At 43.6% G+C, this 144,179-nt stretch overlaps 1 protein-coding gene across 4 annotated transcripts; it reads right to left on the reverse strand.

Moving 5' to 3' along the window:
* Positions 1 to 8,374: 8,374 nt before the first annotated feature.
* Positions 8,375 to 91,990, reverse strand: KIT (KIT proto-oncogene, receptor tyrosine kinase). Of its 4 annotated transcripts, none has more exons than XM_084899864.1 (21): positions 91,857 to 91,990; positions 54,214 to 54,483; positions 51,147 to 51,428; positions 49,914 to 50,050; positions 45,617 to 45,785; positions 40,937 to 41,126; positions 38,865 to 38,980; positions 26,518 to 26,632; positions 24,356 to 24,537; positions 23,060 to 23,166; positions 22,836 to 22,962; positions 22,070 to 22,174; positions 21,871 to 21,981; positions 20,624 to 20,774; positions 18,557 to 18,645; positions 17,684 to 17,811; positions 16,470 to 16,592; positions 12,663 to 12,774; positions 12,447 to 12,546; positions 11,999 to 12,104; positions 8,375 to 10,690 (listed from the first exon to the last, which is right to left on the reverse strand). In XM_084899864.1, exons 1-21 carry the CDS (start codon positions 91,924 to 91,926, stop codon positions 10,562 to 10,564), a joined length of 2,919 nt encoding a protein of 972 aa, XP_084755990.1. In that variant the 5' UTR covers positions 91,927 to 91,990; the 3' UTR covers positions 8,375 to 10,561. The 4 variants fall into 4 exon arrangements, with proteins under 4 accessions (XP_084755990.1, XP_084755989.1, XP_084755988.1 ...); XM_084899863.1 differs by having other exon boundaries at positions 18,557 to 18,648; XM_084899862.1 differs by having other exon boundaries at positions 24,344 to 24,537.
* Positions 91,991 to 144,179: the final 52,189 nt, after the last annotated feature.

The following is a 144,179-nucleotide window of genomic DNA, read 5'->3' on the forward strand; positions in this document are numbered from 1 at the left end:
CTTAACAAAGATTCCCTCATTTAATTCTACAAACAGCCTGCCACTTAAGAGCTGCTCTTCGTTTACTTTCTCCTAGGTATATGCATGTAAATTTAAGCATAGTTGGTACACAACATTATACTGTATAGCTCAGAGAAAGTACAAAACTCACCTAAAGTCTTACAGTTAATAGATGGCAGGGTTGTGATTAAAACTCTGGTCTTTTTTCAACTCCAAACACCAAATAATAATCACTATCATGATATTTTTAGAATTTCCTTCATCTAAGGTGGAAGCTGATGGGATAACCCAACGTACAATTCGGAAAAGCAATTTCTGGGTTTATGGTACAATAGAAACTAGTCCATGCACACAGCTTTCTTGTGTTCCCGGACGGAACTTGAATTTCAAAGGGAAGGGGGGAGATGAGCTGATTATTCGTTAGACAATTGTGCATATGCATTGTTTCCATCACCTGGGCTTTTGGTGGAATTCTGAATGTTAGGGAGTTGGAGGTTATGCTGCCTGACAAGAACCTGGAGTGCAGCTATTTCCACTGTCGGTTAAAAGCAGACTAATGCTTTACTAATCAGCCCAAACAGGGGTAAAGATTGACATTCTTGGGGGTAGGGGAGTTGCAATCATTGGAGAGCAGTTCAGAGAGAAAGTGATAACCTATTGTTATCTGAACAGTGAATATCTAATGTCACTCTGCTGTGGTTTGGCTATATTTTAATCATAGGCAACTGAACCATAGAAGCATGCGTTTGATTGGAAAATAACTCCTTTTCTTCCAGTTTTCTTTAGACACCTAAGAAAAGCTAATGATCTTACTTTTAAAATACATTGAATAAAAATCAAGTCTTTCTACTTTCTCACACCATTTTTACTTACAAAAGGACATTATACTTTCAGACTTAACCTTTAGGGAGCACATGCTCCTTGCCAGGCATTTTCTTAGACCCTCACATCATGCGTCTTTATTTAATAAAAAGACCAAAATATATTATCACAAACTTCCCCCAACTTAGCTATCAACCATGCATGCCACACATTTGTTAGGAGTGAACCAAAAATATAAGACCTTTGACTTCTCATAGCTAATGTGACAAATTCTTCTCTAAAAACATCAGGGTTTTGGTATGTCCACACTGTGGGAAATTATGTCTAATTTTTATGTGGTGATCTGGAGCGGTAATTATGATACAGTGGAAGTTAAAAATGTTTGTTGCTGAATATATAGTGATCTCATTTCTTTACATAACAGGCAAACATATGTGTGTATATATTCGTAAAAAAACAAAAACCAAAGTTAATATTAATTACCTAAGGGGGAATACCAGAAAGTTGAACAAATCTTTCAAAAAGAGTATGTTATATACAAATTAAAAAGAAATTTGAAAACAAATTGCTGCTGGAGAAGTCTGGAAGACTCGCAGACTGAAGGTGTACTTCCTTCCTCGTCTTCCTGTTGAGTCAGAAAGGGAGTCTGTCTGTCAGTGGCTGGGGAATGCCCCAAAGCACCCCAGGCAGGAACCTTCCAGCAAGAGGAGAGCATCATCATCAACCACACCACACCGAGGTAAGGCGGGATTTCAATCTGCTAGACTGCAGGGGACTTCCAATGGTTTCCCAGATGTGGTCTGTGAAGGACCAGGAAGTCTGGGGTCTCTATAGGAAAGAGAGGTGAGAGCCTGGCAAGCAGACTTCTGGGACTCTTGTGCTGCTGTCTGTTTTACATCTTGCGATTTCCCCTTAACTTGGATTCAGCATCAACACCACTAAAAAAGTTGAACATTTCTGATTGCATGGAGACAGACTCGGAAGTCAAACAAAAAGTACTTAATCTCCCTCAGTCTAACTTCCCTCATCTGATACAATGAAATAATATAGTTAAGTGCTTAGCTTAATAAATCAGGCCACTATAAAAGAAAAAAAAAGATCACCCAAGTGGTAAATAGTAGCACAGGTAGAGCAAGTGATAGGTTTGGAACCCTTACACTATACCACGGTCTTCAGCGTTCCCTGTCACCTCCAGACACTGCATTTCAGAGACCTGGGTTAAATTGTCACCCACATATGATAGGAGCACCTACTCACCCATAGGACTTCCTCTTTCTCTGTTTGAAGAGAGCATCTCATTTTGCAAGGTCAGGAACCTAAGTCCTTGTCAACCAGGAAGAAAGAAGGGCCATAGAGACCAATGAAACTCATGGCTAGCAAGACCCATCCTTGTATCCGAGGCCAGGAAAAATGTGAGGCTAACCCAGGCTTTCTGGAACCAGGCTAACCCAGGGAGTCTGACTGGATCACAATAGGATGACAGAACCATAGAGACAGTTTGACACAGTGGCTCAGAACCCAAACTCTGAAGCTAGACTCCCTGGATTCAAATCCTGCCTCAGTCCCATACTAGCTATTAACCTTGGTCAAGTTACTTGACCTGTCTATGCCTTAAAATATAATTTTATTTTTTTTTACTAGAGGTCCAGTGCATGAATTCATGATGGGGTGGGGGCATGGGGCTATAAATGGTTGGCTGGCCAGCCCCACTCCCTGGTTGAACTCCCAGTTGAACTCCCAGTTGAGGGGACAATTTGTATATTAGCCTTTTATTTTATAGGATTCTTATGCCTATAAAATAATAACTATCACATATGGTTGTTTAGAAGATCAGATAGTATTAACTATGTATGTAAAGCACTTAGAACTATATAAGGTGCTGAATGAGTTAGTACATGCGCTGTATTCACCATTGCTATGGCCAGGCAGACATAACTAATCAATGACAGAATTATATTTTACTGAATCTATTTGGGGACTTTGTATCCTTCTCAACAAAGTCACTCCATGTAGTTGCTTATTGGATAGCTTAGCAAATGAAAACTATTTCCACGCTTAATGCAGATTGGTGCAGCCACTGTGGAAAACAGTATGAAGGTTCCTAAAAAATTAAAAATAGAACTGCCTCATCACCTAGCGACTCCACTTTTGGGTATTTTTTCTGAAGAAACCCAAAACACTTGTTCGAAACAATATATGCACCTCTTTGTTCATGGTAGCATTAGTTACAATAGCCAAGATATGGAAGTAACTCAAGTACTCATCAATAGACAAGTGGTTTTAAAAGTGGTGTGATATATATACAATGGATTATTACTAAGTCATAAAAAGAATGAAATCTTGTAATGGGAACAGCATGGATGGACCTAGAGCAGGAATAGGGAACCTTTTATCTCCCAAGGACCATTTGGATATTTATAACATCATTCACAGATCATACAAAATTATCAACTTAAAAATTAGCCTGCTATAATTGATCAAACATGTAATTAACTCACCCCTAATGCCTTGGCAGAGCCAGACCAAATGATCAGGTCTTATATGGCCCGAGGGCTGGATGTTCCCCACCTCTGACCTAGAAGGAATTATGTTAAGTGAAATAAGTCATACAAATACTACATGATTTCACTTATATGTGGAATCTAAAGAACAAAATAAATTAACAAACAAAAAATTAAAACAGACTCAGATATAGAGAACAGACTGATGGTTGCCAGAGAAGAGGGGGTTTAGGGAACTGGGTAAAAAAGGTGAAGGGATTAAGAAGTACAAATTGGTAGTTCTGAAATGATTAATCACAGGGATGTAAAGTAAGGTATAGGGAATATAGTCAATAACATTATAATAACTATATATGGTGCCAGGTGGGAACTGGAAATATCAGGGGAACACTATGTAAAATATATGATTATCTAACCCTATGCTGAACACCTTAAACTAATACAAAATGAGATTGAATGTAAAATGTAATTGAAAAATTAAAAACAAGAAATTATTTCCACACCATATTAATGCATAATGTCAATTGAAATACGTGGATATAAGCAGTAAAGTTGTTTCACCCACATCCATTTTCTACACCAAACACACCACAAGAGTAAGATGCATCCTGATGAGGCAAGTGATGCCCTATACAGGAGATTTGGCACTCAGGCTGGGGAGCCTATTGTGTGAACACAAAGGTTTTCAGCTGCCCTCGAACATCTGTTCACATCCTGAGACCAGCAGCCATGAAGACATCCTTTTGCCTGTCCTCATTCTTCGTTTGTTATAGAGCAAGAGTGTCTGCTAAGCCACAGACCACAGAGAAAAAGGTCAGTCTCATAAAACACACCACAGTCCTGCTGCTGTGCTTGAAGAAGCACGCTCACTTCATAGCCAACCACGGACAGATGGAGACACACAGGTGAGCCACGCGAGAACATTCATTTCACCTGAGGAGCATCTACCCCGAGGACCCCAGCACTTGTGAGGTTAAACCCCTCAGAGAAGAACCCACATCCTAAGAACTGCCTTTAACCAACAAAAGTGGAATCGATAGTGAAGGAGACATATGGGCAACAGCTTGTTCATTTCTAAGCAACAATAACAACTGCTGAAGCAAAGAAAAGGTGGTATTTTCACCCACCCTCTCGCTGATCTGAAATTCTTGATTTGCTCTCTCTCTTCTTCTCTAATGCTCCTCTCTACACGTCAGACCTCAACCCCCACCTCTGCAAACATATTTCTTCCTCACGAGGCTCAAATGAACAAGACTGTTCTTTGAAACACGGAGAGAAAAATGTTCTTGGAGGATATGGGGAGGTTCACATGGTGCATAAGGGAGTGGGCTGATCATGAACCTGTGAAATCAACAGCGAATTCCGAAGCCTCACATTTTACTTTCCCTTCAACTGCCATTCTCTCCAGCATTTGGAGGAGCTGGTAATAATGAGTGGCAGAGTGCTTTATTTGATTTTCCCCTTCCTGTACTTTGTGTTTTTGAAATGAAATGGCCAAAAGGTCATCCAAAGCTCAGAGAATCCCAATAAAGGGCATGCTCCTACCCAACTGGATTGGTGACACTGCTGTTCAAAATCCTAGCATTCAGAGGTCAAACTAGAGCTTGCTTCTCAACCTCGCCGCCCATAGCCATGAGGTTTAGGGAAAGATGTGAGCCACTCAGAGGCAAAGTTTTCTCACCTGTAAATGCAGAAAAATAATACCTACCTCCTAGTGTTATTGTGAGTCTTAAATAAAGTAATATGTAGGCGTTAAATAAATGGTAGCTATCATCATCATGTCACCATTGTCATCATCACTGATAATCATCCATACAAAGCAACCTACCTATTACCACTGTCATTTATATGACCAAAGCATTTAGAAAGATCCCAGAGCAAATAAATGGCTCAATGAATGAGTGCATTCTATAAGACAGTCAAATATGTGGTGTCTTCTTACAAGTCAAGAATCATTGGGCACTAGTTTGTTAGAATTTATGAATACTTACTAACTGCAAAGAGGAATGAGGGAAACATTGAGGATCGTAGCAATGCTAGCCCAGGACTTCTTGTTGCCTTCAAGGCCTTCCTCACCTTCTGAATAAGGAAGAGAATTTCTGCCACTTTCCCTTCCCCTCCCCCCATCCCCATGTACCCAAGCCCTCCTTTACTTCTCCTTCCCACACAGCAGCTGTGCCCGCTGCCCAGAGAACTTTCCCAGTTCCCCTTTCCCTTCTCCTCAAAGCCTCATGGCCAGTGTGAAATGAAGCGGCCTTTCTAGGTCCCACTCTGGGGGTAGGGAAAGTTGTGTTTTCTTCTATTTCCTATCTTTTCTGGACCCATTTCCTCCCAGATGGCTTTTCCTTACTCCAAGCCGATAGAATGTTTAATTATTCATTCAGAGCGTATTAATTAGCCATGCACGAAGCACTGTGCTAGCTGAGATAGAGAACACCTGTGCCTCAAGAAAACGGAAACTTGGCAATGATTTAAAGGTGACAGGTATGTTTGCCCTTAGACCAACTCCAGTTGATTCCTCTGGGCTTCCTGGAGATTTAGACTCCTAACGTGTCTTGGGCCCATGGGAGAGTAGTGTGAGAGATGAGTGATGGCTGCATGGACAAGGGAGATAGGGTGCCAGCATGGGAAGACCAGATATTTGCCATCACTGAAGTACAGAGACTCAGATCTGAATTCAGATTCTGCCTCCAGGTATTAGTAAGTGAACTTGAGCAAGTTGTAACCTCTTTTGACCTCAGAGCAGTTGAGCTTCTGAGTTTCTGGGTAATTAAATTTTTTAACAAGCAAATATGAAAGTCAATGACTCTAGAACATATAGATATTTATGTTGATTGGATTTTTTTAAGTCTGGATACAGTGGGGTAAGGAGTTAAGACCAGACACCAAATAATTATATTACCAGGCAGAATAGATTATAAAGAGTGTAGAGGGCCATGGCAACTCAGAGCAATCTCCAGGAGTCTAGAAAGGTGGGGGCTATTGGGAAAGAACAGACCTGTGAAGTCTGAGGATGGAATCAGCAGAGTGGGGTATATTAATGGGCTTATGGCAGTGGTCAGCAAACTCATTAGTCAACAGAGCCAACTATCAACAGTACAAAGATTGAAATTTCTTTTGAGAGCCAAATTTTTTAAACATAAACTTCTTTTAACACCACTTCTTCAAAATAGACTTGACCAGGCCATGGTATTTTGTGGAAGAGCCACACTCAAGAGGCCAAAGAGCCGCATGCGAGCCGCAGTCTGCCCACCACAGGTCTATGGTAATGGAGAAAAGCCAAGAAGAAAGGCTGGGACAAGAACAGAGAGTCTAAAATTCCTAGCCAAAAGGTTGGGATTTTAATAAAACAGAAATCTGAGTCAAGTTTCATAGCAAACTAGTACAATATCATTTGCATGGAAGAGAAAAACAAGAAACAAATTTTAGACTGTATAATCCTTTTTGATCCTCATCTGAGGGTAGGCTTAATTGACTTCAGAGAGTGCAGGAATGGAAGGAGGGAGGGAGAAAGAGAGAAACAGCAATGTGAGAGAGAACATTGATTGATTGCCCTTCGTGGTATGCAACCCAACCGGGACCAAACCCACAACCTAGGTATGTGCCTACTGGGAATTGAACCCACTACTTTTCAGTGTACAGGATGACACTCCAACCGTGATGCCACACTGGCCAGGGCAACTGTATAATTCATCATGGGGTAACAACTGCCTTATGCTGGTATAGGGCATCTTCTTGCTTCCTACTAAGACTAATTAGCCATGACCAGTTACAATTTTTGAGCACTATGTATGTATTAGGCATACAAACAAGTCAGACTTGACAGCTTCATATTAGTACAACAAAGTAGATACAATTATTATGGGAACTGAGATTTCAAGATTAATCTGCCCAATATCACACAGCAGCAAGTGGCAGAGACAGCAGCAAAAACATTTGAACCCAATTTGAGCCTGGATTACACTTTTGTTATCAAAAGCTGGGCTGGGGAAGGACATAGCTACAGACTAAAAGTACAGGGGCAGTTGACTGCTTCTAACTCAAGCTTTCGCTCACATGAGAAAATCCAAATGACACTAAAAAACACACTCAGAAATGATTGTTTTGTGGTCAGTTAGCATTCATTCCTGTCTGAAATAATGAAAATCACCTGACTGAACTGTGGTCAGTTTTTCACTGATTGTTGACATGTTCCTGGCCACACAATTCCCTCCCTTAAGATGATTCCTCTTCATTACAGGTCACCTTTACCCTTCCCCTTCCCTCAGGAGACACTTCTGCAGGGGTAGAGGCCATGTCAATAAAGGAAATCGAGACTGATGGCGTTGTGTGTGCCTAGCACACTCTTAATAGGATTATGTGTTCAGGGTGGTTCTTTGTTTCAAGCTGGGAGAATTCACAGGCTGTGCAGGATCCGCTGCTCTGGACAAGACCTCCTGATCACCAAGGATGCTCCAGCCCTGAGGTGGCCCTGAACAAACAGGCAGAAGTACCTCACTCCAAGCGAGTGCTAGAACTTAGCTCAGTTCCAGAAGCAAGTGAGGATGGAAAGGTAGAGCGGGAACATCTCAAGATGAGTTGGCCTCTCTTCCAAACCCAAGCAACAAGAATACAAACCACTTGCCTGGGAAACTCATGTCATTCTTGTGAATTCATGTTTGAGAAAGTCTCTTGTCGGAGGAAATGTGCCAGTTATATTAGCTGAGTCACATAAAACTGCTACTATTGGACGGTTATTTTGCCCATAAAAATGGTCATTCCATGAGTCAACCTATCAATAATCATAGTGATGTGTAGAATTTTCCAAACATTTCCTTTTCATTTATTTTTCAATGTAAATGGAGACCATGAATTGTAAGAATAGCATAAGAAAATAATAGCACAGATCAAATCCTTAATAAATGTCCTGAATTTTTTAATAAATTTCAAGTATGTAAATCCTAATGTTCTGAGTCTGGCCTGGACCTTGTGCACACGAAAGCACAAAACTTCCTAATATCCATGTGAGTGCACTTTACCACCTTAAAGTTTCATGTCAGCTTGAAATAATCAAAACATTGACTTGATTTATATATTTACATTTTTATTAGAATCCTTCAGAACTGTCAACAGTTGGACAACATATCAGGGGAAAAAAACATATGGAACACCAACATCCTTTAAACTTGCACTGCTTCCATATTTACACATAAAGTTACTATATATATAAAAAATATTTTCAAGGACTCATGGGCTTGGAGATATTCAAAAGACATTATTGCTACATTTCAATATTTACAAAAAACAAAACAAAACAAAGAGCCACAAAATAATTCCCAACATTAAGCCACTGCAAAGAAACATCTGATGTAAAAAAAAAAAAAAAAAAAAAAAATTATAAAAATATAAACTTTCAAGAATATCCAAGACAAAACTCTCAGTGAAGTGCCCCTGAAGTAGTACCTAGACATCTACAGTTAACCACTTTTCTTAACTCTAATCAAAGTCAACAGCAACGCAAAGGAAATTTTCCAAGTATGGCAAACAGCGACAATCTCTTACGTTGACAACAAAAACCCCAAAACCAGTTACCTTTGGAAAGGTGCGAGAGCATAGAACTCCAGTGCAAATGGTTACTTCCAGATAAATGGCCACAGTTCTTTACATGTCACTACGGGACTAGGAGGGGGGAACCGTGAAGGCAGCATACCTCCATCTTGCAAGACAACACACAAACCTTGCCATGTACCACATGGACCTCTGGTAGTTGGGCAGTGATGAAAGAGAAGGTAAAACTAAGAATAATAATCCAGGCTACAGCCTAAAGGGTGAGATTTAAATACATTCCAGTGGGAGAGTAGCATTACGAAGGTCTAAGGAATGAGTACAGTATGCGGAGTATAAATAATGGAGTGCCTTAAGTGGCGGTGGATTGCAAATAAATAGGTACTTTAGGCACTCGGCTTCCTACATGCCTCTATGTGAGCTTTTGGTAAGCTCCTCAGGAGAGCAAGGTGAAGGGAACGGAGAGCAGTATGGACAATGAAAGCCAAGCTACTTCTTGGGTATAAGGACCCTCTTGGGCTCAGGGCAAAAATACCGCCCAAAAGATGTGCCTAGAAGCACACACATGCGCGCACACACACACACTTTATATATAGATACTGGCCCAGTGTCCAGAACGTGTCTGAAGAGAAGCCTGAATCTAAATTTTCTTTCCTGCTACAGAAGCATCCAAACCAAGACAGCGCTGTTTTCTCACTCCTGCCGGAGCCATGCAGTGAATCTTTTTCAAGTGGCATCAAATCCATTGAGCACAATGCCATTCTGAAGCTATAGGCGAGTTCTGGGGGCTCTGTACAGCAAGTTCCTCGGCTATGTAAGATTTTTCTTAAAATTGTGCTTAACAATTATGGTTTTTCTTAGGGGGGGAAAAAAAAAAGCACTAACTGGTTCCTTCCCGCTTGCCTGGCTCTGTATCTATTCGACATACATCAGACTTGAGCAGAGTCATATCCAGAAAGGACACCTTGTGGGTGTTCCTCCCTCAGATATGTGAAATGTACAATTGTGGGATGAATATATACAACGTGAATTGGGGAGGCCCTCTCTCCAATCCAGCTCCCTGACAGCAAAGTGGCCAGAAAGCAGATCAGCAGGTCAGCAGGACGGAGGCTCACGGCTCAGCAGCAAGTCTTCATTCTGGCTCGGGGAGCGTTTTTTCATGGCCTACGTCTCATTCCCAGCATGGAGGAGATTTCTTAAGCCCAGACATTCACAGACTTCTGAACTTTGTCCCAGTAACGCTCTCTTTTTCCACATTGGGGGCTTAGGTTTCAGCTTCGAATCTCACTGCACCATTCTGTCATTATGGATGGCGACAAGGGCTGAAGGGGACTACTGCCATGTATTTAAATACACTACCAGCCAATCTTTTCGAACAGAAATTAGAGAAGGCTCAGAAAGGACTCAAGGTGCCTAGCGCCCATTTCACCCTCCCTTTCTCCACCTCGGATTTGTTGTTGTATGTACCAGGAGCTACTCTGCTACTGGGAATAGATGCAGCTTGAACCCTGGCCTGGCAAGAGGATAGGGGCAGATGACCAAAAGCATCGGCCACTAACGTGTGCTCCTAAAGATGGGACTACAGTGGGGTGTCCATTTTCTGGGAGTAGGATGCAAGTCGAACAAAACAGTCAGAGAGAAACCAGAAGAATGGGGATCCCTGTGCCAGGGAGACCCCAGACACGCGCTCTGCTTCAGGCGTCTTCGTGAACGAGCAGAGGCTGGGTGGACGAGGTGCTGCTGCCCACGGAGTTGATCCGCACCGAGTGGTCCACCACGATGTTCTCCTGGTTGGGGCTCCAGTTGGCCAAGTTGGAATAAATCTGCGGAAAACAAGTCTACGGTCATTACGCCAATCCTCACAGTGACGAAGGGGCACTGTGGGGGCTTCAGAACGCCCAATAACCTGAGGAGGACTCTGATGCAGAGAGTTTAAAGATGTCCACAGCCTAAGTCATACTAACTGACTTAGAAAATGCAATTCGTTTACCCTTTCTTTTCCCCGAGGCCTGGTGATGTAGGACGTGATGGGGGGGGAGAGGGGGAGTGCTTTTCTGCTGGAGCACTTCTAGAATAGGCACTACCTAACCCAGTGGTCGGCAAACCGCAGCTCGCGAGCCACATGCGGCTCTTTGGCCCCTTGAGTTTTTAGCAAAGGCCAGCTTAGGAGTACCCTAATTACAATGTACATGCCTATATAGTTTAAGTTTTAAAAAATCTGGCTCTCAAAAGAAATTTCAATCGTTGCACTGTTGATATTGGGCTCTGTTGACTAATGAGTTTGCCCACCACTGGCCTAACCTATTTAAAAGGTTTATAAATCTAAGTAGCTAACTGCAACCCAACAGCTGATGCGGCCCTTCCATTGAGAAACAAGCACGTGGGTGGAAAATGCTGTTTAGCTTGAAACACGCTTTTCCACCCAGAAGAGCAAGCGTTCACCCCAAAATACCAGTGGTGGATGCTTAGAAAAGGAAAGATAGCCCCAAGCACAAGTCCAGGAAAAAAAAAAAAAGCAACTTAGAAAAAATCCGCGTCCAAGTAAGGATCACGCTCTTCCTTAAAATCAGAAGAAATAACGGATGTGGGCTTTGACTTCCTCCCTTCCCAAATCGCTGGGAGGATCTCCCCACTTCAAACAACTCTGCATTCTATGCAGCTTGTGGGCACACAGCTCTGGGCCGTTTTCCTGGCTATGCCTGTGTGAGCAGAAGCTCATTCCACTGCGCTAACAAGCTGTCTTTTCTACGCTTTTATCCCAGTTCACATGAGCCCAACCCTCCGGAGGCTGAATGGCCCTGACATGTGAGGGAGCCCATGCAGACCCCATGACCAGCATTCGGGTGGGGGGAGGACCCGTGGCAAATCCTTATGGAAACTTCTACTTCCACACTTCCGAACGCAAAGCCCTCCCCTCTCTTCTTCCCGCCCCACCTCACATCCTTCTTTGGCTCAGAGCAGGGGCTTGGGCATAAAGAACTTGTTTCCTTTCCTCTCCTTTCCCATCCAAAGTCCTATTTACAACCTAAGCCAAGGAGAGAAGGAGTGGGAAGGGGTGTCCTCACCCCCGGAGCCTGAGGAGGAGGAGGACACCCTGGGACAGAGAGGGGAGACCCTGGGCCTGGACTCACATGATTGCTGCTCTCTGAAATCTGCTTCTCAATCAGCTGAACGATCTGCTTGAACGTCGGCCTCTTCAGGGGATCAGCATCCCAGCAGGTCTTCATGATGTCATACCTGCAGAATGAGGGCCATTTGCCATCACTCCTCAACGCCCTTCACCTGGCTTCAGGCATATACCATGCAAACTGTCTCCAAAATAATGCCAGGCTGGGCAACCGGACAGACTGCACGGTATACTCTGTGTGTGAAATGCTCCCGAAACTTTCTGTGCATTTGGCAACTACAGATTATAAAAGGGAGCTACAGAAATGACATTTGACCAGGACGCCCTAAGCAGGAACCAAGCGGCATTTCAAACTGGCCTACTCGAAAACCCTCAGCATCTGGGTTTCTGTCTTTTAAAAATAAAAATAAAAGGGAAAACAATAATCTGCAGGAAAGCGCCCGGGCCCTTACATTTCAGCAGGTGCGTGCTCGGGGCTCAGCATCCGGAAACCCTCCTTGATCATCTTGTAGAACTTAGAATCGACCGGCATTCCAGGGTAGGGGCTGCTTCCTGAGGCACACATGGTTTGCAAATCAGTGTTAATCGTCAAGAAAGCGGGACCCTGACAAAACCTGAAGGGGATGCTCCGAGCCCAGAGAGGTACCTTTGGCAAAGCATCGTTTTACCTAAAGAGAACAGCTCCCACAGAAAGATCCCGTAGGACCAGACATCGCTCTCGAAGGTGTACACACAGTTGAAAATGCTTTCAGGCGCCATCCACTTCACAGGTAGCCGCGCCTGTAATGGAAGCACAGCAGACTCAGCGATGTAAAGTAAGAAGCTCCAAAAAACGGAATAGCAAATCATTATGATAGATGTGGCTCCTGCAGAGAGCTGGGGGTGAGAACGTGACGGGCTCTCACAAAAGCCTTTTATCCCTGTGACGTCAGATGAACCCCCAGCTACCTCCCAAATAGGTGGCTCACGGAATACCATCCCTATTTTCAAATGGGGACGCCAAGGCACTACAGCATGGTGGGAAAGAGCACAGCCATCAGAGAAAAGACAGCCCTGGGTTCTAATCCTGACTCCACCACTGCCCTGGAGGTGCAGTCATGTGGCTCAGTTTGGGACAGTAAGTTATAACTGCTGTATGGAAACTTTAGGAAAACGTTAAGATACGGTTGGCATGTCCTTCTGTCCTTTCCTCTACCTTGCCTTCTGGGTGTGGTGTGTCTGGCTAGTGGTGGTCATCTTGGACTACGAAGCTAGGGCTACACCCAGGAATTGTAAAAATGGAAAAGGGCCCAGCTGGCATGGCTCAGTGGTTGACCGGTTCGATTCCCAGTCAGGGCACATGCCCAGGGTTGTGGGCTCGATCCCCAGAAGGGGGTGTGCAGGAGGCAACCAATCAGTGATTCTCTCATTATTGATGTATCTATCATCATCATCATCATCATCATCATCATCGATGTTTCTATCCCTCTCCCTTCCTCTCTGAAATTAATGAAGATGTATATTCCACAACTAGGTAAATTTAAAAACAACAAAAATGGAAAGGGGAAAGATTTGGTCCCTGGGTATTTCACAGGGCATCTTAACAGGCCTGGCTCCATACTCCTTTATTTCTTTTTCTTTAATATGCAACTGAAACTATCCCAAGTCACTTAAACATCTGTAACTAAGCCTCTATAACTTCTTCTATAAAACAAAAAGAATACCTCAAATGTCACGAGTTGTTTTGTGGCTTAAATGCGATAATGTGGGTCAGCATACTTAGCCCAGTCCTGCCTGACTTCCTAACCGCTGAGAAATGGTCTAGCGTAAATGGTCACTCAGTAAATAGCAGTGGTTGGTGACGATTATGACTGTTCCAAGAAGGTGAAGTGGCAGATTCAGGGCTGAAATTCAACAGTTGAACTTCACATCCTGAACCCTTTCTGCTAAAACCAAGCCAAACTTTCCGTGACCGTTCCTCTTAAAGACGTTCTGGATTCCTGGATCTTAATCTACCATAGAAAACTAAATCAACCCTTTAATTCATTTAGAGTTTAAAATTAAGAAGACAATTTTTCATAGTCTTTAAGTTATTTTAGTCCATAGGGGGGGGAAATTCTTCCAATCTCTCCCCTGAAATTTTGTGCTGAAACTCATACGGGGGGGGGGGGGGGGGGGGGACTCTTAACCTGCTATCTACAAGTATCTTGAATCCAGGTGCCTATGAACTTGGAAGGGAAGAGATTATATTCTTGTCTACACTAACTTTTAAATGAAGCTTAGTATTTCCTTAAATTATGCATGAAGGCAATAAAGCACAGGAGACTGAGCAGGACCTGTGACTTTGTTACCCATTTAATCATGGAAATTGTCATCCTGGTACAGTATTTATATTCATCACCACTTTGAAATCATAGTTTTAAGACTATGTTATTCCATGTAACAAAGTACATGTATTGTCTTACCACAAATTTACTTTTTAATATTCTAATCAATTTAACTGCTTTTCTTGGTTATCCCAATTATTTTATTTTGAGCCTTTAAAACAATGTTCTGACAAAAGATCCATGATTTTCCAGGTTAAGAAATCCTGGCACTTATTTAAGGAGAACCCACGCAAAATGAAAGGATTTGCAGAGAAAGTGACACAACAAGGAGACCTCAGATGATGAGGATGCAAATTTGGGGATAGTCACATGCTACGTGAGTTTCATTGCTTTCAACTTGTCTGTAAATGTGCCTTACTCGGTAGCCTGCTGAAAGTGACATCTGTGATTGGTCAGTTCACCTGGCCTGAGCTGGAGCCCACAATATGGAAACTGGTGGGGACTAACCCATCCTTGTTAATTCCAACCAATCACAAGCAATAAGGAACTGCAGCATCACCACTGTCATGATTATTTACATTTCAAATAAGACAGCTATGAAATAGTAAGTGCCATGTAAGTATTAGCCACAATGCGCCTGGCTCTATTCTAAGCACTTTACATATATTAATTGATTTAATCCTCATTGCAACTTTATGAGGCAGCTGACAGGATCATTCCCAAGAGGGGGGGAAAAAACCAACATTAGTAAGTGTTGGATAATTCTTGCCAAATGTTACACAGCCACTAAGTGATGGGCCAGACTGGAACTCGCCGAGACTGGGTCCAGGAGCTGCAACCTTCTTCCTTTTGTCCTTCTGTCACTATGCACAGAGGCCTAGATAAAGAACCACCTTACATCCTTCCTTCCAACAGTGCACCAGGATGGAGGGAACATGGTTTCATTAATGCTCCTAATGACAAAATCTAGCCTCAGTGGAGACTGATTAAAAATGCATGTATTAGCCCTGGCCAGATAGTTCAGTTGGTTAGAGCATCATCCAAATATGCCGAGGTTGCAGGCTTGATCCCAAGTCAAGGCAGATAAAAGAAGAAACTGATGAGTGCATAAATAAGTAGAACAACAAATCAATGTCTCTCTCTCTCTCTCTCTCTCTCTCTCTCTCTCAAGTCAATTATTTTGAGAGAGAGAGAGAAACATTGTCTCTCTCTCTCTCTCTCTCTCTCCCTTCCTCTCTCTTAAGTCAATTATTTTGAGAGAGAGAGAGAGAGAGAGAGAGAGAGAGAGAGAGAGAGAGAGAGAGATGCTTTGATTAGAAGGTAAACCTAACACTTGTTTCTACAAACCCAAGTCAAGTGTGGCCAATCCACAGAGATGCCATAACGATGAAGGAGAAAATATTACCTTAACATAAGTTACCTCTGGGAATAAATCTGGACTTTAGAAATGGGTCTGGGAAAATAGATGCAGAAGATATAGACACAGGACTGCCTGGCTTCCCATACTAATGGGACACTGCTCTGGAAATCAAGCACTCTGGTTTCAGACTCTACCAACTGGTGTATCTCAGACAAACATCACCAAGACACACTGCAACTCTTAAAATGGGAAGACACTGCATTCTAATGCCAAGGGTTTGCAATACAATGAGAACGGCAGTGAAATAAAGCACTTTGAAATAAAATCACTATGTTCTATAAACCAATTATAACTTATGAACCTATTTAATAAGCTCTCTATTGATTGTCAGATCCAGCATTCGCTATACCGAAGTCTGTATGTTCCCTTCGATTTTAATCTTTTTCACATGGCATGTCAATCTCAAAATAAAATTCTCTGCTGTGACCTTCAGGTCCGCGTTTGTTTCACTGGAGCAAAATCGAGTTCATTGCTATTCTCAGGCTACAATGAAAATTAAGGCTATTTCTGCTTCCTTCACATGCCCCATAATTACACAATTAGAATTAGGAATTCTATTATCGGAATGTTAGTTGTGCTGTTCAGCATACCATGCAAATTTTGCTGAAGTTACACTTAATGTGACGGCTAAAATGCATGGTCTCTCAAAGGTAGGATTTGCATTATGAAAATCATGAAAAACAATTCTTATAAAAACTTGAAACTAAAAATCTTCACTGGACTGTCAAGGAGAGAGAGTGGATACTCACATTTCCTTTGACCACATAATTAGAGTCATTCTTGATGTCTCTGGCTAGACCAAAATCACAAATCTTTGTGATTCGACCGTGGGTAAGGAGAATATTTCTGGCTGCCAAGTCTCTGTGAATACACTATCAGGAGGAGAAAAAAAAAAGGGGGGGGCGGGGGGAGGAGAAGGAGAAGCCATTTAAATTTATTTTAAACTTTTAAAGAGTGAACACTATGTTTAACACGAGAGTGCTGCTTATGTTATACACATCCAACACTTTTGCTTTACATTTAAACTACTCAGTACACCAAAAATAAGCATTCTAAATTATGTCTTGAGTGATGCTCAAAATTTGTGTTTCACATCATTAGGACCTTAATTACTATAATCACTTTCCAAAACCAACTTGAATAAATGCTTTCTTGGGGCTGCTTTCATTCATAGGAAAATACATTAAATAATCGTATCTTTCTTTTTTTTTTTTTTACAAAGAAAACTCATTTTGCATGCTTCACTGTGAATGTCCTTTGATAGAGGAGTTTCTAAAATGTCTTTGCAACTTCAACTTGACATCTCCCCAAGGACACAGGGAGAAGCTCTTTACTTCAGCCACCCTATATCCTCCTTTAGTTGGTAATGGTTTGGAAATGTCACCACTGACACACAAAAGTCGGATCTGTGACCTTATGCGATTCTGGTCATCCCACTTCCTAGGGAATTCCTCTCACCCTTCAAGAGGCCATGTTCCTTGTTTTGGTTCCTTCCTTCTCTTCCTATCCCCATTCTTTTCCCCAATGTTTATTATTCTCTCCGATCCCTATTCCCCCAACAGTTTATAAACCACACAGGCGATGTTAGAAGTCTAACTTCAATAATCCCCAAGCATTTGCCCTACCAAGCACTGCCGCTACGTGAGGTACTCCCCTGGCTTTTGCTGACAAAATAGCTATCTATTCTCTAAGAATAGCTGGTGTCTCTTAAAAGCCAAAAGGCTTACATGAATTCATCGCCTATAAAAAAAGATTCATAGAAAGCTCATTTAGACAGAACTTTTACTTTAGGTCTTATAAATGAGAGCAGGAATTCTAAACAGACAGCAGTTGGGACATGAAGAAACTACATTTCCTCTGCTTTTGGTTACCACACTTCAAAACGACACTCTGCATTCTAACTGTGGCCGTGAAATGCTTCGTTCTGGGAGAAGAGACCCGTCTGAAAACCACTCCCACTCACGTTCTTCGAGGCCAGGAAGGCCATGCCCTTGGCCACCTGGTAGGAGAAGCTCAGCAGGTCTTCCAGGTCCAGGGCCAGCTCGTCATCCTCCATGATGGCTGGCGTCACATCTCTTTCTATGTAGGAGCCTGTGGAGAGGAGGAGGGTTTTCTTAGCAACGGAAACCTTAAAGGCGAGGAAAACAGAAGACGGTGACAACGGTAACACCAAAAGTAACCAACGAACTGATGTGAACCTGCAGGCCAATGACTTCCCCCATGTTGAGGACGGGTAGATATTGAATCACAAAGTCATATTTACAATCCCGGGCAAGGTTACAAAATCTTCAGGGGAGAAGAATGGTGAATTGTTAGTACAAAAATCTTGTACTGCCGAAACCGGTTTGGCTCAGTGGATAGAGCGTCGGCCTACGGACTGAAAGGTCCCAGGTTCGATTCCGGTCAAGGGCATGTACCTTGGTTGTGGGCACATCCCCAGTAGGGGGTGTGCAGGAGGCAGCTGATCGATGGTTTTCTCTCTCATCGATGTTTCTAACTCTCTATCCCTCTCCGTTCCTCCCTGTAAAAAATCAATACAATATATATTCTTTAAAAAATCTTGTATTTTGACATGCAAAATATACGTGTGATATATTTCAATATTCAAAATACATATTTGACGTGCATACATTTTCATAGATACATTAGGATGCTTAGATACAATAACCCATGTTCTGGCCTTGTACAGCCTCTCAAAAACCTTAACTGTTACTGGCCTCCAGGGGTATTTTCACTGGACCCTAATATAAAGGAGGAATGGTTAGTACCAGGAATGGTGTTATATTCCACGGTGGTCTGAGAAATCCTCTGATTTCATTCCGTGACAGGTACCCACCTATTCTTGCCGATCTCCTTTTGTCTGCCTTGGTTGGTACAACATAAGAAACTCCGGGTTTCATGTCCATGTACTCATTAGTACTATCACTACTGGGAGAGAGAAAACATCCATCAAACCATCATCAAATGAAATGGGGAATGAGGGGAACACCCGCTGGCCAAGTTCTATCTCCCCATCTCTTTTTACGTAACAGGCTGATTTTATTCAAAAAAATATTGCCAAATTGGAATGAAGAAAATCTTGTTCAGTGAAGAGGTGAATTTTTAACACTCAACACTAGGGTCCAATCCCTAGGAATTATTGTAGATGGGTTTTTTTTTGTGTGTGTTCAATCATAAACGGTGCTCAGTTTAGAAATTTCCCATCCTTGGCCACTGGAGATGTAATGGGAAACAGAGCCAAAAAAGCATTATTCCACATTACTTCAAACTCTCTAAATTAGCCCCAAGAGACAAGATGAAAGAGACAAAGAACCAGAGCTTCTGTGATGTGTGATGGGGGAGAAGACAGGGATCATTAACATATAGCAACTGATAGAAGAAGGTTTTAAAAAAAAAAACCAAGTTTGGTTCAGATAAACACCAATAATTTGGATGATTTTCTGAACCATCTGGACCTCTTGAATCTGCAACATTTGGCTGGAGAGCCTTCAAGATTTCTAGTACTTCCTGCTTGTGATTAGCATAGAAACACCATGACAACTCTCTCCCTCAGAATGTGCGGATGGTTCCCGTCCCATATGGGATCCCAAAGCACAGAGAACACCACACAGGACCGAACAATTCAGGCCATTATTTCAGAAAGTTAAAAAAAAATACATACAGGATAGCAAAGCTTTGGAAATAAGGCAAAATGGCTCCTTTACTCACAGAAAGAGCATATGCTCTGGAGGAACTAACAAAAGGTATCATGTTTTACTACTACTGGATGGTACTCGTTTATAGGATTTTTTAAAAAGCTTTACCTGGGGTTTAAAACCTTAGCCGCAGGTACATAAAAGGGCTCTAAGAGGTAACTGCCCATCAGTAAAGTTTACTGAGGTCTCCTTAAGGATCGGAGTTAACAAGCATGTCAAACTCGCGGCCGGCGGCTCGTTTGGTATGAGGCCTGCCAGCCGCGAGTTTGACATGCTTGGTTAGGCGATAGTCTTATCGTCTCTCAATACAGGGGAAACTGTTTTAAAAGAAGAGAAACCCACCACACACATGCAGACAAATAAAGAATACGGGGCTGGGCATGAGATGCAGGATTTCTGCTGGGGTGAGTGGATCCAGGAAACCTTCTTTAGCGGTATGACTTAATATTTGGGGGGAAAAAAAAAAAAAAAAAAAAAAAGAGACAGGCATGGCAGAAATGATTTCTATTCTGGTTGTAAACCACACTAATTCTCCTTAAAAGAACTTGAAGCTCTTTACGCATCATTTAAATTCAGAATGTTACCAATGATGAAAGGGATGAAACAAAGGTACAGAATTTCTTTAAATGTGCCTTTTTATAGCATAATGAGGGTTTTGTTTTTGTTTTTGTTTTTTAAAGGGTTAGATATACAGGTATAATTTAGAGGCAGGTGGCGAGGAACCTACACGCAGTTACGTTCAGAGCTTTCTGCTGTCCTGTTAGAGGCTTTAAAGGATTTTGCTGTGACGACCTGACAAGCCTGCGCCTTTTCCCATAAACAGTGTCTCCCTGTGAAGGTGCACAAAGCACCAGCGCCACAGGATAAGTGGACTGACACACAAGCGCAGAGCCATGATAAGAGAAACAGGCATCGAGTTCACTCCGCTGAACAGAACAAACTCTTAGGAGAAAAACTAAATATGCATTAAGGGAAAACATGTCAGCAGAAATCTAAGTTTGAGACTCCCTGAATCTTTAAAAGCACGACTTAAACTCTATAAACGGTTAATCACATTTAAATGATTTAATAATTCTGATTTTGCACCTCAAAGTACCTCAATTCACTTTTTTTTTTTTTTTTTTAAAGAATCAGCCTTGATTGCAAACCCTTATGACCCCAGAACTGCCTGTCAATAAGCTGACTGTTTATGGAAAAATCAGTCTTACCAGGAAGACTCCTTGGAATGCAGAAGGTTCTTATACAGTGCCGCTTCTGCGTGATCTTCCTGCTTCGAGCAAATGAACGAATCACGTTTTCTCCTCAAAAAATTCAGAAGATCGCCATAGCAACAATATTCTGTGATGACCAGTGTGGGCCCTACAAGCATATATGAAAAGGTTAGGGAGCGTTGAGCTATATAGACAAATCCTGCCTCCCAGAGAAAAAGACCCAATGGTGAGATCCAAGCCAGGAAAGATCCGTTTCAATGGGTCAGCTTACTGAGTACCAACACAATCCAAGTATTAGCACTGCTTATCAAAAAGCCTTACGTGAATAAAACTAAACAAGCAAGCTCCTTCTAACCTAAATGTGCGAGTGGTTAGGGGCCAGGTGTGACTTCTGGTTAGTCTGTTCTCAAACTTCCTATCCGAATCCTCGGATTCAGGTCTGCTTACACACAGTGGGGCTCACCCCCTCTCGGTGACATTATCATGGAAATGATGGCACGCACTGCAGCGTAACAGGAGAGCCAGCCGCGTGGAAGAGCCAGCTGAGACCCATTAGGAAACGGGTGGGGCCCTGAAATGACAGGGCATCCCCATCACCTGTGCTCGGAGCCCCCTCCTACGCCGAACATGGTCTCGGTGCTGTGAATGCCTAACACACTGCAGCTCTGAAGGGAACGGGCCACTAATTAACTTGGGCAGACATGTCTCATGAACAATTCATGATGTGGTGAAGCCACGGCTACGGGGCCTGTTTTGAGAAATTACATAAAGTTGTCAACTTGACCGTGGAGCGCTCCAGATCTCCGGGAACAGCTCCTCTCGCACGGCTTTGTTCCTTCCGTCCAAAATGAAACCCCGGGATGGGAGGCTCTATGGAGGCTTCGGAATTGGAAGCTTTATTTTTAACAAAAGCGAAGTGTTTGCCTCACGTTTTGGTGTGTATTTGAGAGCTGGTAGGCTTACAGGCCTCTATTTAATTATAGGGTGGAAAGGAATATTAACCCTTGAGTGACTACATAGGAGGCAGCAAAAACACAAATCCTACGAGAGAAAGAGAAAAGCTTTCTGGGCGAGGCGAGACATCATTCTTGAGTTAGGCCAGAGGTCACTGTTGAGGACATATACAAGGGCGGCAGCTAAGGTGTATGCCGGATGATAAAACTAAAAAAGACAGCCTTCAGAACAGTAACTGGGAGGGGGGACTCGTGGACCGATCACCAGAGGCCAGGCGGGGGCGGCGTTACCTCCGATAGTGCACGCTCCCAGGAGATTCACGATGTTCATGTGGTTGCCCAGGTAGCTCAGGACCTTGAGTTCAGACATGAGGGCTTCGCGTTCTGTTAAATGGGCACTCGCTGAAATGAGAAACATCTGATTTTAGCAAAAGTTTTAAAAAATTGGCAAACGGGTATTGCATTCAGGCAGCAGCCTGAAGAAACTTACGCTTCAGCATCTTCACAGCAACAGTCATGGCTGCATCCGACTTAATCAAGCCGTACGCGGTGGCCTCCACCACTTTCCCAAAGGCACCAGCCCCCAAGGTCTTCCCTGCAGAAAGGAAGACAGCCACGTAAGTGGACCGGACCAAAGGACCATCTGTGTGGTTTTCACAATGGAAGTAAGGACATGCGCTTATTAAGGTGACCAGATGTCCCACTTTCGGCGGGACAGTCCCGATTTTTTAAAAATATGTATATTTTATTGATTTTTTACAGAGAGGAAAGGAGAGAGAGAGAGAGAGAGAGAGATAGAAACATCGATCAGCTGCCTCCTGCACACACCCTACTGGGGATGTGCCCGCAACCAAGGTACATGCCCTTGACCGGAATCAAACCTGGGACCTTTCAGTCCGCAGGCTGAAGCTCTGTCCACTGAGCCAAACCGGTTTCGGCAAGTCCCGATTTTTAACAATTTTCCCCGCAGCATTTTTAAAACGTCCCGATTTTTTTTATCGGGCCTTTTTTAAAAACGCTGCAGGACGCGGGACAAATTGTAAAAGATCGGGACTGTCCCGCCAAAAGCGGGACATCTGGTCACCATAGTTTACATACATTTCCCCAAGTGCTTTATGTCACCATCTCAAAGATAATGACTTGGCCTGGAAAACACTGATGGCCTCGGGTGGAAGAAAAAGAGGGTTAGGGTTCCCTAAAGTCACTGTTACGTGAACACAAAAAGGCTCCCCGGAAAGGCCCCGTTTCATACTGACCAAAACTCAGCCTGTTCCTGGGAAACTCCCATTTGTGATCGTACGGAAGCTGCGTTGGGTCTATGTACACGTAATTGTTTCCATTGATCTCCTCCACAACCTTCCACTGCACTTCATACATGGGCTTCTGGGTGGGGAGGAGAAAGGAAAAGATGTATTTCCTTTTAATGATCACCGTGTCAATCATATACAGCGCTCAGGGCAGAGAACAAACGGAGAGTTACCTGTAAGTACTTGTAGGTCAGAATCATCACGATAATGCACATCATGCCGGCCGCAACCACAAAGCCGATCAGCAGCGGTGTGAACAGGGTGTGGGCGTGGATTTGCTCTGAAATGGAAGAGGAGCGTGGAATCACAACCCAGCAGCAGGACTGTCTCTTCACCGCAGCCATCCGCCCCAAACCGCCCACCTCCCACCTCACAGCCCATGGCGGGTGGCAAAGCCATGCACATCCCAGCTGCTTGCCTTGGTGATCATCGGAATGCCTGTGATTCAAGGGAATCTTTTTAAAAATAATTTTGAGCCAGATACTGTGGAAGAGAGCTGGAGATTCCTATAGCACAAAATTAATGTGATGCCGTTGGTCAATGAAAAGCCAACACCTGAGTGAACTTGGTGCTTCTACCAAACTCCCTCCTTTGACAACTTTTAAGAAATGTCCTTTGTGGGTGGTTTCTATTTTCTTCTTTATGCTTTCTTGTGTTTTCCAAGTTTTCTACACGGAGGAAAACACTTTTAAAGTGTTCTTTTTATTGCCCCATCTGAAGGAAAAAAAAAAATCTATGGTGCAGAACAATGTAAGATTTCTTCCCCTCATTACTCAAAAGCTGAGAATGCACCACTTTTGGCACTCATCTTTGCCAACTCGGGAAAACAAAAAAGTGAGCCCCGAGAATGTAGGTGCTCCGTTTCTTTGTCTCCTAATGTCATGCCAATTCATCAATGTGTCCACAAGGATCATTTAACTTCTGTTAGGAGAGCCAGTCACTCATGAATCACATTTTAAAGATGTTAAAGAAACAGCTCCCTCCCTAACATGACTTTATAAAAGGCAGTGTTAACTCTTGGATATAGTATCTGGCAATGTGTTAAAAATAACTGATTTTAAATGGAATATGAATGTTTAAATTCAGAATATCCTAATTCTGTTTCTGTATGGATATAAGGAAACTATATTCCTCCCATTTCCCTTCTCTACTCCTTTTAAATAAAAACAATTAGAAATATATGATGCATTATATGTGTACACACATGCATGCATGCATACATACATAGATATGTGTACCCACAAGTGTAAGATACATATAGTACCATGGGTAAAATTACTGCATACATTTTATTAACAGACTAGCACAGAATGAAACTTAGTGAGTTTGATGACAGGACAGGGCAATGTAGATATTACCAGAAATGACATGGCCAACGATGGAATGGACTTAAGATCATGACTGATATGGTAGCAGAGCCTAAACATCCCCTTAAATTGGATTAAAAGGAAATATACCTTTGCTGTTACCTTTAAATGCAAAGTTAAAAAAGGCAGAACTCTTGCCCACATCGTTGTTAGCCCTGCACTCGACCGTGCCGTTGAGCTTGAAGGCACTGTCATGGATGGAGCTCTGAACCACCAGCTTGCCAAACGGGGACACGGAGGAGTTCTGAATCTGCACATTCACGGGCCCATCAGGAACAGAACATCTAGGGGGGAGCAAACAACAGCCCAGACTTACTCCAGGAGCACCCTCCCTCAAACACCCTAAGTTAGGGGTTCATGACTGGAAATGTCCTCTGACAACCGGAGGTGTCTGAGGACGAGTGAGCTCTTCCGTGGCACAGAGAGGGGGAGAAAGCACCACGGAAGAGAAGACAGAGAGAGGGGGCTTTGGAGTGAGGTGTGGGTTTGAATCCTGAACTCTGTTGACTCCTGACAAGTTACTTCAGAATCTACAAGACTCAGTGCCTACAGCTGTAACACTAGGGTGATTAGACTCACCTTGTCTTGTTAAGCAGAAATGACTTAAATATCCTTAAATAAACTGATAGCGAAAGGTTGAAGAGGAAAAGCATGGAGCAAGAAAGCCTTGTGTCAACACGGTGGCCACAGGCAACCCCCAAAACCCCAGCAGAGAGGACCCCCTGGAGGTTCTATGCCGGGAGGTGCAGGCTGTCCTGCCAGGATGGACTCCAGGTGGCCAAGACCCTGGAGAGCCAGGCCCTGATGAGCCCAATTAAATGATCCCTCCCCGCCCTCCCCCGGTGCCTAGCAGTTTCCCATTCCTTACCTTGCTCTGTCTTCCTCCTTAGCATTTAATATCTGCTTGCATTAGCTGTTTACTTTATAGTCTTTTGTCCATCTCCACCCATTAAACATGAGCTCACAAGGCCGGGACCCGGGAGTATTTTGTCCCCTAGCCCAGTGTTTCCCAACCTTCTCTCATGATGAGAATCACCTGGTGGAGTTGTTAAAACACAGATTCCTGAATCCCAACTAAGAAGTGCTAAACTAGAATTTTTGGGAACATATAGGTAAAATTGTATACTTAACTAGTGCTCTAAGACAGATGTTATATACAGAGCACTAAGTTAGGTATGCAATTTTACCTATATGTTCTCAAAAATTCTAGTTTAGCACTTCTTAGTTGGGATTCAGGAATCTGTGTTTTAACAACTCCATCAGGTGATTCTCATCATGAGAGAAGGTTGGGAAACACTGCCCTAGACCAGTGTCAGGCACACAGTTGGCACACCGTAAATAATTGCTAAATGACCAACTTTCCAGGGGTCTTGAACCAACCCTATTATTGCAAATACAGAAATGACAAGGCCAATGATGGAATGGACTTAAAAACCATGATTGATATGGTATTCCCCAAAGAAAACATTCCACTCAAGCTCAGCTGAGAAGCACAACCCTATGTAACCTCTTCCTACTTGTTGTGATAAAAAAAGGTCTATTCCATGGAAAATAAAATTTCCGCTATTATCCGCACGGTTCCATTGTGATGTTACACCGAGCTTTTAAAGCCCGAGCATAAAATACCATTTGCTGGATAAAAAACAGCAGCGTTGACCCCATTTCCATCCTCAGGTAATATGAAAGGACGATTTAAGGCTTAAGTGTGGATTCTCGGGGAGAGGAAGCGCGAAGCCAGATGTGCTCTGCTCAGGGGCTGGGCACCTAATCACCGGGAAAGCGGCTTCCGAACGCGGGGCTGACACACGCCATATGCACGCTGCAGCCGCACGGTCATTACTTTTTGGTAACGTGGCAATTAACTTCGGAGGTAATTCTTTTTCCCCCGACAACTACAGCCACATCTCCCACACACATTACCTCCCGTGTACAGAATGGAAATCTAATTACTCAGTCCTGGAAAATTGCTCTATCTACCTGCGGGGCTACAACTGCATGATAAATCCAAAAAGATAACCACCAAAAACAGAGAAGTCACTCTCAGTAATCGTTTTCAGCAAACAAAATTAATGGCTACCAAGAAAAATATAGCAATTATGTTGTCTCAAGAGCCACATGGACAGAAAAGTGGAATCCTGGAAACAAAGCTCTTTTTTTTTTAGGGGGGGTGGGTGGGAGAGAAAGATCTGAAAACAGTTAAAATTCAGCTGAATTGCAGTCCTTCCCTTCTGCATGCTAAGTGGTAACAAATATAATCATCTCACCCGTGCTCTGATCCTGGACAGAAGGACCAGTCTATGGTGGGCTCCGGGAATCCTGCTGCCACGCACTGGAGCATGCCATTCGTGAGCCTCTCGAGAGACAAGATTTCCGGTTTTGCTGCAGGAAAATAGAAGGAGCCACACGTCAAACTGCTGGAGAGTGTCTCTGAGACTCACTCCGCTCAGGACCCTCAGAACCTGCATGAGGCTGGAGAGGACCTTGGGGGAACACGTTACTCGAGGGAAGAATCCAAACTGGTGCATGGAAGGTCCAGGGAGGGGGGGTTCGTGAGAGTCAGGCCAGGAAAGGCTTCCACAGTGAGAACAGCGCACCCTGTGGATGTGGGGGTCTCGGAGAACTCAGTTCCTGGGATGGCTTCCGTGGAGGGCAGGACCGCCTGGCAGGGGGTCTGCTTCCAGGGAGTGGGAAGCGGAAAGGCTGCTTCAATGAAGACACTAACACTTCCCGATTATCCAAATGGTGAAAATTCCCCACATCGAATTTCAAAGTTAATGTGGGGACTGGGATGAATAAATGAGCAAAACCCCTCCCTCCCTCAAGAATTCCCTCTTCTCTAGAGAAGGAGGTGAAGAAGTGGTACAGATAAGGAGCTGGGTCACCCTATTCACAGAAAACCCAAAACGTAAGAGTAAAATACAATGTGGGCTTTTAGCTCCAAATTTTTTTTACTTCAGATGCAAAATACAAAATTAGAGGAGGAAGCCAGCCCCAGAGTTTTATTCATACACTTATCCAAACCTGAGCACAATCACCAAGAGAGTAAATTATATCAGCAGGAATGCTCTAATTCGACATTTCTGTGTAACTACAATAATCAACGGATATTCGATCAAGGGTGCCCTAAAGCAAATCCTCAAGATTATGTCTAACATGGGAAGGAATGAACTTAGGTTCAGTTGTTCTATTAGTAACGTATTTGAAGTGTCTTAACCCTTCGAGAATGAGCAAGCTGAACTATGGCATCTGCATGGCAAGGAAGGGGTGATGTGCTTGGTGCAGCATCGAGTGCCCAGGTAAGTACTGAACTCGGGAGGCCACGTGTGTGGTAGACAGCCCTGCACACTGGCTCGGACACTCTCCAGTGCTGGGCACCTCCATCAAGTCTCCATTGGGTAATATGGGCCATTCATTATGCCATGACCGTTATGCTCAATAGTTAGAGTGTCAACCCTCCCACCAAAGATCTTGGGTTCTGCCAGTTCTGGGAACCTCCATCAGGTCTTTTCCTGGGTAAAATGGGCCATTCATTATGCCATGGCTGGTATGCTCAATGGTTAGAGTGTCAACCCTCACACCAAAAATCTTGGGTTCTATTCCCGGTCAAGGGTACATACCTGGGTTGCAGGTTTGACCCCTGGAATTGGGTCAGAGTGTGTGAGGAAGGCAACCCATCGATATGTCTCGTTAATTAAATAATACCCATTTCATAGGGATTTTGTGACAATTATATGAGACGGAGGACAAGAATGATTCACAGAAATGAATAAAAAAGCTAAGAACAATTTGTATAAATGAAACAATTATTAATGATTCAGTTACTCTTTTCTGTTCAGAGTGCCCACCCTCCTTGGCTAATCAAGTTTGCTAGCAATTAAGTTCACTACATTTGCCACTCTAAATGTTCTCTTCCACGATCTAAAAATTGCTTCTTTAAGAAAGTGTGAAATGGGGTATGTGTTTTAATCTGATTAAGTGGGGATTTGACATCAATTCTGAAAGCTCTGTGGTGAGAAGGAAAGACGGATGGACCAGAAGCTCAGGGAGCTTATTTCCTCAGAGGAAGGTACCACGGATACAGGACATCTTTGTAGAACAACCTCTCAGCACCTCAACTCCTTGCAGGCAAAACAGCTTGGCGGGGATCAGAGTGTCCACATGCATGGCACACCCACCTGTCACTCAACCTGGCCCTGCTGATGGGCTGGCCATTTGGCTAAACACACAAGAGAGCGACACTCCAAAGCAATCTCAAGGTAGGGGCATCCTTGAGACTCTGGACCCAATGCCAGCTTTCACAAATAGAGCAAGAAAGCGAGCCATCGCCTTGCGAAAGCATCCATCTGGCAGGCTTCGTCTAATTATCACGGGCAACTGTGTGATCAAACTGGAAAGTAGGACATCACACACACAAAAAAGTGCAGCTTTGGAAGCGTGCTCTTTGCCGGAGACTGCAGGTGGCCTTCGGGGGATCTCTCTGGACTCAGTTCCAGGGTCACCTCCTTTTCCAAGCCATGCTCAACTCTCCAAGGCCAAGGTGGCTGGTCCCTCCTCCCTATTCCCGCGGGACTTTAGAACACCTGACATTCCTGCACCGGGCTGCGCTTCCTCAGTCCGTCTGTGCTCTGACCGGAGGTGGACACACAGAAAGAGCTGTTGAAGGATGATATCTCCTCCAAAGGAACAAGTCCCTCATATTCCACAGGAATCCAATTAGAGTCACAAGAAGGGATCTGGAAAAAATAGCCTAAGGTAAGATGACCAGACGTCCCGCTTTTGGCGGGACAGTCCCGATTCTTTCCAAAAATTGGGGACTTTTTTAAAACGCCGCAGGATGCGGGACAAATTGTTAAAAAGTGGGACGTCTGGTCACCTTAGCCCAAGGTCAACATTCCTGTGCGGGGGCACCGTTTCCACTACTTTTGCACAGTTAAGAAACTCACATACGTACCGGCACACGTGAATTCCTCTTGATACTGAGATTAATGTGGAGAGGGCAGGATCCACACCACAGAGAGAGCAAAGATAGCTAGACAGGACTCGGACGTGCCTGAGTTCATAAGACAGATCTCCTCAGACCGATATTCCTCTTGTCACTCACCCTTCCTAGTACCACAGCATGGCCTTCCGTGCCACTGACTGAAGAGGGGGGGAAAAAGGCTGAAAGGATACTGAAGATGTGAACGATGGTTACCTCTGGGTCACTGGTGATGGGTCGTTTCTATTTTATTCTTTTAAAATGATTGTTAAGACATTTTTGTTTACAATGAAAATGTGGCTAATAACGAACCTATAAAAACATTTTTCATTAAAAAAAAAACTGGAACAGTTCAAAATTACATAACCAATCACATTCCACTTTGGTTAGAAGCGCTGCCCGGTCCAAGCCTTCCAGCGTGACACCTGGTCGTGGTTACACAACAACTAGGCCGGGGCTGGCCTACTTGTTCCCGTGTGCTGGCTAATGAGGCAGGCTTTTCAGCTACTTGTCCCAGGCATAATCTGAAGCCAGCGGAGCAGCATTTTTTTCCTGTGGGGCCTTAGGTTTGCCAACCAAGCTCAGAGGGTCCTCAAACTTCAGTGTGCATCGAAACATACTAAAGGCAAAAATGCAGATGGCTGGCCCCACCCACGGAGATTTTTTTTTTTTTTTTTTTTTGCATAGGTTGAGGACCTAACCTAGCAATACTCTTTTTAAAAGTACCCTCAAGGGACCCTTGATCGGGCTGGGACTAGGGTGAGGCAAGGAAAACACTTCGGATGCAGAATTTAAGAAGGTAGTTGGCCTCGAGGTCCTGCCAAGTGCAGGGTGGGCACCACGAGTGCGCACTTCCTTGAATTTTGCACCCTAGGTGCCTTCTCTTGCCTCACCCTAATCCCAGCCCTGTCCCCAGTGCTGGTGACGAGAGGACTCGTTCGGAAAAGGCTAAGTTGCATGATTACAGTTTGGGCTGTACATGATACGTTGCACTATGAAAATGTTTAATGCATATAGACTAAGCTAGATACAAATCTGATTCCTTAAAAAAAATGGCAATCTGGGCTCATCTGCATTTTTGTTAAGTGTCTCAAAGCACGGGGTAAGGCATTAAATATACATTGTGCTTTTAAAGACACTTAACCCTCTGTAATTCTCCAGGTTAACTCTAAGCTATGGTGTCTTATATATTCTGCAACCAGCAGGACACCAAATGACACTTTCCCTAATTCCTCCCACGTTGGAGGTTTAGATAAGCCTAAGAAGTGTATAAGTTATGTGTTTCCCGGGAAGATAAAAATAGTCCCCTTTCTCCTTTCAAAGCACTATGGACCTGAGCCATTCTGGTGTCTCCGACGACGCTGATCAGCTTCCAGGCAGCTGTCAGAATACTTATAATTTCTACTGAGAATGTATTGCTCATGCAATTAAAAATCCTAACCATTCGCTGATTTACCCCACAGACTTAAGTCTCCAAGTAATAAAAGATTACACGAAAAGGAATCATAAAGATGAATTTTTACCGAGGTTTAATTAACACATACCGTTATATTAGTTTCAGGTGTATAAAATAACAATTTGGTATTTGTATATAATGAAAAACGACCACCACACTAAATCTAGTTAACATCCATCATCAAGAGTTATAACTGATTTTTTTCCTTGTGATGAGGGCTTTTAAGACCTGGTTTCTTAGCAACTTTCAAACATGCAGTCCAGGATTAACTATAGTCACCACACTGGACATTACACATCCCATGACCATATAAAATTATATTTTTAACTGTAAGTTTCTACCTTTTAACCACCACCCACTTCATCCATTTTGCCCACCCTCACACACAACCCTCCTGGCAATCAGCGGTCTGTTCTCTGTATCTGAGTTCATTTTTAAAAAATATTCCTCATGCAGGTGAGATCAGATGGTTATTTATCTTTCTCTAACTGGCTTTTTTCCCTTAGCATAATCCTCTCCAGGTCCATCCATACTGTCACAAATGGCAAGACTTCAGTCTCTTTTATGACTGAATAATATTCCGTTATATGCATATACCACATTTTATTTATCCATGCATCCATCGATGAACATTTTGATTGTTTTCTGGGATGAATTTGGTTTTCCGATTGTAGGTCTTGCTAGTGTTGAATGGCAGTACAGCAGTGCTTGGTAGCAATCTGTCACTATCCTGATTTGGGTCTATGTCAAATCTACATTCCTGCTGTAATCTTATATAATAAAAAGCTAATATGCAAATTGACTGAACAGCAGAACGACCGGTTGCTATGATGAGCCCTGACCACTAGGGGGCAGATGCTCAATGCAAGAGCTGCCCCCTGGTGGTCAGTGCACTCCCAAAGGGGGAGCGGAGCGCTGCTAAGCCAGAAGCCCTGAGCCGGGCTTACTGTTCAGCAACAGTGGCGGGAGCCTCTCCCGCCTCCACAGCAGTGCTAAGGCTGTCCCACTGATGACTCCGGGGGGGTGGGCCTAAGCCCTCAGACATCCCCCAAGGGCTCCCAGACTGTGAGAGGGCACAGGCCAGGCTGAGAGAACCACCCTCACCCCAAAATTTGCACAGATTCACAAATTTTGGGCACCAGACCATTATAATAAAGTTAAATCAGCTACAATAGGAGTATTGAAAAACTCAGGTTAACTTTTACTTTTTAAAACTCCAGAATAGATACCTGGAAAATATATTTTGTGTTGTGCATTCTTAAAGATTGCCAGAGACTGGTGGTATACGGACATTTTCACAAAAGTTTGTTTAACGCACAAAACAAAATGTCAACTATAATCTCCTGGGTATTTAGCTATCTTTAACAGAATGTCTATCATCTAGAAAAATCATTCTTCTAAGGAAGTGATGTTTTAAACTAATGCTAAGCAAGGTTTTTTCCCCCCATTTTTTTTTTTTTATTGATTATGGTATCACATAATTGTCCTCATCCCCCCCAATCCCATCCCAAACCCCTCCCTACATATGCTCTCACCCCCCACCCCCAAGCAAGCTTTTAATGTGAAGGGTGGGGCAGTAAATATTTTAGGTTTTATGGTCATACAGTCCCTCTCTTACAAATACTTCTGCCATTGTACCACCAGTAAAGCTGTAGACATGTGAATAAATATGCACGTCTGTGTCCCAACACAACCTGACTTGGGGACACTGATATTTCTTTTTTTAAAAATATATTTTATTGATTTTTTTACAGAAAGGAAGGGAAAGAGATAGAAAATTAGAAACGTCGATGAGAGAGAAACATCGACCAGCTGCCTCTTGCACACCCCCTACCGGGGATGTGCCCGCAACCAATGTACACGACCTTGACCGGAATCGAACCTGGGACCTTTCAGTCCGCAGACAGACGCTCTACCACTGAGCCAAACCGGCTTCGGCAACACTGATATTTTAATTTTATTTTCATGTCTATATCTTCCGGTTATTTGTGAACCTTTCAAACAAGTTCTTAGCTTATGGGCCATTCAGGAGCAGGCTGAATCTGGCCTATAGTTTGACAACCCTGTTTCTAAACAGCCACCAAAATGATTGCCCAATTCTAAGGTAAAGTTGAAACAAACTCCAAAAATCATGAAAATCAGCCAAAATCACGGTGCAGGAGCACCATGGCCGTGTCTCCCAAGCACAGATCACAACACAGCTCTAAAAGTAGTGACTTCGTTTTACCACATAATCCGGAAGTGGAAAAGAAGGGTTACTGACACAATGCCCATGGAAAGATTATGTACCTATTCCTACATTTATTTAAATCTTCACTAACTTATAGATGCCTCTGCTTACATTTGTAAAAGAAGGACCTAATTTTATGTAAAAACACATGTGGCTCAACTGGAAAAAAAATCCCATACAGAAGTTCCACTAATATAAAAGGGACCACTCATGCATTTTGTTTTGTTTTGTTTTTTTTAGAAAAGTAGGTCCCAAGTTCAGGGTCAATTCTAACATAAACTGACACAGTTACATTCCTAAACCTGTTTATTGCTCTCTTTCACCATAAACATGAAAAAAAAAAAAAAAAAGACCAGATTATACTAACAAAGGATCGAATGATTTTCTAACAGGTGTGGTCTTTAAATAGATCCTCCAAATTAGCAACATACCCTACCAGACCAACTTTGTTCTGACCCATGAAATAAAAATAATGATATCAACACTGGAGGGGCTCAAGGTGGGAGGATGGGGGGTGGGGGAGATGAGACTCTTTAGTTCAGAGCTACATTTCCTCAAAATTTTTTCAGAAGAGAAGAGAATCAAATTCTACTTTAAAAGTAGGTTGCCACGAAATCCCCTTTTCTCCAATTTAAATGTCTGTAGCAATTCTTGCATCCACAGAGATCCTCTTCATAAGGAGGAGATATTGAAGTGTCACATCAAAAACAACACCCATAAGTCCCAAGCAATTTAAGAACAAAAACTCATTTCAAGTTCAGGAGCAGAAAATAAAAAGCGCTCAGACGCTGTCAGTTACCACCAATGAACGGGCAAAAACATTAATGTAGGAAGACAAACGGCTATTTGTACACAGAGCAACTGCCCCCTCTAAGAAGCTCTGAAAGGTATTCTTTAATCCAGAGCTGTTCTCAAAGCCAGCACAGTGCACCTCGCATGACACGTGTGACAGACAGCCGCACGGGAGATCACGACAGGTGATAACCTTATCGACTTCCGGGCACTTAGGCAGCGTCGCTCATTTGAGATTGAACAAGATAATGACAAACTTTGTCAGATGGGTTTCCTTCTCAAACTCAGTCACATCATTTCAGAGTCCCGCCTCCCTTTGCACAACGAATCAGAACTGCATCAGACATGGGGTAGAGCTGACAAGCTGTCCGTGCAATGAGATACCACAATGATGCTGTAGGAAAAGCAGTGTATGACGTGGAAAGATGTTCAAACCACATTTATTGTTCAGCACCAAAACAGGTACAAAGAGATAGAACCTCACTTCTGTAAAATAAATAAATAAATAAATAAATAAACAAACAAACAAACAAACAAATAAATAAATAAAGGTCTTTCAAAAAATATACTGGTATACTGCAATAGGGATATTTTAAAACTGGCTTTTTTTTCTTATTATTTCTATCCACATAATATTTTTATAATTTAAAAACATGTTTTGATTTAAACATACAAGTATACAAATGATTGCACAAACCAAGCTACATTTCAGTTACTGTGTAAATTCTCAAGGATGGTAAAAAAAATTTTTTTAAAAAAAAAGAGTTCTACTTAGCAAATTTCTCAAAGGATGGTAAAATAAATGAAAAAGGAGTTCTACTTAGCACTGGCTTTATTTAACGTGTAAGAATTCCAGGAGTTTAATACAGGAGTATGTCTCCTAGAATCCCCCTAAAGAGGGAGATAGACTGAAAAAGCAAAGCCTCTCCAGCAAAACTCAATGGATAAATGTGTCAGCTGCGGGTCTTAAAGCTTTTAGGCTCTAACCCAAGGATGGTTGGGACACCCGAGTGTTTGGAAGGTCCTATCATCTTTTTTATTTTTTAATGGAAATAGAAAGGCTGAGAGGTTAACAGGTAGGAAAACATTTCCCCCTTCCAAAGAGGCAAAGTTCTAGTAACTTCCTTCAGTTTGTGAGAATCTGGAAAGACACAGCTCCCCAAAGCCCCAGAACCGAGCAGTCCTTAAAGACAAACCCACCTTTATCTTTTTAATCTGGGAAAAGTGTCACCAGGCTCCCACCCCAAAGACCCTCATGGTTCTCAATACCTAAACGGTGCCACGCGCGATGCCGGCTTACAGGAACTGAAAAAGACTCCTGGCCACAGAATAAAAAGGGCGGAGCACGGAGACCAAGGTGCTGAGCGTAGAGATCAAGGCGATGAGGGCAAAGACCAAGATGGTGCCGGGGCACAGGGTGCAGAACTGCGTGTGGGAAGGAGCCGAGTGCCACAGAAGACTGATGACACCTGCCCGAAGGATTTCATCGCTCCACACCATAGCCTACAGGTGCAGAAGGCTCCTTCCCCATCCAGGAGAAGGGGCTATCAGAGTGCGAGCTCACCCTTTTCCATCCATTGATCAAAAAATAATTAAACGCTTCTGCTCTGCTTGACCAAACTCAGTTCTTTAATCCACTGGTGCAAATGCTGCTGAGCAGAGGGACCTCGGTTTGGTCCCTGACCCAGAAGGGCTGGTAACAAAAGGTCCCCGAGACCTCCAACCAGGTGGGTGACCCAGATGGCTGGCTGGCAAGCAGTCCAAAGCCATCTATCTACACGGCCGGCCTGACAGGTCAGTCCACATCTTTGCCAGATGGCAGCAGGGGCAGGTGCTTCATTGGCAAGGCGGCAGGCTTAACGTGGCTTCTCCCTAGAAGGAGGACAGTCCAGCCACCCATAACTGAAAGGAACTATGACCGATAATCCATGAGAGGCGGCCCGGAATTGTGCAAATGCGGTCACAGGGAAACTTTCTCATCAAGAGGCCTCCTTCGGGGTGATTGATTACTTAGAGTTGGGTATACTGTATTATCTATGAGTAATAATCGCTCACACCGGACAGCATGCTAATTATAGAATGCAGCGACATAGAAATAAAACATTATTTAGCATTTCCTTAAATTGTTTCAAAGCCTTGTTAACGCTGCCGTAAGCCGAGTGAAATTGGTGGCTTCGGAGAGTTAATTCGGTGCAGGTCAGCAGTCATCTGGACATCCAATGTAGCTGAACATTTCACGTGTTCTGTGTAAGCCCAGCAGTGGAAGGAGCCCGTTAGCTCCATATGCCTTCCTTGTCCTGCCTGTGTGCCTGTCACTGCCGCCCGAGGACCACAGCCCTTTCCCTCGACCGGCAGGTTTGTGATTAAAGGACAGACCTTTAAGATTGGAGAAAGGTCTATTTATAACCTAGATAGCCTACTCATCACTTGCCAAAATTCATAATACATACCTGGAAATGCTACCAGATCAAAACCACAATGAGACCACCTCATACCTGTTAAAATGTCTATTATCTAAAAGATAAGAGATGAATGCTGGCACGGATATGGAAGAAAAGGGGATGCTAGTACACGATGATGGTGGGAGTGTAAACTGGTGCAGCCGCTACGGGACACAGTATGGACATACCTCGAGAAATTAGAAACAGCACTACCATAGACAGAATCCCACAATCCCACTTACGGGTACATCGAGGAAAAAAAAAAACATTATCTTGCAGGTATTCAAAATAGACAAGGTACAAAAACAACCTGTGCCCATCGCTGGGTAAATGAATCAAGAAATTGCGGTATATATACACACTGTAGAATTATTCACCCTTAAAGGAGTAGAAGATGCCAAAACCGGTTTGGCTCAGTGGATAGAGCATCGGCCTACAGATTGAAAGTTCCCGGGTTTGATTGTGGTCAAGGGCATGTACCTTGGTTGCGGGCACATCCCCAGTGGGGGATGTACAAGAGGCAGCCAATCGATGATTCTCTCTCATCGATGTTTCTAACTCTCTATCTCTCTCTGTAAAAAAATAAATGAAATATATTTTTAAAAAAAAAGAGTAGAAGATCCAGTCCTTTGTGACAACATAAATGAAACTGGAGATATGATGCTAAGTGAAATGAGCCACATGGAGAAAGACACATAGTGTGTGGCATTACTTAGTGTGTCACCTTAAAAAAAAAAAAAAAAACATGTTCAACTCACAGGAACAGAGGAGAAAAGTGGTTGCCAGGGGGAGGGGTTGGGAGAATTAGGGAGAGGTTGGCAAAAGGACCCAAACTCTCCATTCTGAGGGGCATGAGGCCTGAGGATCTAACATACAAGGTGGTGCCTACAGCTGATCACACTGCAGTGCAGAACTGAAATTTGCGAAGACAGAACTTCAATGCATTCGCCACACTAAAATGTAACCAACACACACAAAATGAAACAAAGCAGGTATATACGTGAGGTGATGGATGTGTTAATTAACTCGCCAAAGCACCCAAAATAAAGTGTTGGTGGAGAGTATGCGTATTATGACTGCCAGGATACTGATTTACCTGCAAGCGCCTCTTCAAGTTACTTGAATATTAAGATTTTTTCAGGAGCAGATAATTGTGCTCCTATGTACTACACTCCACTCAGCTCCTCTGATTAACACCTGAATTAATTGAGAAATATTTGAATTGTGGACTGATGAGATACCACATAATCAAAACCGTTCCCAAGAACTGAGGTATTGCTTCACAGGATTCCTTTGGAGAAGGAGATTCTGTGGTCAAACAAGTGCGGGACATCAGCTCCCTCCCACAGCCCCCTCCCGGGAAGTCATAACACACCTTAGCTTATTAAGGATTCGGAGAAGGCCTGTAATTAAGAAAAGTGTTTAAGTGCACAGATGCGACTCTTTACCTAAACACATTATCTTGTTCAGAAGACACAATTTTGGAAATATTGGCGTAGTCAAAAGGCTCCAGAGCAGCCATCAAAAACACCCCCTGGATTACTCACCAGCGGTTTGCTGTCACTGGTGCAAGGATCGGGCCCCCCAGCCCCCACACCACTGGGCACCAGGGAGAGAGTGACATTAAAAGCACTTCATACAGCTCCCGGAGGGCAGCCCGCACACACAACGTGCTCAGCAGGTACTGAGTCGTTCTCCAGGGAATGTTCCAGTTGCCTCGTCACCTCCCAAACCCAGGATGGCTCCTTTTGTGGGCCACTCCCTTAGGATTCCAGGTCTTTGGAGGCCTCCCAGGCCCTGGGCCCCTGGCTGGTGTGGGTGGCAGGCCCCTGGATTTGCAGACAAGTCACAGGGGAGGGAGCCCTGCACTGGGAAAAACCCAGCCGGTGATGTGTTCCCTTGGCCTCAACCTCTGCGTGGGGACACTTCTCCTGCCGCAGGTGCAGCCCACAGCCGGGCGAGGCGCAGTTCAGCTTCCCACGTCCACACCACGCTCCCCTCTCCCACAGGACCCACGAGGTTCTCGGTGGGGACCCACAAGGGCTGGATCAATATTGCATCAACTTAGTGGGAGGACAATCTCAGCACAAAACATGTCACAACCCCAGAACAGAAAGCATCATAACAAAGAAATCATGTCAGACCAGCTCCTATTCAACCTCTGAATCCTCATTTCAACAATCAACAATGTTCCTTCAAAATAACTGTTGTTTTTGTTGTTGTTATTATTATTACTATTTTTAGAGAATGATAGGGAGCCTGCTATTATTATTATTACTATTATTATTATTATTATTAGAGAGTGATAGGTAGCCTGCAAGCAAGGTACGTGCCCTTAACAGGAACTGAAGCCAAGACCCTTCAGTCTGTGGGCCGGTGCTCTAACCACTGAGCGAAACTGGCTAGGGCAAAAGAACTGTTTTGTTTTTGTTTTTTTTAACTCCTCTGGCCCCTCTGCTCACCTCAAAGGCAGCACCCAGAATGTGAGCGGCAGGGGCCCGGGGTCAGTGGAATGTAGGACAAGGAATTGGGTTTTCGTACACAATTTGCCCAACCACTAAACCACAGGGTCTTTGTTAAGGTCAAAATTATCATGAAACATTATTGACACAGTACACAGTGAGCGCGGCTCTGCAGCTGTTGCAAACACGAGCCACAACTCAGACACAATCAACATGGAAAAAAGATAAGAAGGGGCTATTGGTGTTACTCACTGTTCACGTAAACATTAAATGTCACCGACGAGTTGACATCAGAATTGGACACCAGAAACGTGTACGTGCCTCCTTCGGTCCCTTTTAACCGGGTTAGGTGAAGCTCACTCACATATCTGCAAAGAGAGGGCAGCACGTCAGTCACTGCGGGCTGCCGCCTTGAGTACACGTCTTTTCGGTTTCTGTCTGGGGAAAAACAGCTCACTTAACCCAGCATTAGCAAGATCCACATTAACAAGTAAACACACACACACACACACACACACACACACACACACACACTTAATTTGGGACAAGTACCTGTTGTGTGAGAATACAGAGGCTTTCTCAGCATCCAGGCTACCCCACAGGCACGCAGCCTCTCCTGCCTCCTCCTGAGCTGTCCTCACAGCCGCCTTGTCACCAATGTCCTAAACCCGCCTGCCCTGCTTTGCTTGAAGGCGACTGGCCGGGATGAACCCCAGACTGGCAGGCTGTCTCCATGCAGACGCTGCAGGGCCCTCGAGGCAAGGTCAAGGCTGTTGCCCTCACCATCCTTCTTGCACCACCACGACATCCCGGTGTTCCTCCGACCCCACTTCTTCTGAGCGTCCTCTGCGTATCTGCTACTCAAGCTCCTGTGTTACTGCAGGGCTGCCAGATACGGCTGTGTGGTGCTGAGCACATAGGACTGTTGGGGGAGCCACTGGCATGGGCTTCAGGGTAGATGGGGCGCCCTGGCAGCTCTGGACCCACACAACCACCTGGACACAAGCAGCGGTGTGTTCACACTCCTCTCAGACTGCACAGGCTCCCTGGGCAATCCGCTCTTGCACTGAACTGCTTGCTGTTTGCTCACTTTCAGACCTTTCCCTCTGGTCCAGACTCCTCTGGCCTAGGCCTCCTCTACAGAGCTATGTTTATGTTCCCCCTCCCCCCTGCCTAGGTGCAGGTATAAGAACCCACACACCAGCAACCTCACCCACTTCCTCTTTCCTCCTTTCCCCTCCCACCCTGCCTCCCCCCCCCCCCCCCAACTCCCTGGCAGGTCTCTGTCTCCCGTAGTGAAGCCCTTGACTCCGGCTCTGCTTCTAGGGAACCTGCCCTAGGACACTTCCCACCTGAACATCACCTCTCGAGATGCCACAGTCAACTGCAAATTCAAGATACCCAAAGCCCTTAGCCCCCTCATCTCCTTGAACGAGATTGCCTCTCACCCTCCAACCTGTCTGACGGATCCTACGGGCTTCTTCAGCTCCTTTCCCTCTCTCTCCTATCCCCGCAATCACCCGGCATTGGTAAGGAAGTAGCCTGAACACCTCCCAAGTCCATCCATCCTCTTCCCTCCAACCCTTAAGCCTTGGTTGGCCCAGGACAGCATTCTCTCTCACCCACATTCTTACAACAGCCAACAGCTCCTGACTGGAAAAATACCCAAACTCTGGATAAATACACAAACTCTGTCTATATAAATACACTTACCTCTTACTGGCCCTTTGATCTGAGTCAAATTACTTCTTCTCTAGAAATGAGGGAAATAAGAGTGCCGACTCATAGGCTTGTGGGACTAAAATGATCGAGTTAACATATGAAAGGTACTCAGAACAGCATAAGATACACGCAGTTTACATAAAACGTATTCCTGCTGCTGTTTTTATTATAATTGTTTTAAGGATCAAACGAGAGATCTGATGTAAAAAGAGCTCTGGTTCACTGCCCAGCCCAGGGCTAATCAATGGTTTTTAGTTTCTTAATAGTTTAAAAAAAAATGATTCAAGGTGGTAATTTCCCCCTTCCTCTAAAGTAAATTAGTTAATAAGTCCTGTACATGGAAGTCACTGCTTTGAAGTATCCTCAGAACTTTGGGCAAGAACAATCCTCTATTTTACGAATGAGAAGACGGAGGCACAGGCTTTTTTCTGTGCTCTAAACACGGGGCAACATTAAATGCTGGGATGAGGGCTTCAGGAAGCACCCCAGAGTTCCTCCTTGGCCAGGGGGCCTCTCCTACGTTCCTGGGTCGCAGAAATGGGATCTGTAAGCCAGTGGGAGAGGGGAAACGGGAAATCCCCGGAGCAGGGCCCTTCTCTCACCTGATATTACTTTCATTCTCAGACTTGGGGTAATTATCCCACTTATCCGTGAAGGTCTTGTTCATATATATCCACCTCTGGTGTTCAGGTTTTGGGTATGCCTCGTATTCAACAGTCAGATCGACGTTTTCTCCATCGTTTACAAACCTTGTCGTATTCGCCATAGGGATGATATGAATGAATCCTTTATCTAATCGTAATGGAATAAAACAGAAAGAAACCGTTACCTACAACTACCCAACAAAACAACAACAACACAACTTCGTTGTTGGAATACAAACATAGCTGACTGATTTCCAACATGAACTGGCAATAACAAGAAAGAGGGTTTAAATTAGCCATTTGACATTTACTTTGCTCTTGTAGAATCACCGTCATGAAGGAAGAAAGGACACACATGTGAAATGTTTATTCACCCTTCTCTACCTCTTCAGCAATTCTCTTATTTCAAGACCTATCACCATCTTATAAATCTTCTAGTACTAGTCTTGATGCTTATTAGGTTAACAAAAGCATTTGTAGGACTAAATAGCCCATACCCCGACTCAATATAAGTGTTTATTTGATAAGAAGGTGACATAAATCAAGAAGGCACAGACAGCTTCAATGCTCAATAAAAAAATGCTGCACTTGGAAAATAAGCGCTGGTCATCTCATCTATCATACAGTACAGATGAACCAACGACAGCATTTTAACAAACTATGTTTGTAACTAAACAACAGAACTGACTCCCATCAAACATCTACAGGGTGGGGTGAGGCAGTTTCCTCCATTTTTCAGAAGCAACAGAAGAAAAAAATCATGAAAGACAAATCTGGATACATAAACATTTTTAAATGTCTATATAGTAAAATTAATGAAAGTAACAGAAAAAGAGAACATAAAAATATAGAAGGAAAGAACATTTAATAATTAAAATAAGGAATCACTTTCACTTATCACAAATAGCAAAACTGCAATAAAGCTGCTTCAAAAAATAAAAATGTATCCATCCCATTGAAAGAAAAACAGCAAAACTAATTTGAAATAAATAATTTTGCAAGTGTGGGAAAAGTGATAGACTGAATGACACACTGTGAACTGACACAACTCTTGGAAAGCACTTAGCAATGTAGATTTTTTTTTTAAATTATTCTTCAATTTAACCCTGCAATTTCCATTTGAGAGCTCTTCTTAGTGAGGTGAATTGCTACATACAAAAAAAAGTGCTATTTACATGAGTTATAATAATTTTAAAAATAAGAAACTGGTTAAATAAATAAAATAGCCCTTAGATATAATTATTTAATAGTAATATTAGAAAAGCTTGAAAAATAGCCCAATAAAATTGCCAATATTATTTTTATAGCTACCATTTATGGAATATTTACTATGTGCCAAGAACTGCCCTAAGTACTTTAACATACATTTTATTTAATAACTTGAGGCTCAGTGCACGAAATTTATGCAGGGGCAGCGGGAGGGGTCCCTCAGCCTGGCTTTCACCTTCTCCAATCCAGGACCCCTTGGACATCCCTCTTGCAATCCGGGACCACTGGCTCCTAACCACTCACTTGCCTGCCTGCCTACTTGCTTGCCCCTAACTGCCCTCCCCTTCCAGCCTGATCACCCCTAACTGCTTCCCCTGCCGGCCTGATCGCCCCTAACCATCTTTGCCTCAGCCCCCGCCACCTTGGCTTTGTCTGGAAGGAAGGCAGGAGATGTCTGGTCAATCCAGTCTAATTGGCATATTACTCTTTTATTTTATAGATAACAAATGTCTAATCTTAGAATGCTGAAAGAGAAAGCCTATAACCCCTAACTTATAGATGGAAAACATCAAGTCCTAGAAAGCCATATGGCTAGCTATCCAATGGGAGAGCCCAGATTTGAATATAGGTCTATGAGAAGCTAAGGCTGACCTCTTCTTACTATAGCATACCCTAGGGTGTCTACTTTCATTGAGAAAGAGAGAGAAAAAGAGAAAGAGAATGAGAGAGGGAGACAGAATGAGTTGTATATACAAATAAAACTCTGTTGCATACAAAAATATAAATATAACAAATCTTAATGGATATATCAAGTCAGTGGAATTATAAAAGAATTTTTAATTTTCTGATTGTTGCCCTAACTGGTTTGGATCAATGGACAGAGCATCAGCCTGCGAACTCAAGGGTCCCAAGTTTGATTCTGGTCAAGGGCATGTACCTTGGTTGCGGACACATCCCCAGAGGAGGGTGTGCAGAAGGCACCTGATCAATGTTTCTCTCTCAACAATGTTTCTAACTCTCTCTCCCTCTCCCTTCCTCTCTGTAAAAAATCAATAAAATACATTAAAAAAAATTTCTGATTGTTTTAAAAAATTATGGAATTTAAAATTATCACTATTTTAATGCTATTTGGTTAAATATATTGAAGTCCCACATGACATAGCCAAAACAGTATTTAGTTCCCTTTAGTTTCTACAGATTCAGAATAAAAAATAGAGTCCAACTGTTCTATGTACCAATTGAAAAAGGATTTTTCAGTTGAGAATGGACAATCATCCAAATGAATGTGGCTATGCAAACCATCACCTTTTTCTAATTCCTGAATCACAAATGATATCCTCTGCCATTCTTTAAGCTATTTTAGGTTACTTTTGAAGGATGATTGCTACACTACATTATCAGGTTTTCAAGGTTGTAAATTCAAAATACAAAATGGAAAAATATTCAAATATTATAGACAGTATTGCGCAAAAGTACCTCTCACAATCATCATGTATAAAATACGTGTCTTGAAACCCCCTCCAAGTTTTCTATAGTCTGGTTTGCTCAATATACTTTTATGTCCTATTTTGGAATAGAGCTTGAAATTCATGGAGTATAAGAATTATTAGAACAAAAGAACTCCACCTGGGTTGTTAAAACATAGAAGTATGATTTTTTTCAAGTGCATCTGCATTAGGAATCTGATAATGCTTTAATATTAAGAGCAAATACTGTGGCAGGTACTTCTATAAAATCTACTGCCTTTTCTCCTTCCCTCCACTTGGGACTTAGGGCTGTGTTTCTCAGAAGAGACAAGGCAGGCTGAGGGAAACTAGGGTACATTAGAAAGTCAAGTGGCAGAGCCCCAACTCAAGACCATGTTTGGGCCGTCACATTGCCCTGTTCTCTCTACCACTCTATGTTGTATCCAAATACTATTCTACTCCATCCCCTGGAGGCATTACTCTTCTCTTTGCCTCTTCCTGGTCTTGTCCCACCCAAACCCACTCCTGAAACAATACAAAACCAGATTCAGATTTCTCAGCCACAAGTCTTTCCAGTCATACAGTTATATTCTTGGAAATTGATGAATGGATTTTTAAAAATCTGATTACATACAACAATATGCTCAAAACATCCTTACTAATTGCTTTCTGGGGCTGAAGCTGATATATCAACATGCTCCCTAATCAACTTAGCAAATTAGCACTTACTGAGTTTAATATTTTAAAAGCATTGCCTTCTATTCAAATTAATAAATGGTTCACAATCACACTTAGGGACAGAGTAGCACTCTTTCTCTGTGCTAACTCTATGTAATTGCAACCAGAGTGTCTTTTCCATGTTCAGTCTGGAGAGACCCTTTCAATTACAACACGGGCAGAAATACCAAAATTATATGAGATTATCATGGGACAAATCACGGACCTCTAACATTGCTACGTAAGTTTTTTAAGAAATATGGGGAGAAAGGGAAAAAAATGAAAACAGATATGGCATCATTTTATTATTGCTGGATAAAGAATTTCTCCACCCTACAAGTACTTCATCAAAGTCAAGCACACACACAAAAAAAGGTTGCATTAAAAACACAAGAAAATAGATTAAATTTGAACAATATTCAAAAGACAAAAAGAAAAAATGTGTAAATGAGGTCATTTTACAATCATTATTATTTTCCATAAATCAAAACATCCAATACTTCACTACACTCTGTTCTCTTTAAGTAGATGCTTGGAAAATACGTATTTAGTGAGATTTCTAGAGTAGGGAAGAAAAGGCTACACCAATGTGGGTATCAGATATGATGGGGTTAGAGGCACGGTTACCATGTTCCAGTTTATGCTCTGTAGAACCAGTAACCCATGTCCCTGTGACCTCCTTTCTGAAGGTTCATGCAACCACCTCTAAGGTGGGGTACAGGGTGAAGCGGGGTGGGAAGGAGAAGCCCAATATCATCCCTTCCTGCTACAAATGAGCTAGAGCCATAGGTGATAAAACAAGAAGCCAAAAGGATGAGGAGCCCCACCTAAAGATTCAGAGAAATAATTTTGTTTTAAGCATTTTCATTCCTCAAAAGAGAAATTCCACATCCATTTCCAAACTCATGTCCCTCAGCAAGGACAAGAATTTTTGAAAAAACTCAAATTATACTTTATTTGTTTTTGGGGGTAGGGGTAGGTAGCATAGAGAATGAAAGGTCTGAACAACTTCAGTTACAGCTTTCCACTTTTCTCTCCTCAACAGGTAGAATTTGTTTTTGTGCTCTAGATGGAAGAGATTAAAATGATCAATTTCATTCATTCATCATTCACTCATCATTCATTCATTCGGGTATGATAAGGTTTTCTAACAATATGTTCAACATTCCATTTACATAAAAAGGAAATCAGTAATTTCTTCTTGCACTACTGCCAGGAATTTATGCATCCCCGTAAAGATACTTACCTACTACTTCCAAGGTTGTTGTGACATTTGCTGATCCAAAAGTATTATTGGCGTAGCACATGTACACTCCAGAATCATTCACTGTTGCTGAGCTGATCGTCAGCCGATCCTGACGTACAAAATTGAAGTCACCCTGATGCCGGCTATTACTCTGTACCTGTGCTTTAGTCTGCGGGTTTCAGAAGGAGAGGAAAAAAAAAAAAAATCAAAGATTACCATAAACTTTATATTCAGGATCTCTCCTAGATAAATTAAAAATAGCAGCAATTAACTTCTCCATATTAGCATTCATCATACACACTTAAGTAAGAATAATAAAGCATCATGACAAGTCTGTCATTGGAACACTTCACATTACAGGATTATATTGAGAGATAGTCATTATTAATGATTGGGAAAAACATGAAAATTCATTTCTTAATAACCATAGCATTCATCATTCCAAATTATCTGCAGTGCTAAATGTTTTTAACAGTGCCAAATCTCAGAAGTCACTATATAAGAAATACTGCCGAATACTGATATTTTATATTGAGTCAGCATACTTACATCGATATTTCCTATTATGTGTTTTTATTCTATGATATATTCCAGTGATCGAAAAAAAAAAAAAGATTGCTAATAAAAATACTGGTCTGTTGTATTAGCATGTATATTATGTTCATGCATAAAAAAAGGATCTACAACTAACTTGAAAATTCGCCCTACAATTTTTACCAAGCAGAATTTGGCAACTCTCATCAAAGAGAGATCTGAGGTATATAATACACGTTGAAACCAAGCCCCAACTTATTTAAGCTTGAGCTGAAGAGAAAATGTTGTGAATTGCCCTTGTGATATCACCATCCCACTCTCATTATTTGTCTGAAGACCAGACATGGGGAGATTTCTTCTGTGGGACAGGTCATGGGAAAAAAACAAACTAGTTGTTGTTCTCTGAAAAGATGGGAAGGAGCAGCATATAGCTTTCTGCCTTCCCAAATTTCCTGAAATGTGACACACATTCCTATTACAATGGAAAAAATAACAACAGCTAAAATAGAAAGCAAAAATAGGAGCTGATAGTGACATGGAAGGAGATCAAGGGCTGTGCGCTGGCCAGGCCGCGGTGGAACGCTCGGCGTCTGGCCGTTCTGACAGTCCTGTAAATCAGAACCACCCTCTGGCAAGCAACTTGGCAGCATGTCCACACCCCTGATCACTCCAGCAAATGCATCTCAAGGAAATAACTGAACAAAAACCAAGAGCGCCAAGACGTTTACTATAGTAAAAACTCAGAAGCACTAAATATACACCAGGCATAAAAATTAGGAATATGTGAAAACAAGGAAATGTTTCAATGGCTTAAAAAACATAAACTGAGTGTAACTTAAAATTGCAGCCATATGATAATACATATGCGTGGGGACAGAAAGAAAAGAAATACGAAAAACGCAGGCAATATAGCATGTTATAAGGACTAGCCACATTGGAATGCTGAACACTTCAAAAGAAGTCATCCAAATTGAGTCTAAAATATAAAATATGTCCCAAATGTTGAAGCCAAAATGGAAAAAATAATGTAAAATAGCCCGTTAGTAATTTTACGTTAATAACACGATAAAAATATTTTCAATATAGTGGGTCTAATAAAGTATACCATGAAAATCAATTTTACTTTTTTACTATTTGTCATGTGCCTCCAGAAAATTTTATATTACACAGGAGGCTCACATGGTATTCCAATGCACAGCACTATTTGTATACAAATAGGTGGAATTATACCTATTTCTCTTTCTCGTGTTAGGATAGTTCTGGAAAGTTTTTTACATTAAAATATGCACACACAAATGCTGACTGCCAACGGTGAATGTTTTGGGTAAAAAGAGAAGAAACCTTTTTGTGAACTAATTGTGAGATCCTGGACAAGTCAAGAATAGCACCAGCCCTTTGTTTCTAAAAGGGACTGAGGGAACAAGAGTTTTTAAATGCCTCTCCAGCTAGGAGCACTGTGCAGATTTAAAAATACTCCCTTCTAAGAGATTCTTCTGATAATTAATTGGCAGACATCTGCCACTTCACCGCATAAGATCCGTTGTTAAGAAAGTGAAATAGCGAGGTGAAGTGACATTTTCTCTAGCCTTGCTCAGTCCATCATGTTACAGACTTCTTCTCTGCAAAGGCAGAGTGACAATGGACAGATAATATACCAGGTTCCAGATTCCAGATATCTTATCCTTACAGTTCTTACAAGGGCCCAAGAGTCTGCCTTTGGGAGCTAGAGAAGAGGACACTGAACATGTGAGTGCCAACGTGGACATAAATGATGCAATGTCCACACATACCCCAAAGACAGTAATTTTGGATGCTGTCGAAGATCATAATCAAAAGCAAGTAAAAATAGACAGATTTATAAGCATTAGAAAAGCTAACCAAGACTTACAAGTGCTGAATAGATTTCAGAGTCTCTTACTTTTTAAAACAAAAAAAATTGCAAAAACTCTAAAACAGTTTACCCTATATTTCATTGAGTTACACGACTCTAAAAGGTTAGAATCAAATACTATAGATTTTAAAGATAATTTGATAGCGCTAACAGTGCTAAGTATTCTGAATTAAGCCGAAGGATATCAATAAAAGATTCATAGATGAACCTTGGCCCAGAGCCACGAGCCCCATCTGCAAGTCACACATTACATATTGCCTGCACATGATTTGGTTTTCCTTAACCCTTGGCGGTGCGCACACTGGGATTTCCCCAAAGAGCTCCCAACGCAGAGGGCTTATCTACCAGGGCCAGTGGATTAATTGGGAATGGCATCCAGGGCTCCAGGGAAAAATGGTTCAGAGCAAAACTGCCTGGGGCAATTTAATTTCTCCTCTCAAAAAAAGGCTAATTTTCAAGTTATGCTGAAGCTCAAAAACACACACAAGCTAAACTGTTCTCTCATCTGAAATCAAGAATTATAAAAAGCCGATTAATATAGGATTGTGTTCAGGAAGGTTCGTCAAAAGTCCATACATAAGCCATTGTGTTTATTAAACTACACGATATGGGAACTAAAGCTTATGTCTCTGAGCCATTGGCTTGAAAGAACCAGTCCATGGGGCAATCCATTCTTCTAGTCCATGGCAGGCTTCATTTAGCAAGGTATCATCCATCACAGGCCCACATGAATACCACCATGATGCTTTGCCTTATGCTAATCACCATGGTTACTTGTTTAGCAAAGAATTCTTTTAAATGGCATAAAATTGCCATTGTTGAATACAGAGCATGATGAGGAAGAAGAGAAACAGGAGAAAAATATAGCCATTCTTTTTTTTCCAATGTCATGCATACATACATACATACATACATACATACTGGGGGGGGGAAAAATCACCGTGACAGCTAACTAGCTAGATGGCCAAGATTATTCAAACAAAAATTACTAAAAAATTCAGTCAATGAACACTGTAAACAAAATATTAGAGAAATCAGACATGTTAAAGACCCTGCTATTAATATGAGTATTTTAGAGAGAGAGGGGAAAAAAAGCTTCAAATATAACTGGCTAGAATTTATTTCATTTTAAGATATACCTAACATAGTAATTTGACATATAGTAGACATTCGATATGCATTTGTTAAATGAATGAGAACGTAAACCTGTCCGAATGTTTCAGATTGAAGATAACCATTTTATTAATAGCAACTAAAACAAATAGAAAACCATTAGCAACTTGATCGCAGGTAATCAGCCTCAAAGGAGGAAATCAGATCCATACAAAAAGAAACCCATCTCTCACGTGGATAAGCCACTTTGCGAGGGAGAAAAGAGCTTCCTGGTCAATATCTGAGACGAGTTATTCTTTTTAAACATGGAAGAGGGGGAAAAAATTGGCAACTCTTCCCAATATTTTAAATAATCTGGTCTGAAGAGTATCAATCACAGCTTTGAAAATCAAGATATTTATGCAGTTAACCATTAGTTTTGTGCGTTTTTTAATTTCCCTAACTGAAGTTGCTTTAAAAAACACACACACACACAGCATGAGGCAATAACATAATTCTGAAGTTATCTTGTAGATTATCTAAAACAAATGTACGAAATGACATGTACTTTTTACCAATAACAAGCGCACACAGCCACATATGGTGTTATGAAAGGGGGAAATACGCATCTGCGCGCCCTCCCAGACAGCCCCCCCTCAGACAGACACGCCAGCTGCGCCAATCCCCCAGGACAATTAATAGACGTTAAAAAAAATGTGAAAATCTCCCACACGCAGACAATGACGTATTGAGAAACATGAAGGAAAACAATGCACTCACCTGGCTGTTTTCCTTTATCCACATGGAGTCCACGGAGCTAGACACATCCTTTATGGAGCAGGTCACTGTGAATTCTTCCCCTTCCCGGAGAAGAGAGCTTGATTTGGACACCGTCACCACCGGTACAGCTCTGATGGCTGGAATGAAAAGAGACGTGGCCCTCAAATAATTCGTCCTATCAAAGCATGGCATGTTTACTTACCCTTTTCCCCCAAATGCACACAGCTTCTTCTGGCATCTTTGAAGTAAGAACACGAAGTATGGTGCTAACTGATCTGTATGACTTACTTGCATATCTAAAGACATCAACAATTACACCATGCATCACCCTTCAAGTACGTTCATTAATACTGAGTGGGGAAAACAGGGGTGTCTACCCTGAGATCAGACAGCTCCTGGTCAATGTTACTTCAAAACAGGTAGAAGCCCAGGCGAGGGGACGCAGCTTTTACCTTTGTCTCAGACAGCCCTGCCGGTTTCGTGAGGATGTGACCTACAACTCATTATATTCTCCTAATCTAACCAAACAGGCATCTTTCCCATGTGTTGTAAAAACGGCATCTTGCTCGTTTCTGAAAATCCCAGGTCTTAAAATAATCAAGTGTTCCCTTAATCCCAGTGAGTGTACTTTTTCAAAAGCCTTAATAAAAACTATTCAATAGCTGATTGCCAGCTGGTGTTGAGTTAGATGGCCTCTGAAGTACCAAAGTTTAAATCTCTACCTGCAACCAAAATAATGTGCCTATAATGTCACAATGAGGTCCATGGTTAGTTGGCACACCCCTCCTCGGATTTATGAGTAGTCTGAGAATGCATTAAAATTAAATAGCTGAGGAGAAAGTTGGCCCACATATCAATAGTAAAGAGGGGAGTGAAAAATGTGTATGCTAATCTCTTCAAACAGTGTAACTAAAGCTTCCCAACGGGTTTCTCTTGGAAAGAACACTTCATGCAATTACGAAACCGGCATGTCCTCAAGTCAATAGGTTTTATGGCTGTCCCCGGTATGGTCTACGTGCCAGTCTCTGGGAGACATACCCAGCTGAAGGCAGTCCCGGCTGGTCCCCTGGGGAATAAAGAATTCCCAAGCAGCTGGCATTATTTCAAGTTGGGGGAATGAAAGAGCCGGCCGCCCGATGGACTGTGCTAGGATAGGCCGCGGAGAAGAGAGAAGTCCTCTTTCCATCCTACGGGTGGTCCGGCTCCCAGAGGAAAGTAACCGAGGGCCCATACCTGCCCTCACTTTCAGTGTGAGTTTCTTGGACAGCACCGTCCTGCCCTTCCTGTCCGCAGAGCAGTGCAGGCAGAGCCGGTGGTACTCGCGCTTCACGTTTCTGATGGTGATGCCGGCCTTGGGGTCGGCGACGAACGTCAGGTCCTTGGGAAGGGGTCTCCCCTCGCAGCCCGTGAGGGAGTAATTGGTCACGTCCGGGTCGGTCAGAGGGCAGCGGACCAGCGTGTCGTTGCCTTCTTTCCCGTACAGGGACAGGCCCATAAGGAAGAGCTTTGCAGGATCTGTAACATGTTAAAAAAATAAATAAATAAATAATCAGCGATTGGAATCTGGTCACAGGCACTGAAAAATGCTTCTCCGAGATCGAACACATCACCTTTCCTAACAACCACTCCCAGTGGATCAAATGGCTGCTGAATATTTTTCTTTGCAGGAAAAAAGTAGGATCTTACCCAAATAAGACTAACAAATAAGAGTTCATGTTTATTAAACACGTTCTATGTGTAGGGCACTAAGCGTGGACCATTACATGCTATGTATTTCATTCCATCCTCAAAATACTCCTGCAGGATGGGCACTATCACTATCCCATTTTATAGATGAAGAAACTGAAGGCTCAAAAAAAGTGATTCTCCTAAAAGGGTGTCGCCTGGAAATGGCTGGGCAGAAGTCAAACCAGCTCTGACCTAGACCAATGAGTGTGCGCTCATATTTTATCGTAACCATCACTCTTTCTCTGCAACCGGTGATACTCTAAGGAGCACTGGCCGAGAAGAAGCTGTCTGATAACACCTCTTCAGGTCAAGGCAAGGTGTCCTTCCTGTAAGCCCGTGGCTGGCAAACCGCGGCTCGCGAGCCACCTGCGGTTTTCTTTGGCCCCTTGAGTGTGGCTCTTCCACAAAATACCACGGCCTGGGCGAGTCCATTTTGAAGAAGTGACGTTAGAAGAAGTTTCAGTTTAAAAAATGTGGCTCTCAAAAAAAATGTCCATCGTTGTGCTGTTGAGAGTTGGCTCTGTTGACTAATGAGTTTGCCGACCACTGCCCCAAGCCCTCTGGGAGGGCCCCTTCCAGCATCCCCTGTCTCCAGGACCTTTGGCTTCTGCAGAGAAGCTAGAAAACTATCAGCCAACCACCTCGGTACCAATAGCACGGGGCCCTCACTGTATTCAAACTCCTTAAAAGTTAAGTATAACTTTGGGAAATAAAATAATTTCAAACTCACAAGGGGAGTTTGAGTGTCGGGAATACTGCAGCAAATACTTTATCGTCTAAGCCAGAACCCGTGTAGGTGAAAGGGGGTCTGATGGACTGGCAAAGCCTCAGGCAGACTGGAACCCCATATAAGCAAAGACAAACCTCACTCTGTATCCACCAGATGCTTCCACCCTTTTCCGTGTACAGATAATATAGATACCCAGTCGGACCAACAGATTTGTTTTTTATCTTTCCAATCTGGAAATTAAGATGTTCCACAAAACTCAATTTAATATAACTGAAATATACGTGTCTCACCATTTAATTTTGACCAATTTGGAAAAAAGAGTTTTCCAAAATGAATTATGTATCTCTCAGCCTTACATTTGTTTTGTGAATAAATTACTTCATGGTGGGTGAACAATGGTCTATGGCCAGAGTTGGCTATTTTCTCATCTACTCTTTCTCAGCTGCTGGAATCTGGCCCTTACAACAACGACCTGATTTTCTACATTACTGTATCCAAACATCTTAAATCAGTAATAATTAAGTCTAGTTCTGAGTTATGGAGGACGACCTCCCCTGTAAAGAAAACTGGTGAGTTCTGTGAGACGGGTTTGACTAATCCAGCAGTTCTCCCCTTTGAGTCCATTGTCTACCCATCCTATTAATAAGCAGGAAGCTTATTACCACATGGAAAACAGAGAGACCCTCTGTCGAAGAACAGGGCACAGGCTGGCTCAACAGCGACGGAGCCATGCCCAGAGGCTGAGCTGTGGCCCATCAATGATGACTCCTTCCGGCCATCCAACTCGGAGAGACAACATACAGACTAAGGAGAGGCAGAGTCAATTTCATGGCACCCTTTATGGCGACCCTGTGAGTCACCTTACTAATCCGGGTAAAGCTAGAATGTGCACGATTCTGTCTCCCGAATGACACATTTAGGTAAAGAAGACAGAGCAGGTGATTTTGTCAAATGTTGCAGGGAGGAACTGAGACACTTGAGGTTACTCAGGTTTATGATTTGAGATACATGTATTCATTCTTCTTCCACAATATCACAGGTAAGGCCTCCTCCTCAGGCCTGTTTCAATGAGAGCCCCACTCGATGTACAGCCCAGGACTAGAAGTGGGCCTGTGTGTCTCTTTATAACCTGGCTGTCTCTCTTTAAGCTTCAAGTGCTTCAGTTTTCACATCAACACAAAAAGGTACTCACTCCCCACCCCGCCCCCACCCCACAGACCTCCTCTTGACAAAGACACACAGCTGAATCACTGAGTTCATCACAGGAAATGAGTTCTAGAAAACCAGCGGTCATGTTTTCCTTTTGTTTCTAAGAGGTCACCATTTTTCAAACGAATCAACTGACATCGATCAAGAACCTAGAAAGGACGCGGGGTGCTCTGCCGACGGAGTTAATTTTTCTGAGTTTAATCCCTCAAAAGTGGGTCAGTCCTCTCGAAGTTGTTAGTCTTTTGGAGGCCTTTGGAGACCTTTAGTTCCCTGAAGTGTTTTTTTTTTTTTACTAAGTGGGAATATCTGAGATCTCCAGGCATTCAAATGCAAGCCTTCCCAGAGGGCCTAATTTATCCTCCGGTTTACCCAGAGCACCAGGACAAACGGGCTGGCCACGCTGTAATGTCATTAGGAAGAGTGCCACAGCCTTGCGGACCTTCAGCTGGAATCATACCCAATGCCACCGTGTACCAAAAGATGGAGAAACTGACAAAGAACAATTTGGTTTAGGCTTCCTAGATCCAGCCAGTAATCTTTTACCCACGGCTCAGTCATCTATAGGTCACCCATAATTAAGAACAGGATACTAAGTTCTCTGAAGCACGGCATCAAAGAAAGCTGAGCATTTACCTCTAACAAACACATAAATGGATCTGCTTAGGCCGTCCTCGTTGGTGCACGTGTAATTGCCTGTGTTGGTGGCTTCTGCTTTCTCCGTGACCCATTCATTGTGTGTTTTCTCACTCAGCTGACCCAGGGTCTCAAAAGTCCATTTGACAAATCCCGGATCGGTGCATAGCAGCCTAATCTCGTCGCCAACACTGACGATTAACTCTGGTTTTGCTGGGTCGATGGATGGTGGAGACAGTTCCCCTGGACTCACAGATGGTTGCGAAGAGCCTGCCAAGAAAAAAATGGGAATTGTGTTGAGTATGATCTTTTTTTTCCTTGGCGAAATAAAGCATCACTTCCAATATTGATTTTCATCTCTGTGTGTACAATAAAAATAGGACAAAGCTGCCCTACTATTTATAGTCTGATAGAGTTCTGTGTAAAGTTTGTTCGTCTAGAAAATTAAGTTATTTCCTGCAACCCTCAATTAATCCTGAGGTAACACTGGGTGTTGTAAGCCAAGACTGGATGCCCTGGCCTTCTCTGGGTCAAACACACAGCTGGGTCAAGTTTCCTTTCTGAATATGGGCCACTGCGATGATGCTAACACTCAGATACTGGCTTAAAAACAACAAAAACAAAATCCCACACTGTCAAAACAACCATGGGCCCATCACTCTGGCAAAATGCACATGACCATGACATAGCTTGGCTTTTTCTTAAAGCCGTGTGAATCCGGTTATTTCTATGTAGTTCTCCTTATATGGTGATAGTCATCAAAAGGAGAATCATTTACGACTTTCAAACAATGAGGCAGAAAATAAAAATGCCATTTTAAAGATCAGACCACGAGATGTTTCAAGGCAAATGTTGGGTGCAGACTAACCAACCTAATGTCTACATAGGTTTCTTCGGCAGGAAAGTAGTTTAAAGATGGAAACTTCAGTCTCTGACTAGGAAGACTGAACCTTAGAAAGTTCAGAGCAGCCGATTCACTCATCCACTCATGCACCTGTTGCATAAATGCAAACATCTGTTCATTAACTGTGCTCTCGTGATCTGCAGCAGCACCGTGCCAGGTGCTGGGACAAAGTCCATGTGAGTGTGACCTGTGGTCCCTGCGGGGGGACCTAACTCTGGAGCGTCAACACACTGCTCAAGCATCAGAATAAGTGAAACATGGCTACACGCTGAAGAAAGAGTAAGAAATGGGCTGGACCTTGACAATATCAAGAGGAGGTGGAAGAGAGCACAGTGGAGACCACGGGAGGTAAGACTAAGCAGGCTAAGTAGGATGGACATCTGGTATACATACCGAGACCAGGTAGAGTCAACCACACAGGTTTCTCAGCAGATAAATGGCATGCCCTATGAGATATCAAACCTGACCTCGATTCAAGGAGATAGATGAAAAGCTCTGGTCCTCAGGGAGGCAAAAGTGATAAGGACCTACATTTAAGATTTGAGAGGAAGATAAATATACTGTCAGGGAAGATGGTTCTAGATTCTAGAGCATCTAAAAACACAAAAGATAGAGTCCTGGGTGACCTGAAGGAGAGAGAGAGAAGAAAAGGTCCCTGGGTGGGGTGCGCGAAGCAAGAGAAAAACAGTACACCCTGGGGGCGGGGGAGGGCTTTCCATCCCTTCTGCAGGTTCTCAAGAGGAAGTGGCTCCTGTGCAGAGTATGCGTGTTCCCTCTACACACATACAAGGCTGGAGACAAGAGCCCATCTGAGCTCTGAAGGAGGAGTTAAAGCCATTCAAGCCAGGTGGAGACAGGGGCTGGAGGAAGCCACAACAGGAAACCCCTCTGCAAGTTCAGGATGGCCGGGGCAGGGAGATGGAGACAGTCCGAAAGGGACTGAGGAAAGGCAAGAGACCTGCCCCCAGGCTGGACTTCCGCTTGACATTCAGGTGCTGGAAGCAGAGCAATAATGTGGACAGTTAAAAGCCGGGGGCCAGATAATCAAGGAAAAGGACTTGTGGGACAAAGAGAAACACACTGAGTACCGACCTTAGAGAGCGCTTCCAGCTAAGAGGGTGTAGAAGAGAGTTGAGACAAAAAAAATAAATAAAAAAAAAAAAAAAAAAAAAAGACCACCAGAAAGAAAGAAAGAAAGAAAGAAGGGGAAAGGCTAAAGATGCAAGGAAGGCAACAGATAAGAGGTTTCAAAGAAAAGGTGGGCCCAGGACAGATGCTGAACAAGATCAAAGGGGATGAACATGAACAAAAGTCCCTAAATTTGGTTAGAAGAGACCACAGGAAATCCTAGTGTACAATTTCAGTTGAGTGGGAATCGGTTTGCCCCCAGGTTAAAGGCTGTAGGCATAGACCTCCCCTTGGAGAGCCACAGCAACAGCAAGAGGAAGCAGAGAAGCAGGTCGGTAGCCAAAGGCTACAACTGAAAGAACATCAAAGACCTGTTACATGTGAAGGTAAAAAGTAAGATCAGGAAGAGGGAGGGACAGACAGAATGTGCTCTAAAGGGCCGAAACTGTCCCCTGCAGGTGAATACAGATGACCAGTCTCAAGTCCAGTGTGTTATCCAGACAAATATTTCCTTTGGGTGCTTTTCAACCATGGCATCCATTGTTCCTCCATGCCATCAAGCGAAGTACACCCCACATCAGAAGACACTGGGCAGCCTTGATGTGTAGAAGATAGCAATAAGGTCAATGGTAATAAAATAAAAAAAAATAGTATTAAGCACCAACAACATAAGTCCTATAGACGAGACTATCTGTGCCCAGTAGGCTCAACATCTAAATGGAACTGTCAGAACATGGAAATGGAAGTGGTTGGGGTTATTTTCAAAGTCATCCAGAATATGAAATGATGAAAACAGGCACAGCCATAAAAAGAGACACTATCGTTTCAATTATTGACCCCCTTTAAATTAAGAGTAGTTCCAAGTGATTATGAATGACATCGACAGGAAGTTCAATCCAAAAATTATTCCAGAATTTATATCCCAAACACGTCAATCAATTTAATTTTCTCATGACTGAATCTTGAGGACCTATGTAGATATTGCAAATCCAGGCAAATAAATATTGCTGCCTACTGGAGACCTACCACGCCAATATAGGCAAGGCCTAGCTGTGTGACTTAAGGGAGGTCACTCAACATCTGTGTGTCCACGTTTATGCATCTGAAAAATGATTAAAAAAAAAAACACCTTCATCTCATGGGAGTTATTATTGGTGTCAAAAGCAGTAAATACATGCAAGGAGCTTAACCCAGGATGGAGCAGTTTTTAGTAAGTGCTAGTTATTACAGAGAAGCAGTAAAGCATACTAAGTTAAAGGTGTGGCTCTTGCATTAAGACTGTCTAGATTTGCCGAAACCCGTTTGGCTCAGTGGATGGAGCGTCGGCCTGCAGTGTCCCAGGTTCGATTCCGGTCAAGGGCATGTACAGTGGTTGCAGGCACATCCCTGATGGGGGATGTGCAGGAGGCAGCTGGTTGATGTTTCTCTCTCATCGATGTTTCTAGCTCTCTATCCCTCACCTTTCCTCTCTGTAAAAAAATCAATAAATATATTTAAAGAAAATATATTAAAAAGAAAAAAAAAAAAAAAAAGACTGTCTAGATTTGCATCCTGGCTCTGCCACTAAATATGTAATATGTAGGCAAGTTACTAATCAATTCTACCTCAGTTTCATCACCTGTAAAGTAGGGGCAGTAATAGCACCTGTTTCCTAAGGCTGTTATGCAAAGCATTCAGAGCTGTGCTTGGGCACATAGAAAACACATGATTAATATTTGGCACAATTATTCTGAAAACAGAACCTCTTCATATCCTTCCAATCGGCCCTGACTTACTCACTTCCTATGGATGTGCAAGGTTCCATCATTTCCCAAATGGATTCCTGCCTGACTTCTACCTTCCTTGGCAGCAAGTCCCAGCAAGCTTTCCTTTGAAATCCCTACCACATCCTTTCTCCCTCTGCTGCCCCACCCCACCATAGCCATTCATGGACCTTCTTGCAGAGATAACATCCTCTCCTGAAAGGTCTTCTTGACTCCAGCCTCTTACCCCACTCCCAACTCATTCTATTTTGTAACCCTGAGATTAGGAAAACACCACCTTTTCAACAACCCCACTCCCAGTCTCCAAAACCCACCAGAGACAGCAGCTAACACTGACCTCAGGGACAGCTTACAAAGCACTTCCTTGAAATGCATTGCAGGCTGTTCCCTCTGGATCCCACCTGCCTCTCTAAGAAGACAGACCCTTAGGATGCTGGCTAAGGGTCCTGCAAACATTCCTTATTCTTGGCATGCTCATTTTCCTGCCTGTGCCCGAGGGATGCCTGCTCTACCAATTCACCTCCCTGCCATGTGGAATAGCCCCATCCTCACAGACATTGTCCCCTAACCGCTTCAAGTCATAATCACCTGCCCTCACTAAATCCCACCACCATTCCAGCCCCATCAACCACATGGTTCACGCTGATGCTCCACAGTTGTCTTTATCTACCTACTCCTAGGTCTTAGAGCCCTCAGAGGAAGAATTCGAAATTGTACTTTCCCTCTTTTGTATAGACATAAAAGCACTTCCTTCCATCCCTGACATATAGAAGACTGGAGGAGGTCAGGTTCCTAAACACCCAGCCCTGTAACAGCTGTGCACTGTCCAAGCCCCCAAAGAGGTCAGAGGTCAACTCTGCACCTTCACTGAGCAAAGGGAGTGGTCTTGCTGAGTTCATCCACCAACACTACCATGGATACCTGCAAAAAAGGAGCTTCCAACCTGGAGCTCACTAGTTTGTGCTTTATGCCTAGGGTTTTCAAAAAAATAAATTTTTAAAATCATTACCACCACAGCATACATAGTTTTATTTTACAAATAAATTATTTATAAGTTCAACCCTCAAATTCACACTATTTAAATGAAAATAGAGCTTACGGTAAAGAGGGACTATGGGTATTACTTATTCCCTTTTCTCCAAACTATCTTGAATGCTATTATAATGTTCTCACAATAAAAAATAAAGAAGACTATGGAGATTCATGTTAAAAAGTGTGTGTGTGTGTACACAGACTTACCTTTCTACCTTCATTATATTTAAAATCTAATACCAATAAGGAATTCCAGCTGAGTTTTGAAATTGCTCTTAAATTACATATTTTGAAATGGGTCTGGTATACAGCAAGTTCTCAACACGTGTTTGTTAAATTGGGTTTTATCTACATCAGGACTCTTTGCATCAGACAATGTACTTCCCTAATTATGTTTGGCTAGAGCTAATATTAAGAGTTGTTTTCTGTTCCCTGAACACATGTTAATTAATGAGCAAAATACAACAAGAACAACAACAACCAAAAACAGACACACACACACACACACCCCATTCTGGTGACCAGCTATAGTCAATGATGGCTCTGAACTAGGAACTCCAGAAACTATTCAACAAGTATTTATCCAGGTACTTTCCTCAGTGCTGAACCTAGAAGACAGTCCTTATACTCAAAGAGCAAAAACAAGGCAGGAAAGGGGCACTTGGGACCAGTCAGCAATGCAAGATTTTAATAAGAATTCAAGCTATATGCCAAGATACCCTCCAGAGCCTTTCACAAGTATAAAATTTAACCAAAAGAACTGAAAGCAGAAATGCCAAAAAGTATTTGCACACCATGTTTATACAATAGCAGTACTAGAGACCCAGTGCACAAAATTAATGCACTGATAAGGTCCCCAGTAGCTGCCGGCTGCCAGCCAGGTACTCCCTCCTTTTCCCCAGCCACCTGCCACCACCACCCCCACCTGGGCCTCCCTCCTTTCCCCTGGCCACCTGCTGCCCCTGCTGCCAGGGCCTCCTCTGTTCCTGAGCTGGCCCAACCTCCCCTTGATTGGACCCCCAGAAGAACTCCCATTAGAGAGGACCATTTGCATACTATGCTTTTATTATATAGGATTATTCAGAATAGTCAAAAGGTAGAAACAACGCAAGTTCAACAGACAAATGAATGGATAAACCTGTGATCGGCAAACTGTGACTCGTGAGCCACATGTGGCTCTTTGGCCCCTTGAGTGTGGCTCTTCCACAAAATACCATGACCTGGGTGAGTCCATTTTGAAGAAGAGGAGTTAGAAGAAGTTTCAGTTTAAAATTGTGGCTCTCAAAGAAATTTCAATCGTTGTACTGTTGATATTTGGCTCTGTTGACTAATGAGTTTGCCGACCACTGAGATAAACCAAATAAGGCATATGCATATACCAGAATATTATTCAGCCATAAAAAGAAATTAAATTCTGACATATGCTACAACAGGAATAAACTCTGAAAACATTATGCTAAGTGAAATAAGTCAGACTCACAAGGACATATAAGAAGTGGAATTATATGAAGGCAAATTAATAGAAACAGGAAATAGAATAGAGATTACCAAGAACTAGGGATAGAGAGGCATAGAGAGTTTACTGGGTACAGAGTCTCTGCTGGGAATCATAAAAGAAAGTTCTGGACCTGAGACTAGAGTCACATCTTGACAGCTATTGTCCTGGTGCGCTAGAGTTCTCGGAGAGAATCTACTGGTCTGATTCACTAACGAGGGCAGCAAGTGCCCCCGGTAGTGCCCAGATCACAAACATAAACAAAAAAAAAAGTTCTGGAAATGAATAGTGGTGACAGTTGCACAACACCGTGAATGTACTTAACGGCACCGTCTTGGACATTTAAAATGGTACTTCTTATATTATGTAGGTTTTAGCATAATTTTGAAAAGCCAAAATTTTTAAATCCAGCACGTTTTAAGATTCAAGGCCCAGGTGAAACCTCAAACTTTCTCAGCTACCTTGGCTCTTTCTCATCGGATCACTCTAACCTCCAGTATCAGCCTCTGTGAGCCCCTTGGTTGTAAACCATGTCATGTAAAACTCTAATTTGTCATCATTCTTATTTGTCCCACTCAGTTGTGAGGGGGCGTGAATGGCATCTTCATTCCCATCTCTCTATCGCCTTCTACAATACAAAGCTGCCATTTCTAGTAGGAACTCTGTTAAGCCGCTGGACTCAGCAACCTAACGTTTTAAACCACACTGGCCACTACTGCCCAGGAGACTTTGAACGTTCAAGGCTGTCCGGTTCTCTCAAACACTTTGGCTTTCCTACTCACACTACCTGAGTCATTTTTGTCCTATTCTCAATCCTGTTTATGGAAGTTCGTCTTGGCACTACTGTATACTAATATAAATGAAGTCCATGTTATAAAAATTGATGAAATATGAGTGTGTGCATTGGGGAGAGCTGTGAAGTCCCTGATAATTCAGAAACACTTTATAAGATGGCTCAACTGAAAAAAAAAAAACAAAAAAAAAAACTGTCAACTACATGTGAGTAAAACACTGGAGGGTTATGGGAAGGCTCCAATTCACAAACACAGGGAGCCTACATTCCAGCTGTTTCATAAGCACTGCATTGATGGAACCTGAAATTAGAAACTGCAGACCTTGCATTTTGGGTGTGGGGCATGGTGAGGACGGCAGCTCAGAGCTCCCATCAGTCAACCCAAACTCAGACAACCAAAACCCAAAGACAAGGTTTTACTCCTCCACCATCCATCCATCTGTCTTTTCTTAAGTGAACATAGAATACTCATGGTATGCCTGTGTGTGTGTTTGTTTTCTATTTTTGTTTTTTATTTTTTGTGATCTGCGGATTAAAAGACAGATTATTGGTCCAGCTGGGTTTCTGACGGTCAAAGGTACTCTGACGTGTGTCAGAGGGAGCGACCTGCTTGAGCACAGGTGCTCCCCAGTCACCTTCAGTAGGGGCTGGCCCATGCCAACCACTGCTGCAATCCAGAGCCTCAGCAGTGCCCCCGCGGTCCTCACAGCCCCCACAAATGCCTAAAGCTGCAAAGACTGATTTACAACTGCGTTTAGAGGTAAGGAAGTCATTTCAAAACCTTTTGTCCTTTGGACACAAACATAAGGAATCAAGCCAAGTAACGGTGGGGAGGCAAACCCACACAGAGAGGCCTCCTCTAGTTTTGGGGAAGTAGGGCAAGAACGGAGACTAAGGCAGAGCTGAAAACTCCACTGGAGTTCAATGACTCTTCGGTTCATGTACTGTTTAACCACAATTTGTAATAAAAACGCTAATGATTTGTATACCCTACTGTTTCTGACATACTTCTATATCCCCACAGGAATAAACTGGATAAAAAAACAAGATGGAAGGATACTAGTAATTGCCCACAACACCCAGGAGGCTTTCAAACAGTAGAGGATATTGAAAATAGAATAAAGCTGGGGGGAGCAGGATTATGAGCTCAGTGAAAACTACTCAAGTCCTTAAAATGCTCTCGCCCAGTGGCAGGGAGGTTCAAATCCAGTCTGGATCACCCACACACACTGAAGGAAGCCGTGGAGAACCCCAGATGGTCCCCACTCCACCGTGGTGCGGCCAGGCCACCATGGCCATGCAAGTCTGTCAGTTCAACATGCATCTATTGCCGCAGTGAACTAGACACTGATGGGCAGCCTTGTGTAGAAGACAAATCCAATGCAAATAAAATAAAAATACTGAAGGTTGATGAATACATCCCCGGGACTCACAGGGACAGCGATTCTTTTGCCGGAAAGGACCATAAAAAGCTCCAGGGGGAGAGGCTGTGAAAGCTGAGCCTGAAGACTTTGTGTTTGCACGTGTCCTGTTGGCAGGTATAATCACGGAAGGGAGAGGCAAAGACAGAGTTCTCAGAAGCTGTGAGTGATTCAGAAAAAGCAGGTACTATAAAGAATCCCCCCCAAAAATAAATAAGTAAACATTTATACACACATAACTGTGAGCTGTCATAACACAAAGCAAGGTCCGTATCCATCTCAAATCCCACACACCAGGAATACAGAGCAATCCAGAGCATGCTTAGTGAGAGCTCCATGAAGGAATGACTACATATAGAGGAAATGTGTGGTACAGGATAGGAGAAGACCATCTGGGACATGCTCTTACAGAGCATGCTTCTCTGATCTATGGTGTTTCTAACTCACTTTCCTAAAGGTCAGTTTCACTCGGTGACAAATAATTTTAAGCATTCTTTTATATTATATTACCTTACCTAATAATAGATATGCATGTAAATCAACCATACCTCTGCTACGCCCACTGCCAATCAGGAGTGAGTATGCAAATTAACCTGACCAACATGGCGGTTTAATTTGCATATGCAGGCACGAAGCAGCCAGGAGGGGTGGGACGCCTGCTATTAGGGGGAGAGGGACAGCAGAGGGAGCTACTGGAGCAGTGCTCTGGCCAGGAGCGAGGACTTGCAGGCTCCTGGGTGGCCGGGAGCAAAGCCAGGGGAAGGATGGCCTATTCTTGCACGAGTATCATGCAACGGGCCTCTGGTATAGCATAAAATGGAAAGTAAAATAAAATGCATTTTTCAGGGGGGTGTGGGGGAACCAATGAGCTTCCAAAGAACTTGAATACCTTACAACTACATACTCCCAAACACACCACCCAAATCCCAACTACCTCCAGCCTTGAACACTGCCTCCATGGACAAGTTTGAAAACAGTCCTAATTGAATCATGTGAATCTGGATTCATCATTCTGTTTCCAGAGGATTCTGGGTAAGAGAGAGTTCAGATGTATCTTTAATCTTACAATACAGAGATTAAAGTCCTTATCTGGACAGAATTCATTAAAATCTACTCAAATTTAGACATGAGGTAAATAATAGGTATTTGACATGAGTTCCTCACTGCATTTTAAGTTTCCCACTGCAATACTCCAGTGATGGTGCCTGAAGAGAACAATTCCTTGGTACAACACAAATTTGTACTTAGTGTTTCAAAAAGAAAGAAATGTTCTATCTGCATGCCAGGTCCCATAAGGATATTAGGTACAGATATTTAATGATCATACAAAATCCATTTCAATACTTGAGACAGTTTACGGTTTCAAGCAATATACCATTGTAAATGACCTGCCATTTGGAAGTCGGTTTAAAAAAAAAAAAAACATCACAAAATAACAAGGACTTCTCCACAGAAAAGTATTTGAAAAAGCAGCTCCTTAAGCACCTTGCGGTGTTGGTGTAAAGATTAAAACTAATTGGCAGAAGCGAAGGGAAGGACAGAGAAATAAAAGCTGGAGCATTAGTCATTAGTGGCAGAGAGAGATGGCTCAGTAACAAAGCAAGCGCTTCTGAAAGGGTCTTCATTGATGAAATGGTAATTGAGCCCCTACCATTTGGCCTGGGTGGAGCTGGGACCAGGAAGACAAAGCCGGAGCTCCCAGCTCAGGGGGGGAGAAGTGACACTGATAATTGCCACACAATGAAGCAGAGGCGGTGGGCAGGAAGAGGGGTCGGGAAAGCATTTCTATAGCTCAAATTAGAAAATGGTGTGACCTGACCAAGCTTGGGGCAGAGGGAGAGAAAGGTCTGTTGGATGGGGAGGACCCCCAGAGCTAATAACTCAGCACTCCACGGTCACAGCAGCCCTCAGAATCCAGGCAGCACAGAGGTGTGAGGCCAGGGGGGACTAAGGGCAGGACCACAGTGGCTTCCCTCCTCTGTCATGTAAGAGGATGGACCTGTCTATAGAGGGCCCCTTGGGAATGCACAAGGATGACTTTTAAATTAATGTCAGCTGAGTCCGAGGTGACTGGCGTGGCGGTACCCTGGAAAAGACCACAATCAGTACCAATTTCTTATCTTTATCCATGTGCTTGGAATGAGGAACGAATAGGACCTTGACTTACCCAGGTCTCCATAGGCTAAATCCCAGGAATGAGGAATAGGACCTGGGCACACCCAAAACTCCTTTGACCTTAAACCCCCCTCTGGAAATCAGTAAATGCGCTGTGTTGTCTGTGGTGGGTGTTGACTGTCCCTCCATCAGTGACAGCATCAACCGGGCACCCAGCTTTTGGATCTATTTCTGCCTCTTGTCTCTTTCTTTCTTTTATTTCTTAATCCCCAGCTCCTCCACTCAGGAACCTGTCCTTCTCCCTTTCCATGCAGGACTCGGGAAAAGGAGAAGCACCCACCGCTCCTGTCTGATGGGGATCTACTGATGTAGGTATGTTCTGGGGAGGCCCTCTGGAAGCAGTGAAGGACCAACGGAACTAGAGACAAGGACAGCTAGATCCAGACAAGAGCTAATGACAACATATAAGCCAGAAGTGGTGGGGACCGAGAGGAGAGATGGGTGTTTATTAGGCGAATAGGGGGCCTCGGGATGGGCCGGATCTGGGCAATGAAGAAGAAAGGAGGAGGAGGAAAGAGATCCTTGTTTTTTGTTTATGTGATGGGGTGATGAGTGCCAACAGATTGGAGGAGGAAAAACAAATTTAGAGATATGTGGACAAGCGATGGCAGCTGGAAGGTGCTGGAAGTTGCTAGGGGCGGGGGGAGGGGGGGGGCGGCATACAAGGGAGGCCAGGACCGCAGACATACTCACAGGGGGTGGTAACGGGGGCTGTCCATGAAGTCACTCAGGGTGGGAGGGAAGAGTATGAAGGATAAAGGGGCAGAGAAGGAAAAGACACGGCCCAAGGTGGCTGGAGTAGGGTAGAGATGGCAATGAGAACCAGGAAATTCCAGGCTAGATGATTCAAAGGGCCTTTTAGATGGACTGCGGGGGAGCAGAAACAGAGAACTAGCCCCAAAGTCTTAAGCACACACAGGAGGGTTGTCACTGACAGTAGTGAGGAGGACAGTCAGGTAACTGACATCTCTCACTCGCATCCCTGGTTGCACACTAGAAGGCAATGTCCTAGCCCTGCCCTGCCCCACCCCACGCCAACCACAGCAGAACCTCTGAGGGTATTGCAAGTGGTGGGATGTGGGAGAGGAGCTGGACTACATGTACTGTTGGAGACAGCAACTTCCGGGCGAGTTGTGGGGAACAAGAGGAGGGGAGGAAAAGGGAGGGAGTGGGAGGAGAAGAGAAGGAGGAGGGGGAGAAACTCTTGGAATCCGTGATCAAGGAAGGCTGTGGCTAAAGGCAGAGGGGAAGACACGGGTGGTGCACACAGGGCTCGGATGAAGAGTTGGGAGACGAACACCCAGAGAGGCAGGCAGCCAGGGAGAACCATAAAGAAGGAAGGAATGGGAAGCAGGGACAGAGAGGGGACTCGCAGAGAAGGCTGTGAAGCAGGCCTGCCTGGAAGCTCCTAAGCCTTAGGTCTGATGAATGTGGCCAAGAGGAACATGACCCCACTTGGCTCAGAGGCATCGAAGGCTCAGGAGAAATGCCGGTCTCTGAGGCCCTCCTTCTTCTGACCTACTCTTTTCAGGAAAGCATGAAGGGCACAAAGCAGCGAGGGGAAGAGTGGGTGTACCAGGCCCCCTGGTGCTGGAAAGGGGTGTCCCGCAGCAGATGGGGTACCCTCCTCGGGGGAGGCAGGGTCCGGCTGCACCTCTCCCCGCCCACCTTCTCGCCAGCTCACCTTTCTGTGGGTTTTCAGCTTGGGTGGATTCGTCTGTGGTTTGGGCCCTTCCTGCCTCTGCTCCTGGGAGTGGTTTCCTCCTGGGGACCCAGTCAGCCCCTCTGTTTTCTGCTCTAACCGCACGGACAAACGCAATGCTAATAAATCACCTGTGCTGAGCACACCTTTCCTGTGTGTGTATTAGCTGTGCATTTGCTGCTTTTCTGGCGGTTGCTGTGATCCCTGGGAAAACCATGCAGACCTCAGCCTCTGCGATAAAGCACACCCCCCCCCCCCCCGCCCAGAACCCCTCAGCATTGCCCCACGGGGGGCTTCTCTGCAGTTGAACCCTCCATGCTTCCCTCTCCCTCCCGATTCACAGGCATGCCATCGGTGGCAAGAGAAGATGCCCTCCGGCTGCTTTGCCTTTAGGAAAGCACAGCCAAAATCAAGTTCTACAGGCCTCCGAGGAAACTTACTAGGAGGACTGGACAGCGCAACGTCAAGCTGCCAATCAACCAATGTCTTCTGAAGATGTGACAACTGTTAAAGCTTTCCTCAGGGTGGAGGAGGGGAAAATTAGTGATCGTTCAGTGTCTGCCAAGGCACCTAATATTTGTACACTTTATTTTTATCTAGTTTTAAAAATATATTTTATTGATATTTTACAGAGAGGAAGAGAGAGGGATAGAGAGTTAGAAACATCGACCAGCTGCCTCTTGCACACCCACTACTGGGGATGTGCCCGCAACCAAGGTACATGCCCTTGACTGGAATCGAACCCGGGACCTTGCAGTCCGCAGGCCGACGCTCTATCCACTGAGCCAAACCGGTTTCGGCGATTTGTACACTTTGGATGAAATGTGTAACTGTGTGTTTTCACTCTAAAGTAGTGGAAAGTGGAAGAAAAGACCCGCAACGATGGGGACACAGAGACGTTCGGGGTTCTAAATCTTGGGCAAGTCACTTAGGTCCTCTGGGCCTCGGTTCCCCCTCCTGAAAAACTACAAAGAGGCCTGTAAAGGCCATCAAAAGCGCTAAGATTCTAGGATCTGTAATCAAACACTTCGGCCATGAAAAGGTCAAGATAAAGCTCCTTTTAAAGATCCAGGGGCTGGACGTGAAAGGCACTAAACTCTCTGTGGTGAGAATTAATAGCAGTGATTCTTCCACGGCATAAGTAATAGAACTAACCGCCTGTTGGTTCTTAAACTACTGTTTGAACACAGAATTAGAATAAAGGCCTAAACATGGGATTTGACCCCTGGCTCTTATAGCTTATAAAGTGAACAACTGGGATAAACATGTCCTTCAACCCTGGAAGGACCCCCTCGGTATATTATCTTACAAAATGTCTTCCAGTCATGCACACAGCGCCAGCAGCAAAGGCTGCTTCATATATTTCCTACTCGCTGGTCCTAAGAAAAACACAGCCCCTGTTTGAGGAAGCAGGACTTCCCCTTTTGATCTCAGCCAAAGATAGGTACAGACAGGAAAACCTTTATCTGCCATTATGAAGTCGGTCTTTGGGGAGTCCGATAAGGGCTGGATTTGACAAGCACAATATATTAGGATCCATCCCTGCAGCAAAGGGGAACTTTCTCATTTCCAGCGGGTTTTTCCCAATAGCCCAGGACAGGCCCTGCTATGGAAAACGCTTACTGAAACCCGAACCAGATAAGAAGCACTAGGATTCAAATCTAATCAACACCAGAACAAGACCCACACCCTCTGTGAAGTTAGGGGTGCAGGTCGGGGAGCTCTTGACTTCTTTCAAACATTAACTTCCTTAACTCCCAGAAGGACTAAAGCACAAAGTAAAAAGGCAAGATGAGCCCGAGACGGTTTGGCTCAGTGGAGAGAGCATCAGCCTGCGGACTGAAGGGTCCTGGGTTCGAATTCGGTCAGGGGCACGTATCTCGGTTGCAGGCTCTGGGCCCTGGAAGGACCAAGGGAAAGGCAACCAATCGATGTGTCTCTCTCACCTCAGTGTTTCTGTCTCTCTGTCTCTCTCTCTCCCTTCTAGTCTCTAAAAATCAATGGGGAAAAAGTATCCTTGGGTGAGGATTTAAAAAAAATAAATAAATAAAAAGCAAGAGGAACATGGCCAAGGCCAGCTATGCTAGTCGAAGGCCGGCTTTCCCCCGAGGCCTACCAAGCACCATGGAAGAGCCTGGTGTGTGCATGAATCACACTCCGGAGGAGGGCTGCAGCCGGACCCTCCCAAGACATCACAGAAGGGCCTGCCAGGTGCAAACTGCCTGCACATTAGCATTGTCCGGCACACGTGTGGGGAGTGTGGGCAGCACTCCAATTCCAACTAATCACCCTCCCACTTCCTCCTACCAGGAAACTGAGAATTGCTCAAAATGTCAATTCCCAGGCTCAGGAGGAAAAATGAGGTTGCGCGGGCAGGAAATGAGGTTGTGCTCGCAGCAAATGAAAACCTTAAGAGGTAAAAAAAAAAAAAAAAAAAAAAAAAAATACCTGACTCCACCAGCTCTCACTCTAATTCTGCAGCACCACATTCTAACGGCATCCCACGTAACGCAATGCCGTCAGGGACCAGGTAGTCAGCATTTACAGACACAAACATAAATAGATGCCAACTAGGCCCTGGATTACTTTCATGTGGTTAAAACATACCTAACATAAAGCCTACCATTTTAACCATTTTTAATGGTACAGTTGAGTGGCATGAAGTACATTCAAGGCGGTGTGCAAACATTTACCACAATCCATTTCCAGAACTTTTCCATCATCCCAAGGTGAAACTGCCCATCCAGCAATAACTCACCACTTTGCCATGCCTGGCATGCCTGCCACCCCCACCCCCTGCCAGCCCCCAGCAACCACCATCTAACATGACTCCCCTAGGGACCTCATACAAGTGGAAGCATCAATAATTATCCTTTTGTGTCTTGCTTATTTAACGCAGAATAATACCTCCAAGGTTCTTTCATCTGCAGCATGTGTGAGGATGTCCTCTTTAAAGCTGAATAATATTCCATTGTATGTATGTACCGCATCTGTTTACCCATTCATTCTGACATTTGGGTTGTTTGCCCGAGGCCTTTTTTAAAGTCTGTCTTCAAATGTGATCCACACTGCTGAAAAAAAGGCCTCTCTGATGTCCTAGTTCTGAAAAACACTAGGAATCCTACTTGGCTTAAACAGATATTTAAGCGAATTCTCACCATAATGGGTAAATCAATGCCTGCCGCTGGCGGATATACTCTAAATCCTGCTTTTCATTGGCCCGTCAGATAACTGCACCTTCTCCTCCATTCCATTCCAGAGAACGGACAGAATGCTCGCTTTCCTTCTACTTACACTTTCAAAATGTCATTTTTATAGTCACAAGACAGTCAACGGAAGTAAACACAAAAGTATCGATAGCGATAATAATAAGGAATTTTTTATCTAAGGCAGTTGCCAGAGAAAAGGTTACCAGCCTTGATAACGGTCTCGCAGACAGACTTGCATGAGCCGGAGCGAAACAGTTTAGCTGCAGCTCCGGATAACAGGCAGAGGAGGCCGGCCCCTCTCTCCCCTTTTCACAGAAAAGGTAGAGACCTACAGGGGGCCCTTCTTTATGGGTTTGCCTTTGTGTTAATTTTGCCACAGAAGAGGTTCCGCTTTTATAGGTCTAGAAAGGCAGTGGGTGAGTTTTAGGGTCTGAGTTGAATTTAAAGGACTAGGGTTAAGACTGAGGAGAAGAGTGAGAGGCTCAGAGTGTACCTCCCAGGAGGGGGTTGACCCTGGAGCAGGGGAAGGCCACACTTGGGTGGAGGGCCGAAGAGGAAACCCCTCCTGGTTGGCCTCAGTGCTCTCACAAAATACAAAGCTGGGTTTCCTTGGGATTGGTTTTGGGGGAAGGGCGGGAGGTTAGCAACTTACTCTCAAAATGGTTCAGAAAAAAATAGCACGCATATACACAGAGAAAGTAAATATGGCAAAATGTTAACAATCAATGAGTGCAGGCGAAGGGTAGTCTGGGGTTCTTTGTACTACTCTTGCAACGTTTGTAACTTTATTCAGCAGGATTTTAAAGTCTGGGGCAAGCTCAGAGCCTGGAGAAGATGGTGCTGCTATAGCAATAGGAATATCAGAAAAACTGGTGTGGGGTTTGGAGCCAGACAATCATGGGTTCCAATCCAAGCGAGAAGCTTTTGGGAAAGTTTCTTGACCTCTCCAAACCTCAGTTTTGACATCTATAAATTGGGGTTAAAATATTTCAGGATTCTTACATCACCTCTAAGTCCTCTGTGTAGCCTGTAATCGATAAACAGTCCTGTTACTACTATTGCTGCAATGACCATGCTCGACAGTAACGAAGGAAAGAAAGAGAGTACCAGAGAAAGGATGAGAGAGACGCTGGGATCCAGGACGGGCAGGAAGACAGAGGGATGGAGGGGGGATGTGGAATGACTGAAGTATCAGGGAATATGGCACCTAATACAGATAAATAAAATAAAGGGCATAGGCACGAAAACATAAAATTATAGCCACTCATGCCATCAACACTCTGGCCAACTCAGCAGATTATAGCTATTGTGACACAGAGAAGTTGTGTTTGTGACTTTAGTTCCAACATTTACTGTGTTTATCACATTCACTTTCTCTAACAGGCGTTTACAACAGGACTAAAAGACTATGTTGAACCTCAAATGTCAAACAAACAAAAAACACCCCACAACCATCAACTAATGTAAACAAATTAGTCAACAGATTATCAGTTCCTCTATTGAAAAGCAATATTCCCATTGAAACCCCTATCTTTAAAAAAAAAAAAAAAAAAAAGTTGAGTCCTCACTCTCAACCTATGTATTCTTATAAATTGCACATGTGTTTGCTATTGGCATTCTTTCCACCAAATATCAGCAAGGCTTACTCAGTGTCTTATTTCAGATAGATGCCCCGATGCCCCATCTTGAAGCTGCTGCCTCTAGAAGGCTAACCCCATGCTTTCACGTTCTAGAACAGGAATGGAAAGCTCCTGCTTTCCCCGAGCCAAAGCAAACGAACTACAATACGGCACAGAAGGGCATCTGGCTCTTCTATGAGAAGTGGGTGGGAAGAACACGACGCCCCAACATCAACTTTGTGAGTTGCAAGCATCACTTCTCCTTGGAAGCCCTGCGGGAGGCGAGGACCAGCCATCCCCTTGAAAACGTCCCCGGTGCCGCCTGGACCGCTCAGGCTGCCGGCGTCTGGTCCATGCATTAGGAACATGTCCCAGAGCAGAAGTCTTCTCTCTTTTCTCGCATCCTTGGAATGATATGGCTCAAGAACGTCTTTGGGGTGTCCCAGAGGCCAGACCCCAAGTGAGAACCAAGCTATGAAATGTTGCTGCCACTGTGCAAGGAGCGTGCCTTTCCCTGGGATGGGACTGCATGGCGGTGGCGATTGCTCCTGCAAACAAAACTCATTAGGTGACACCTCTATCAAAATGTCATGCGTTAGCCAGCCCCATAACATAGGGATAAAGATGGGACTGCCCCCCCTCCCCTTCATCATTCATTCACTCTTCTGAAAATATTTCCTGAATGCTTGCTGTGTGCTGGGCTCCCCGGCTAGAGTTGAACAAGGCAAGGTCTCTCCCCCATGCAGAAATAAACCACTAATTATGCAATTATAAAATTACAATGTATTTAGTACCCAGGAGCACACTGCACAAGGAGAGCTGACCTGACCTCCCCTGGGGTGTGGAAAGGAAACATAAGCTGGGTCAGAAGTGCGCTAGGAGACCAGGGGGGGGAATGAGGTGCCCCTTGCAGTGCTGGATGGAGCAGGATGCCTGGAAAGGGTAAGAAGCACTGAGCGCAATCGATGAGGCAGGTGGTGTGTGCAAGATGGAGAGCAAAAGGCAACACGGGAGGCCCTGAACTGGACCCCCAGGCACACCTTTTATTCCGAGAGCTCTGGGTTTTAATCGGAAGGAGCCTCGATCCTATTTGTCCTTTCTAAGAACCACCTCTAGAGGGGCCTTTCTGTCCTTCCTCCCTCCCCCCCCCGCCCCACACACACACACGTGTCCTGAAGGCTTCTTGCCACCTCCACCGAGGCCCTGTCCCACGGCTCTGCAGTTGTCTGTTTTCCTGTCAGGACTAACGGAAACGCTATCTATCTTCTCAGGGCAACAGCAGAAGGAGAACTGAGAGTGGCACCCTCCTCTGCTGCTCCAGAGACCACAGGAGCTGTAACTTTTTCATGCTCACAGCCCGCTGCGGAGACAAAGCTCAGCCATTCCCACACTCTAGGCGGGTGGCCCCCAGCGTCAGCTGGTCCGGCAGTCACCCGGCGAGCTTGTCACAACGGACCGCTGGGTCCTGCTCCGGAACCTCCGAGTTCACTAGCTCTGGGGTGGGCAGGGAGCGTGCATCTCCGATGAGTCCAAGTGATGCCGCTGCTGCTGCTGCAGGCCCACATGGAAAACCAGAACCCCCTCCCCCACAAGACAGGCAGCTGCCAGGAGAAATCCATGGCATTAGTGCCTTGAAAAATATTTCCCACCAGTATCTGTATCTGGGAGCTCAAAGCAAACCTGCAGAAACAGATTGTCTTGAGCGAGCAAATCTGCCTGGCTTTTACACCTACAAGTCGGCCTCGCGCTGGGTCCCCCTGACAAGCTTTGGCAGCCACTCGGGCACAGATTTCTCGGATCCCCGAGCTGCAGAAGTGGGAAATGTTGCAGAATTCACCAGTCACGGCGACGGGACTCTAGAAGGGTGACGCTGGGTGGCAAAGACAACTTCTGCAGCACATCAGACCTCAATCTGGTACACCGCCTCTGAGCACCTGGAGCCCGCGTCCACAGCCCGTGCTAACCCAGGGAGGGCCTGCGTCCCAGGTGCCGTGGGTGAGACGGAGAACACAGCACAGGCCTCTCCTAGGCGGTAAGGGTGCCTGCACCGGGCCCCATCCAATCCCCGCCATTCCATGGTAAAGAGTCCCATACCATTCACCCATTTCCCAAACTGCTAATCAGATAAATGCAGCAGCAGTTAATCCTGCGGCCATTCCACATCTGAATAAACAGAATAAAAAATAATTAGACCAGAACAATCACATGGGTCTAAAAGCACACTAATGGACAAAATTAGTTTATTCAAATTTGTTGTAGCGTTCATTAGAACACTTGTTGGTCAATTTGCTTAATGAGTGTTCACTTTTCCCTTAATTTTTCGGTGGGTGACATTCACTTAGAGCTAAGCCTGCTACCCTTCTGCAGAGAACTCCTAATGACCAGCCCCGGGTGTGAGGTGATGTCTTCTCACTCTGTAGAAAACAGGACGAAAGCCTTTCCAGAAAGAAAAAAAAAAAAAGTTTCCAATATGTCCATTGAGAAAGTGTTACTTCTTCCTTATATGGTTCTAGAATAATGGCTATCCCTATAAAAAAAAAAGGGGGGGGGGGGGGTGTAAAGAGACCTATCCTAAAATTGTAACCTTTTAGTATGTAAATTAAAGCAATGGCCAATTGGAGGAAACTCAAGTTGGAGGAAGGAAATTTAGTATTTTTGGAAATCTAAATTAATATTATGTCAAGCCCTGGCAGCACTTTTTTTCAAATCACTATAATTAGAGATATGCAAATTTTTTCACTAGGGGGAAAAAGCTGAAAGGGAAAAATGCACCTAATTAAGTAATGACTTTATCTTTAATAGATGGTATTAAAAACATAAATGGGGTTTAAAGCTTTCAAAGTAAAATAGTTCTAGTTTAAAGCTTTTAAACTATTACCTTTCAGAACTCAAGGACTATCACACCAAACAAACAATGGCAAAAATCCGTCACTTTTTATACATTTTCCTCAGAAACACTAGCTCAGATATAAGCTCCCTCGCATTCAGAGGATTTCAACCTTCCCATTAATAATCAACCTGGAAAACTAATGTTGCAAAGGCCACAATATTTAATTTCCCTTTTCAGATAGTTTTGACCACTGACTTTTCTCTCTTCAACACATTTTTAATAACTATTTTGAAAGAGAATTATGTTTTAAAGGCAACTACCAGTGATTTAACGTGTTAACTTTTGCTATATTGGTCCTCGTTTAATAGACTCAGAGATTACTAAGTTTTATGTTAGAAAGTCCATACAGATTCTGGCAAGATGGGAGTGGCAGCATAATTATCGAATCTCCCAAACCCAACCCCCACCCAACCTTAAAACACACAAATAGAGCAGAACCAAAACGGACACAATCTACAAGATGAGGTGATAAGGTATTTATTCCCACGAACCCTATGTATGAGGAGGTGAAGATGTGCTACCAACAGCTTCAAGAATTGCCATAAGTACTCGCTGGAGAGCCCAGAGGGCCTGCTGAGAAGACCCACGTAAACGGGCACAGGACTTGGTAGGTTTCAGCCTCACTAGTGAGTGCAGAGGGGATTTTACCCACGTAGGTCTAATGTGCTGGAATATTCTGGGGTAGGGGAGTTCTGATCTCTATGAGCTAACAAACTAGGACAGTGCCACACTGAGGAGAAACTGCTGGGGATGAGCGTAAGGTGAGCAAAACAGGGACAAAGGGAAGGTTCAAGAGGGGTTGGGGTGGGGGGTGGTGAAAATAGAAACAAAAATAGAATAAGATCTTAGGATGTAGAAAAGTAGGATCCATCTTTTCTACCACTTCGTGAAAACAATGGAAGTGGGCACTCTAGAACTGCGAAGCTAGAAAAGCTCTACTGGCCCTACTAAAAATATAGGAAAACTCAGAGTAAACAACAGGATAGAATCACAGTTGAAGTCCAGTCTGTTAAAGAAAAATAAGAAACAGAACTGGGGGCGCAGGGGAGGGGAGCAGATGAAGGCAAAGGAGTGGGGGTAGGGGAGGCTGGGGGAGGTCAAGTGGGAAAAAAGAAGACATATGTACTACTATTTGTAATGTTCAAACAATAAATAAATAAATAAATAAATAAATAAATAAATAAATGAAAGAAAGAGAATGACATCCCTAGTATAGACAATAAAATCATGCCAGAAAGACACAATGAATGAAAACTATAACCTAATATTTCAAAATGAGCAAAAAGAAATTCAATCAATTTGAAAAGCTATAAAAGGACAGCATAAATCAGAATTTTAAAAACTCAGTAATGAGCTGATTGGAGAAAATAAAGATTTGACAATAGAAGTAAATAATTTTTTAAAAAGTCATTTTAGAAATGAACAGTAAATAAAAAATAAGAGCAAATAGCCCTAGCTGGTATGGCTCAGTGGATAGAGCCTGTGGACCGAAGGGTCCCAGGTTCAATTCCGGACAAGGGCACATGCCCAGGTTGCGGGCTTGATCCCCAGTGGGAGGTGTGCAGGAGGCAGCCAGTCAATGATTCTCTCTCATCATTGATGTTTCCCTCTCTCTCCCTCCCTCACTCCCTTCCTCTCTGAAATATATATATATATATATATTTTTTTTTTATTATATATATATTTTAAGGAGAAAATAAAATAGTGTCTAACAAGAACTATAAGATGGAAAGGAGGGAAAAAATTAAGTTCAAACAAATTATGAAGACATTAAAAGGATTTAGAAAAGTGATTGATAGAGAAGACAGGCAAAGAAGATCTAACATATACATAATGGGAGTTCCTAAGTCAACAAAAAATAGAATAGCAAAAGCTATAGAAAAGAACTTCAAGAAAAGAACATGTGAAATTAGATATTAAATTGGCACATCATGTCACTGAGGAAAAAAAAAAAAATCAACCCAGAGCAACCAACACTTTTATAAACCTGCTGGACTTCAAAGAATGAAGGTAAAAAACATTCCTTTGGGTATCTGGGCAAATATACCAAGTTAAATGCGAGGGAAAGAAAATCAGATTGTCAGCTGACTTTGACAACACTTTATGGCAAATGCCAATATAGTAAAATATTAAAGAGACTTGTGCAAAGAAAAGATGGCAAGGATTTATCCATTAGTCTACCTAACTTTTAAGTGTAAAGGCTATGGATAGTTTGTAGTAAACCTATAATTCAGAAAATACATCCTATGAAGGCTTCCTAAGACATCTGTTAGAGCAGTGGTCGGCAAACTTATTAGTCAACAGAGCCAAGTATCAACAGTACAGTGACTGAAATTTCTCTTGAGAGCCAAATTTTTTAAACTTAAACTTCTTCTATCGCCACTTCTTCAAAATAGACTCGCCCAGGCCGTGGTATTCTGTGGAAGAGCCACACTCAAGGGGCCAAAGAGTCACATGTGGCTCGCAAGCCGCAGTTTGCTGTCCTCTGTGTTAGAGGACGCGCTTCAGAAAACCAAAATGTCAAGAACAAGACGTAACAGGTTTTCAAACAACCCAGGGAATAGCCTAGAAGTAATACTAAGACCCCCTTTTTATTATTATTATTATTATTATTTATTATTATTATTCCCTAGTCACAACTGATAACAAACTTAAACAAAGCCTATTTAAAATTAGGCCCCGAAAAGTCTCACCCAGCACAATAGGTGCTAATGAATGGCTATCAATGATGATTACACTAGATTTAAAAAAAAACAAACCTCTGGCTTAGAAACCCTAGAGCAGTGTTTCCCAACCTTCTCTCATGATGAGAATCACCTGGTGGAGTTGTTAAAACACAGATTCCTGAATCCCAACTAAGAAGTGCTAAACTAGAATTTTTGGGAACATATAGGTAAAATTGTATACTTAACTAGTGCTCTAACACAGATGTTATATACAGAGCACTAAGTTAGGTATGCAATTTTACCTATATGTTCTCAAAAATTCTAGTTTAGCACTTCTTAGTTGGGATTCAGGAATCTGTGTTTTAACAACTCCACCAGGTGATTCTCATCATGAGAGAAGGTTGGGAAACACTGCCCTAGAGCCTTTCTCCAAGCCTAGAGCAAGTACTTTCCAGCAATGGATGTGCTTTCTTAAGCACCCCTACTTGTATAACCAAAGCTGGTAGCTTCATCCAAGTCCGTCACTGACATCAGCCCTGGCAGCTGAGGAGCCCTCCTCCTTAACACCCTCACCCAGAGCTGCCCTTCACGCAAGAGGCCACCACTTCCCTGTCCCTGGATGCTCTTCGCCTCGGCTCCTTCCTAGCAGAACCAAGAGTCCTAACTGCATGCCCCCCAACAACTGGCAGAGAAGGACCGTTCCAGTCCTGAGTAATTCAAGTGTCAACTGTTATTTGGGGAGTCTCGATTTGAAACCGAAGAGCTTATCATTCATGGGCCCCACAGAGGCCACCCTAAGGCTAAAATGTAAAAAGCCAGATGAGTCAGATGACGGCAACCTGATGTCCCCTCACCCGGGCCAGCCCATCATCGTGTGACAGGAGAGGTGACCCGTGACGCACAGTATGACTGGCGGTGGCTAAATGTCACTCTGCCAGACACAGAGTGCTATGGGTTGGACCCATGATTAAAACCAAAGATGGTCAGATATTAACAAGACGAAGATGAAACCACTAAAAAGGAGGTGCAGACAGACCTCCGGCCCTGGAGACATACTGAAGAGCATGCATGCAAGCCTGGACCCCTGACGCATCTCTCTCTCTCTCTCAGCTGTGAAAAGGCATTCTGGTACTTTCTGAGGAAAATGGTTCCAAACAAACCACATGGGCAGGTTACATCCAGGGCTCCGTGAAGTCCTGAAAGCGAAGACACCTGTCTGTGCAACCCCCTCTGGGGAACCCTCCGTCAGAACACCTCCTCAGGGAGCTGCCAAGGCTGGAGCAGGCGACAGCTGAGCAGAGGGAGATGCTCAGCCTTTCCGAGGGCAGGACGCCTGGCAGAGAGGACTGACACCTCCAAAAGCTCCTAACCCAAGTCCCTGTCGGTCTCTCTCCCGTCCCTGTGGCTCCCAGTTTGCCTTCTCTGGCCCTTCTTTCCCATCGTGAGCCCAGTTCCTCCTGACCCTGAGAAAACCTTTCTCCGCCCCTTCCTTAACTAACCATAATACAGAACTGAGACAAAGCTAAATTAAGCTGCTTTCTATGAGACCCTAGACCGCCCCACCACCCTTTCCTGGGCTCTTTGTGGGCCTGGGCCCATGAAAGGAAGGGAATTCACTAAACCCGTGGTGGGCAAACAGTGGCTCGCGAGCCACCTGCGGTTTTCTTTGGCGCCTTGAGTGTGGCTCTTCCACAAAAGACCACAGCCTGGGCGAGTCTATTTTGAAGAAGTGGCGTTAGAAGAAGTTTAAAAAAATGTGGCTCTCAAAAGAAATTTCAGTCGTCGTGCTGTTGATATTTGGCTCTGTGGACTAATGAGTTTGCCGACCACTGCACTAAAACCGTAAGCCCCAAGAGGACAAGGATGTTTGCCTGGTGTGCTCGATGCGTCAATACGTATTTATGAACACATCTATGAGTTCCTGGTATTGGGTCCCCGGGTGAAAGAGACAGGAGGGACCACAGAGGGAAGCTGTAAATCTTAGGCACCACAGATGCAGGGCCAGCACTGCTGCTCCAGGTCTCTGCTAAGGACACAGAGAAGCCGAGGGGGGCAGGGAAGGGGCCTGCCTCACCTGATGGCAGGCACAGGTCCCCATCCCATCCACGTCCCCATCCACCGGTCCACTCGCTGGGCCAGCCTCTCTGTAGAAGGCAGTCGTTCTGAAACTGAGGTGATCGTTCTAAATAATGTCCCTTCAAAATGCTGGAATGCATTCTGATCTACTAAAAAAATGCATAAGCCCTTCTACATATGCTAGTTTATTTTAAAAAGCAGGAGGGGGGGTGGGGTTCTTTTTTATGAAGCTCGTGCATTTTAGTCAAGCTAAAAAATGTCTCTATTTCCCCGCAGTAAATATACCGACTACATTAAAATAAGTAGAAAAACATTTAAATATCCCAATTAGCCATTTTTAAGTGGCTATTCTAAAGACTTATTTTGGATTAAGAATCCTGTTTTAATTTAACGACAGAAAAGCCTAAAGGCAGACCCGTGTGGCTTTACCAGGCCATTTCTTAAAATGAAAATCTTCCCAAGGTACATATTCAACATCAGCCATTTTTTAAAAAAAGGAGAGAAATCTACCTTGCGAAAATTACAGTGGAAACACATCTAAAACATTTTACAAACTAAAAATTATCACTCTAAAAATACCCATAGTCTTTACTCCTCAACTTTTTAAAAACAATAAGCCTTGTTTTCTTAAAAACACTCACTAGCCCTAACCGGTTTGGCTCAGTGGATAGAGCATCGGCCTTTGGACTGAAGGGTCCTGGGTTCGATTCCGGTCAAGGGCACATGCCTGGGTTGTGAAGTTGGTCCCCAGTAGGAGGCCTGCAGGAGGCAGCCCATCAATGATTCTCTCTCATCACTGATGTTTCTCTCTCTCTCTCTCTCTCTCTCTCTCTCTCTCTCTCTCTTTCCCTTCCTCTCTGAAACTAATAAAACTATTAAAAACAAACAAACAAAACAAAAAAAAACACTAGCCAAATAAACAATGCCACCATCCACCTATCACAATTTAAAAATCCACCAGTTTTCCCCAGAAGCTAAATCTAAATCTACCTTAGATCTTTATCTAAAGTACTTCCTCCCAGTAAAAAGAGACACCAAGTCATTTCCAAAGTGTTGGCACCTCCATTGTTCTACCTCTGCTAAGTAACTCCTCTGCTTAAGGCTCTCCAAAGGCCATTATATGTGAATTACTGGCAGCCCTGGCTTGTTCTGAAGTTTTAACACCCTCTGACAAAACCTGGCTCACCTGGGGTAAGCCCAAAGGCAGCTGATGGCTCACCTCACTGAGAACTTAAAAGATACAAGAAAAGGAGTCTGTTCATTTCCTTATTATTTTCCCCCCTTGATCAAGAGCAAGGCTTTCCTTGGCAAGTGTCATCACTCACACCTTTTCCTGAAATGGCAGGCTTGTGCCTCCTGCAAACAGCCTCTTCGCAGTGAGCAGTAACCAGGGTCTCTAATTACTTCCTAACGCAAGCCTGGGAACTAAATATGTCCTAAACCACACAGGGCCTTTATCAGGGGTTGGGGGTTTTGCTTGATGCTGGCTTGGTTTTGGTTTGTCTTGTTTTTTTGTTTCTTTGTGATTAGCAAATGAATTTATGCAGGCTGCTACATACCCCACTTATCATTTAACTAAATATTTGAAATCTGTTAATAAGTAGAGTCAAAGATCATCTATCAGATGTTGAATCTACAAAAGCTGTTATTTCATCTGAGGGTGAAGGAGTAGGCAGGGTGGGCACTGTAATTAGCCCTAAACTTAAAAGTAAGACCAAGTATATATTCTCCAACCGCTCTGGATTTGAATTGTGCATATAATGTAGGTAAAACATGCTAAAGTGTGGTCTTTTGAAAGTTATTTCTAAGTTACTAGTTAACCAAATTATACTACCACACATCGCATCACATATGGCACTGTCGGAAATACAATTGTTGAAGAATATATAAACACGAGTTCCCTAAAATCATCCCATCTTATCCTCCCCTAGCCTCCACAGGGGTTCTTTCCGCAGGAGTCTTCTGATGGACCTTGGCCCTTTGCCTGTGCTGTTGCTGCCTTGACCGACTCCTGTCCCGCTCTAGATGAACCCAGGGCCCAGGTTTTCCTTTGCATCGGCCATTCAGCTCCAGAAGCGAGGCCCACCCCTCCCAGCCTCTGGGAATGAATGTCTCCTAGCTTCCCCACCTGGACTATCACTTACATCTGATTACAAATCTCACCACCTTAGCATCTCCCCAGCATTTATCTTCCCACAGACCCGAGGCTCCAGAAAAGGCAGGATCACGTCTCAGACTTCATCATACATTTCACCAGAACAGGCAGAATGATGTACACAACCAAAGCTATTGCATTGCCTTTGTTCCTACCACCTTCCCCCTCCTGGACCGCCTGCTGGCTGATCTCATATGTGTCACTGAGCCATGACCATGACATGACCAAAGGGAAAGAGCGTAGGGGGAAAGGAGATTTGGATGGTGGGTAAGCTACACCAGTGTTTCCCAACCTTCTCTCATGATGAGAATCACCTGGTGGAGTTGTTGAAACACAGATTCCTGAATCCCAACTTAGAAGTGCTAAACTAGAATTTTTGGGAACATATAGGTAAAATTGTATACTTAACTAGTGCTCTAAGACAGATTTTATATACAGAGCACTAAGTTAGGTATGCAATTTTACCTATATGTTCTCAAAAATTGTATACTTAACTAGTGCTCTAAGACAGATTTTATATACAGAGCACTAAGTTAGGTATGCAATTTTACCTATATGTTCTCAAAAATTCTAGTTTAGCACTTCTTAGTTGGGATTCAGGAATCTGTGTTTCAACAACTCCACCAGGTGATTCTCATCATGAGAGAAGGTCGGGATACACTGAGCTACACAGTGAAGAACCCATTCCTGAGTGATCAAGCGGGAAGGACTCTTGCTTACAGACCTCTCGGCCTCCACATTTGGCCTCTAGCTCAAAATGATCAAGAACTTAGGCAATCACAGAATTAGTTTTAGGTTAAGGCTATTTACAGTAGATGATGGATTTCTCCAGACCTCAAACTTCCTACTTTTTCCCCCTTATTTTGGCACTCAGCTTAAGCTATCACACTGCACGGTTCATTCCTCCCCCCAACACACACCCAAAAGATCAATAATCCATTTTCAGGTAGTGGGTTCTTTATTGGCTATTTTCAATATGGCCAAAAATTGTGAAGAGAGTAAGAGTAAGTGAATCATGTTCGAGTCTACCCAGAATTTATGAGAAGCACTCTACCCCACAGCCAAAGCAGTGACAAAAGAAGAAGAGCTGGCTGTTTTATTTAAAATGATTTCAGTCGTCGCCGAAACCGGTTTGGCTCAGTGGATAGAATGTTGGCCTGCGGACTGAAAGGTCCCAGGTTTGATTCCGGTCAAGGGAATGTACCTTGGTTTCGGGCACATCCCCAGTAGGAGGTGTGCAAGAGGCAGCTGATAGATGATTCTCTCTCATTGATGTTTCTAACTCTCTATCCCTCTCTCTTCCTCTCTGTAAAAAATCAATAAAATATATATTTTTTAAAATAATTTCAGACGGGCTCTTTAAGGGTCATCAATCCAACTGAGGTGGGCAGGACCTAACCATCTCAACATGAAAATGATTCTGCTTTCCTCGTACCTGCGGAGAAGACCCTACAATGCAATGCAGTCTTTCCCAACCCTTCCAATCAAAGAATTTTCCTTAAAAAAAAAAAAAAAAAAAATCTAAATTGTCTTCTGGGGCCGTTGACTCTCATTTTGTCCCATTCTTCACTCACCTACTACAAATATTTGAAGACTGTCATTCACTAAACCTTCCTTCACCTTATCTACTCCAGGCTTAATAAATCCAATTTCTTCAAGTTGCCTTCAAAGGACCCATTTCCCAAAGCTTTAATTAACTCTATGTCCTGTTCTGTGTCCAGAATGTCCATTTTATTACCTGACGAAACCTATACACATACTTTTTATATGGCCTAATGCAGAGAAGACAAACAGGGTTGTATCTTCCTGCTCTGTATTCTTCTCATGAAAATTCACTTTTTATTATATCACTGATGCACAACACACAATTCTTTTGTTCTTTTTCTTTTCTTTTTCAATATACAATTATTTATAATCCCTAAATCCTACCATAGAGCCATGTTCCATGACCTTTGGGGTTCAGCTTTTATTTTTTATACAGAGCTGACCCTAGGAAAAATTTCACGTGTAAGCCGAAACTGGTTTGGCTCAGTGGATAGAGCGTTGGCATGTGGACTGAAAGGTCCCGGGTTCGATTCTGGTCAAGGGCATGTACCTTGGTTGCGGGCACATCCCCAGTGGGGGATGTGCAAGAGGCAGCTGATCGATGATTCTCTCTCATCGATGTTTCTAGCTCTCTATCCCACTCTCTTCTCTCTGTAAAAAATCAATAAAATATATTTAAAAAAAAAAAAAAGAAGAAGAAGAAGAATTTCACGTGTGTCTACCACCTGCAGAACTGAGTTTCCAGTCCATGCGGCCTGTGAATGACCAATGAGAAAACACAGCAGAGTCCAACATCCAACCCTTCCACCACCCCAGGGCTGCTCCTACCTCTGTTCTGTTTGTTGGTTGGTTGGTTTTTTCCGTTAATCCCACCTCACCACCAGTTCTCCCAGTTATCCACACCTGCAATAACTCCGTTCCCTTTCCCTAGATCTCTTTAGTGCCTGACACATCCCAGGTGCCTGTAATATGCCAACTGCATTAGGTCTGTCACCTTTATCTTTCTCCCATCTCTCCTTTCCAGGGCCTGCACCCTAACACCCAGGCCCTCCCTCACTTCTTCATCTACAGTCTGGTCATCCCTGGGCCAGCTCTCCACCAACTCATTGCCTCGGCCCCTCAGAGGGGCCTCAGAAAAGAAACTCTCGCTTAGGTTATTGGTCCGTTCCTGTTCACAGCAGCATTGTTCATTTTCGCCAAAAGGGGAAAGCAGCCAGGTGTCCCTCGATGGAGGAATGGATAAAATGTGGTATCTACATGCACAAACACCTACATACCGCAGGCTGCAATATGGATGAACCCATGAGGACATTATACTACGTCAGAGATTTTCAACTTTTTCCATCTCGTGGTACACAAAGTAATTACTAAAATTCTGTGGCACACCAAAAAACCTGTGCGTTTTTTTTTTTTTCCGAATCTGATAATAAAAAAGGGGTATCATTTTTATTTAGTCACACCGGGTGGCTTTTGTTGTGTTAGATGCTGTCATTGTTTTATTTGACAACTTAAGGAAGAAGAAGTCAGTGCCCCTGCCGAGTCAGGTACTGTATATTTTTTTAATATATTTTGTTGATTTTTACATAGAGGAAGAGAAAGGGATAGAGTTAGAAACATCGATGAGAGAGAATCATCGATCAGCTGCCTCTTGCACACCCCCTACTGGGGATGTGCCTGCAACCAAAGTACATGCCCTTGACCGGAATCGAACCCGGGACCTTTCAGTCCGCAGGCTGACTAACGCTCTATCCACTGAGCCAAACCAGTTTCAGCGTTATTGCATATTTTAAAAATGCTTGTGGCACACCACTGTGCTTCTGCAGCATACCAACCGGAAATCACTGTGCTAAGTGCAATAAGCCAGTTACCAAGACAAATTCAGCAGGTCCTTGGGTTACGTCGGAGATCCATCCCTTCGGCCAAAGGTAACGAGATGTTCACTGTAAGTCGGAACCCACCTACATAAGCACTTACACCACTCAGATGGAGCACATTCACAGCAGCAATGAAGTGAAACAGTCAAAAAAATTTTAAAGAAAGATAACAATTCCTGGCCTTTACTTGTGGCAAATAAATAATAAAAGACATAAAGCACATATGTGCATACATCGAAATGACAGGAATATATATATATGTATATAAACAAATAAATGGGAGATGGAGATGTAACCACAAAATGACTTGTGTCAAGTCCGACGTAACTCAAGGACTGCCTGCACTGGATGATTCCACTTACATGAGGTTCCTAGAGCATTCAAATTCATAGACAGAAAGTAGGGTGATGGTGGCCAGGGGCTGGGGGTGGGAGAGAACAGGAAACAATGGGTACAGAGTTTCAGTTTTGCAGGCTGAACTGTCCCAGAGATGGGTTGCACAACAATGTGAATGTACTGAACACTCCTGAGCAGTTTGCCTCGAGATGATTAAGATGGTAAATTTTATATTAGGTGTATTTTACTAAAATTCAAACACACATCCCTTCCTTAGTCTTAGCCGCCCACTGGGGTGTCCAAGTTTTCGGGACATTTGTGGAGAGGCCGAGCAGCCCTGGACTAATCGCACAGGCCGAGGACCATTACTGAGTCACCTCCGCCCTGGCCTGGACTTCAAAGTTTGTTTTAGAATCTGGACCAAACTCAACACGAAATGTCCCCTGAGGCTGAATCAAGAGTCTTCCCCAGCCTCTTCCCCTCCCACTCCTACCCCAACCATCACACCAAGAGAAAGACTGGGCAAGCCTCAAATAAGATCTTAATGTCTTGCTGAAACCGGTTTGGCTAGTGGTAGAGCGTGGGTCTGTGGACTGAAGAGTCCCAGGTTCGATTCTGGTCAAGGGCATGTACATTGGTTGCGGGCACATCCCCAGTAGGGGATGTGCATGAGGCAGCTGGTCGATGTTTCTCTATCATGGATGTTTCTAGCTCTCAATCCCTCTCACTTCCTCTCTGTAAAAAAATCAATAAAAAAAAAAAAAAAAAAAATATATATATATATATATATATATATATATATATATATATATAAAGATTTTAATGTCTTGCTCTCTATTTCTCTAGCTTTTTCCAATTGAAGCCTCAACTACAGACACTCTACCTGCTCTCTTTTAAGGTTTAGAAACTAATCTCAAATGTTATCTCCCACACGGACACTTTTACCGATCCCTGATTTCTACCACCCACCCAGACAGAAACACCTCTCCTCTTAAATCTTGCCCAAGCACTTTGCACTTGTTTGTTTGTATTTTTTTATTTTTTTCATTAAAATGTTGACATTATTGCAGGAGTCCTTCTCCCGGCCTTGGCTCACCTCCCCCTTCTCCCCCTGCCTCCCCCTTCCTTCCACTTCTTAAGACACCAAGTCTACTTTGAATCCGTGACTGTGTTCTTAGCCTGTCCCTCTCCCATCCCTTGACAATCAATGCCTGGCGTCCCTGCAAGGACCAAGGCAGAGAGACTGATAAATCTTTGTTCAACTGAATCCGAAATGTTTACTGAGCATTTATGGCGTGCAAAGTGCTTTGCAAGTGCTGGAGAAGTGGAGGGATGCTAAACCAATATTTACGGAGCCCCACTCCGTGTCCAGCCTGGAGCAACAGACAAGTTCAGCGAGGCCCCTCGCTCCCAGGGAAGGCAGTCCCAGAATAGCTGACCTCAAGGAGCGTTCAAGGTAATAGGGCTCAGGGGACCCAGGAAAGCTACACTTACTTACTCACCTTGAGAAAATGGCCATTTACAGGCCTTCCCCCTCCTAAACTCTTATCTAGTAATCTGTAACCCCTTTAATGGAAAGCAGGTCAAATAAGGTTAACTAAAAAGCAAGGAAGAGAAGTATGCATTACCACTACTATCGGCTTAAAAAACACACACACAAACCCCACCACCACCACCAAACTAGACATTAAATATATATACTTCATTTTAACATTAAAACATATTTCTAGTTAATCTGGTTTAAAACCATTTCCATTTTTTAAATGTCCCACGAGGGACACTGTATGTGCATAACTCATTTACTCCTTTCAGCAGCCCTATGCCACCGTGCCCATTCCACAGATCACACACCTGGCCAGTGGTGGAGCTGAATAAAACCCCGAGCTGTCAATTTCAGAGGCCACGCTGCTAACTCTAATGCCACTGGCCCTAAGTAGCAAGTCAACTTAAACTTTGAAATTTGCAAAACTGTTGATAATCGAGCTGACAGGAAGGCATGCCATGGAAGAGAGTTAACAAAAGTGTGTCATAACCAAAATGTAAGCATAAGACGAATGGAAAAATTTCCAGGTATAAATGTTTTCATTGGAGAAATCTTCTGGTTCCCCAACCTCGAGACCTGTTCAATCTCTCAAACTAGTGCTTCCCAACTTTATGTCAAAAGCTGTATAAAATCGAGACAAAAATTAAAGTTTGTTCCGTTCCATAAGCTGTCAAGTTAGTACTTATTGGTACCTGCATACGAGGGTTATAGAGAGAAGCAAATTCTACATACCAGTGGAGTTTACACATGTGTTAGGTGCCCATCCTGTCCCAGACCCTGCACCAAGCATCTTTACAAGAATCTCTTTCTAATCTTTAGGGCAATCATATAAATGAAGACATTATTTCCATCTCAGGGATGATAATAATTCCTCTTTTACAGATAAATTTTGGCTGACACATATTAAGGTTGTACTATGAGCCTGCCAAGCAACACCATTCTAAAAACTTCGTATGTAGCAACACTTTTCTGGCATAGAGAAGTTAATTAACTTTCCCAAAGTCACACAGAAAAAAAAAAAAAAATACTAGGATGAAAAAGTGAAGTTCAGCAGGTTAAGCAACTTGTTCTAAAGCTACAAAACTGTCAGCTGCAGAGCCAGCAGACTAATTCAAGGTTGTTTCACTCCGTGGGCCGTGTACTCCTTCTATGAGGTAACTGGGTAGTCCCACCTGGGCTCACCAGGGCCCCAGCTAAATGCCTTAATGCCTACGGACTGGCAGTAGAGAGCAGTATTGCCTAGAGCAGAGGTCTGCAAACTCATTAGTCAACAGAGCCAAATATCAACAGTACCATGATTTAAATTTCTTCTGAGAGCCAAATTTTTTAAAATTAAACTTCTTCCAACGCCACTTCTTCAAAGTAGACTCGCCCAGGCCGTGGTGTTTTATGGAAGAGCCACACTCAAGGGGCCGTGGAGCCGCATGTGGCTCGCAAGCCGCAGTTTGCAGACCACTGGCTAGAGCAAGCATCGCAAGCATTTAGTGCCAGGTCTTATCTAAAGGGGTGGTTTTCCAATTCTTCAAGAGATTTGGATATAAATTCTCTGTATTCCTTTTAAATATTGCCTCAATGTTTCTTAAAAAGCATCATGTGGGCCAAACAAAACATGTCCTTGGGCTATCAGCTTACAACTTCTCTTTATTTATTAAGAGTCTAAAGTCAGAAGATGGGTTGTTTCATGTCCAAAGTATCAGAAATCAGAGGTGCCAGGCTTACTCACAAGTGCCCTTTTCTTTCAACAATGATCTACCCCTACAAACTTGTACCTGTGGTAACTCCCTTGTAGGCTGGATTTGCAGCCCCCCGGGGGGGGGGGGGGAGAGGGGGGGGCGGGAAGATCCAAATTACAGAAATTGCATAGGAAATTTTCCTTATGTAAGATTCCTTCAAATACCTTTCAATCCCTTTCTGTAAACGTCACCACACATGAACACAACAAAAATAAAGCCCTTCCATGTCCTAACCTGTCGATGGTTAAAACTAAATTCATCCTGGAGAAAATTCACGGCCTCAGAATCCCCATACAGCGGGTCCGGCTTCCAGAACTCCACTGAGGACACTGCCTGACGCTCATTTCCTGCTGCCCTTCTTTAATCAGCTGGGGGAAGGCTTAAGGAAATGAGTCAAAATCCTACGAGCAAGGTCTAGGGGCTGTCAACAACAGCAGCAAAAGCCATCACCACAACAACATCTGTGCATAAACATGCTCCGAGGGAAGCCACAAAACACTTGGCACGCTCCCCCACAGAGCGTGCGAGAGAATCAGAGCTGTGAGCGGCAGCCCTGCCCTTAGAGCGCATCCTGCTCGCTCAGGGCACATGGGACAGTGCGAGGACCCATGACGGAGGGTTTTCTCTCTCTCACAAGTGTGCCCCAAGTTTAGAACGCCAAGACCATTTTTTGTGTTTTGGAATGGGGGGGAGGGGGGTGGAAAATTGTTCAACGGATACCATCATATTAGTGACAGCTTATCTCCCTTTCTGAGGGACTAACCTCAGGCCTCGCTGCTGACTATTTGGGGAAGTGACTTATCCCCAGCCAGTTCCTCCAGCTGTAAAAACGGTAGGGATGATGTCTACCATGCCTGGGGCTTGCAAGGACTGGAGATGTCAGGTCAAGGCCCCAGCCCAGAGCTGGGCACACCGCTTCCAAATGAAGATCAACAACGATGTACCGAACGCCTACTGTGAATTTCAGGCACCACAGAAAATGCGTACTAAGGACAGGGCCTACGTGGTTTATAAAACCGTAAGAATAAATGTGTGGGTGACTGGGAAAGACCGGAGTGGGGATAGATGACTTCTTTGGATCCCTTTATCAGGCCATCGTATTCTTTCCGGCAGGATAATCATCCAGAATGCGTGCAGCTGCTGGGGATGATCTATATGGCCTCACACCTGCAGGAGCCGAGGGAGGGGAAGGCATGATTCATACTCCGTGCAGGTCCATCCTGCCGGGCACCGGCGCTGTGAATACTCAGGGGAGAGAGGGTGGCGGGTCCTGCAGCGTTGGCACCTCCTAGCCTTCAGCGAAACTGTAGGTGGGCACACGTGGACTGAGGAGAGGGCAGCAGAAGCCACGTGTCCCTGTGTTAGCCAGCGGAAGACGAGGAGGGTACCACCAAACGGTCCCTGTGGCCAGCAGGGGCAGAGGAATTTCAAGGAGGCAGAAAGGGATCAGGGAAGGAGGTCAGACAAGGTGTCGAGTCCACACTAAGGATACGGGAAGAGGAGAATTTCAGACCCAAAGGACCCTTCCGGATGCGGCTGCCTCCCTGTCCTCTTGAGGGCTCCCCAGAATCGAAGCAACCTGCCAAGGGCACACCGCCAATACCTCGCTGAGAAAAGCAAAACCAGAGGGCAGCAGAAGGCTTTGTCGCTACACCCCACGCCACCCCCCCACCTCCTTCCCCAAGCCAGACCTTAAAATTCCCTTTGCCAACATCTACTGGATGGAGCAGGCTAATTATGGGGAAGAAGGAAGCAATTAATTCACTTCGTTTTTTAAAAGGGAACTATTTTGTGTGGTTTGTCTTTCTAGTGCCCTATCCTGGAGGTTCCATTCACCTATCTTAATTGAAATGTAAAGCGCCAAGACACAACGATGTGGGGACCAAACGTGTCATTGGAAGCTTAGGCGCTCCAATGCCTCAGGAATCTGAATTCGGGCTCCGGATCCCTCCCACCTCACAAGGGTCCAGACGCGAGGCAAGCTCTTCCCCCACAGGAAAGCCCTCACAATGCCTCGCCAGGTCGGGAAGCAGGAGGCTGCATCTTGAGACTTCATGGGAAAACCCAGCAGCAGCAGTGCAGGCAGTCCCACAATAATAGTTCACAGCGACGCTTCCTTTGGAGCCCCTGAATTCCAGCTCAGACTCACTTTCCACCCTTACATCATCGGAGTAGCCTTCCCGCTAAAATAATAATAATAATAATAATAATAATAATAATAACCAAAGTGACCTGGGAGAGAGCGGGTCTTCATGGGTGGCGGCGACCTGCACTGACTCTCGCACCAGCGACCCCCAGGAAAAGCGGGGAGAAGGGGCAGGAATCTGCTTGAGGGCTTCCAGGAGCCTGCGAATCCTCCCCCTCCACCTGAACACCCAAGTTCCCAAGAGCATCTAACCGGATTTCCACCACAGCTTTAAAAATCCAAGATTTGCTGGAAAAGTTCCACTCCAACCTCCCATCCCCACCCTCCGACCTCTCTTAAGTACAGATATCACGTGGGAGGGGGTGCTGCAAATCTCAAAATTCCCAAACAAAACGGACCTACAATTACAGGTCGCAGACACCCATTCGAGGGGCTTGGAGGGCCCCCGCCAGCCGGGCCGGGCACCCTGGCCGGGCCCCGAGGCAGTCAGGGTCCGGGACCTCCGTGTCTCCGCGCTGGGGCCCTCCCTGCCAGCCCGGCCGGCGCTCCGAGCGAGGCGCGTGGCGAGCAAGAAACCGCACCTCCGCAGCCTCCCTCCCGGCATGGGATTTCCAAAAGCACGAAGTCTGCAACCTAGCGGCTGCTTCCTGCACGCGCCGCCCAAGTTGTCCTTGCCGGCAGCCGCCACCTCCAGGCTCGCGGGGTCCGGCCCCAGCGCTCCCCGCCGCGCGCGCGCCCCCCGAGCCAAAGCCTAACCGGGGTGTCCGGGGAGGGGACCCCGCGGTCTCCGCCTCGTGTCCCCGGACCACGCAGCCGGCAGAGGCGGCAGCGGATCGGGTGTCCCCGGCTCCGGGGCACAAAGAACGCCCGCGGTCAGAAAGCGGAGGGCAGCCACCGAGCAAGAGAAAAGGGGGGGGGGGGGGCTCTCCAACTTTGCCCTCGGCGCGGCCGGGAACCTGCGGGCCGGTCCCCCCGCGGGCCGGCCGCACACGCTCAACTTTTAACAAAAGGAAGCGGCGGCCGCGCCTCGCACGGCGGAGAGGACAAGGGATGCGAACCCCCGACCGCCCGACCGCCCGCCGCTGCGCCCCCCGCGCGCCCGTGGCACCAAAGCAGCCCCGAACTAGGGCGCAACCTGCGCCCGCAGCCTGCACCCTGCGCGCGCCTAAGCGTCCCCCTCGCTGCCCTCGTTCCCGGGGAGACCCCAGCTGAGCACCCCCACCCCGGGGCCGGCGGTGGCTCCGCGCGCAGGTGAGCGAGGCTGGGCGCGGGAGAGTTCCAGGGGCGCCTAGAACCTTGCAGGAGGCGGTAACGCACGGGCACGAGGAGCCGGTAGCCGCCACCTCTCCCCGAAACACCCCGGCGAGTGGGGAGCTAGCTCTCCGGGGCGCAGGAGCGGCGGAGGGGGCGCGGCCCCGGGGCCGCCGCGCTCGCCCACCTGTCTGGAGGCCGAGCAGGAGGAGCAGGACGCCGCCGAGGAAAGCCCGGGCGCCGCGAGCGCCTCTCATCGCGGCGGTGGCTGCGCGGGGACCGGAGCTCCGTTCCGGGGTCCGGCTCGCGCCCGAGTGCACCGAGCGCGGCAAAGCCGAGCCCCCGGAGCCGCGAGCGCCGAGCGCGGCCCCTCCTCCCCGAGCCCTCCCCCTGCGCGGCCCCGCCCCTCCCCGCGCCCCTCCTCTCCGCCCTGCCCGGCCCTCCCCCCGCGCCCAGATCTCCTCCCGCTGGTCCGCTGCTGGCCCCTGCTCTCTCGCCCCGTTTAAACATGGGGGGGGGGGGGGGGGGCGGCGGCCACGAGGAGGAGGAGGGCGCGCCGGCATGCGCTTCCCGCTCCCGACCCCGAGCCCCTTCTTTGCACCTCTCCTCCCCTGTGCTGCGCTCGGGCGGTTCCCGGGCCACGGGTTGCTTTGTGGAGCTGGGCACCCAGCTCCTATGGGGAAACGGGCCCGCCCCCTGGCAGGTGCTCCCCAGACAATAAGGGTCGGCCGCCCGGCCCTCGAGCGTCCTCCCCAGGGAGAAGGTTGTCTGCTACGGGCGGCCAAAGTGGTGCAGGGACCGGATTGGATCGGGGAAGGGGGTGGAATTGGGCCTCCTCGAGAGTCTCCTCCTTTCCTGTTAGCCGAAGGGGAACCAGAGGGACACCTGGCACCGGGATGCCAGGCTGAGCCTGAGCGTCTGGGATTCTTTAGGCTCAGGTTCTCCACCTGCTCCTTCACCAGTACGAGCACAGTTGGTTTCTATTGGTCTGAGTGACCTCCGCCCCACAAGCTCCAGCTGAGGGCTTTTTATTTTTTTGGGGGGGGGGGGGAGGGGTTAGGAGGGGGTCGTGCCTTGTGAAGTTTGTTCTGGGAGCCTGAGTTTTTAAACCCTTTTGCACGAAAGTCTCTCTCTCTCTCTCTCTCTCTCTCTCTCTCTCTCTCTCTCTCTCTCTCTCTCTCTCTCTCTCTCTCTCTCCCACTCTCTCTTCTCTCTTCTCTCTTCTCTCTTCTCTCTTCTCTCCTTCCTGAAAGTTTCTTTGCCTCTATTTGACTGTGACTGTTAGAGGGGTGGGGATCTCAGGGTCCCTCTCAGTTGCCCTAAATTGTACCAAGAGCAAAATTATAGTAATATGATTCTCTTGAGCCAGGTTCCACTGCCTAGGAAGTGTTTTACCCAAGGTGACAAGAGTATCCGTATAGTGTTTTCTAGTTCCTTCTTCGCCGAATAATAGTTCATGCTTGTAACAGCTTTATGAAGTAGAGCAGATGCGTTTATTATTTTAGTCCCACAGCTGATAGAGGAGAAACCAACGCATTTTAAGACTGACTTCGGGTCTCATGAGCTTTCCCAATGAAAGTAATTATAAACAAGTAAAACATCCCTCCAGAGAGCTTACGAATGGAAAATAAATGGGAGGTGCCATCTGAAAAAGCAATTGAATAATTTTGATACACCTAAATTCTTCTCTAAAGTAGCATCCAAAAATTATTACTAACCAGAACCCCACTACTTTATTATTGAAAGCTCTCCTGATTGATGTTATAGGACCTAAACTGTTTAAGAGAAATGATTTTTAAAGCTAATCGCTTAAAAGTTCTCTCTACTTGGTCAATATGTATGATTGCTTCTATAGAAATTTATTTAATAAGTATTTCAGTTTCTACTGTGAACAAGGAGGCACTAGGCATTGAAAGTACCATTGTTAATAGATGTGGGCCCTACCACAGTCTTTACAGTCAAATGTGGGAACCCACACCCCAATGTCCTAGCAAATGGTCCAAGTCATACAGCTGTGGGGGAACTGAAATTCAAAGTTCTCTGTCTGTGTTCTGGGCCATTGGACCATATCGCTTAGGATGGCAGAGATAAAAGCTACCACTCAAAGCAATCACAAGTTTCTGGGATCTTGATTTATTTCTAAAATCCATTTTGTAGTGAGGAAAAAAAATCACTATATGAGTTAAAATATCAACAATATGCCTGAGAGAGAAAATTTACAATTTTCTTCTTCAATCAACTGATATTGGAAAGGATGAAAAGTCTTTTCAGAAGAGTGGGTGAAAAGAGACCATATTGCAATTTAATTCCAGACAGGAAACTATCAGGAAAAAAAAAATACCAGAATAGGGAATTAAACAATGCTAGACTGTCTTTCATATTCACCATTCAACAAACATCTATTGAGCACCTAGGTAGGCACAAGACCTACAACAATTCTAAAACAACGTTCCTCCCTACAGGATCACACTGGGGGGAGGGGGGGAGAGAAGGGGGGGGGCACACGACAGTTACCCAAACAAGAAACTAATAATATCTGCTGACAGGACTTAGGTGCAGCCAATACACACCAAGTTCGCCATATCGGTTAGAATATTAAAATCTTTGGGTACTTATTAGAAAAATGCCACTCCACTCCCCTAATATCTAAGTGCCCCCTCACTCCAACCCCTTTCTTGAGATACCCCAAATCTCAGATCCATAAAGGTTTAATGCCTGTCCAGGAGAGGACCTCCAGGCCCTGTGCTTTAGGGTTATTAGCTATTTTTAATAACACTCCCTGCCACTATCCATGTACTAAAAGAAGGCATCTATGAGTGAACTGCTAAGGGAATGAAATATTTTAGATCATGTCCAACAGAAACATTTGCAATGATGGAAATGTTTTATATCTCTGGTAGGGTGTATAGGTCCAGTTCCGTATTCTGTTTTGTGATAGCCCTGGACCCTTTCATGAATTATACCTTCTATTTTTTATTTTCATAATTGTATTATTCTTTTTTTAAAACAACTTTAAAAAAAATATTTTCTATTGATTTCAGAGTGGATGGGAGAGGGAGAGAGAGATAAAAACTTCAATGATGAGAGAGAATCACTGATTGGCTGCCTCCCACCATGCCCCCTACTGGGAATGGAGCCTGAAATATAGGGATGCGTCCTTGACCAGAATCCAACTGGGGACCCTTTAGCCCACAGGTCAATGTTCTATCCATTGAGCCAAACCAGCCATGGCTAATTATATTAACTCTTAATTGGACCTTGTAGAAACCTATCTAAAAACTAACTTAAGCAAACAAACAAGAAACCTAAAATGTGTCAGCTCTTATAACTGGAAAGTCCAGGAATTACAGTGCTCCAGACTTCCCTAGATTCAGGAACTCAAGGTCATCAGACCTTGAAAGATGTGTGTGTGTGTGTGTGTATCTGTGTGTGTGTGTACACATGCATTGTTGGAGAACAATCTCTGTACTTTCCTGTATTGTTTCCCTTTACTTGTATAAACTTAAGCAGCTCTAGGCTTATAGCTCACTAGTAACCTGGTGCATGGATTCATGCACATTAAAAGGAAATTAATTAGAAGGTGGCTGGTGGGGTGGGACTGGGCCAGACAGGCCCGACATGCTCTGGAGCCAAACTCCCACAGTTCTTCCCAGTCCAGCTGCACCTGAGGTGGCACCGTGCTCAAAAGGCATCTGCAGAATGAGCGGGGTCCCTCCAGCAGCCTGGCCTGTAGAGATCAGGCCAAAAACAGCTCCCCGACATCCCCAGAGGGGTCCCAGAGTGCAAGAGGGCACTCTGCAAAGTTGTTATAATACAGGTTGTGGAATGCAAACACAAATGTGCGGTAAATCAGATTCAGGCCGACAGTGCCCCAACAACAACATAACCCACAGCTGAGGGTGAAATCATGTGGCCCTGCGAGGAATCAGGCTTTCTCCTCTCTGGTTCAGGGTGCATCACCCAAGACCCACCACTGCCCAGTCACTGCAGCTCAGGAGCTCCTGCATTGAGCGTCTGCCCCCTGGTGATCAGTGCACATCATAGAAACCAGTCGGATGAAGGGAGGGACACTTAGCATATTAGCCTTCTATATAGAGAGACTAGAGGCCCGGTGCATGAAAATTCATGCACTCGGTGGGAGGGGGGTCCCTCCGCCCAGCCTGTGCCCTCTTACAGTCCAGGAGCCCTCGGGGGATGTCCAACTGATGGCTTGGGCCCACTCCTTGGGAAGCAGGCCTAAGCTGCAGTCTGGCTGCCCTCTGTGGGAGGCAACTGGTGGGCCAATTGGGGGATGGCACAGACCAGCCCCACCCCCTGATTACCCCTTCACTGCCACCGGTCGCCACTGCCCCTTGATTACAGTCCCTTCCCTCTGCCTGCTGGCACCTGCCTTGGCTGGCTTGGTGCTGCCCACTAGCTGGCCCTGCCCCCTTGCCTACCAGTCGATTTGCATATTAAGCCCTTATTATATAGGATTAGTACCAATGTAAGCAAAGCTCTTCACCCCTTGTGAACATTTCTTATAAAAACACTGACTTGGCTTAAATTACATGCCCATCTGGAACCCGTTATTAAAGTCAGATAGAACATGATGATTGGCCAAGTGACCCACCCCTGGAGTCAGAATTGGGGTCTACTTTGTCCACATCATGAGGCCATTCTTAATGGAGAGGGACGTGTGCCCCCAAATTGATGTACTCTCACCAGAAGGAGGAGGGATGGCGATACACAAATAGAACAAAAGATGTTCATTATAGTCTCACACAGCCCAAATCTCTATTTCTTTTTTATATTTCTGACTGTAAAAATAAAATGATCATTGCAGAAAATTTAGTAAATACCAAAAGTGATAACAAACAAAACAAAACAAAATTACCCAAGATATAATTACTGAAGCGTTCATTTTGGTATGTTTCTTTCTATAATAATTTGCTAGTTTTCTACCCAGCTTTTTATGTTTCTACCCAGCTTTTTGGTATGTTTCTTTCTATAATAATTTGCTAGTTTTCTACCCAGCTTTTTAATTTAATTTAATTTTGATTCTATAATAATTTGCTAGTTTTCTACCCAGCTTTTTAATTTAATTTAATTTTGGTTGTCAAGTAATCTTCAATCGAAACATTTTCCTCTGTAGTTCTTAACTGGCTGGGCATTGCAGAGCACTGTCGTTGATGTTATCTGTGATATCATGAGGGTGGCGGCCATCAACACTGCAGCCACAGACAGGGCGGTCCCCAGGATCTCTTCAATGGTTCCAGAGAGTTCTCTAGCTAGAGATCGGTGCTGCATCTGTCAGGCAATGCTGACAATCTTATCAAAAGTGGTACTTCCACTATGCCTAATGTTTTTGGGGGGTTTTTGTTTGGTTGATTATTTTGTTTTGTTTTGTTTTATTTTTTTGCTTCTTCCTGTCTCGTGGCAGTTCTTTGGGGGCTTTGATGATCAGGGCAGAGGCAGAAGGCACTACCTCAATCAGGGCCTGTATGTTCTGAATAGTCAGTTTCACTGTAATCCTCAGACCTTTCCAATCACTGGTTGCTTTGTCGATGTCATCACCAATTTTTTGGGAGACTGGCCCAGGGGGCCCGAGCTTGGAGGCCAGGGCAGATGTGGCACCCACTTCCCCACAGGTGCACCTCAGGTTTATAAGATTGATCTTGTTGGGGTCAAACGTTGGGGGTGTGGTGGAGTGGCTGGTGTTTGATGAACCCGGATTCTGGAGGACCAAGGAAAGTTGCACTTGAACCTCTTTCTGTACCCAGCTTTTTTATTAAACAAGACATAAGCATTGTCCCAAACCATTAAACATGCTTTGGAAAACATAACATATAATGACAGTATAATGTCCAATTAAATGCACCATAATTCTGAATGTTTAATTATTTCTCTATTTTTCCAGGGGTTTTTTTCTGCATACATTACTTGGTGATGGACATCTTGGTGAATAAAATGTTCCTGCCTCTGATTATTTATTTAGGAGAGATTTCTAGAGGTGAAATTACTATGCCAAAGGTATAATCCTTTCCAAGTTTGCTACTTAAATAGTCCTTGCTTTCCCAGTAACCATCTGAAAGTGTGTTATCTGTAAAATGGGAGAAGTGGATAGACTATAGGAACAATAACCATCTCCCGTTTGTGAGGCTGAAAGGTGATGTATGCTCTTAGTTCAAGCTTTCATTTAGTGTTTATTGGACATCTCTGTGCCAGATGTGCTACCATAGGTGCAGGGAGTGCAGAGTTAGACAAAATACAAATGCTGCCCTCATGGGATTTGCAGACAAACAAGAGACACACACAGGGGGTCAAAGATTACATTGTTATACATACTCTAAGAGAGCTCTATGCACAGGGTAATGTTTGTACACAGAGGAGCATGAAGTGATCGTGCTGTGACTTCATAAGGCTCCCCAAGAGGTGGCAGTTAGATTCTGAGGGGTCAGGAGGAGAGGGAGGCAGCACACATGCAAAGCGCGAGAGGCTTGTCAACCCTGAGGAAGAGGAAGCACCATGGGAGGGTGACACAGTTAGGGAAAAACAAGGCCTGTTGGGGACCGGGTGAGCGGAGACGACAGAGATAAACAAGAGCCATTCACGCCAAGAAACTTGAACTTCACCTCCTGAGCTATGAGGAGTCACTAGGGGACTTCGGGCTGCTGGCCAGATGTGAGAAGCTCAGTGAAGGATGAGTGGAAAGGGGTCAAAACTTGTGGCAGCAAGAAAATAATAAGCCTGATGCAGTGAGAGTATGAACGGAATTAAGCCTGTGGTAGTGAGCATGGGGAGAGGGGGTGGATGAGAACTATGTTAAGGAGGCCTCCGTCACTAACAGTATCAGGAAGGTGATTGGAAAGAGGGACTCGAGCATGGTGCACCAATTTCGGGTGCAAGGTGTATCCCTTCAGCAAGATGTGCAGCTAGGTTTGTAGGGGAAGGGCAAGGATTTGGAGTTGAGTCTGTTTGGTTTTAGGTGCTCATGAACTTCTCCAAAGCTAGACGTGCAGGCCTAGAGCTCAGAAGAGGGGCAGGCAAGAGGAAGGTGGCTGCAGGATTTGGATGAGGTCGCCCCAGAGAGAGAGAGTACACCTGAGAAAAGCAGAGAGCTAATCAGTACCTAGGGAAACACGCTCGTTGAAAGGACAAACAGGAGGAAAAAGATCCCACAAAGCAGGGGTCCTCAAACTTTTTAAAGTGGGGGCCAGATCACAGTTCCTCAGAGAGCTGGAGGGCCGGACTATATGAACTACTAATTCCTACTGTAACACCTCGGCTGCGCTCACTGCCCAAAAAACCTGGTGGGCCGGATCAGACTCCTCTGCGGGCCGCATGTGGCCCGCAGGCCGTAGTTTGAAGACCCCTGCCACAAAGGATCCTGATAGGTCAGACTCAGAAAGGCGAAACCCTAGAGGACTGTGGCAAAAGACTTTCAGGAAAGTAATAATCTTCCCTTTGCCCTAACCGGTTTGGCTCAGTGGATAGAGCATCGGCCTGCGGACCGAAGGTCCCAGGTTCGATTCCAGTCAAGGGCATGTATCTTGGTTGCGAGCACAACCCCAATAAGGGGTGTGCAGGAGGCAGCTGATCCATGTTTCTCTCATTGATGTTTCTAACTCTATCCCTCTCCCTTCCTCTCTGTAAAAAAAATCAGTAAAATATGTATATTTTAAAAATAGTCTTTCCTTGTATCCTATCTCTTAGGGAGGTCAAATAAGATAAGAATGGGAATTCATTGATTGGAGTTTGTAATCATGATTAAAAACAGAATCTAATCAGTTCTAAATTTCTTGTACGCACTAATTCATTTAATCCTGACTATAACTCTACCTAGGAGGTACTCTTAGTCTCCCAATTTGAACTGAGGCACCAGGAAGTTAGGTAACTTGAACAAGTTTACATCAGGATTCAAACCCTTGGCAGGCTGACTGTATAACCCCTGTGCTTAATTACTGTAATAACTCACTTACCTAGATGATCTGGAGATCTTTGGTGACTAAACACCCACTCTCTCTCTCTCACACCCAGACACACACACACACACACACACACACACATGCAGTTTGTAGAACCAGAATTCGGGCTGCCATGGGTTGAGCAATACCTTACAAGTGAAGAGGTGAATCCAAGCATTTATTGTTTGATAAGTTTTCAAGCAATTTAGTGGAATAAGAAAGGAGGTGATGAGGCAAGAGGCCAAGGGGAGACTGGGGAGCCCTGAGCAGTTTGTAGGATGAAGTGAAAGCACCAGAAGAGGGAGTTTCAAAAGGCCCAGCTGGAGGCAGAGGAGGATTGAAAAGGGGAGATGGAAACACAATCTAAAAACCAAGATGGAGGGATGGACAGTAGAAAAACAACAGGGACAGTCCGGTGAGAAATGGAAGAAGCGTATGGGGTTCATTTAAAACCCCCTAAAGTTAAAATATGACACTAAAAGATTACTTTGTCATAATTATCAACAACCATGGCTGAGAACTTCCCATGCCTGGGGCACAGTACAAAAATAAATAAATAACAACTTGAGAGGACCTCTTATCTAAATCCATGCTACTTTCCAGAATTTAGGAATATTTCCAAACTTCGGAGCCTCATTGGTGTTCCATAAATCCCACAGCACAGGGCTGACGTCTCTTAGGTCATATATCTCTCAGTGCCTTAGAGTAGAGTAATTTGTAACCCTGTCATAGCCTCTCCACTGAATATTTTTTGAAGAAACTGTGCTGTAATTCAACTGAAGGGCTTGCCCCAGACACAGCCATGCGCATAGTAGGTACCGCACATCTGCAAAATGAAATCACTGACAAGTGGTGCATCTGGTTGCTTTTTCCGGTGACTTTTATTTTATCAGGATCCGATTGGACTCAAGAAATCCAGTTTCTTTTTTTTGTTGTTGTTGTTTTTGTTTTGTTTTACAAATTATTGTTGTTGTCATAAATTTGTATAATCCAAATCTGTTTTAATCTCATACTGAGTGCCATGACCTTTTCACCTTTTTTTATATTTTCCTTAGAATCTGATAAAGTCACATTGCAGGAATAAAGAAGACTTGCTTTAAGAGGAAAAGTATTAAATGATTGAATAAATACAAAGAGGAAAATGTATTTAACACAAAAAAGAGTATAAATAAGTCAGGCACTCTGATTGGTGGAGGGAGGGAGTAGCATTGTTTAATCTATGTGCAGTTCTTAAAATTTGCAACTAAACGGGCTCAGATTAGGGACCCCCCCCCACTCTTGTTTGATAGGAACTATTTCCACAGTGGCAAGGGTAACAATATGAGCATGGACGGGCCTTGTTACACCATTGCTGTAGCGTCAACCATTCCCAGCAACAGATGTAGCTCTAGTCGCAGTGTATCCACTGGCCTCCAGCAGTTAAACTGACTGTGGAGATGCAAGCGCAGAAGGGCGGGGCTAGAGTGGTTGGTGGAATGGGGCAGAGAGGGCAGAGAGGTGGGAGGGGGGTGGGGGGTAGGCAAGAGATAAATGTTTTTTAAACCACGCTGATGTCTTGAGTTGGGTATAGATAGGGTGGTCATATAATTTATCACCCCAACTGGGACACTTAGGGGAGCAAAAGGGGCCAACAGGTATGAACCAAGCAATCCAGGATGAATGGTTTTCCTGAGCATGGAGATTATTATAATCGCTCTGTTGCTATCCCATATCAATTAGGAATCAGATCTCTTGTATACCTTAGGTCTTTTAGGAAAGAAATACCTTGAACATATGCTGCTGGAATTGAGTCCTTCCATACTCAGTTTGGAGGTGGGTGTGAGCAGAGAGAGAGAAAGAGAGAGAGAGCGCGCGCAAAAACACTTGCACATTAATTATAATTAACAATTAAAGTCAATTAATTTTAATTGACTTGCACATTAAAAAAATAAATCCCAACCAAAATAATCATCATCCTCCATAATAAGTATTATTATGTATTATTATTATTAGTGACATAATAACCAGAACTACCCACCTTTCTCCTATGAAGTGCCTTTTTGACTTAGTAATGGGTCATGACCTTGTTGAGATATCACAATAACAGCTAATGTTTATTGAGTAACTATGATGCTTCATGTGCTAATCTAAGTGTTTGCCTATATCATCCCATTGCTTCTTCAAACAGCCTCTTGAGGTCGGCCTATTAGCCCATCTCGCACATAAGCAGAGAAAGGCACTGGTAGGTCAAGTGACTTACTTGAGGTCACTGGGTAGGGGGTGAGGTAGGCTTAGAACCCAGCATCCAGGGAACAAGCACCTCCCTCTGCACCCCGGTGCACGTTCCGCTTCAGCAACAGCCTTTCAACTTCATACCCAACTGTTCAGAACCAAAGGGCTGTAGGGACTGCGTTCCCCATCCCTGAGTCCTCCACGTTGCTCTGCACTTGTTGAAAGTTCAAAACTTGCTTGCTGCAAATCAACTATTAAGAAAAGGTGTTACTAAATAATACTTTTATTATAAGGTGTGGTAATCCTATTGTACTACTGTTAAAAACAGAGTCTTGCGGAAACCAATTTGGCTCAGTGGATAGAGCGTCGGCCTGCGGACTGAAAGGTCCCAGGTTGATTCCGGTCAAGGACATGTACCTTGGTTGTGGGCACATCCCTAGTGGGAGGTGTACAGGAGGCAGCTGGTCGATGTTTCTCTCTCATCAATGTTTCTAGCTCTCTATCCCTCTCACTTCCTATCTATAAAAAATCAATAAAACATATTAAAAAAAGATGGCCAGTGAATATTAAAACAAACAAACAAACAAACAAACAAACAAACAAACAAAAAAAAAAACAGAGTCCTGATAGTTCAGAGACATATGCAGTGTTAAGGATGAAATGCAAGATGCCGGAGATTCCCGCACAATTATCATGTAGGGGTTGGGAAGTGGGGAGTGGGTGGAAATCTAGGTGAAGCCAGACTGGCCACGTGGTTGATGGCTGTTGAAGCTAGGTGGTGGTGGGGCATGGGGTCCCATTATGCTATTGTAGAAGTTCAGCTTTCTCCACAATAAACAGTTTTTTAACGTTGTTTACAGTATTGAACCAAATGGGAAAAAACATGGGAATGCCTGAGGGCCATGAGTAGCAAAATCTATGTATCCCTCTCCACTGCCTCTTCCCCCCCATTCCCCCTCAGCAGCTTGTCCCTTGCCCAAGTTCCTTAAAGGCTGTGGACCCAGCATCTTGGTCTCTTAAAATAAGAGTTTTGCCCTTGACAGTCTCTCAGGTTCCACCCAGTTCTACAAGCTTATGATTCTCTGAGTTAGGGTCAATACTGATACCGGAACATATTAGCAGGAGTTTTTCCTGGGGTTGCAGAATGAAGCTGAGGACTAGAGACAGTTCAAACAAGGCAGGAGTCTATTGTAAAAAACAAACAAACAAACAAAAAAACACAGGCTCCCGCTCCCAAGGGAGATTCCAATGGGTTTCCCCCAAGCGTTCTGCTCTTCCCCTCACATCTGCTCAAGGCCTGCTCTTTGGGTAGCGGTGCCGCTCTCTGACTGGTTCCTGACCTTTTTGCAAGATTGTCCTCTTTCACTCCCAAGAAAAAAACATATTATTTCCTACATAACACATTTGTTGTTTGTTTTAGCTAGCTCCACCATTCCCCCTTCTTCCAACCTCACCCTAACTACTTAATTCTACTTGAACTCCTTTCAATACTAAAAGGGGGAGGGGGGGGGGGACCACCAACTCTTTGCCCTGGTAGCCAAAAAGCAATGCCAAAACCTTTCATATATCTTCTTTACCCTTCTCCAAGCATGACAGCTCTTGCCTTCATTCCTTTAACGCCCAAGCTATAGGATCTCTCTCTCTGCGCCTCAGTTTTCTCATCTGTAAAATGGGGTGTGAATAGGGTCACAACCACCTCACAGGACTAGGATGACAATTACATCCGTTAATAGGTAAACTGTGGAAAGCAGTACCTGACCTAGTTAGCACACATTAAATGACAGGTAGTATTTTTTACTCTCTTAATTTTATAGCTACTGAAACTAATTGTGGTTAGGTGAGGAGAAGTGATTTAGCAAACGTCTATCAGTTTTAATAAACAACGGAGCAGGCATTGAAAGGCGAGTTTTCTGACCATAAATCTTCCACTGGGGACATCATTGTGAAAAATTGCAATTATGAAAAATTATACTAGACAACAATCGAGAAGAATTAGGTACCATCCTAAGACTCCAGCAGTCATCAGAAACGAAGTTAACATTTGCTGTGAACACAAAAAAACTTAGTCTGAGTTGCAGACTAAGGCCTCTGGTCGTGGAGCCAGCCAGCCTCTCTCCCAGACAGCGTGGAGCCCGGCACAGGGCAGTCGGAGATTGCTGGGTGACTGAAAGGTAAATTACACGAGGCAGCGAGAGCCGGCCCAGCGCTGTGACAAGGATGGGGGCGTGCTTTTGTTTGCAAACTGTAAGGCTTCTTAACCATGCACACTGGACGCCATAGAAAGAACTGGGCCCTCTGGGAAGGCTGGCCTCTGGCAGCCAGTTTATTTTTCAAATGTTAGCATAGTGTAATTTTTCCAGCAGCCTTACCATCTTCTGTCTCTCCTCTTCCTTGTGTATGAATCTATCATTTCAAGATTATTTTTAAAAATAATCCTTTTAGAGTTGTGTGCCAAAGAAATAAAAATGATCTCCACGTGTTCACAGAATTTAGAGATAAGTTGTTAATGAAACAGGGGAAGTCACAGAATAATGTGTTAAATAAATAAGTGGCATTCTACAAAGGTGCTGATAATTCTGATCTACAAAAATGGGAATTTTACACGGTTTCACCAAATATATAACCATATCTCTGAAAGGATTACACCCAACTGGTCACTATTCATCTTAGGCAAGGGGGTGGACTTGGGGAAGGGAAGTGTAAATAGAGGAGTTCACTTCTTCCTGCATTGTTTGAACTTTGATTCAACTATATTCATGTCTTACTTTTATAATTTAAAAGTTAGAAACAAAGCCAAAACAGGTTTGGCTCAGTGTCGAGCATCAGCCTGCGGACTGAAAGGTCCCAGGTTTGATTCCGGTCAAGGGCATGTACCTTGGTTGCGGGCACATCCCCAGTAGGGGTTGTGCAGGAGGCAGCTGATTGATGTTTCTCTCTCATGGAGGTTTCTAACTCTCTATTCCTCTCTCTTCCTCTCTGTAAAAAATCAATAAAATATATTTTAAAAATAAGTAAATAAATAAAAGCGAGAAACAAAAAAGTGGCTATTTGCCAAGTTTAGCTTTGTCAAGTATTTTCTGGAATGCACTTAGAAATGAATAAATATTCATGTATTGTCAAATTAAACTTTCTCGTCCTGGGTACTTTTGCATTTGGCATATACCAGGGCTATGCATGTCGGTGTTCAGCCCCCACCCCCCAACTGAATTTTTTTCTCATTAGTGTGACAAAATTTATTTATTTGTTTAGGAAGAGCAAGGGTAGTGGCCATCATTTTCTTTTCACTTATTTTTAAATAGAGGCAACATTTCTAAGCCCCAAAGACTGAGTTTGGGCCCCACCATGTATGTTAATTGGTGTGACAACTGACACACCTCCTATGGCTTAGCACTCCCCACTCTGGGCAGTCACGCTGCATCACTGCGTTTCCATCAGCATGTATGACTATGTGGTCCCATAATATTACATTGGAGCTGAAAAAATTACATCAGTTAATATGTAAACTGATGTAATTTTTTATCACTTACTGACGTCATAGTGCAAACACTTGACTCACGTGTTTGAGGTGATGCTGCTATAAACAAATCTATTGTGCTGCCAGTACACACAACTACGTACGGTACAGGATACTTGATAATAAAGGACTGTTACTGATTTATGTCTTTACTATGCCATACTTGCTTAAAAATATATATGCTTTATTGATTTTTACAGAGAGGAAGGGAGAGGGATAGAGAGTTGGAAACATCAATGAGAGAGAAACATCGATCAGCTGCCTCCTGCACACCCCCCACCAGGGATGTGCCCACAACCAAGGTACATACATGCCCTTGACTGGAATCAAACCTGGGACCCTTCAGTCTGCAGGCCAACGCTCTATCCACTGAGCCAAACCGGTTAGGGCTAAGCCATACTTTTTATCACTGTTTTACTCTTCCTACTTATAAAAAAAGTTTGCTGTAAAACTTTTGTTACACCTGCAGCAGCCTCATGCATCTCACGTTCATCTTCACTTTCTCTTGTGCTTGCTTTAATCTCGTGTTGTTTTGTAATATGCTTGTAACCTTGGAGCAATAGGCTGTGCCCTACAGCCTAAGTGTTTGTAAGTACACTCTATGATGTTTGCATAATTACAAAATCACCTACCGATGTATCCCTATCATTAAGCAGCACAGGGCTGACGGCTGTATGGTAATCGCCCATTTACCTGTCTGTGTCCCCCCAGATTGGGATTTCATGGGGCACAGCCTAAACACACAGCTGCCCCATTCTCCCTGGCTTTCCCCCACCACAAGCTACTTGAAAAGAGCCACCAAGTCTGCTCCCTGAGCCTTCCTAGCACAGAAGGTACAACCTAATAGGAGCTCATCAACATTTGCAAAATGAGTGAAAGCCTGCATGCATTCGGGGGACCGACTCTTCTCAGAAACTGTCCATTTTCATCTTAAAGAAAAGACATGCCACGGGGATAGCAATGGCAGGGCAGAGCTTTAAAGAATTACTCATGTAATGGTTCAAGGGCAAAGAGCTAAAAGCAAGCCAGAAACTTCTTTATGTTTTGTTCAGACCCCGCTAACACTTCAACATGTATTAAATGTTAATAAGCAGCTATCTGGGTCAGTGGGTTAAGTAATAGCAGCGGTGGAAGGTGAGAGGTGAGGAAATACACGGAAATTACTTTTAGAGACAGCTTGGCTCACCAGAGCGCAACATGTATAATAGCATGCGAATGATTTAACCGTGTTCTCTTTCCCCCCTTTCTCTTACCGCAAGGCTTGGTCTAGTGGCACTATTCTCTTTACTCAGGCATCTGCAGAGCCTGGCAAAATCTGAAAAATAGCAGCAAAGATCCAAGGGTTGGGTCACCTTCTTCTCCCTAGTGACAGAGAAGAAGAAAAAATCACCCCATTTAACAAACGGTCAGGAGCTGATTATACAGTTTGTGACTCAGCCTGCCTACTCCTCCCATTTGACCGTGTATCCGCACATCCTTAGGAAGGCCAAGGAAAGAAAACAGAGAATGTGAAGCACCAAGTTTCTGCTCCTTAACAGCAATTCAAAATAATAATAATAATAATAATAATAATAATAATAATATATTTGGAGCACTTACCATGTGCCAACTGCCTTATTAAGATTATTGGTTGAGGATGGGAGAGCAGGGGACATTTGGCAATAACTGGAGATATGTTTAATTGCCACGACCTACAGAGAGGTGAGCATGAGGAGGTGATCCTGGCATTTGGCGGATGGAGGTCAGAGAGGCTGCTAAACAGCCTACAGTGCACAGGGCAACCCTTCCACAGCAAAGAATTATCCAGTCCCAAATATCAATAGTGCCAAGGTGGATAAACCTGCTTCCAATGAATCATCTCGCTTAACACTCCAAACAACCCTAAGCGATTGTCTCCATTTTACAGATGCGGACTCTGAGGCATGGAGAGGTTCGATAGCAGAGCAGCTTTCCAGCCCAAGCCTGTCTGACTCTGGGGGTCTTAAGTTTGACTACAGTGTGTTGATAGAAAAGGAGCAGATAACCGAGAGTTAGCTAAGGATGTCTGATTCCGTAACAGAGACTTGCTGCGGTAGGGCCCTCGCCTCTGTCACCAACACGCTGCAGGAATCTGCAGGCAGGTCTCCTCAGCTCCACCTCTTCTTCTCTTTGCTCAAAATGTGAATTTTGTGAGTGTACTTACTGCTCTTTGCCATCTGAACAGCTAAGACGTTATTATTTTTATTAAGATGACGTTGAGTTATAATTAGTAAAAATAATATTCAATAGGAATATTAACAAAGCAGTTTCTGAATAGTTCCCCAAAATAACAAAAGTACTAGCCAAATAATAAAACTATTAAATCCAGCCTTTCCTCATTCCGTGGATTTTTTTCTTCAGCCACGCATACCAACGGGCAGAATGTGTCCCAAGTTATGTGAAATTCATGAAAAGCCTTATATTTCTTATCAGCTGTCATTTTCCATATTTTACAAGAATTGAACATTTAAGTATGCCTCCACCAGAGTAGAGAAATAATACCAGACCCAGCAATAAGATATTTCTCGTGGCTGTAATTGTATTTTATACACAAAGGTTCCCTTTTCTCTTCAAAATCCCCAAAGGCCTGTCATTAGTAGACTCTACTGAAAAGCATCTATTTCCCATGAGGCTGGAACAGGTCTACATGTAATGGGCCAATATAAAGTATACTAGAAATATTAGTATGTACGCTGTGTTTTTGTCCCCTTCTCTGTGGGTTATGCCTTTTTCATTCCTACATCTTGACATAACCAGATTTCTTTTTTATTGGCTTATTATCACATTTGACTTGATAGTTTCCATCCCGGATGTCTTACGGCACTCTTGGCTATCTGTAAAAGAGAACAGGGATATTGAGGGTCATGCAGACCCCCCACACTGTATCTGAAAAATTAGCATCCCAGCTTCCATACCTAGGCTTTGTAATACTGCCCCAAAGATACTGCAAAACAGCTTAAAATACAGTGAAAGAGGGAAAGGCTCAGGAAAATCATGAAGAGGAGGGGGAAATCCTTAAATAATTAAACTGCGATTATCTTTTTACGTATACTACCTTTTAGTGAAACAGTATATTAGAATAAAATGATATCTATGTACTTTAAGAAAATAATTCAATTTAATAGGATGGCTGTTATTCAAATATAACATTGATTAAATTAACATTAAACTACACCACTGAACAAAATATAAACTAATAGACGTTTTATCTTTTAAGGCACAGATCACAACAAACCCAAGTAAGAAACCTTTAAAATCAATCTGCCTCTTCCCCACACCACCTCTCTAATCCTTGCTGCACACCACAGGGAGAGTTGTTTTTTCTAAAATAAAAGTATGAAAATCTCATGCCTGTCACCATTACCTAAAAATAATGTGCCAATGCCTTAGCATGGCCTTTTTGAGTTGGCTGTAATTTAACTTTCTAGCCTTATCCTTGCCAATTCTCACTCCATTTTATTTCTCTCTTCACTCAAGAAGCTTCAATCCAGGGAGAGCAGACCCCTCGGGGTTCCCCAGACACGTGTTGCTATTGTCAGGCCCTTTGCCTAAATGCTCCTTCTCAGGTCACCCAGTTCAGACTATCCTAGACCCAGCCCAAGTGATAGGCCCAAAGCAGGTTGTTCATTTCTCAACAATGGAAACATCCAAGGGGTATTTTTGTCACTTGAATAGGTATCTGTAACATACACTAGCTTCTGGGCTCAAATGTTTTCTATCTCTTATAACAAAACCAGGCCCATGAAGACTAAAAAATGTTTCGTTGAATTAAGTGATCATAGGGAGTTCCCTTTTGACCTCCATTTGCCTTGGGAAGTTGAGATTAATATCTACCCTGGCCACTCTTTACATTGGATGTATTATGAAGGGAATTTAGGTGAAAGTAGTGTGCAAAACATATCCTGGATACGCCAATCCCTCCGATAACTGTGACATCTGATTAATTCATTAGCAGGTTTATATCAGTTCAATAGCATTTCCAAGTTTCTCAATCCTAACCATCCCACCTTAGGCTGAAGATGCTTCGGAAAAAGCTAAGAGAAGTTTTCCCACCTTTGGTTTCCCAGAAAAACCACTTCCTTGCTGTAATGCCAGTCATACAGTAATTATTATATGGGTACAAGGATTTTGGAGTCAGTGACATATAATTTTCATTATAATTTGCAAAAACCTGGCAATTTAGCCATGTCTTTATTCTTGGTGGAACTGCACACAAACTGGTGTTATAAACATTCAGCCTAAATAAGGGCCCCCTGGGCATACTGTGCTTAGGAATTTATAAACATAAACATTTCAGTTCTTTGGATCCAGCAGTCACCACATTCCTTCAGCCACCACATTCCTTCAGGCTCCTACTCTCTTGCTTCTTCCTTCAAGATTCCCTAGACCTTGAAAAGGGGACAGCAGACAAGTCTTTCCTGACTCAAAAGTAAGAAGAAATGATTAAAGGATCTGCCCCGAGTCAGCAATCTAGAGAATCAAAATGGCCTTGGGGCAGGAGCTACCAGCTCCACCATCTGTAGGCTGGTGGGTGAGAAACTTGGCCAGTGTTGGAATGTAAGAGTTCATGGCTCTCATTATGAAAATGAATCCTACTCTCCCCAGGCAATCGTTGCTGGGTAAGGATGAGGGACCCACAGTTGTCTAGAATTTCAAATTTTCCAATAAAGCTGAAAATCTAGATTTAGGGAGGTAAATCTCCCTATTGGAAACTAATTGAAATTCATTTTCAAATATCATATAGATCCAAGAAAAATCAATCTGTGAGCTGGATGTGGCCTGGGGCCACTAGTTTGCACTCCTCAATTCGGGGCCCACCTCTTTTTTACAGATGGTGATGCTGCAGATAGATTTTCACACAACTAGTTGGAAGCAAAAAAGGACTAGAACCCAAATCCTCTGACTGCCCATTTCCTTATAATCATTCACCTCTGTTCACACATTTGAAACTGAGACCATTGAAAGTAAGGGCCAAAGTACCTGGTTCAGAACATGAATTTCCAGGCCCACTTGAGTCTGAGGGACAACAGGATGTCAGGTCCATTTCAGGTCCCTCTGGTGACTCCCAAATCCTCTAGAACAAGACCGGTGGTGGTTCTTCTTCTCCTTCTTCTCCTTCTTCTCCTTCTTCTCCTTCTTCTCCTTCTTCTCCTTCTTCTCCTTCTTCTCCTTCTTCTCCTTCTTCTCCTTCTTCTCCTTCTTCTCCTTCTCCTTCTCCTTCTCCTTCTCCTTCTCCTTCTCCTTCTCCTTCTCCTTCTCCTTCTCCTTCTCCTTCTCCTTCTCCTTCTTCTCCTTCTTCTTCTTCTTCTCCTTCTTCTTCTCCTTCTTCTTCTAATTCTTCTTCTAATTCTTCTTCTAATTCTTCTTCTAATTCTTCTTCTAATTCTTCTTCTTCTTCTTTTTCTTTTTCTTCTTCTTCCTCTTCCTCTTCCTCTTCCTCTTCTTCCTTCTTCCTTCTTCTTCTTCTTCTTCTTCTTCTTCTTCTTCTTCTTCTTCTTCTTCTTCTTCTTCTTCTTCTTCTTCTTCTTCTTCCTCTTCTTCTTCTTCTTCCTCCTCCTCCTTAATATATTTTATTGATTTTTTTTTTTTTACAGAGAGGAAGGGAGGAGAGTTAGAAACATCAATGAACTGCCTCCTGCACATTCCCTACTGGAGATGTGCCCACAACCAAGGTAGATGTCCTTGACGGGAATCGAACCTGGGACCCTTGAGTTAGCAGGCAGGTGCTCTAGCCATTGAGCCAAACCAGTGACAGCTATGGTCGGCAAACTTCAACTCGCGAGCCACATGTGGCTCTCTGGCCCCTTGAGTGTGGCTCTTCCACAAAATACCACAGCCTGGACGAGTCTATTTTGAAGAAGTGGCATTAGAAGAAGTTTAAGTTTAAAAAATTTGGCTGTCAAAAGAAATTTCAATCGTTGTACTGCTGATACTTGGCTCTGTTGACTAATGAGTTTGCTGACCACTGGGTTAGGGCAAGACCGGTACTTCTTAACATGGTGACCATCGTGTGTATCCAAGACACCTTACAAACTACAGATTTCCAGGTTCTAGCAACCCAAAGCTCCAGGGACATGTATATTTTTATTGTAATAAGCCCCTTTGCTAATCCTTGATGATTCTAAAACATAGCTTCCCTAGCAGGGGACCAATGGGGACCAGACCAAGAATTCAAGATTAACCCCCTTCCAAGATTGATGGAGCATCACACACTTCCAGGGAGTGACTACCTGTTTTAAAAAGTATTCTTTTCCAATTTCCTAGATTCTTGTTTTTCCAACTTTTATGGGATGGCAGTTGGCTGGGAGGTGGGGGAGGAAGAAGAAAGGCTAGTTCTGTTGTGGTAAAACTTTTGGTTTTCAGTAGTACTGCTGGGTGTGATATTTCTTATTTTTATTGATTTTAGAGAGGAAGGGAGAGAATCATTGATTGGTTGCCTCCTGTCCACCCCACACTGGGGATCAACCAAGCCCATAATCTGGGTTTATGCCCTGACTGGGAATCAAACCATGATCTCATTCATAGATCAATGCTCAACCACAGAGCCAAGCTAGCTGGGTTGGGGGTGAGATATTTTTATTCAGGTATGAAACGTTAACAGTTGCAATGAATTAGTTAATTAAATCATGAATGATAAATTCCTTATAAATTATCCTTAAACATTTTATAATTTTAATAGTTCTTATTTTTGTACTATAATCAGTAAACATTTAAGTGGAAGCTATGAATTAAATCTCAAAATAGACGAGTAATTTTAGACTGTGGCATCCATTTTCATAACATTCCAGTTTATTTTAAGGGACAATTAGTAGCACTTCCAAATATATATCTAATTGTGAAGTTAAATCATACAACTCTGCAGTACTTGGATTTTTTTTTACCCACATCAGGCCTAGTTTTTTCCACAGTGACCAAAACAATAAGGGAAGAGTGACAAAAAATAAAATTCTAAATGCAAAATGCTTATAGTAAACAATTATCATCCTGAAATCAGCCCAGATCTCCTGAGGCCAATAACTCATATCTAGATCTCACAAACCACTTGTTATTTTGACCCTTATTATGGACATGGCCAAAATATTTCCTGATCCTTTGTATCTGGAGCCTTTTTTTCTTTTTTATCAAGTTCAAACAGTTGATTACATTGTTTGGGGTCCTTAATGTACTTTCAAATGTCCTGATGAAAACTCAGATTTCATTGGGGGTGATGACGCTCACTCATCACCAGCTTTAAGAATAAGCACTTAGACTTACTTCAGTAGTTGTTTGCCAATGTTCAAGGCCTATGTCCCAACAACATATTTAAATGATGCCTCTCCCTTCTTTACAAGTTGGGGACATGGCACCCTTGACTAATTTTTATGACCTTAGCTTGATCCTAAGGGGGAGAAATCAGTTTAGCTTCTTACTCCATGCCCAGAATTTAACAACACAGAAAATCTCCAGGGTAAATAATTTTTATTCCAGCCATCACCTACTGCACCTCTTGCGGAGAGCTTTGAACAGCTCCTCTGAAGGACTAATCAGGCCTAATTCCATTTCAAACTTGCACAAATATTCCCCAAGTTGGGGTTTCGTTTCTGATGGTTTTTCTGATGAAATGGTATATTTATCTAGTTTTAAAAGCCCCAACTTTTATTCTCAGAATGACTGGATAGGGAAGGATTTTTGGTTCCACACAGACTGTTAGAAAAAGCAACCCGAGAGGACATGGACCTCCAAAAGGGGCAGGTGCTACCCAGCTGCAGCCCGCTGTGCCACGTGATGAAGGACCCGGTGTGACTAGATCTTCTGGCTTTGCAAGAAAAGTTGGTGTCAGGATTTTTATATGAAATCCCATTTTTTAAACAGAGGCAACTGATTTAAAATGCTACCCATGTCAAACAATGCACTTCTGTGGGACACTACTGGCTAATCCATTGCCAGTTGGCAAAATCAATATCATAAGAATCACAGCTCTGTGGGTGCGTAGTCTTTAGTGCTAAGTCACTTTAGAACTTCCACCTTGGACAGCTTTTATGTAACAGCAGTACCCAATGCTTACCATGTGCCAAGCACAGAGAGGAGATTCAGCATTGAATAAAACACAAAACCAATGCTTGCATTCTAGGAATTGTATTCATGGAATTCACAAAGGTTGAAATAAGAAAACATGAGAAATTAGGGGATGGAAATAATCTCAAAGAAATTTAGGACTACATGATTTTAACAGACACTTTAGCAAGTCATATAGAGTTTAATAAAATGAAAACGTTTAAAGCAGATTACTAAAAAAATAAATAAAAGCAGATTACTTCATGGAAAATGCAGCCGTGTTTAAACCTCCCCTAGAAGAATAGTGTTTCTTCTTAACAGATATTTGTTGAATCCCTACTTTGTGCTAAGTGCCTTGCTAGACGGAAAGGATAAAATGGTGAGCAAGAAAAACATTATTTTAGCCCTCTACATTCAAGTGCAGAAAACAAAATAAATCTGAAAAAGAAATTAGACCTTGTATGCATATATGCATAAGCCATGGACACAGATAATGGGGTGGTGAAGGCCTGGGGCAGAGGATGGGGGCAGGCTTGAAGGGGTCAATGTTGGGAAACAGGAGGCATAGGTAATACTTTCAACAGTAAAAATTAAAAAAAAACAACAACAAAAAAGTAGCCGAAACCGGTTTGCCTCAGTGGATAGAGCGTCAGCCTGTGGACTGAAGGGTCCCGGGTTTGATTCCGGTCAAGGGCATGTACCTTGGTTGCAGGCATATCCCCAGTAGGGGGTGTGCAAGAGGCAGCTGATGGATGATTCTCTCTCATTGATGTTTCTAACCCTTTATCCTTCTCTCTTCTTCTCTGCAAAAAATAAATAAAATATTATAAAAAATAATAAATAAAATGAAAAAATGAAAAATAAAGTAAATAAGAATAATGACAAATCATGATCAGTGTTATGTCAACATTAACATAGAGATTAGTGACCAGAATGAGAAACCTGGTTTAAATAGGCTAGTCAGGGAACTTCTGCCTGAGGAAGTGACATTTCAGGTGAAGTCGAAAGAATGAAAAGAGAGAGTCGCTTGAGAGAAGGGGTTAGGGTAGAGGCAAGATTCCTAAACAGAGGAAACAGCCCGTGCAAAGGTCCTGAGGTCTGAAAGAGCTTACTTACAGAAATGAATTCTTGTGGGGCAAGAGGACAGTGGGTAGAGTCTGGAGACAAACTGGGCTGTGGGCCCACAGTGAAAACTTTGCGTAGTAAAAACTTCGGGTCTATCCTACTTGCAGGGGAAGTCACCAGAGAGTTTTCATCAGGGGAGTGACATGAAGTGATTTACACTTTTTGGAATTCACCCTGGCCATTGTGAGTGCAAAACACACACAGAAGTCAGGCAAGCATTGACACAGGGAGATAAATTAGGGTAATGGTTGACTGCCCAAGGATAGTGACATTGGAGATGGAAGAAGGGCATGGATTTCAGATATATCTTGTCTAGGGGGTTTGTCCTCAAGCCCCAGGCTCTCCTTGTTTGCCTGTTCTTCTTCTTTCTTTTTTCTTTCTGGGGAATAAAAACACAAGGTTAAAATCAGCTAGGCCTTCGGATATGAAAAGTCAGTGCAGGAAATGCACGGTCCATTCTGGCCTACTAATAACATTTTTGTGAACCGACTTTCAGTGACTTTACGTCCACAAAGATAAAAATCAAGGGCATGATCCTATCTGCTAAGTGTCTGCCTGCATGCCAAAAACTTGGAATTCTTTGGATTCTGAAAGATACGAACAGCACGACTGCTCCTCTTATCAAAATACTTTGTGTGTTTGTTTTATTGCTTACTTGCTAAAAACAAAACAAAACAAAAAACCCTGACACCATCATTGGAGAAGAACCTTTATGGCAACACTTAACCAAATAAAAGTTGGAGAAAGTTTAAATGAGTCCAACAAAGTCACTTGCTCTGTGACTTGAGATTCCTGAGGCTTATTTTTATTTTTATTTATTTTATTTTATTTTTTAATCCATGTGGTAGAAACCCAGTGATGCCAGCCTGGGCCCAGTGGGGCATGTCTCCAGCAAGCTGGGCTTGAGAACCAAGCACATGTGAAGAGGAAAATCAAAATAAATATCTGATGTTTTTTCAACATGAGACAGAGATTGGAGCGAGGAGAGGAGAGCAGAGAGGGGGCAGGACCTCTCAGCCTGGAGCCTGGGACAGCTGCAGGGAGTTTGTTCTAAACCCACGCTCTGCGTCCCAATCCGAGTAGTGTGCTCCCCGCTTTGCTCTGATCACCCACATCTTCTGCAACCCTCTCCAGCACAGGCTGGTACTGGGAGAAAGAAAATTGGAGAATTTCTAATGCAGGAGAAAACAGTTGACTTATTAGGGCTGGGTTGTTTCACGTTCCTCAAGTTTTAACTTCCCTGGTGAAAAAAAGAATTGAGAAAAGCTCATAGAATGCATGAAGAGTTCAGTCTACCTTACCACAACTTTTACCTTGATTCTCAAAGCACATCCATTCTCTTAGAATCCTTTTTTCTAAGCTGCTGTTCTACATCCAATCCCACCTCACACTGAAGACACCTCCCCCCGTTTGACTACCCTGTGACAACTGGAAATGACTAAACTTAAACCGAGAGATCGGTGTTAGCGAAGGGTTAACCTAGTAACAGAGGCAACAGAGGGTTTGTGGCCAGTTCAGGAATTTGGTCGGATGTTATCAAGTGTTTTAAACTTCTTGGGAAAACGGCAAGGTCTGAATCAAGGGCTTCTTCCTTAATGATGTCTTTATGGATTTGTCACAGTATCAGAATGATAATAGCAAATACATATGGCGTCTACTATGTGGCAGGCAGTGAGTGTCCCTAGAGGTTTACTTGCATTATCCCATTTAGTTTTCACAATGACCCTTCGAGGTCATCCATTGAGATAGTGGCAAGGAATCTCACTGAGGCAGCCTGGTCCTGGGATTGCCCCTCCTTCCACCCTCCTCAATGCCCCTCCTCCCACCCTCTAAGCCCCAACCCCAGCTTCTTCCTACCCCTGGCTTTCCTGATATGTCTTAAGCCCTGATGAGTCTTCTTGTAGCATTTTCCCCTCTCCTTCCCAGCTCACATGTGAAACATTTGGATTTGGGTCAAAAGGATAAAATCGGAAAGGGATTGTGAGAATAGTATTAACCACAAAATCTAACATACACAGGACCCACCAGATGTCAGGCACCGTGCTGAGAATTCTACACCGACTGTCTGTTTAACCCTCACAACCATTCTAAGAGAGAAATGCTATTACCCCCTAATTTACAAACGAGGAAGCTGAGACACAGAGAGGTTAAGCGAATTCCCCAAATCGTACAACAGGAAGAAATAGAACGAAGATTTGAATAAAATCAGTCTTACCTGCTTGGAAGCTCAAGCTTTAAGCCGCTAAACCTCTGAGCCTATGAGCTACACGGCCTGCTAGGACTCTGACCATCTGTTTTCTCTCCAGTCCGCACTCCGTAAAGCAGGAGGGTTGGCTGCTGTAATGGGTGCCCAGTGCCGATGTGCACTCCTTAGATCCCTGCGGTAGGGCTGGGGCATACACCCCCAGCTGAGGGAAGTGCTAACCAGGGATACTCTTGGTGAGAGGGAGCTACCTTAGTCAGCATCATGCTCCTCCCCAGGGCAACCCACATATCATGACCAGATGCAGGGACATAAAAGCTCTGCCCTCATCCTAACTTGGTCAACTCTGAGCTCCCCATTGGATATAGATGGAAGCCTTTGTTGCATCTCCATTGCACCCCACCTTCTCCGTCTGCTTCCCATACACCTCACAGGTGTTGATCCTGAGACCACTCCCCCTAAGCTTCAGGCATGCAAATCCCAATCTCAAAATCTGTTTTCCCAGGAATGTATTCCGCTACAGCTGCCAAGTATCCCAGTGCCTTCCCCCAATCCTTTTTGTTTTTGTTTTTGTTTTGTTTTTTTTTTTAAAGGTGTTTGCATGGACACTATTCTTTTTTTTTTTTTTTAATATATTTTATTGATTTTTTAGAGAGGAAAGGAGAGAGATAGAGAGCTAGAAACATCAATGAGAGAGAAACATTGATCAGCTGCCTCTTGCACGCCCCCTACTGGGGATGTGCCTGCAACCAAGGTACATGTCCTTGACCAGAATTGAACCTGGGACTTTTCAGTCCGCAGACTGACGCTCTACCACTGAGCCAAACCGGCTTTGGCTCTCCCCCAATCCTTAACTCCATCATGCCTATTCATCCTGTACAAGAGGGGTGGGGGAAGAACTAAGATTTACTGGGCCCTTACACCACAGGAGGCACAGTGGTGGACATCATATGCAGATTACCCCATGGGCTCTCATCTGACCTAGATGAACACTGTGAGCCCTCACATTTTATAGAGATGACGCCTATGAGCCCTAAAGGAAGCGTGTGAAATATTGCTACTTCCCTTTTACACGTGTGGACAGCAAGGCTTAGAGAAAAGTGAGTTGTTTGAAGTTACAGAGTTTAAAAGGAGGTAAACCAGATATCTGGATACCAGCGCATAGGTAATATGGTAGATTAAATAACGGTCTGCACTAGAGATGCCTATGTCCTAATTTCCAGAACCTTTGAATATGGTCTCTTACACGGCAAAAGGGACTTTGCAGATGTGATTAAATTAAGAACCTTGATGTAGGGAGGTAGCCGGGATTATCCAGGTGGGCCTAGTGTGATCACAAGAGGCCTTATAAGAGGGGTGGGAAGATAGAAGAAGAAATAGGAGTAATCTAAAACCAAGAGCCAAGAAACATGTAGTTTCTAGAAGCTGGAAAAAGGCAAGAAAATGAGTTGTGTTCCCCCACCCCACCCCCACTCCCTCATCCCTCCCCCTAGCCTCCAGGAGGAAGGCTGGCCTACTCACCTATTTAGATTTCTGACCTCTGAGGCCACAGGTAATAATTTGTGTTATTTTAGCCTATTGTTCAAGGTAATTTGTTATAGAATTAACAGGAAATAATACAGGAGGCTCTTTTGAATCTAGGCATGGGATACCTTGCCTGTTCCCACTTTCCCCTCGGAGTAACATTAAGACTGCTCTTTCTGCCCCTTGGGGTCCTGAGAGGGATAATGAAGTCTCCTCCTCTGACTAGCTCTCTCTTTAGTGAAGTCAGTCAGGACTGAGAGGGGGAAATTCCTATTAGGACTTTTTTTTAGCAGAACCCTACTTTGTTTACCTTTGGGAGCAAGTTTGATCTCCCATACCTTGGAGTTGCTTGTTTTGCTGCTTATTCCTGCGTTTCCTTCCCTCCGTCTCTGAGATCAGGGTCAAGCTCTCTGAGAAGTCTAAAGCAACTTGAAAGAAAAATCAGGGACAGATATAACATCTTCATCCCTCTTTAAGATCAAAGCTTTTCATCACCGCTAAGAATTAATTGGGTATCGACTTTCTTAGGTTTGGGTGGAGGTGGGAAGAGAAGCACTCGTGGCCTGCTGGAATAGAGAGCAGCATTTACTGAGTCTCTACTCAGTGTCAGTGTGACCCCTGTTTTACCAAGAAGAACATCAAGGCACTTACTGAGGACTGGCTAAAAAGTGGCAGCCGCAAGAAGCAAACCCACATCTGTCCCATCCCCATGCCCTTAGGCTCTTTCTTTCTATGCTGCCTTTACCATAAGACCTGTGTTTAAGAGTGATAAAATTCTGACTTCTCTTCCTTTTCCAACGCCATCTCCAAATTCACAAAATGCAATGCTAATTTAAAAACCCCCACATGTTTCTACCTTCTATTCTAGATGAATCCCCCAATGCCCCTCCCTCTCTACCATGTCTCTAGACCCTACACCAGTTTTCACTTCCCCCGGAATCACCACACCATTCATTCTCTGGCCTCCTGAAAGTCTCACTAGCTCCTCTAGATTCAAGTGTCCCAGGGCTGCTGACTGACTCTCCAAACCTGGGTCAACTTTCTGTCTCTTCAAATTCCTAAAATCTTTATGTTTACTACCCACTTGTTCCTGAAGCTGTAATAATCATTCTCCAGACACGCTAAAGTACAGAATTGCAGAGCTGGCAGGTTCTTTGGAAAACACCTGTTTTACAGATGAAGAAACTGAGGCCCAAGATCACACAGTTAGCTTCGTGGGCAAGTCTAATCTTTTGAATTAATAATAGGATTCTACCTGCTGATCTACACTTTCAGTCATTGACTGGGCTACTCACTGATAAAGAGCACAACTCTGGATCCAGATTTCCTAGGGTCACAGCCAGCCTCAGCCATATGCTAACTGTGACCATGGACAAGTTTCTTATCATCTCTGTGCTTCACCCATAAACTGGGAATAATATCAGTATCAACTTCATAGGCTTGATGTGAGAGAGAAATGGTTTAATATGTATAATTATACAGAGTTCAACAAGTGTTAACTATTCATTATTATGTCATCCAATAACTGAAGATTTTAATGAAACAGAATGGCCAAGATTTTCTACTGTGGTTTGAGACTTCCAGACATAAGTGGGAATTACAGCTGAGTGGGTAAGAGCAGCCACAGAAATGAATTGTTGGAGTTTATGCCTTAGTTCTGGCTCTTTCTGGCTGCCAGATTGGGAAAATTAACTTTTTTGTGTGTGTTTTCAATGACCTCATCTCTAAAATGTATTGACCAGTAAGGGTTGTTGGGAAAATTAAACAAGATAATCTGCACTCAGCACTTAGTATATAAAAGCATAATATTTGTTAGCTCTTATTATTATATAAGAAGATATATTATATATTATATACGTCTGGGGTGGGCAAAAGTAGGTTTAAAATTGTGAGAACACGAGACAGAGTTTATTCTTGTATTATTATTTATTGTTTTATTTTCTATATGAACATCTATCTGTAAGCCTACTTTTGCCAATCCTATATTATTATAGAAAAAATTTACTTTTCTCTGTTGTTTCTACTTCAGTCATTTAGTAAGTCATGCAGAGCATTATTTAGTATAAATAAAACTTTGCCTTTACAAAATGATTTGTAATCACTGCATTGCTTAACTGATTAATGTGTATTGCTCAAAATAGCTCTCAGAAGTTATCTAAGAGTTTCTCTGTATTTATAAGTGTTCGAAACTCAAGGTCAGACAGGAAGTAGATGGTAGAATTAAGAGGGGAATTTTCAGCCACCTACCTGTTACTTAACTGCTTAAAGCTGATTCTTTTCTATTCCTGATCATTCATCTCCATCAGAACCTAACTTAGTGTTTGTTGAGCTGGTATCGATGGGTGACTTGACTGCACACCTACTTTGAGGGAGTTGATCCGGAAGATTCACAAACCTACATCCATCTTTGCTAAGAAGACATGTGGCTCATGTGGAAATTCAGGGCACCAGGTGGGTGGAATGCTTGGGTATGGAGCTTATGGGTAAGGCAGGGAACAGAGAAGTTAGGTTAATGAACACAGAATTCTGAAATACGAGAGAGAGAGAGAGAGAGAGAGAGAGAGAGAGAGAGAGAGAGAGAGAGAGAGAGAGAGAGAGAATTTTAAGGTTGAGGGAGAATGAGAGAGAGAGAGAGAGAGAGAGAGAGAGAGAGAGAGAGAGAGAGAGAGAAATTTTAAGGTTGAGGGGAGAACGTGATTTTTAAGAAAGGCTATGCCTATCTGGAGAAATGCAGCATCAGCTAAAAGGTACAAATCGCGTGGGTCCTGAGCTGTCCCTGTGTTCAGGGCCCAGACCTTCCCAAGGACAAGTCACCTGGCAGGAGAACCAGCCACAAACAGGTTCTGGAGGCTTAAGCCAACCTCCCAGAGGAAAACAAAGAAAGCCCTAGTCTAACCCAGGAGCTGTACCAGGAACCAGCCCCACCCTCACCCCACCTGTGTCCAGAGTGACTCCAACAATCTGGCCACAGGCAGTAACTCACCTCATTACAGCTGAATGGGTCACTTCATAGGCAAATGCCCCAGATAGGAATCTGTCACAATCAGTTTTATATCCTAAGTCCCTGCTCACTTTCCAGACAGATGAGCCCATTTCCCCTTCTAATACCCCACTTGCAAATGGGTGGCTGGAGTTTCCTTTCACATAACAGCTCAGAAACAGCCTGCAAAACAAAACAAAACAATAACAACAAAAGCCGGTTGCAAATCAAATTGTAGATGACAGGGTATATATGTAACACCTGCACGTGCAAACTGGATCATTTAAATACAATAGGAGAGTTTACAGCTTCCAAGACTTCTGCTCGGGGATAAAAAATTAGGCTCAGTTTTTTTCTCGTTTGTTTATGTATCTTTTTTAAGAATGAATTTTTGCCTGTTTGTTGAAGTAAAACATACCTTTACGCTGCCAAGTACTTCACGTTAGGAAATAAAAATGATGCTTACAAAAATAGTGAATAATTGTTGCAAAACAATCATGTGGATTGGTACCTGGCTTCCTTCTTTGACCTCTGACCTATAAAAACAAGGCCTGGTGGTAAAAGGCATCTAAAGAGGCTTTGTTATAAAACAGGCTTGTTTACACACAGAGCAAGAGTTTCAGGAAACTCATTCCAAGGACACCTTTTCATTCCAACTAAAGCAAGAAGTCTGGAAGAATGTAGAGTGAGCCCAGTGAGTCTGTAGAAAATTCTAAAGACCTGACTGACTACAAAGCACCCTCTGTAGGATTTGGGGGCATTGTTTCCAACTTGGCCTCCTCTCTTTCCCCACATTTTTAAAATTGCTCCCTACCAGCTGAATAGAATTCAAATTCCCCACATAAAATATTACCCCTCTTTTATCACACTACCACACATTGCTTCCAAGTATGTGGGTTTCTTCTGGTGTCATGACTTATAAAAAAGTGCCCACTGTCTACAAAGTCAGCCCACTGATCCAAACTTCAGCCCTGCAGTAGGATGGCTGGCGATGCCTAACCTAAAGCCAACAACCAGGCGTTTCACTCACAAAGAAAATGGTGGGAAGGTGCCATGTGCCTCCACTGCCTGCGACTTCATTTTCCCTAAATAAACAGGTATCGGGAAATATTAAATAGAAAATTAAAAAACTACACAATTCATGTTTTAAATTGTGCATCATTCTGTGCAGTATGATGAAATCTGTCACCATCCTGCCCTACCCTGCTCAAGACCAATGGGGTGAGACAAGACCTGGGTTCAGCAACCTCGGCACTTGAGTTCTGGCTGAGAAAGAATTCAGAGCCAAGTCTCAAACTGTAAGAGAACATTTATTTGGAAAATCACAGAGACAGAAGTAATCTGTAGAAGAAATGGGCTTAGGAAACAAGTTATAGATCTAAAGGAAGGGCCCTTGGAGCTTGGGAGTGAGGAAGGTAAGAGTAATGCTTCCGGGAGGAGGGGAAGGGAAAGGCATAGCCATGTTCCAGGGAGGGAGAGGGCCCTGGGCTAAGAGTTTTAAGGGTGGAGATTTTAGGGGAGATCCTTGGGGGAAGACTTCAATATATCATTCAGTAGTTTCCCAGGTGTGTTTTCAGGGTCTAGGCCTCCACTGATCGATTGGTCAGCACAAGTGTAGGGGGTCATTATCCAATGCAGCTCTTCCTGAGGTCAGCCTTGGTATTATTACTTGGATTGGCTGCTTTTCTGGACCTGGAGCTGAAATACAACTAAGGCTGTATGTGATCTCTGGGAGGGAAAGGTCACGGGGTCCAAACTGCATGACCAGTGATATGCTGCGGGGAGGAAATCTCACCCTAACAGTGAGGTCCCACCCTTTCTAGGTACCTAGAGCTTTCCACTGTGGTGGCTTTTTGTGCCTAGCCTGTCATCCTTGCTCTGTTCAGGTCTGTCTAACTTCCTACTATACCTGTATTTACATAACTCTTATTTTATTTAACAATGACCCTAAATGCAAGAGTAGTGATGCTGGCAATTTGGATATTCCAAAGAGAAGCCATAAAGTTATTCCTCTAATTAAAAATGTGTGTATGTTTATTTAAAAAACAAAACAAAAAACAAACAAACATAGTATATAAAGGGCTTGATTCTATCAGAAATTTTAGGCCCACTTGGGGTCTTGGAATGTATCCCCCACAGATAAGGGGAACTATTATATTCTAAATGTCAAGGGCCTCTATTTTGAATACCCATGTGCCCCCATTTTAAATTTGAGAGACATCAGCAAAGAGCATCTTGGAATGTCTTAATAGTTGCCAAGGGATGAGGATGATTAGAAAGATGCTGGCACTCAGCTGTTCATCAGCTCCACTGAGGTCAGAACAAGAAAGAACATTTTAGATTAGTAAGTGGGAGGGCAGGTAGTTTAGATCCAAGAATAGGAAGTATTTAGGAACTAGAAACCTTCACAAAGATGGTGCCTAATACTTACCAGATCAAATGGTTAAATGAATAAACAGATGAATGAGTTTGTAGAATCTTCTGTCATTGGTGTACTGTATCTGAGAGATGACCAGCATGTTACCTGGATGAGTAGCTATTCCCATTAGTTCTTTAAATTCTTAAGATGTTACAGTCCCACAGACATTTTATTGAGGGTCTCCTCTTTTCCAGAGAATTCCTCTGAAGAGCTTCAGTCCAGTGGGAGAGAATGAGGCTTAAACATAGAGTTGTATCAACGAGGGAAACATTTATGAGAGAAAATTACATAAAATTTTAAATGCCGAATATGAAGTTCTGTTTCCAAATTCAACTTGTAGATTGAATACATTCATTTATTGAGTTTTTAATTAATTAATTAATTAATTCACTCATCAAATATTTATTGAATGCCTCTTGTATTCCAAGCACATTTTGGGCAGAAGAGATAGACAATCCCTGCTTTCTAGGGGAAAATAATAGACAATAAACAAGTAAATATAAAATGTGACAGGTGAAGATAATACTGTGAGGAGAAATAAAACAAGACAAGGTGTATAGAGAGAGTCACAGCAGGATATTAATTTATAAGGACTAGTCAGCAACAGCCAATCTAATTAACATGACATTTGAGGAGGGAAGTCATTAGAGAATTGTGAGAAATGCTCACCTGTCCGAATTCAAATAATGGACTCAGAGACAGGAGTATGGCAAAAACGAGACTTTTAATACATTCTCCAGAGTGGGTGTCCATCGGTACAGGCACACCTGAATTAGCTAGCACAGGCAATATTTATCCTATACAGAAGAGTCCCTCCTCCAGTTCCTCATTGGCTGAGTACTATGGAGTTTACATTTTTTAAAAATATATTTTATTAATTTTACACAGAGAGGAATTGAGGGACAGAGAGTTAGAAACATCGATGAGAGAGAAAAACATAGACCAGCTGCCTCTTGCACACCCCCAACGGGGGATGTGCCCGCAACCAAGGACCCTCTATCCACTGAGCCAAACCGGTCCTGGCTGGAGTTTACATTTTATCCCATATGTTGACTAGGTCTTATTGTCTCCTATTGGATTATTTTTAAAAATGAGCTGAGGCCTTTTCTAGTTGTCTCCACCTCCCTTTGTCTAGGGGAATCTTCCTGGAAAATGTGCTACTAGTCACGTGCACAGTTCTCATACCCTTGCCCCATCCCCAACCTCCTCATGTTCTGTTTGTCCAGGGGAAATTCAGAAACCAACTGGCCACATGCTGTTTCTTTTTTATGAAGATGAAATCATGGAAGTATGCTTCCTACCAGAATTGTAGGAGGCACCTTACTGCTATAGAAGAGCAAAGCATTCTGGGTAAGGAAATAGCAATTGCAGGGCCCTGAGGTTGGAATGAACTTAAAGAGTTCCATATATAGCAAGGGGTCCAATGCTCATGGAACAGAGCCAGCAGGGGAGAGTTGAAGGAGAGGTCAAAAACATTGCATGGCCAGATCTTATGGCACCTTTTATCTGAGTGAGACAGGAAACCAGTAGTGAGATTTGAGCAGAAGACTGATGGGATATGATCCATGTTTTAAAAGGATAATTCTGGTCGCTGATTCTGGCCTCAGATGATTCTGTGAACAACGATCTGTAATGGGGCAATGATGGCAGTAGGGAAACCAGTCGGGGTGTTATTGCAATAGTACAGGTGACAGGTGATGGCGTCCTAGATGTGGGATGGTAAAAGCAGAGGTGGTGAGAAGTGGTTGGATTATGGATATGTTGTGATGGTAGGGTTGACTGAATTTCCTGTGGTTTGGATATAAGGTATGAAAGGGGAAAAAATAAAGAGAGGGATAATTCCAAGTTTTGGGGCCTAACCCACTGGAAAAAATGGAGTGCTATTTCCTGAGATGGGAAGGTTGTGGCTCCAGAGGAAGGGAAGTAGGAGTTCTATTTTGGACAAGTTAAGTATATGGGGCCCATTGGACAACCAGTAGAAATGTCAAGTAAGCAGTGGGCAACATGAGTCTGGAATTCAAGTGAAGAAAAGGATGGTGACATGTATTTGGGAGTCATAAGCATTTGGATAATATTTAAAACCACTGGGATGGCTAGGGCATGAGTATAAATAGAGAAAAGAAGTGGTCTAAGGCCAGGACCCTGTGGCACTTTAGCATGCGGAGATCAAGAAGAGAGTTCATTCTCCTGGTTCAGAAAAGCAAGAGTAATGATGATATAATGCTAGGCTCAGCAGTGAACAGTAATGTACATGGTCACAGCAATCAAACTGCTAATGTTGATTTAACCAAAAATTGTCCATTATATATTTTTTTTAAAAGGAAGGAAAAAGAATAGGTTTGTGTGGTGGTGTCAAAATGACACACGAGGAGAATCCAAGATGGCTGCTCGGGTAGGCACCTAGCCGCAGCCGCACGCAACAATTTCAATAAAATACAACTAAAATATAAAATGGACATTACCCAGAACTACAGGAAAGTCAACTGACTGGAAATTCTACAACGAGAAGCAAGGAGAAAACCAGAAGGAAGCACGGAGGAGCTGTAAAAGCCTAAGGTACGGAGACACGCGGCGCGCGCGGAGAGTACAGAGCCGGAGAGGAGGGAGACCGAGTGCCTGGCTGGCGTTCCCTAGCGGGAAGGAGATAAACACTCGGACTGTGCTGGGCCCCCAACTGCTCTGAACCCCCGTTCTAGGCCAGGCCCCGGGGACCCAGGCTCATCCAGAGGGAGCTGGGCTGTAAGGCGGTACTCGGGGAAGCAGCGAAAGGAGGTCCCAGAGGCGCGCACACAGCGCGCAGAGAAGGGCCGGCCGGCTGTGCCGTAGGACTGCCCTGGCGGGAAGGAGACAGGCTCCAGACTGCTCTGAACGCCACCTCCAACTCCACTTCCAACTGAACTGAACCCCAGTTTCGGGCCCATTGCGGGAAAGCTTACACTGTTTGGTAGCAGGCGAAAATCGAGGGCACCTTTCTCTCAGAGGCGCTTGCAACAAGTACTGAAGGACCCTGAGTCTCAGGAGTCGCATAGGGCGGGGCTGACGGAAGCCAAGGCTGTAGGCTCCACCCTGAAACTCCGCCCCCATCAGGAAAGCTGCCTGCGAAAATGCCTAAACCAAATAGATCACAAACGAAAGAAATGGAGGACAAAAAGCGACTGGATATAGAGTTCAAAACCACACTTATAGGGTTTTTCAAGAGACTCCTAGAAAAGGCCGATAAAATAAATGAGACCTATGAGGATATGAAAAGGGATCAACAAGAAATACTAAGGGATCAACAAGAAATAAAGAATACATTGTCTGAAATAAAAAATATTCTACAGAGTCCTAAAAACAGAATAGAAGATCGCAAGAATCAAGTCAAAGATTTGGAACATAAAGAGCCAGAAGACACTCCTCTGCAGAAGCTAGAAGGCAAGAGAATCCAGAAAATTGAAGATAATGTAAGAACCCTCTGGGACAACTTCAAACGATCCAACATCAGAATCATGGGGGTCCCAGAAGATGAGAGAGAGCAAGATATCGAAAACATACTGAAAGAAATAGTGACAGAAAACTTCCCCCACCTGGGGAAAGAATTGGACTTACAAGTCCAGGAAGCACACAGAACTCCAAATAAGAGGAATCCAAAGAGGACCACACCAAGACAAATCATAATTAAGATTCCAAGAGCAAAGGACAAAGAGAGAATATTAAAAGCAGCAAGAGCTAAGCAGGTGGTTACCTATAAAGGAGCACCTATACGATTGTCAGCTGATTTCTCAACAGAAACCATGCAGGCCAGACGGGAATGGCAAGAAATATTCAAGGTGATGAATAGCAAGAACCTACAGCCAAAAATACTCTACCCAGCAAAGCTATCACTCAGAATCGAAGGTCAGATAAAGAGCTTCACTAATAAAAAAAAGCTAAAGGAGTTCATCACCACCAAACCAGAATTATATGAATTGCTGAACGGGGTTCTTTCAGAAGAGAAAGTAAATAAAGATAAAAATTATGAACAACAAATACGTAACTATCAACAAGGGAATCTAAAAACCAAGGAAATTAAAAAAAAAATCTGATGAACAATATTAACTGTTGAATATAATAGAATCAGAGGTATGGAAGGGGAGTGAACTGATGATTCTTGGGGAAAAGGGAAGAGGGGAATGTGGGAAGAGACTGAACATAAACTGTGCACCTATGGATGAGGACAATGGGGAGTGGGGAAAGGGCAGAGGGTGGGGTGGGAAGGGGGGGGGGAAAGGAACACTTGTAATAATATGAACAATAAAAATTTATTAAAAATAAATAAAATAAAATAAAAAAATAAAAAAATTAAAAATTAAAAAAAAATGACACACGATTATCTTCAAAGTATGAATATAATAAATAACTAAAATTATATATAAGTAGCAGGATAAAGATGATATATGGAAACAAGGAGGTACATAGCAGGAGAAATAAGTAAAAAGAGTAGAGAGTGGTTTCCTCTGGGGAGAAAGGGGTTAGGGGTGGAGAAGAAGAGAATGGAGCAAGGGATTATTCTTTTCATTTAAACTTTATACTTCAGTGGGTCAATGAATAAATAAAATGTAGCTTAGCCATACAATGGAAAAAAGAATAAAGCATTAATACCTGCTACAAGAAGAATGAGCCTTGGTATGCAAATGTTGAATAATTACATTGTATTCCTGAAACTCAGATAATATTGTTTGTTAACTCAGATAGTATTGTTTGTACTTTAATAATTTTTTAAAATGACGCTTGAAAACATTATGCTAAGTAAAAGAAGCCAGTCACAAAACAGCATATATTGTGTGGTTCCATTTCTATAAAATGTCCAGAATAGGCAAATCCATAGAGAGAAAATAGATTAATGGTTGCCAAAGGATTGGAGGAGGAGGAAATGAGAAGTGACTGCCAAGAGCAATAGAGTTTTTGTTTGTTTGTTTGTTTGTTTTTTGAATGATGAAAGTATTCTGGAATTAGGTAGTGGTAATGGTTGTACAACCTTGTGAATATACTAAAAACTGCTGAGTTGTTTACTTTGCACAAGTGAATTTTATGGCATGCGATTATATCTTCATTTTTTAAGAAGCATACACTAGCTCTGGCCAGGTGGCTCGGTTGGTTGGAGCGTTGTCCCATGCACCAAAATGGTTGTGGGTTCCATTCCCAATCAGGGCACGTACCTAGGTTGCGTGTTTGATCCCTGGTCAGGTGTATGGAGGCAACCAATTGATGTTTCTCTCTCAGGTGGATGTTTCTCTCTCATGTAGATGTCTTCTCAATCTCAAATCAGAATGAGGATTAAAATAGATAAAAGGCATGTACTATTTGAAACGTTAAGTTATACTAAAGTATTAACCTCAATAAAAATTAATTTTTAAAAATATTAAACTAAAAACCCTGAATTACCTTTGCAATAGGTAGGAAACCACATGTAATTTAAATCTTACTCTAAGATTCCCATTATTACTATTATTATTTGTCTTTTTAAAAAATTACTCTTATTTTTTAATTATAGTTTACATTTAATATTATTTTGTATTAGTTTCAGGCTTACAGCATAGTGTAATGATGATATAACTCTAGGCTCAGCAGTGAACAGTAATGGGGACATTCGAATACTTTGCATAGCGTTTCTCCCTTGTACAATATTTCCAGTACTCACCTGGCACCATACGTAGTTACTATGATGTTATTGACTATATTCCCTATGCTGTACTTTACATCCCTATGACTGTGGTGTAACAACCAAATTGTACTTCTTTTTCTTTTTTTAAATATACTTTATTGACTTTTTACAGAGAGTAAGGGAAAGAGCTAGAAAGTTAGAAACATCGATGAGAGAGAAACATTGATCAGCTGCCTTCTGTACACCTCCTACTGGGGATGTGCCCACAACCAAGGTACATGCCCTTGACCAGAATCAAACTTGGACCTTTTAGTCCGCAGGTCAACACTCTATCCACTGACCCAAGCCAGTTAAGGCCTAATTTGTACTTCTTTATCCTTCAGTAACACAAACCTCCAACTATGGCTGGCCTCAGGCAGTGGCAGTAAGTCATGAAAGCAGGAGGCTGAATAAGGATGGCCTCTGCCTTCCAGATCTCACAACAGAGAATCACAGTGGTGGGCAGGGCCTGCTATGTAATATGTGGGACCCAGGGCCATGTGAAAATGCAGGGTCCTGTTCAGAAAGAAGGGAAAAAGTGCTACTAAAGGTCTAAACTATAAAGCCTTTTCCTTTCTTCTGTAGTTCTTGCCTCAACTTTCAGTATTTTTTTTTATTTGCTACTTAATATCTTTCTCAGAAAGGCAAAATTAAAAATTTAAATTATTAGCACGAGTTTTAGCATTTTACATTGTGGAATGCCAGTTTCAAATACAAATACAACAGCATTTAATTTGCAAGTAGAATCACCAAAATCACACAATTTGTGTTTCGTAGCTTGTGCATGCATATGCATTTTGTTCTTATCAGAACAATGAAAATACTGCGTACGATGAACTCAGCTGTTTTTTTTTCACTTTTTCATATGCACACATCCCACTAAAATTCTGTGCCTTCAGCTTACTGATGAGTGAGAAAGAACAGATAAGAAAAGGAACTTTGGGTTGCCTCCCCTTCCACACCTTTGTTTTCAGCATAAGTGGTTGGCTAATGACAGGAGAAAGGAGATGTATGATAAGGGTGCTTGGTGCTTCGTGTTTCTTAGAATGTCTTGACCTTCTGCGTTCCAAGGAAGTTCTGTCTCAAGTGGCACATGTGGCCTCTCAGGGCCGAGAGCATCCCTGCTTATTCAGTTGTGTAAGTCAGACACTAACTGTGTACTAGTTTGAGTTTCCTTGAATTCCCACGCATTGTGGGTCCTCCAGATTCTGTGTTCATGGGATGAAGCAGCAAGAAGCAGCGAGGACACCCATATCGTGTGTATCTGCTTATACACATGCTCCAGCATCCCATTGGCCTTTACTTACAAAGCACAAGTTCATCGCTAAAATTACTCAGGATTTCAAGACCGTGATAGCAGAGCATTAAACCAAGCCTGGCATCCTTCTGAGCCAGGGTCCCTATGCAACTGCACGGGTTGCATGCCCAGAAGCTGGCCCAGCTGGTGGAGAAATCCAATTATCATCCACAGCCCCACCTTTGTGCTTTCTGGCTTCTGCAGTGCACATGGATGCTAGGAGGCAATAGAAATGGGTTCTGAATGCCAGCCGAGTGGCTGTTCAACAGAACTTCATCTCCTTTCTCCTAGGGTTTCTTTCCCTTTTCCTGTCTACTTCCTTTACAAAAGACATGTTCATTAATCAAACCAGTTCTCATTGTCTCTTAATCACTTGTGTTCAGCCCTAGACAGTTTGCTCAGTGGTTAGAGCATCGGCCTGCAGAGTGAAGAGTTGCGGGTTTGATTTCGGTCAAGGGCACGTGCCTCAGTTGCAGGCTCAATCTCCAGCACCAGTCGGTGTGAGAGGCAACCCATCGATGCTTCTTTCTCCGTCTCTCACCCTCCCTTCCATTTGTTCTAAAAAAAAAATCAATGGAAAAAATATCCTTGGGTGAGGATTAACTAAATAATAACAAAATGGACTAAATTGTGTTCCATTTCTGATTTCCTGCTATTTTGCTCACAATTTTCCTCTTTGACAAATTTAGCCACTATTAACTGCTACCCACTTCAACCTCACCCCCTACCCAGTTAGAAACAAAACGAAACGTGTCTTCACTTCCAAGATCAAGTTCCACCTTCTTTGCAAAACCTCCTTTGACAGGTCACCTCCCACTGAAGTGGATGCCCTCCGAGCTCTGGAAGCACTTCTCTGACTAAGGTTCCAGGCACTTAATCGTTTGGACTAGGATTTGTTGCTTTTGCTTTTGCTGTTTTGGTTTTGTCTCTTCAAATTGATTATGATCTTTGACTCTGACAATTGTCTCCCATTTCTTTGGTGTTCGTCACAGCCCCTAAGACTCCTATGTCCTTAGTGTTCTTCTGAGTGAATGAAAGAATAAGTGAATGAGTGAACGAGTGAATGAATGAGTATGTAAATGAACACATGAAACTACAGGATGGAAGTCAGAAAATCCTAGTCGACCTGATGTAGCTAATATTTGTACCTTAATATTTGACAAGCTGGGAATGTACCTCTTCTGGCCTCAGTGTTTTCAGTTATTGGCATGTTTTGGGTATCACCTCACTTTGCCCAGGACAAATTGCATTCTCAGCACAATGTTAGAATCTCTTGGGAGAAAAGAACTGTAGTGGTGTAGGCAATTTTACCACACCCTTTGCTCTCAATACGCAGGATGACTGAAGACATAAAAAAAAAAAAAATATTTGAAGTATTTATTTGCATTCTTATTAAATCAGTGCTATATCATTAATGAAAAAAAAAAATCACTGAACTTGCTATGACTTGGAAAATAAAAATTTACCCCAAATTCCTATTTCACTGGTTTCACTGATTTTCTTCTGTACATAATCCAGTTCTCCAAGTCTATGCCCTGCCTTGCACCTTAATTTAAGAACTGACTCAAACACAAAATGAGTACAGATTTAGACAGACTACCAGTAGCTTGGAAATTGTGAAAAAATACTAAGTTTGCAGATACATTGGTTTTTCTATCAACTTCCAAGCAAAGATAGATGGCTCACCAAAATGGCCTTATTCAAGTGTGACGCTTTGATGGCCTGTTTGAGTTAGCCTTCCTTCCGCCTCGCCTCCAGCCCCAAACAGAACTCTGTCAACCTGTGTAAACAATGCCAGTTCATCTCTGAAATGAATCCTCCTGGGAGGGCCCTCGTATGACTGTTTGTAGGAAGTGACTTTTACTTTTTGGGGAGAGATGTCCCAGTGGAGTTGATGTGTGCATTTCTAATTTATAATTAAGAACCAGGCCATAGAGCAAGGAAGTGAAAGACTTTGAACCCAAACCTCTGACTGTTACACCAAAAGGCTTTCTAGCTTTCAGAACTTCAATCATAAAGTTGAGGGGAAGGAGAGAGGTCTACAGGAACCTGTAAATATTTGGAGAAAAACTCTAAATTAACTACCAGCATTTATCAGTTTCTAACTATACTTCTCCCTTCCTCTCTGTAAAAAAAATCAATAATATATATATACCCCATTTCCCCCAAAATAAGACAGTGTCTTATATTAATTTTTTTTTCCCAAAGTTGCGCTAGGTCTTATTTTTGGGGGATATCTTATTTTCGGGGAAACACGGTGTATATATTTTTAAATCAAAACAACAACAACAAAAAACAATTGGCTGGAGCTGGGCACCTGCTCTCCACACAGTCCAGTTCTCCCCCTGCTCTTTCCCCAGCACCAAGGAACAAGGCCTCACACAATCATGCCACTGTCCTTGGCAGGCTTTTCAATCTACAACCCTTGTCTAGCCCCCACCAGGTTAGGGATTTCTAAGCCATGTGGCATTGGCAACCGCAGCCCCGAAGGAGCCTATGTTCAGGTCCCCGTGCTCCTCGCAGCCTAACACCACCTTCCCTGGCTCCTTCCTGAGCTCTCTGCAGCCCCCTCACCTTCTGCAAGTCCTCACCCACCCTCATTGCCCCCAACCCCCATCAGTCACGCAGTCTGCTGTGGTCCTGACCACCTCTGAGGTCCAGAAGTGTGGCCCCACCTTAAGTGGCCTTTACCATTAGTGAGTCAAACCAAGGGGTTTGAACACCCATTGCCTCTAGAAACACTTATTTTATATTTATCCAGCTCTGTGAATGCAGGAGCAGTTGGCTCCAATGAAGAGCAAGGCGTGGAGCGCTCCAGCAGAAAAGCCAGGGCTTCCCCACAGCCCAGGAAGGCCCATAGATAGTAAACGCTACACCTGCTTTTTGCTCAACCGTTCGCCCTGTTGTGAGATTAGGGAATGTGGAGGGGGCAGAAAGAAGGAAATGGCGAATTCTACACTGCTAGAAGGGACTTCAAACTTCATCTAATTCAACTCCTACAATTTACTAATGAAAAGCTTACTCTTTAGGGGCATTTTTTCCTCTAAATGAACAGAGTTGTACCCCTGTGAGCCTAAAGGTCAGCCGGGCATGAGTGCTGTAGGCATTCGCAGCACCCCAGCTGGCTCTGCGCACACACTCCGCATGTACTCCTGGGCACACATGTGTGCCATGTGTTGTGCCTGGCTGGGTGGCTGGCTATGGAGGTGGGGTGTGAAGGGTGTGTCAGTGAATGTGCCGAGATTTAAGGTTTGTAAAAGAGTTTCAATGGAAAGGCTATATTTCCCAAGTAAAGGCTTCATTTCCTATTTATAAGCGCAATAAAGGGAATGTCTGAGTGGATGCATTCATGTAGTTAGAAATCCATTATGGTAGCTTCCTTTAGCTTGAGAGAAATCTCTCCTCACGAAGGCTCACTCACCTGACGCCACCATCCAGAGAAAACAAAAACTAGGACAGGCCTTTTTGGTTTTCACTGCACAGGGAGCGTGTGATTCCAGGTCTCAGGTTTTATGCAAATAGCATTCATGAGCCTGCCATCAGTGATATTTTTCCTGTTGTGCTACATGCTGGAAGTCTGGGAGTCTTGATCTCATTACACTGTGGATACTTGAAACCATTTATTTGAAAACTTGCAATGTGCGGTTTTCGAAATTGCTGGCAGGCAAAACTGCCACTGGAATAACAATTTGCATGCGCCTCCTCCGCCTCCGGGCCTGGGCTTTGAGGAGGGCCTGTGGGGTGGCTGCGGGCTGCAGGTGGAGAACACAGAGGTTCCTTAGGTGGTGCCACCATCCTCTCACCTGCCTGGTTTTGGACCCAGGTGGGCCAGCCCAGTACTTAGGAGTCGTACATTTCTCCAAAGACTCGTTGGCATCGGTCTTGGAATACCTTATTCTTTCTTGGAATGTCCTCTTGTCCCTTTTGAAAGCTCATCTTCAATCTCTCCTGTCAGCCTTCCCTTTCCTGGCAATGCTTCTCTGATCCTATCTCCCCACACTCTAGGCAGAGCTGGAGCTTTCCTGTCTGTTTCCCAGCCTGCTTTAGGGAAGGAGCTTAGGGCTGTCCCTGTGCTGGGAACTTGGGCCCTCAGGCAGCAGGACTAGGCCCCTGCCCTCTGGGATTCATGGTCCAGAGGAGACAGGCTTGTGAAGACGCCTTTATAAATGGCAAGAGGAGCAATCCTAGGAGAACAGTGAGGAAAGGGACAGCAGCACAAGAGGCAGTGGGCTAGGAGAGGTTGGGCGAGGCACCATCAGGGAACTTTGTCAGAGGCAAAGGGGAGCCTGAGTCGTGAAGAACAGACAGGAGTTTCCCGGGCAGACAAGGAGGAAGTGTATTCCAAACACAGGGAACAGCACCATTCTTTCAGTGCATAATTATTGGGCACCTACTGTGCACCAGGCACGGTTTTCATCGGAGCTTACAGACTAATGGAGAAAGACAGGAACAATTTTTAAAAAATAATATGGAAATAGAACACGCAAATGCCCCGAGGCAGTGGTCGGCAAACTCATTAGTCAGCAGAGCCAAATATCAACAGTACAACAATTGAAATTTCTTTTGAAGCCGAAAACCGACTTCTTCGAAGTTTCAATTGCACTGTACTTGCGGGCCCGCACATTATATTTTGTGGAAGAGCCGCACTCAAGGGGCTAAAGAGCTGCATGTGGCTCAAGAGCCGCAGTTTGCCGACCATTGCCCTGAGGTATGAAATACTGCGATGTGTTTGGAAAACTGCAAGAATTGTGGCTGGAGTGTCCTGCTGAGGGCAGGTGGGAAAATGTTTTCTTGCTTCTCACTGCATGTACAGCTGTTGCAGCTGACAACTCCCAAAAGCCTGTCCTGAAACCTAAGGCTTCAGAAAATCAGGAAGATCACAGCAGATTTCTAATCTTAGAAAACTCCTCGTTCCTTTTACTTACACCTGACCCTGTGGTTCCAGTCTCGAATTCAGAGAGAGGAGGATAATCTTGCTTGAACTCTCCTACAGCACCATTTCCTACAATTACTTCAAGACTCAGCCCCGCGGGAAGAAGACAGGTGCGACAGGGAATCTGTCTGAGTCTGGCTGCTCTGTTTTGCCTTTTGTCCCTTATTTCCACCTCATCGGGCATGAGAGTGTCTGAGATTTAGCCTATCTTTAAGACTCCTGGGTTTCCCATGTTCTCAGAGTGCATGCTGGTCCTGATTTCTGCTCCATCTTGGTTATCAGGAACAATTGAAAGATATAAAACAGCAGAATAGCAAGATCAGATTTGAAGAGCATAGCTCCAGGGGTAAAGCAGAGGAAGGACTAGGGGCTGGGGGCTGGGGCCCAGTTGTTATCCTCGAGTAGAGCAATACATGGGAGGACATTGAGAAATGATAGCTGCCCACATAAAGTCGGTAGCAGCAGAGCTGGCAAGAATGTGATAAATTTGAGAGCTCTAGGGAGGTCGAATCAGCAAAATCTGTGAGTATCTGGATGCAAGGGCCAAAAAAAGGGAAGCATTTAAGATCATTTCTAAGTTTGAACTTGGAAGAATGAGTAGGGTGGTGATGCCTTTAATTAAATCAGAAAATTAAGGGGGGGGGGGGGAACCAGGTTTTGAAGGGAGGTCACTTTGGAACCTGTTTAGTTTGAACTACTTTTAGGTGCCCTGGGGAGGCAAAGGAACCAATGTGTCTGAACATTGTATGTGTTCTTAAGTACGTGTTCTCATTTAAAAACCTGAAAAGCAAATAGTACTCCTCAGCTTACTTTACATATAAGAAAACAAGCACTCATGGATGTGAGTCATTTACTCAAGCTCATTAGCTAGAAAGGTGGGGATGAGACGCTCGAACCCATCTTTATGTGATTCTGTACCTCTGGAGGTAATCACGTCTACCTAGCGTCACCAGTACATGGATGACAGCCATGCTCTAGGGAGATTGTCTGTTTACCTGCTTTTGCTGTTAGATAATAAGCTCCTTAAAGCCAAGAATCAGCTTGTATTCCCTTTTGCATACTTAAGCAGCAGCAGATAATGAATGGATGATCTTAGAAACACTTGTAAAGCTGTGGGAGTTTGTCTTCCCTCCCTGGTTCTTGCTCTTTTTCCCCCCACCATCTTCATTCAGATGAGATACCCTGTTCTCTGCCAGTCTCTCTTGTTCTAAAGGAGTTAAGTAATCCGCGCTAGCGATTATGGAGCTCCTGCTAAGTGCACTGCTTACCGGCTTTGTTGCCCTTAATGTTCTGTATTAGTGTACTGTGGCTGCTGTAACAAATTACCATCAGCTTGACTCAGAACAACAAAAAGTATTTTCTCACAATTGTAGAGGCCAGTAATCCAAAATTCAGGCATCATTTCCAAGCCTTTCTCTGGTGGTTGCTGGCAATAACATGCAGATATATCACTACAAGCTCTAACTTCACCTTCACATGGCTCTCCTTTATATCTCTGTGTCTCAGATCTCCCTCTTCCTCTTGCAAGGATAATGCTCATCGTTCTTAAGGCCCACCCTCAATCCAGCAAGATCTCATCTCTGTATTCCACATGTGTCAAACACAAGGCCCGCGGGCCAAATCCAGCCCGCCAGGCCTTGCAATGTGGCCCGCACCGCGCTGTCATCACTGCACTCCGCTGGCAGTTTATGACATTGTCAGTTTATGACTGTTCAGTAAACCATTCGGCCCACGATTTAGGCTGGATTTTAGATTTTGGCCCCTTCTCTGATTGAGTTCGACACCCCTACGAGTGTATTCTTTTTTTTTTTTTTTTAATATACTTTATTTTATTTTTTAAAAATATATTTTGTTGATTTTTGACAGAGAGGAAGGGAGAGAGATAGAGAGCTAGAAACGTCGATGAGAAAGAAACATCTACCAGCTGCCTCTTGCACACCCCCTACAGGGGATGTGCCCGCAACCAATGTACATGCCCTTGACCGGAATCGGAATCGGAATCGAACATGGGACCTTTCAGTCTTCAGACCGACGCTCTATCCACTGAGCCAAACCGGTTTCGGCCCATCTCTGTATTCTTAATTATATCTGCAAAAATCTTATTCCAAATAAGGTCACATTCTGAGGTCTTAGGTGGACATACCTTTTGGGGACCACAGTTGAACCCACTATAGGTTTATAACAGCTTTATGAGTTAGGAAGATTCTTTGTTTTACTTCTATTCTGCAGGTGAGAAACTGAGGCACAGAAAAGACAAATGAGCCACCCAAGGTCCCTGTAGACTCCACAGTGGATAGCAAAGCCAGGATGCAAACCCATCTCTTGGAGCTGTGCTCTAACCACTTGCTCCTTCTACCTCCACATGCAAACTACTGGATATGGTTAGAGTTTCCCTCTCTCCTCTCTCCTGGCAAAAGTGCATTTACAGGGTGACCTTCAAGAGATGATGTCCTTCTTTGTTGTCAAAGAGAGCTCAAGAGACTGTGTCCTTCCAAGTGGAAGGGCAGGGGTGGTTGGCAGGTCCTGTAAGAGGGAAATGAGGGAGGGCAGGGGGACTTTGTGGTTGTCCTTAAGTTATACCAGGTGGACAGCCATCAGTGTGAGCCTCATGTCGGGGCAGCCCTGCCTAGAACACTCTGGCAGCCACAGATGGCCTGTACTCAGTGTGCACACTGCAGGGTTCGGTTTCCTGAGAGGTGAACTTGTTGTCTCACAAGAAAATCATTGGATCTTCTAAATCACACCTTCCAGCCCCTAACAGCTTCTTCCTGCGATGCTACTGGGCACACTCTGTATGCAGAGCTCCCAGGTAGAATGCCACACAACCAAGCAAGCAGCTCACCCATGCTCCTGACTCCTGCATGTGCCCCAGCCCGCCAGAAGGCTGAGCAGTGCACATGTATCGCACTTTGTGCTCCGGTACTGCGACACTGAACTGACGAGAGGACCCTTACTGCTGCCCTCTCATCACCCGTTTCCTATCCTCAGCAGCTGGAAGCTGAAAGCAATTCCTCTCACCATCTGAGACTCATCATTTTATTAAATCTCTACATGCCCTCGGTCTGAGCTCAGCAATAATTTCTAAAATCTATTTGGGGTTGAGTAGGTAATGCTAGGGGTCTGCTGTGCAGAGAAAATTAGGAATTTCCTTCCCACTTAACCTGGCATATTTATAGCATTCTGTCCTTGGCTTGTTGGATCCCTCCCCGGCCCCCCAAACCCAATTTTGGAATTGTAGTTTTAGGGCAATTCTGAGGATGGTAAGTGTAATTACTTAGGTATATGGAAAACTTTAAAAAACAAACAAACAGTATATGGAAATAGTATTTACAGAACGTTATTTTCTGTGTAAGAAAGGGGGATATCACTACAGGTACTTGCTTATATTTTCAAAAAGAGGTAGTATAAACAAACAAATTTAAAAACTAATGAAAATTATACCTCTAGGGGGAGACAAGGAATGAAAAGGAGATTGAAATGAAAATTAGACTTCTCCAAATAAGCCTAATCATGTAATTTTGGCTTTGGAACAGTGTAAATGTTTTAAGTAAGGAAGTAATTTAAAAATAAAGTCCTCAAAAATGAAAAGCCATCATAAATAGCCCAGCCAGTGTGGCTCAGATGGCCGAGCTTTTCATCCATGCACCAGGAGGTCTCTGGTTTGATTCCCAGGAAATGAACATGCTCGGATTGCAGGCTCAATCCCCAGTAGGGGGCATGCAGGAGGCAGGTGATCAATGTTTCTCTCACATGATCATTGTTTCTTTCACATTGATGTTTCTATCTCTCCCTCTCTCTTCCTTTCTCTGAAATCAATGAAAACATTTTTTCAAAGCAATCTAAAACAAATGGACTTAACTCTATGTCAAATTGGTAGCTAACCACACACAGTAGAATCACTTTAGGTAGGGTGACCAACCTTTCTAGTATGGCCAGAACAGTTCTGTTTTCAGCATAGATTTGGGGAAATCCCTCAGTCCTGTGCAAAACAAGGCAGTTGATCACCCTAAAAAAATTATGACAAATCCACTATTCTAACTGTACAGCCTAGTGAGATCTATTCTAAGGACAAATAAGAATCACAAAGAAATGTTTAACAGCATTCAGTAAATGTTTTATTGAAGTACTGCTATTCTAAAGCCATTATAATATACATATCGTATATTATAATTATGGTATAGTGGGGTGTATGATAAATAAATAATTGTGTTAAATTTGTTAGGAACCAATGTTTTCAGTATATGGAAAAAAGGATAAAAAGCAAAGTTATGTTCTTTGTAAATAACAGCATGAACTTGTGATTGGATACATATGCCCTGGCCCTAACTGTTGAAAAATCTGGAATTAATGACAACCCAGTATCAACGAACACCGCTAGCTCTTAAATTGCAGTCTCTTAAATATTAGGTACAATTTTCTACCAAAAGACATCAAAATTTTTTAGAGAAATGGCTGGTTTCAGACCTGGGCAAGAAATGTACAAGATGAACCTGTAACATCTTCTTATGCCCAAAGCAAGGAAGCAATCAAAGACTAATAAAACCATGACAAAAAGAACCTTGATTTTTCTTGAAAGGCTTACACTGGTCTGAGGTGGGTATTTGAACATCAAAAGGAATAATGACAGCAATGACAGACTCAAAACAATAATGACAGAAATCAGTATAAATATTATGAGCTCATTGAAAGTGAACAAACAATCTAAACATATTTATTTGGTCACTCCTAGGGCAACAAATCAATACTTTGAAAATACTTTGAAAGGATCAAATGATTTTTCCTGTTTTGCCTGTATAAATTTCATTTCAGGGCAACCAAACAGTTCATGAGAGAAAAGTCTTCTTTACAGAAGAATTACACATAATAAATTCAGAAAGAATGATTGAATTAGAAAATCAACACTTTTTGGAATTTCTAATGAAATTTTAGGCAATAGTTGTCAACAGATGCCAAAACAATTAAGTAAAAAGTTAATGGTCAAGAGAATAAGACAAACCCCAAATTGGGAGAAAATATTTGCAATATATATATATATATATATATATATATATATATTTGCAAAAGATAAAGGATTGTTATCCAAAATATACCAAGAAGTCTTAAAACTCAACAATAAGAAAATAAATAACCTGAAAATGCGTAGAGACAACAGGAAGATGGTGGCCAAATAGGCAGACCTTTCTTGTGCCTCCTCCCAGGGCCTGACTGGAAATACAACTAACTTGGGGAACATTCATCAGGAATTACCAACTGAGGCCCAGCTGAAGAGGAGACTTACATCAAGGAAGAACAGAAAATACCTGGAGACCATGCCTGCACAACAGAAAATGAATAACCTGATTAAAAATGAGCAAAAGACCTGACAGACACCTCAGATGGCAAATAAGCATATGAAAAGATGCTCAAAGTCATATGTCCTTAGGAAGTTGAAATGAAAACAACATGAGATACCACTACACACCCATTAGAATGGCCAAGACTCAAAACACTGACATCAACTGCTGGAGATGATGAAAAAAAAGAGAAACACTCATTTGCTATGTTGGAAATGCAAAATGGTACAGTCACTTTGGAAGACACTTTTGTAGTTTCTTTCAAAACCAAACATATTCTTACCAATGATCCAACAATTGCTTATTCAAAAACATATCCACACCAGAACTTGCACAGGGATTTTTATTATTTTTTTATTGATTTATTGATTATGGTATCACATAATTGTCTTCATTCCCTATTCCCATTCCAAACCCCTCCCCATGTGCACAGGGATGTTTATTGCAGCTTTATTAATAATTACAACCAAGTAGGTGAATAGATAAACTGTAATATATTCAGACAATGGAATATTAGTCAATGCTAAAAAGAAATGAGCTATCAAGTCATGAAAAGACATGGAGAAAATTTAAATGCATATTACTAAGTAAAAGAAGTCAATCCGAAAAGGCTACATACTGTATGATTCCACCTATATAACATGTCGGAAAAGGAAAAACTTTGGAGGCAATAAAAATCAGTGGTTGCTAGGGGTTAGGATCAGTGGTTGCTGGGAGAGGAATAAAGAGATGGAACACCTCTGTGTGACACCATCATGTTGGATGAATGTCTTTATATATTTGTCTATATCCATAGAATGTACAACACCAAGAGTGAGCCCTAATGTAAAATATGGACTTTGATGATTATGATGTATCAATGTAGGTTCATTGTTTGTGATAAATGTACCACTCTGGCACAGGATATTAGTGACAGGGGAGACTGTCTATATGTGGAGGCAGGGGCTTAATTGGAACTCTGCTCAATTTTGCTGTGAAACTAAAACTGCTCTAAAAAGTCTCTTTAAAAAAAGTGTTAACGGGGAACTTTTTACTGGATGGATCAGGCCAAAACCACTTGAACCCAGTGATCAATCTTTAAAAAAAAAAACAACACACAATCTTAAAATACAGAAAAGTCTTGAGTTTGTTCCTTAACAGTAACTTGTCCACATGGACCCCCATTACCTGTAAACACTTCAGTGTCTGCTCCCTACAAACAAGACTTAATCCTGGTAAACTACAATACAACCATCTAAACCAGAAAATCAACATTCATGTTTTACTGCCAAGAACTCAGAAGGGCCTGACTTTTTACCCTGCTCACAAGCCAACAAGTTTCACGTTTTCATGGATGCTGGCAGAAGTCATGAGACCTCTGGGTCAGAGACAAAGGACCTGTTACTCATTGCTCAGTACAGGGCATGAACAAAGTATTTCTGTCGGCTTCTCTTGCCTCCAGGTTCGATGGGGGCAACATGGACAGGCCCAGATAATTGCAAGCCTGAGCAGTAGGTTTCTTAAGAAACTCTAATATTTTACAGTGGGCCGTAAGCATCCTTGCCATTTGCTTTTGAGGAAGATACTATCTTCCTAGATTGCTTGCTATATAAACATTTTTGAGAAGTTAGTCTAGAACAGAGGGCAATGAGTGCCTCTGCTTGCAGGACTACATCAGTGTGAGAGACCCAGGGGTAACTGTCTTCCAGTACCGTAGTACTGGTTGCAGTTTTCTTAATTTAGGTCCTCTTGGAGGAAACCATGTCTATCGAAAGCCATGAAGATTAGCGAGTGGGTGCCTGGGGGGTAGAAGACTAGCTAGGCAGGCATGTGGGAGCTGGAGGTAAAGGAAGAGAGTGTTCCTTGCAGAGGGAACAGCACCGATGAAGAAAAACCCGGCAGCCTTGGAGCACCTGAGAAATACTAAGAGCCAAGTGCAGCTGGAGCATAGGGAATAGGAGAGTGAGGGAAAGGAGGGGGCTTCTGTTGTGGTCAGAGAGGCAGGCTGGTCTTGAGGGGCCTTGTAAGCCCTGAGATGCCGTTGGAACTTGATCCCGCATCCTTGAAATGATTTAAGCTGGGAGTGGCATGATCAAATGTGTGCTTTTTAAAAGGGCCACTCGGGCTGCAGCTGCAAGCGGACTGGATTCATCCCAAGGTTAATTTTTTCCACTTGGTTTCCTGCAATCAGGTTCAGGGAAATGGGGATGTGTTGAAATTCTGCCAGTTGGTAGTTTGGGCTGCCCTGGAAAATGAAGAGATCTGGGGCCAATCTCATGGCCCTTCCCCCAGTCCCGCCCCCGCCCCAGCATTTTGATCCAGGCACCCTCAATTGCAATGAATGTCAAAGGCAAATGTGAAGAGGGAAGAGGAAATGATTAATTCCTTATACTCCAGGTCAATTCACTGAACATCAAATCTCCAAACAATGAGCCACCTTTTCAAATAAATTTGCCTTATTTGTCAATGAACTTGTTTCTTTTCATAATTGTTCATTGATTTTTTTTTTAATTTCGTTATTTTTAGCAGATTTAAAAGATCTTCATGAAATATTAGTTGAGTTTAAAATTTAACTTTGTTTTAGGTTCAACATCATTTTAGTTCAGTCTAGTTGTATTTCTGTGACCAAAGTTCAATATATTCCAGACTTTTCTACATTCTGTGACTTTGGAGAATGAGAATTTTCATTAGTATTTCAAATTACATTGCATGTATTTTGAATGACAAAGATTTTTATGAATGCTAGAACAAGTTTCTCCACCACAATACATCTTATCCCAGTTTATTGCCTTTTGTATATCTCTTAATTCACAGATATTTTTTATTAATTCACAGCTAATTCAATATATTTTGCCTATATTTCAAGCACTTGAGAATAATTAGTCTCTGAAATGTGCATCACACACAGAACTAAAATTCAGTTGAGCTGTATTGACAAACTTGTTGCAAAATAGTTGGGTTGAACCAGTTGTGACACACCTAAAACTAATTCTAAACTACAACTTTACATAACAGCAAGCAATTCTTGAAGGCATTTGAGGATTTCATCCAATCTAATAAAGAGGGAATATGCTAATTGACCCTCACGCCATCACAAAGGTGTCATTGCCCACAGCCAATAAGGAGAAAATATGCTAATTGACTGTCACACCCTCAAAGATGGCAGTGCCCATAGCCACAAGATGGCAGTGCTCAGTCCCCTAGCCCTGCTGGGGCGGCAGGCACATGGCAAGGCCAGGCCCACCCCCAGGCAGACCTGGCCTTGCTGTGCACCTGCCTCCAGAGTCCCCAAGTCCCTTCAGCGCCCCAGCTGCCCAGGGTCAGCCTGAGGC

The sequence above is a fragment of the Pipistrellus hanaki genome, assembly GCF_964339955.1.
Source record: "Pipistrellus hanaki genome assembly, chromosome: 1".
Taxonomy (NCBI): Eukaryota; Metazoa; Chordata; class Mammalia; order Chiroptera; family Vespertilionidae; genus Pipistrellus; species Pipistrellus hanaki.

Coding starts and splice junctions, on each gene's coding strand:
- KIT (XM_084899861.1), bottom strand. CDS start 91,926: ATGAGAGGCGCTCGCGGCGCCCGGGCTTTCCTCGGCGGCGTCCTGCTC. Junction 51,429..54,213: donor CATTTATGTGTTTGTTAGAG/GTAAATGCTCAG, acceptor AACATGTTACAG/ATCCTGCAAAGCTCTTCCTT. Junction 10,691..11,998: donor TTTCAGAGAGCAGCAATCAT/GTGAGTCCAGGC, acceptor TGTTTTCCGCAG/ATTTATTCCAACTTGGCCAA.